The sequence below is a fragment of the Dasypus novemcinctus genome, chromosome 19, assembly GCF_030445035.2.
Source record: "Dasypus novemcinctus isolate mDasNov1 chromosome 19, mDasNov1.1.hap2, whole genome shotgun sequence".
Classification (NCBI taxonomy): Eukaryota; Metazoa; Chordata; class Mammalia; order Cingulata; family Dasypodidae; genus Dasypus; species Dasypus novemcinctus.
In genome coordinates, this window is record NC_080691.1 from 81463000 (window position 1) to 81594756 (window position 131757).

The 131757-nt window shown below is 59.1% G+C and overlaps 3 protein-coding genes and 2 non-coding genes across 14 annotated transcripts; 3 read left to right on the forward strand and 2 right to left on the reverse strand.

Annotated features, from left to right (window-relative positions):
* Positions 1-9802: 9802 nt before the first annotated feature.
* On the forward strand, positions 9803-9875 carry TRNAV-CAC (transfer RNA valine (anticodon CAC)). The gene has a single exon. It is a non-coding gene; the product is annotated as a tRNA-Val (tRNA).
* Positions 9876-10465: 590 nt separating this feature from the next.
* Positions 10466-10537, reverse strand: TRNAG-UCC (transfer RNA glycine (anticodon UCC)). The gene has a single exon. It is a non-coding gene; the product is annotated as a tRNA-Gly (tRNA).
* Positions 10538-10777: 240 nt separating this feature from the next.
* DPP9 (dipeptidyl peptidase 9) lies at positions 10778-57591 on the forward strand. 4 transcript variants are annotated; one of them, XR_011646568.1, is made up of 23 exons: positions 10778-10937; positions 11802-11854; positions 13599-13687; positions 18454-18707; positions 28555-28667; positions 30504-30677; positions 30933-31101; positions 31681-31794; positions 33534-33662; positions 34873-34934; positions 36252-36352; positions 38772-38949; positions 39104-39266; positions 42104-42183; positions 46646-46798; positions 47152-47287; positions 49456-49601; positions 50394-50540; positions 51877-52029; positions 52144-52278; positions 52551-52693; positions 53826-53937; positions 56438-57591. XR_011646568.1 is itself a non-coding variant. In XM_004464223.4 (22 exons), the coding sequence occupies exons 3-22, from the start codon at positions 13632-13634 to the stop codon at positions 56528-56530; spliced, it is 2676 nt and encodes an 891-aa protein (XP_004464280.2). In that variant the 5' UTR covers positions 10778-10937; positions 11802-11854; positions 13599-13631; the 3' UTR covers positions 56531-57591. The 4 variants fall into 4 exon arrangements, 3 of the variants coding, with proteins under 3 accessions (XP_004464280.2, XP_004464281.3, XP_023446206.2); XM_004464223.4 differs by lacking the exon at positions 52144-52278; XM_004464224.4 differs by lacking the exons at positions 10778-10937; positions 11802-11854; positions 13599-13687; positions 52144-52278 and adding an exon at positions 15186-15267.
* A 4223-nt stretch (positions 57592-61814) lies between these two features.
* MYDGF (myeloid derived growth factor) lies at positions 61815-85248 on the forward strand. 2 transcript variants are annotated; one of them, XM_058282049.2, is made up of 6 exons: positions 61815-62019; positions 63001-63051; positions 79228-79289; positions 81816-81897; positions 83920-83992; positions 84813-85248. In XM_058282049.2, exons 1-6 carry the CDS (start codon positions 61846-61848, stop codon positions 84890-84892), a joined length of 522 nt encoding a protein of 173 aa, XP_058138032.1. In that variant the 5' UTR covers positions 61815-61845; the 3' UTR covers positions 84893-85248. The 2 variants fall into 2 exon arrangements, with proteins under 2 accessions (XP_058138032.1, XP_058138033.1); XM_058282050.1 differs by lacking the exon at positions 84813-85248 and adding an exon at positions 84236-84397.
* On the reverse strand, positions 84208-99035 carry TNFAIP8L1 (TNF alpha induced protein 8 like 1). 6 transcript variants are annotated; one of them, XM_058282048.2, is made up of 4 exons: positions 98945-99035; positions 98521-98662; positions 97818-98069; positions 84208-87640 (listed from the first exon to the last, which is right to left on the reverse strand). In XM_058282048.2, exon 4 carries the CDS (start codon positions 87633-87635, stop codon positions 87075-87077), a length of 561 nt encoding a protein of 186 aa, XP_058138031.1. In that variant the 5' UTR covers positions 87636-87640; positions 97818-98069; positions 98521-98662; positions 98945-99035; the 3' UTR covers positions 84208-87074. The 6 variants fall into 6 exon arrangements, with proteins under 6 accessions (XP_058138031.1, XP_058138028.1, XP_023446207.2 ...); XM_058282045.2 differs by having other exon boundaries at positions 98521-98733; positions 98945-99011; XM_023590439.3 differs by having other exon boundaries at positions 98521-98736; positions 98945-99011.
* Positions 99036-131757: the final 32722 nt, after the last annotated feature.

Below are 131757 nucleotides of genomic sequence, written 5' to 3' on the forward strand. Positions count from 1 at the left end.
TACAATCCCTCCCTCCCCTTTTTAAAAATCGTCCCGGGAAGTGGATGTGGCTCAAGCGACTGAGCTTCCACCTACCGCATGGGAGGTCCCTGGTTCAGTTCCTGGTGCCTCCTAAGAAAGACAGCAAGCTGGAGTGATGGGCAGCATGGCAAGCTGACACAACAAGGTAACACAATAGAGACACAAGAAGAAAAAACATAATGAGAGACGCAACAAAGCAGAGAGTGGAGGTTCCCAGTGCCTCCTTTTTATTTCTTTCCCACAGAGGCGTTTTATCTGCATGTATGTTTTACATCCCTAGAAAAAGAATCCCAGGATTTGTCCCCCTGTGTGCTTTCGCCTTGCTTCCTCGTGGTCCATGATGCTAGCTGAGGTCATTGATACAATGAAACCAAACTGACAGGATGGGAGCAGATTATTCTGCCATTTTTCTAGATCTTAGAGTTGCACTTCGACTCTGGAAGTAATCACTCCACACTGGTTTAACCTCCCTGTGAGGTTCACAACAATTTTCCCAGCTCTGTGCTCATCAATGATTTCAAATTCGCCAGTGTAACCGTGCTTCATCACCACAGTTAGAAACCTGACGATGACTTTGGAGCACAGCCTGAGAAGAACCTGGCGTTTGCCTCTCTTCTCGGCGTGGTCGACGCCCTTGAGAGCGTCAGCCAGGACGTTCATGAGCACAATTATGGCGACACAGAGAGATGGCGGAAGACTCAGGTCCCCTTAAGGAAGACAGGCAAGACAGTGAGTTGACGCAACGGGCAGGCGCGGCAAGCTGACGCAACACGATGAGGCAACAAGAGGCACAAGAAGAAAAACATAATGAAAGACCCAACAGAACAGGGAATGGAGGTAACTCAAGTAGACTGGTGCCTCCCTCCCACATTAGAAGCCCTGGGTACAGTGCCCAGTGCCTCCTAAAAAAAAGAAACAATAATGAGGAGCTGGGGAGAAATACATATATACATCCTTTAAAAAAATGCATCCCAATACCCCCTGTGATATAGCACTATTATTATTCCTATAGTGCAGATGAGGAAGTTTAGGCTCAGAGAGGGACAGCCACCTGCTCAAGGTCACACAGCGAGGGTGTGTTACCATACCACCCAAGAAAGACTCAGAGAAAAAAACCCAGAGCTGGGGAAATTCCAGCAGGTTCTGTGTGTGGGGGGGGGGAAGTGTCGACATGGGGGTACAGGGTGAGTAGAGCATCCTCTCATTCTTCCTTCACTCCCCCTCGGAGACGGAGGCCCCAGGTCTCCCCACATGGAGCCTTCAGATGGGTGGCAGTTTGATGAAGCAGAGCTAAGAATAGCCTCAATAATAGGAAGTGGCCTTGAGGTGTGGGAGGTGTGAGCCACCGAGGGCGGGAGGGAGGAAAGTGTCAGCCCCCCTCCAGCAGCTTCTGCGCGGAGAACGCACAGCCTCGTGTATCTGCCACCCCTGCGTCCCCACAGGAGGAAGAGAGGAAAAGAAGCCATTCTGTCATCATCTTTTGGTGGAGAAGGCCATTTCTGCATTCACAGGCATCCGTGCAACGTGGAGAAGGGGGGAAGGTGCGCTTGGAGAAAGACTTCCAGGGTTAAAATCCCCACCATGGGACTTCACCTCTCTGGGCCTCAGTTTCCCCATCTGTAAAATGGACAGATGGGAGGAAGAGACGCGTTAGAGACTTGTCCGGCACTCAGGAGTTCTCCAGTCACTGTTACCTGGTGTTAGGATTGTGTGTGACAGAATTTAGAGACTCCCAAGTGGCAGTGTGTGTGTGTGTGTGTGTGTGTGTGTGTGTGTCAGTGCAGGCTGCAGACAAAAAGGACCACTCAATAAATCGATGAGAATTGCAAGGATGCAGTGGAGTGGGGGCCGCCGCAGCCTCCGAGAGCCTCCCAGGCCAACCAATCAAAGACTTGCCATGCTGGCCTGGAGGATAAATGTTTGCTGTGGTCACGACACTGAGGGAAGAAATCATTTTAAAAGTATTTGTCGGGGACAGCAGATGTGACTCAAGTAGTTGAGTGCCCCCCTCTCGCATGGGAGGTCCTGGGCTCAGTTCCCCGTGCCTCCTAAAGAAGACAAACGAAGAGCAAACAACAAGCAGAAAACGAGTGAGATAATGAGCAGACAATGAGCAAAAACAAACAAGCAGGGAGCGGATGTGGCTCAAGCAGTTGAGCACCCGCCTCCCACATGGGGGGTCCCAGGTTGGGTTCCTTGTGCCTCCTAAAGAAAGAACAAACAGACAGCAAGCAAAAAAAAAAAAAGTATTTGTGAAATAGCAAGAATTCTACTTAGTGGCAATAGCACTTCTGCAGGGGGGTTGGAAGATGGTTTAGGAAATTCCTCAGCCTCTCTCTCTCTGTCTCTCTCACTTTCTCTCTTTCTCATCCCTCCTCTTTCCCCCCAGCTTTCTCTCTCCCTCTCTCCCTCTTTCTCCCCAGTGCACACACAGCTCCTACAGTAAGTTGAGCTCGCTGAGTCTCAGTTTATCCATCTGTAAAATGGAGATAATGAGAGTCCAGCTTCCAGGGATTAGATGATAAGGTAGCGATGGCTAAACTGTATCAACACCTGGCATCTCTGTGCTAATTATCATGATTTTCTTAATTCATTCTGAAGTGTAAAAAGTGAGACCAGTTCAAGGAGGGCATCACTTGTTGAAGACATGGCTTGTTTATTGTTTTAAGATAATTATTGTTTTAAGAAAATAAAATAAGGAAATAGTATCTATTCTTTTCATTTTTAATGGGTTTTAATTACGAAACGAACGTCTGGCTCATCAAAATTCAATATGAAAGGGTGTAAAATATCAAACAAGGCTCTTTGCTTCCCTTGTGTTACTATCCAGAAGCTGCCTTCCTCCGCCTTTTGACACTAGCAGTTTCACAAGCACGTTATTTTTACGTTCTTGGTTCCACCATAAACAGGGGGCCATTCTTTATTCGAATCAGCGGGAGAAGAAAAGCGATTTTAGAATTAAAGCAACAAACCTATTGCCCCACCCGCTTTGCTGTACATTTGAAATAGTTGAAAAGTTCGACTTGTATAAAAGTGGGTGAGGGTATCCATGAGAGCCCAAAGATGGAAGCCACCCAAAGGTGGCTACCTGTGTCCATCGAAGGGTGAGTGGATTTTAAAAAAAAAAAGTGGTCCATCCATGTGATGGAATAGTATTCAGCTGTAAAAAGGAAGGAAGTCCTGATTCATGCTACAACATGGACAAACCTTGAGGACACAATGCTCAGAGAAAGAAGCCAGTCATAAAAAGGACAGCTAGTGCATGAATTCTCTTATGTAAAATATAAACAATGGGTAAATTTGAAGAGATTAAAAAGCAGGTTAGAGGTCTAGAGGTTACAAGGGACTGGGGAGGGAGGGGAATGGGGAATTATTGCTGAATGAGTATGGAGATTCTGTTTGGGGTGAATGAAAAAGTTTTGGAAACAGTGGTGATGGTGTCACAACATTGTGAATGAAATTACTACTACTACTGAATTGCACACTTAAAAACGAAAGAGCAACTAAAGAGACAATGACCCTAAATGCAATACACGATCCTGGCCTGGATGGAATAACAGAAAAGGCTCAAAAGGACATTACTGGGACACAGGAAAAAATCGGGATATAGACTATCAGCTTTATGTTAATGTTACATTTCTTTGAACTTGGATCACTGCACTTAAAGGGGTTACATAAGCAAAGGGCCTCCTTGTTAGGAAATGCACATGGAAGTATTGTGAGTTCAAAGAGGATGATGTATCCAACCTGCTCTCAAAGGTTTACAAAATAGATACACACGTGGATGGAGGGGTGGATGGATGACGGCTGGATAGATAGAGTTATACACAAACGTGGCAAAATGCTCGAATTTGGCGGCTCTGGGAATCTGGGCAGAAGGCTTGTTGGGGTTCTCGTACAGGTTTCCGATTGTTTAAGCAATTGTTCCGTAAGTCTGAAATGATTTCAAAACAAAAAGTTTAAGAAAAAGGCGGCTAAAATGACAGTTTATCACACACACGTGTATGAGTGCCACGTCCCTCCAATTCCCCGTGCCCCAGATCCCGGGTCCCCCGACCCCCTGCCTCCCTTTCCCTGGATCCCTTCCAGGGATAGCCTGTGCCTATGACAAATGCGCTCATATACAGCCACATCCTGTTAGGGCTGCGATTTCTATGAATGGTGGCATATCCCCACGCCCCCGGCGTTGCACCAGCTAAAAACACACAGGATCTTCCTTTTATGGCCACACCGAAACAGGTGGGTGGGCATTTGGGCTATTTCTGTTCTTTAGCCACTGCCCAGAAAGCTGTGGGGCTGTTAGCTCTCAAAATACCCATGACCCTATAAAGAGCCAGGCAGAATTGTCCAGTGGCCAAAGGACGCTCAATGAACTTCTATTATTTCATTTGTAATTATCATGAATTCCTGGAACGTCACCTTTTTGGATGGCAGTCTAGTTTCATGGTGAAGTGCACGCACTTTGGTGTCAGACCTCCTGGGTTCAAATCCCCATTCTGCTACTTAGAAACTGGGTGACCTCAGGTGAACTACTAAACTTCTCTGTGCCTGATCTACTGTACCATATGAGGGGGATAGCCTGGCAATGGGGCTTGGGGAGGATTCAATGAATTCAAAATATGACATTTTCTTAGATGTCTAGCATCTATTTCCATTATTCCACACGTTATTCTTGGACATAAAAAGGGATCTGGGGAGTGGATGTGGCACAAACAATTGGGCACCCGCCTCCCACATAGGAGGTCCTGGGTTTGGTTCCCAGGACCTCCTAAAGAAGAAGAACTGATGCAACAAGCTGATGCAATGAACAGAGAGCAGATGTGGCTCAAATGGTTGGGTACCCACCTCCCACATGGGAGGTCCCAGTTGGGTTCCCAGTGCCTCCTAAAGAAGACGAGCAGACACAACGAGCAGACACAGTGAGCAGACAATGACAGACAAGGAAGCCATACTGACGCAGCTAGCATTGGCCAGAAACATGTCCCAGATTGGGAATTCGAATCCCTAGGTGTTTCTAGGCATTTATTTTTGCCTTTTCCTCTTCCTCCCTGAAACCCTCGTTGGAGCTTCCTGGAATGGCTAAGCCCACCAACCCCGGCCTCCTCGGGGAGGGGGCGCCTCTGCAAATACGGGGAGGGGGGTGATCTAAGCTTAGGGCTGAGGCTCGAGCTCCTGGGAGGAGCGGGAGGGGAGGGAGGGAGGAGGCCGGGAGCAGATGATGCTCAGCTGTGCTCCTGCTGACACCTAGTGGTAAAATGGACTATGGTCCCTTAGGGCTGAGGAGGAAGCCCCCACCCCCCAACCTTTCTGCCAACCCCTTCTTGACCCCACCAAGGCAAATGACGCCCAGAGAGGGAGTGTGATTGCTGGGTGTCACACAGCACCCGTCACAGAGCCGAGTGGGTTTGAAGCGCCCAAAAAGCCATCTCAAAGGGGGATCTCTCCCCAGAAGTGAGCTCCAAAGGCTTTGACAGGGTTCACAGGGGAGATAGAAGGTCCTCCCAGATCTTCCTCCTCCACCAGGAAGCCCACCTGTATTACTCTCTCTCCCTCCCCAAGCATTTTTTCTCCTCTTTGTTCCTAATTTCAACCAATGTTTACTGAGCACCTAGGGATCCAGGGGTGAACAAAATAGAATAAACAAAACAAAAACAACAAGAAAATAACCTGCCCCTGTGTATCTCACAGCCCAGTGGGGGAGACAGAAGGGAACAAGTAAACAAATCTACAATAGGATGGTTTCTGAGATTAATAACCATTGAAAAAATTGGTAGGGACTGAGTTTATGGGTGCTGAGGTGGGGAGGATTGGGGAGGAGTGTCATCAGAGCACAGATGGGGTTTCCAGCCCAAGAGGGATGAAGTCTGAGGACTGAGATGTTGGGTGCAAAGGGGAGCAAAAGAGGGAGCAGACACTGGACTGTCTCAGCCAAACCTTGTGGCATGGTCACCCTAGCTTGAGAGAGAATGAGGGAAGTGGAATTAAGTGCCATGGGTGGAGACGCCTTGCTCAAGGAATTTTGATGCAAAGAGAAGCAGACAAATAGGGCAACATTGTGTTCAAAATGTAGCAACAAGGATGGTCCAGGCCAGCTCTGTTCACACATTGAAAAATTGGAAGTAACATAAATGTCCAACCATAGGGGATCAGTTAATTCATTGCAGTACATCACACAATGGCTGTGCCTCCCTCGCTCCAAGGCCAATCCGTCCCTTGTTTCAACTTCTCTGATGTCTTTTTCTGCTCTGGCCCTTCCTCCAAAACAACTCTCACTGAAGTTACCAACAGCCACGGTCTTACCAAACCCAACTGACAGGTTTTCAGTTGTCTTCTAACTTCTCAGCAGCCCTAGGCTGTGTTGACCCCTCCCTCCTTTCTTCCCTGAGCTTCTAGGACATTCTCCTGACCTTCCTCCTAGCTCCCTGTCCAGTTCCTTTTCTCCTTTGCAGACTCATCCTTCTAGACAGGGCTTTTCAAGGTTCAGTTTTTTTTAGAACTGCTTCTAGTCTCACCCATTGTCCCTCTCCTTGTACAATTTTGTCATCCTCCAGGCCTTCAAATATTGTCTCTGATGAGTTTTACATGCATAGTCAGTCCTCATTATTCATGGATTCCATTTTCATAGCACTTTCATGGTCATGTGTGGACATGTGCAGAGCGCAAAAAAATTTGAGTCACCCAACGCCCACATTCTTATCTGAGGTTAAACTGGGCAACTCTTTGCCTTCTTGTTTCAGCTCTCCTGCTGTCAGTGCGTATCCTCACAGTCTTTTTTTTAAAAGATTTATTTTTTTATTTATCTCTCTCCCCATCCCCCTGCTCCCTGCCCCAGTTGTCTGCTCTCTATGTCCATTTGCTGTGTGTTCTGCGTCTGCTTCTATTCTTGTCAGTGGCCTGGGAATCTGTGTCTCTCTTTTGTTGCATCATCTTGCTGCATCAGCTCTCTGTGTGTGTGGCACCACTCCTGGGCAGGCTGGACTTTCTTTCGCGCTGGGCAGCTCTCCTTAAGGGAAGCACTCCTTGTGTGTGGGGCTCCCCTACGTGGGGGACACCCCTGTGTGGCATGGCACTCCTTGCACGCAGCAGCACTGTGCATGGGCCAGCTCACCACACAAGTCAGGAGGTCCTGGGTTTGAACCCTGGACTTCCCATGTGGTAGGCGGACGCTCTCTCCATTGAGCCAAGTCTGCTTCCCCCTCCCAGTCCATTGAGTGCTACTCTTTTGCATTTCTGTACATCTTCTTGGGGGTTTTGGGGTTTAAAATGGTCTCCCAGAGTAGTGCCGAAGTGCTGTCCAGTGTTTCTAAATGTAAGAAGGTGCTGATGGCCCCTCCTGGAGGAAATACTTGTGTCAAAGTAGGTTCTTCAGGCGTGAGTTATAGCACTGCTGGCTGTGAGTTCAACGTTAATGAATCAACGCCTTATTTAATGAGCTCCAGTCACCTGTCTGCTTTGCGATTTATGATTAACCGTGCTTAAATGTTCAGAGACTTTGTTTAAAGGTTGCTCTAACATGTTCTGAAGGCAATGATACTGTTTCTAGACAGGGTTACATGGGGGCAGTCTGTGAAAGGCTGGTGAAACAAGGAACTGCCTGGGAAATCATTGAAAATTTAAGGAGGAAGCAAAGTTGAATTAAATAGTATGCCACGCAATACGGGGTTAGATATAAAGGCCCACAGGAGCGTAACCCTGTATTTTCCCAGGAGCAATGGTTCCGTCTTCACCAATTCAGAGTTTGCACAACTACCCCCAAATAATGAGAATTAACTGTTTAGCCTCAGCTCTGACCTCTCCTCTGAGATTTTGAGCCTTATGATCAAGACTTGACTCATTTGTTTTTATGGGGGATTGAACCCAGACCTCATACATGGGATGCAGGTGCACAATCACTTGAGCTACACCCGCTACCCTCTCTCTCTTTTTTTAAATTTCTTGAAGGCAGCTCAAACTCAGTAAGTAGCAAATTGCCCACTTCCCCATAAATTTCATCTTCTGGAAGGGTCATTGTTGGCAATATCGTTCTTATATTCCAGTCCCACTCTATCACCAAGTCCTGCGAACATTTTTTAACAGCTTTATGGAGATAGAATTCATATACTACACAATTCACCCACTTTAAAGTATACAATTTTTTTTTAGCATTTTCATGGGGTATGCAACTAGTACCACTAACTAATTCCAGAACATTTTCATCATCCCCAAAAGAAACCATACTCCCCTCCTGCCCCCAGTCTCCGGCATCCATTAATCTATTTCCTGACTCTATAGAGTTGTCCCTTCTGGACATTTTATATAAATGGGATCATACCCTTTGTGTCCTTTTGTGACTGGCTTCTTTCACTTCGCAAAATGCTTTCAAGGTTTGTCCATGTTGTCGCATGTATCAAGCCTTCACTCTTTTTTATGGCCAGATAATACTTCACTGAATGAAGGAACCCCATTTGTGGATCCATTCACCAGCTGATAGACATATGGAATATGTCCCCTTTTTGGCTATTGTGAATAATGCTGACATGAACATGCTTTCGCATGGATATTGTACTCATTTCTCCCGCGTTTATATCTGGGAGCGGGAGTTGCTGGGTCACACGGTATTTCCACACTGAACCTTCCGAGACCCTGCCAGACTGCTTTCCAAAGGGAATGCCCCATTTTACCTTCCCACCACGGTGGCTAATGGTTCCAGGTTCTCCCCAGCCTTGCCAACACTTGCGATTGTCTGTCTTTTATGCACCATATTATAGCCATCCCAGGGGGGTGAGAACCAAATATTCCTTCAACACGTCTACTCATCTCTGCCTCCCGCAGGGCTTGCACATTGTCTGTCCCATCTCCTCCCAGTCTTGTTCCACCCCTTTTCCACCCCCCCAACACACAGTCTCTCCCCACCCCTCCTCAGAGCCTGAGAAAGACTTGCAAAACACACATTGCATCAGGACCCCTCCCAGGTAGAAAGTTTCCACGTCTTCCCACTGCTCTTAGGGTAAAGACTAAAGTCCTTCCCTCAGCCTTACAGGATGCCAGCGTTTAAAAATGGCCACATGCCATTTAAAAAGACGGAAAAAAAAAAAAAGCTATATAGAGGGGGGCCTTAGAGTCCAAAACTTTAGATTAATCTTTACTTTTTTAGAATATTGCATAAAATAATTCATCTCAATTAATGAGTTTTTGAAGCCACCCTAACTTTTGCACTGGGAAGAGGCAGTGCTTCACTTGCCTCACCCTAATTCCAGCCCTAAACAATCAGACCTCACAGCCTTCTTTCTTTCTCCTCTCCTTCTCCTTTCTAGAAAGAAACGTTCACAAGTCATGAGATGAAAAGTCATTTGAATGATCTACTTTCCTGACTTTTTTCTTCCAAATTTCTTTTACCTAGTGTGCAGAAATACACACTTCATACAAATCTCTTTCTTAAAAAGTTCTCTTAGAAAGTGGTTTGGGCTGAAGCAAAATGGTAAATATATAGAAAGAGACACAAGGGACATTTGTAACGTAGATTCTATCTACGAACTGAACCCATGAAACACTGGCTTGATGCAGCGTTGGTTTCTGGGCAGTTTTTGTCTTGGATTGCTTTAATAGAGAGTTTATAGACGATAAAGTAATAAAGGTGGGTGTGTCAGAAGTAATCTTCATTTTCCTTCTGGGCATTCAAGAAGAGCTGAAATGAGTTCCACTGATGGCCACCAAATACCATTCATATCAGAAACGCCAATGGAACAAAGTACAATAAAATACATTTCTTCCTGTGAATGTGCAACGAGAAACACCCCCGAGGGTTTCCGTAGTGTAGCGGTTATCACGTTCGCCTCACACGCGAAAGGTCCCCGGTTCGATCCCGGGCGGGAACACGGTCTACATTTTCTTCCTTTCTCGTAACTATCAAAATTCACTGCGGAATTTTATTTTATTTCATTTTATTTTATTTTTTTTTTTATTTAAAGAGAAAGATTATGTTTATTTTATTTTTTATTTTTTAAAGATTTATTATTTTTGTTTATTTAATTCCCCCCCCCCTCCCCTGGTTGTCTGTTTTCTGTGTCTTTTTGCTGCATCTTGTTTCTCTGTCCGCTTCTGTTGTCGTCAGCGGCACGGGAAGTGTGGGCGGCGCCATTCCTCGGCAGGCTGCTCCCTCCTTCGCGGTGGGCGGCTCTCATGGGGGCACTCCTTGCACGTGGGGCTCCCCTACGCGGGGGACACCCCTGTGTGGCACGGCACTCCTTGCGCGCATCAGCACTGCGCATGGGCCAGCTCCACACGGGTCAAGGAGGCCCGGGGCTTGAACCGCGGGCCTCCCATGTGGTAGACGGACGACCTAACCACTGGGCCAAAGTCCGTTTCCCGACTGCGGAATTTTAGAAAACTACTCCCGCATACCTGCCACTTGCGGTGTAATGCTTTTAATTGAAATGCGTTGCAGTGAGTAGTAGCAAAATGCAACTGCGTTGGCCGGGAATCGAACCCGGGTCAACTGCTTGGAAGGCAGCTATGCTAACCACTATACCACCAACGCTGGGCGAAGAATGAGCTGGCTACGCTTCCTTTGTAGGTGGCTCATCGGCTGGACGGGGCGATACCAAGTCACGCGGGGGTGTCTCGCCTCCACGTTCCTCACGGCGCCGGAAGACGCTGCCCCATGGGATGTTCTACGCCGCCTCCGAGAGCCGGGTAGCGCGTGTCCCCCCCCAAGCGCCTCGGGCTCTTTGGTGCCGCCCGGGCGCTGGCCAATCCCAGGCCGCCGCCTAGGCTCCTCGACTTCCGGGTCAAAGGGGCCGGAGCCGCCGGGTCCCCCGTGTCCGCCGCCGCCGCCGTCCCCCGCGCCCGCCACTTCCGGGGCCGTAGTCCGGGCCATGGAGCCGCGAGCCTGAGGCGCCGCCGGCCCCGGGACGCCCTGCGCAGCCCTGCCCAGCCCGGTGAGCCGCGCCCGCCCGCCCCGGCCCGCCCCGGCCCCGCCACGGAGCGGCCCCCGGGCCTCGGGCTGCCCTGCGCCCCGGGCCCGGCCTCCGCTCTCCCCGGCGGGGCTTCGCACCCAGCCCGTTGCTCGCCAGCCAGCCAGGCGGCCCCCTACCTGGCGTCGGCCCTTCGGGGGATTGGCCGCGCCCAGGACCCTCTCGCAGCCACCGACCGTGGCCGCGTCGCCCTTCCCAGCCGCCTCTGGAGGGCCCGCGACCCGCTGCTGCCATCCCCACGCAGTCACAGACACGGCGGGTGAGGGCAGAGGCCATCTCCGTGCCTGGCGGCCCTTCCCCACCAGCTCCCGAAGCTTGGTCTTCTGCCACCCCCTCCTGATCTTCCGGCCCCGTCCCCACAAGGTCCAGCCCTTTCTCTCCAAGGGTGTCCGGACCCCCGTCTCTTTCCCCACCCAAACCTTGGGCCGGCCCTGTCGCCTCCTCCTCCTCTGTGTGGCAGCTGAACCTTTACCCGTGGCCCCTTCCCTTTGCTCACCCGCGACCCCACCCCTGGCTTCCGCCAGCTGTGAGGAAGTCACTTGCCTCGGCAGTAAGAACTGAACCTACTTTCCAGGAGCTGGGAGTAAAGTCCCTAGTAGTCCCTAGCTGGATCCTGGGGGTTTCGTTTGAGTCCTCTTGGCAAGGCTTTTCTCCCCTGAGCAGCCCAGGCTGTAAAATCAGTGCTGCAGGGCTGTGAGGCTGTACCTATAGCCTGTCCAGGAAGAGAGAATTAAGCCTGGCAGTCGGAGACTCCTGAGTGGTCGGGGAGCTTTTGGTTCGCCAGTTCCTCCAGCCCACCGTGTTGACGACACGTTTAATTCTGTCCAGGTCGGTGTTTCACGCCAGCAGCTGGAATGGGAGCCACCCCGACTCTGTAGAAGGTCAGTGTGCTGGGCGTTGGGCAGCCAGGAAAGATGGGCCGTGGGCTGGCAGGATTCATGTGCCTGCTCAGGGACCGAGAAACCAACAGGAAATCGTGTTGTCAGGCTCTGGAGGCACTGCCTGTGGCAGTGGCTGCCACTTTCTGTCACTTGCCGGAGACTTTTCTATCCACCCAATGCCCATTTTCCCCCTCTGGCCGCTGGTCAGAACCCTCTGAAGATCTGGGGGAGACAAAGGGGAGAGTGTGATCCCAGCTGGGGATTTGGAGAAGAGGGGCTTCCACTCTCCCACACCTAACAGCGCCTGGCCCTCAGGAGGCGAGTGATGGGGATTCTGGCTCCAAAAGGGACTTTGGTTCAAGTCTCTCCTTCGTGTGATTTTAAATACTTGTGTAGTGGAAAACATCAACTGTCACTCAGCTTAGGATACACCAGGCACTGTACTCTAATAAAAGTGTACCAACTTGGGAGTGGTACCCGGTGGTTGAGCGCCTGCTTCCCACTTACGAGGTCCTGGGCTCAATCCCCAGTACCTCCTAAAAAAAAAGTAAAAGTGTACCGTCTCGCTTTATCCTTACAGTTGCCCTAGGTGTAGGCACCATAGTCCCGTTTTGTAGCTGGGAACATTGGGGCACAGAGGTTTAAGTGGCTTTCCCAACGTCACATAGCTCAGACGTCAGGATTTGAACCCGTCTCTGACACCAGAGCCCACGTTTTCCAATGCTGACTTGAGAGCAAAACTGGTCCTTCTTCACAGTAACGTTTGCTTCCCGTCTTCCATCATGACTTTTGTCTCATGGTCAAAAGTTGCTGCATTGTCTTTGAACACCTAGACGGGTTCCCTTGGCAAGAGATTCTGTGTCCCATGAGCACCCGGCCTGCTGCCATCCCAGGAGGCTGCACACGTTTAAATACACAAACTGCGTCGGGAGTGGAGGGGAAACCCAGAAGCTGGGGCCACCCTGGTTTATACCGTCTCACCCACCGGGACCCCATTCTGGCGTCCAGTGTGACCTAGAGCTGGGACTCGGTTTTCGTCCCACTTAATAACTGCAGAGGCTCCCGCCCTGCTCCGGTTGGCTTTGGGGGCCGCCCTGGGCACTGGGGGGTCTTGAGCAGCATCTCTGGCTCCCCCCACTCGATCCCGGGAGCACCCATCAGTCGTGAGAACCACGATGGTCTCCAGACACTGCCCGGCATCCCCTGGAGCAGAGTTGCCCCCAGTGGAGAACGTCTGTCCTGGAGCGATTGGGCTCTGGGGATGGAGGTGACGGGGGAGGAGCTTGGGAGAGGTGTTCGGGGCCTGGAAGGATAAGAAGGAGCAGGCAGTGCCAAAGGCAGCGAAAGGGACCTGCGCTGGGATGCGTGTCAGGGAGAGGCCGGTCTGGCCGGAGCGCCGCAGTCAAGGGCAGGGTCAGCAGGGCTGAAGCGAGGAATTGGGAACGCTTCCGCTCCTGGCAGGTGCCCCGCGCTCGGCATCCCTGGAGTCATTCGAAACTCGCGTCGGCCAAGATCCCCCTTTCACCTTGGGAGAGCCGCCCGGAGAGGAAGCTGCCAGGGCCTGGCACACGCCCTCCCCCTCTCGCGTGTCAGGGCAGGGCCTGAACCGCCCGCGTCGTCGGAAGGTCCTCAGTATCCGGGAGTCCCCGGAGGCCTAGAGGGCTGCCCGGACGCGGGAAGGGACAAGAGGGTGCGCTCCTGGCTCCGGGCAGTCCCTGCCACCCGGCCTCTCGTCTCACCGCAGGCTCCCCCGGTCCCGAAGCCAGCTGAGCGGTTCATGCGGAAAGTTAAGAAGTTACGCCTGGACAACGAGCACACAGGCAGTTGGAGAAGGTAAGACGCACGCTGCGGTGTCCTCGCCCTGGGAGCTCCGATTCGGGGCCAGGCCGTGGCGCCCCAAGTCTCTGGATCGGAGGGAGCGTCTCCTCTCCCTTCCCCCGGGGCCCCCCTCGCTGAGCTCAGGTTATCTTGCGTGAGGATGCAGCACTGCCCTGTGCCGCATTTTCCACCCGTACTGGCCGGAGCTGGCTCATCCTCCAGCGCGGGCACTGGCCCAGGCGCCATCGGGTGCTGCGCACGTCCCCGGCCTCCGCCCTCCAGGTGCCAGGAGCAGCCCCTCCCCCCTGGTCTTGACCATTACGTCCACCCGTGACCGCCAAGGTGTCCCCAGACATGGCCCAGCATTCCCAGGGGTGGGGGCAGAGCCACGGCGGCTGGGAACCGCGGCCCGGCGGTCAGGTGGTCAGGACGCGGCTTTTGGATCCGGCAGGCCTCGCCGTGCGGTGTCGACCTCTCCTAGCCTGTTTTCCGTTCCCCCAAACGGGCCTGACCCCGGAAGCCCCTGCCCCAAGCTCACCACGAGGATCCGAGGCAGCGACGGGCGTGACGTGGGGCCTGGCGCGGGGCGGAAAGACCGTGGCAGTTCCTCAGCCGGGCAAACTCAGCCCGCTGTCGGGTCCCCAGTCCCCGGCGCTCGCAGGCTCGTTGGCTCTGCGAGGGGACGAGTGCTGGGGGAGGGGAGACGGGCGGAAGCGGAGCCCTGAGAAGACGGGGGTGGCGTGAAGGTCAGGGGCTCCCAGATGCCTGGCCCAAAAATAGGCGGCCATCCGGGCCCCGGTGCCCCAGGCGTACCCACGCCGCGAGGACAGCTGCCGACGCGGGCACAAGGTGCCGGTGGGCGAACAGACTCGACGTGAAGGCCGCTTGTCAGAGCAGACGCCGGGGTGGCGCCAGGCCTACCTGCCGTCCCCCCAGGCACCTCCACTCTCCGGGCCTGCCGCCTAAGGGGCCCTAAGAGGCGTTTCCTCGTTCCACACGGTGCCCTCCAGACGCCCCGCCCGTGGCCCGGTGCCCGCCGAGCGCCCGCTCACTGCGCGGTCGGCCTGAACCTCAGCGCCGCGGCCAAGACTGGGAATCCACAGCTCTTCCTTGCGTGCCCCCCCCACTGCCCTCCCTGCGCGCCGCACAGGGGCCCTTAGCAGATGCTCCGGGGGCGGCGAGCTGTCCCCACCCTCAGTCCCGAGGACCTGGCCTGTCCCTGAGGAGGGGCGTCGCGGGCTTCGAAGGCGTCCCCTGGCCGGTCAGAAGAGCGCAGGCGGGCTGGAGTCTGGAGTCGAGTGGCTTGGAATCTGCTCGCGCTTCCCCCGTTGGCGCCGGCTGGGGACATGGCCCCTCGTGACTCGCTCCTCGAGAACCACCCCCCTGCCTCCTGGTGGGAGGGCGGCAGGGAGAGGCTCGAGCCAGCCGGCTCGGAGATCCGGCCCCTTCCGGAAGGTTCTTGGAGGCACCTCCTGATGTCCCGCTTCGTGTCCCGTCTCCTGGACTGCGCTCTCGCTCCTTGGGCTCTCTGCGGCGATGGCAGGCGAGATAAGCTGATCGCCTTGCTGTTGATTGCTGTGGAGACGGGCTGCCTGGTTTGTCCGGGACGCTGCGCGGCCCTTCGCTGGTGGAGTCCTGCTGGGGAGTTGGGGACGCTGCGTTGTTGTTGTTTGTTTGTGTCCCTGCCGTGTTGTTGTTGTTTGTTTGTGTCCCTGCCCGGAGCAGGGCCCTTGGGGTGGCGGAGTTTGCAGGGTGGGGGGCGGCTCCGAGGAGCGAGTGCGGCCGGGTTTTGTGGGCTCACTGCCAGCTGCGCTTCGGCCCAAGCTGGTTCTCAACCTCTCAGCCGCTCCCTCCTCGGCCCTTGCTTGGCCCCCCGTCCTGGGGACAAAGCCCCGGCCCTGCCGCAGGCCAGGGGGCCCCACGTGGCCCCCGCCAGCCCCCGCCGCTCCCCGACCCGGTCTCTGACCAAAGGGGCCCCGGCAACTCTGGCATCCGCAACCCATCTCTTCTGAGCCTCCGTGGAGGAGCGGAGACCCCCGCACTGGCTGCCGTCCCCCTGGGCCCTGCCACAGGTCGAGGGGGGCTCAGCAGGGCTGCAGCGTCCCTGCCTCCCGTCCGCGCCGGGGTCGAGCCGGAAGGTGACAAGGGCCACCCCACCGGCAGTGACTCGCCCGTCACCTCCCCAAGGGGCCGCACGGGGCTCTTGCCAGTGTCGGCCCCCGGCCCCTGGGCCCAGCCGGCATCCCGGGAGCGCGAGGGCCCGAGGTCTCCCCCAGCCCGGCCCGGGGCGCCTCAGCGGGCGGCGCTGTCTGGGCACCGGCCCTCCCGCCCGCCGGTCTCGGTCCCCCCACCTGGCACGGAAGGGGCACACCTCAGGTGGCCGCCGCGAGACAGGCCTGGTTCTTCAAGGTCACGGTCTCGAGCGCCCTTTCCCCGCTGCTCCTCAAGGCAGGCCCCATGGGGCCTTTCCTTAGCAAGGGGTGGGGTCCTCCGGGAATGGGGCGCCCCACAGCCCAGGGGCAGCCCTGCTCCACCCGTGGTCCCCCTGGAACCCGGCCACCCCACGCCCCCGTTTCTCTCACGGGCGGCGGCGTAGCCAGGCCCCTCTTCCCACAGCGAGCCCGGGCCTCTGCGAGCAAAGCGTCTGCCCTGGGGCCGCGCCGTGGAAGCCCAGGGCTGGGGGCACCCAGGAAGGGCTCGGGCGTCCGGCGGCCGTGGAGGAATGAGGGGCAACCCTGGCTTGTCTCTGCCTCCCCCCTTCCTCCCCTCTCAGCCCCTTGGGCTGTCCCGGGCCTGGCCCGCCACGGCCATGTTTATATTTCCTTAGAACAAATATTTACCTGGCCAAGAAGTGTGTAGGTGACGGGGGCAGGCGGAAGGGGAGGGTCCGCGGCCGAGCACCTGCTCCTCCTCCTGTCCTGACTTGCCCCGTTCCTGGCGTGTGTCTTCCCAGGGCCCCGAGCACGGCCGGTGCGGCCCCGGGTGGGCTCCCTGCCGGACAGCACGCCGACAGCACATGGGCGCGAGGGCCAGGTGCTGAGCCTGGCCCAGCCCCCGTTCCGGGAGCCAGCGTGTCCGCCCGTGACTGGGGGGGGGAGAGGTGCACGCCACAGCCGTGGGTGGGCTGCCTGCCGTGGGTGTCGCCAGCCCTGGGAGATCCCAGGACGCAGCCGTGGGGCAGGCGGGTGTTAGGCGGGGAGATGGAGCGGAGCACCCGAGGGGGGCGGAGCCAGGTGGCACGTGGAGGGTGACCGAAGAGCCAGCTTCCGGATGGATGGTGGTGGAAGGTTCTGGAGGCCCCGCCCTTGCTCTGAGCTGAGCTCTGCTTAGCGACGAGTCAAGCAAAGAGAAGGAAGAGAGTGTGCCGGGCGGCAGGGACAGCAGGCACAGAGGCCCCGGGGCCGTCGGGAGGGGGACTGTGTGAGGGGCCGCGGGGCGGCGAGCACCAACAGGGCATGGCAAGCCTTGCAGGGGGCGACGAGACCTTGGGGTCCTGGCCGAGCCGCCGTGGGATACCGAGGCAGGGCTTTCAGCGACGGGATGTGATTTGCAGTGGATGTGGGGAGTCCAGGCAGCAGAAGGTGGCTTGTGTTCAGGGGAGCGGTGTCAGTGGCCTGGTCCCCCCGCCCCGAGATGGCTCCCTCATCTGTCTGCTCCTTGTTTCTCGTTCGTTTGTTTTTTGGTTGGTTGCTGGTGCTTCTTGTCTGCTCATTGTGTTTGTTTTTTTCTTGCCAAACTCGGGACTTCCCATGTGGGAGGGTGCTCAAGTGCTTGAGCCGCATCTGCTCCCTGCTCGTCTTGTTTTGTTTTTGCTTGTTCTCTGCTCGTCTTCTCTCATCTGCTCCTTGTTTTTGCTCAATGTCTGCTTGTTGCCTGCTCGTCTTCTCTTTAGGAGGCACCGGGAACCAAACCTGGAACCTCCCATGTGGGAGGCGGGCGCTTGATTGCTTGAGCAACACTCTTTCCCTTTTCCTTTAGTGTTTTGTTTTTGCTTGTTATCTGCCCTTTCTTTATCTGTTCTTTTTTTCTTTTAAGACTTATTTACTTACTTATCCTGACCCCTTCCTTCCATTGTCCACTCTCTGTGTCCATTCGCTGTGTGTTCTTCTGTGTCTGCTTATATTCTCATTAGGAAGCTCTGGGAACCGATCCTGGGACCTTCCGGAATGGGAGAGAGGCCATTACTCTCTTGTGCCACCTCAGCTCCCTGGTCTTCTATGTCTTCTTATTGTTTCTCCTCTGTGTCCCTTGTTGCCTCATCTTGCTGTGCCAGCTCTCTGCATCGGCCAACACTCTTACGTTGGGTGGCATTCTTGCACAGGGCAGCATTCCTGTGTGGGCTGGCCCTCTGTGTGGGCCAGCTTGCCGCGCAGGCCAGCTCGCCCTCACCAGGAGGCCCTGGGCATTGAACCCTGGACCTTCTATATGGTCGACGGGAGCCCAACTGCTTGAGCCACATCTGTTTTCCTGCTCATTGTTTGGCTCAATGTCTGCTCATTGTCTGCTTGTTTTCTTTAGGAGGCACCAGGAACTGAACCTGGAACCTCCCACGGGGAGGCAGGCGCTCAACTGCGTGAGCCACACCCGCTCCTGGCTTGGCTCTTTAGAGGGTCACCAGTGTTCAAGGGAGACTAGCTGTATTTAGGGGGCAGAGCCAGGGCGGTTGGCGGGTTGGGGCACGTCTGGATGATTCCCGAGTGCCTGCCGCGGGGGCGGCTGCTGGGTAGGACTCCGTACGGCCCGCCCGCTCACCGTCGTCCCGCTTGTCCCCCCCCCCGCAGCTTCCCGCTGAACTCTGAGGGGGCGGACAGGATGGCCAGCACGGGCCCGGCACCCGAGCGGGGCGATGCGGCCGCCGCGGAGGAGCCGGCGTCCCGCTTCGAGGTGCAGAAGCGCTCGTGGGACGGGCTGCGGAGCATCATCCACGGCAGCCGCAAGTACTCGGGGCTCATCGTCAACAAGGCGCCGCACGACTTCCAGTTCGTGCAGAAGACGGACGAGGCCGGGCCGCACTCGCACCGCCTCTACTACCTGGGTGAGCCAGGGGCCCCAGGCGCGCCCCTGCGCCCTGGCCTGCTCGGAGGCCCCTTCCCGTGGGCAGGGACGGCCTGGGGCCTGCTTGAAGGGGGGCGGCAGGGTCCCCCGCGAGGGTCGGGCGTGCGGCAGGCGGAGCAGAGCACAGCCCCACCCCGCCGCTCTCAGAGCCGGGGTTCGGGTCCCTGAGCTGGTTTCCAGGGCGACGGGCAGCCTGGCCCCGCCCCGAGGCACGTCTCCACTGCCGGGTCCCAGCCTGGTGGGGTTGGTGACAGGCCTGGGCTGGGGGTCTAGGGCCTGGGCGCAGGATGCCCCTGGGGGAGCTCATCCCCCAGCTACGTGTCCGGAAGCCCCCAGGGCCTGGAAAAAGGAGCCCGGAGCGCGCATGCCTCCGGGGCCTGGGTGGGGTCGCCGTCCCTTCAGTGGCCTCGGCAGTCAGCCCGGGGCCTCGCCCTCGGCCAGCGGGCAGTGAGTAGCTGGCACGGGGCTCCACGGAGGCCACCTTCGCCCGGCGGCCCTCCCGAGCAGGAAGGAGCCGCGGCCTGCTCGCTGGCGGGGCTGGCCCGTTCCTGGTGGCGGGGGCCGCCCTGGGTGCTGCAGGGAGTCGGGCGGCAGCCCAGGCCTGCACCCACTCGAGGCCAGAAGTGTCCTCTGTCGCCCCCGCTCAAAGCCGTGACCTTCAAAAGCGCCTCCAGACACCCACAGGCAGGCAAGGGCGGCGCTGGAGTCGCGCGCCAGGCCAGGCTCTCACGCAGACTCGCCGCCCCGGGAGCAGCGCCTGCCCACGGGGGCCCTCAGGAGCTCTTGGGGTGCGCGGACGAATGCCAGCCTCGGCCGTGGGCAGACCCAGTCCGTCCCTCGCGGCTGGCCCCGCGGTGAACGCTTCTGCGCGGCGACAGGCGCCCGACGCCGTGCCCATCCCCCGGCGGCGCCAGGCACGCTTCCGTGGTGAGGTCGGAGGAGGAGGCGGGGTCGCACCCGACGGCCACCTGGTTTTGGAAACAAAGTTTCGCCTGAGCCCTGCCACGTCCGTGCGTTCCCACGTTGCCCATTGCTGGTTGCAGGCCGTGGGCCGAAAACATTTCCTCCCCGGCCCTTGACGGAAAACGCCTGCTGGCTCTAGCCAAATAGGAGCGGGCACCGAATCGGCACCGGGGCTGCTGCCTGCGTCACGTCCCCAGGAACGCACGTGGCGGCGAGGACCGGAAGTGCCGCGTTTGGGGGCCCGATCACAACGGAGGGCAGCCTGCCCCCGTTCTCCTCTCCTGGGGTCCCCGGCCGCCCAGCCCCCCGACGCGTGCTTCCTCAAGCCACGCACTCAGTGCGAGTTCAGTTCCGGGCCCCGTGCTTCCATGGTCCCCTGCGGCTGCCGCTGCTGAGCGGCACAAACCGGGCGGCTTAACGCTACACCCGCGCCTCCGCTCACAGCCCTCCGGCCAGACGCCGCCTCCCGGGGCCGAAATCCAGGGGTTGGCAGGACCACGCGCCCCGCGGAGGCGCCGGGGCCGCCCCTGTGCACCGCCTCTTGCGGCGTCTCGTGGCTGCCGCTGCCTGCGTCCACGGCCACGTCTGTCTGTCAGAGCCTGTGCCTGCTCGCTGTGAGGCCCCTCGGGACCGCGTTCAGGGTCCACGCGGCTGAGCCAGGACCGCCCCTCCAGCTCGACCCCAACCGCGCAGTCCTGCTTGGCCTGGTCAGGTCACCGGTTCAAAGGTCGCAGGGTGAGGCGTGTGGTATTGGACTCCCAGCCTTCTGCAGGGCTCTGGAAAGAAACGTGGGCCCGCTGAGCCAGCGCGAGCCGTCGAGGGCGCCTCCCAGGCCCCAGCAGGAGGTTTCCCGGAAGCCAGGGATTGACCCCCGCATCCGGGAAGGCCCCACAGGCCCGGGCACCCACCTGTGTTTCCACCCCTCTCCGTCCCCACCGTCCTCTTCGCGCCTGCGCTCCCAGTCCCCCCCTTCTCTCCACCTCCCCCCCCCCAGCCACGACCTCCCCAGCCCCGGAGGGGTACGCCCGGGGTTCAGCCTCTGGCGACAACCAGTCGGCCTTCTCCAGACGCGCGCATCCACGGTGGGCTGCACGTAGGACAGATGTCTGCTCCGCGTCCGGGTAGCTGCGGCCCGCGAGTGTGGGGGTGGGGGACCCACCCCAGGGAGACGGGGGCAGCGAGGCGTGGGCAAGAGGAGACCCCAGCCCAGCAGCCATCCCGTCTCTTTCGGGGCGACGTGGTGCCATTGGATCGATCCAGCCCGCGCCATGTACCCCTGCCACCTCACACTCGAGGCCTGGGGTCCTCCCCACGGCCCCCACTTGGTTACAGGGCGGCTCGGTCCCCTTCGGAGCCCCCGGGTGTCGCTGGTGCCCAGCGGGTGGTGCGGGCCTGGGCTGCTCGCCTCTGTGCACCCGCCTCCCCACTGGGGACGGTGGTGGCCTTGGGCGTCACGCAGGGCTCGCCTCCGGGCCACCGGCCAAGGCTGTCGGGGGCTGGGTGATGGAACCCGACGCAGGCTGGGTCGGCAGAACGGGGCGTGTTGCTCCCATTGCTGGGGTGCAGGGGCTCCCACCATCTCCCCTCGGCTCCCCACACAGACCACGTCCTCCCCCCACCACCCACAGGCCCCTGCGGGGGCAGGAAGCCCACGTCCCGGGCGGGCTCCAGTGGTGCGCTGACCTGGCGCAGTGAGGGTCGACGGCGTTTGCGCAGGCCTGGGTCACCTGCTGCGTCTGTGGCCTCGTGGGCCGCCAGCAGATGTGTGTGCCGGGGAGTCGAGTCCACGCGGCCCCGTCAAGGCAGGGGCGGGACGGCGACGGCAGAAGTCGTCGCTGTCTTCGCCGGCCCAGCCCCTGGCTGTGCCCTGACCGTCGTCGCTGAGCCAGCAGCGGCTCACCCAGGAAGTGCGCCGGCCGGGCTGTTGGGCGCGATCACTTATTAACCAGCTCGCCAGGGAAGGTGGCTCCGGTGGCCTTGGCAAGGCTGCTCCTTGGACTTCCTGTTTGGAAACTTCTGGCTTTTCCAGAGAGTCCCTGTGGACAGAGGCAGGCCCAGAGCAGAAGCCACGTGCCTGAAACCACCGCCTGCTCCCTCCCAGCCTTCCGCGCTGCTGCCTGAGGCCTTTTTTCTAAAGTTATGATTCACATCCCAGGAAGCTCACTCCTCAACAGCATATGAATCGTTGGTCTTAGCATATCCAATTACGTGGCGTCACCACACTGATTCTTAGAACATTTCCTTCACCCAAAAAAACCCTGCGAGGGGGAAAGTGAGAAGACAGCGGGGTAGGCAGTTCCGGGGATCGAGCCCTCCACCAAAGCTGCTCCAGAACCGGCAGGCGCTGTCAGGATCCGCTGTTCCTGGAACTCTGATACTGCGCAGCTCCCAGGGAACAGCAGGAGGGAGAGGCTGGTAAATATCAGTGATGCACTCCCCATGGGTCGGCCACAACCCCCGTCCTCCAGCCACACGGCCGGCGTCAGCGGGGACGGCAGCCCAGGCCCCTGGTGCCGCCCGCTGGGCCAGGGCGGACTCTAAGCACCGAGGCCTCCAACCAGGCGTGTGGGTCTGATCGCCGGGCACTGCTTTCCTTTTCATTTCAGGAGGTGCCGGGGATTGAACCTGAGCCCTGTCCATGGGAAGAAGGCGCTCAGCCCCTGAGCAGTACCGGCTCCCCAAGGAGAGTTCGTCTTTTCGTTTGTTTTTAGGAGGCACTGGGGATTGAACCCAGGACCTTGTCCGTGGGAAGCAGGCGCTCACCCACTGAGCAGCACCCGCTCCCCTCCACTGCTCTTGATCAGCTCCCTTGGGTCACTGGGGGCCAGCTTGGTGGGCGGCCCTGGTTCCAAACCCCTCAGGCAGAAGCGGCAGAGGAGCCCGAAGAGGGAAGGCCTGTTTTACTCTTCTCTCTTCTCTTTACATTCCCTGTGCGGGTGCAAAAATGGTTTAGAAAAGTCAAGTTGGGGACGGCGGACTTGGCCCACTGGTTAGGGCGTCCGTCTACCACATGGGAGGTCCATGGTTCAAACCCCGGGCCTCCTTGACCCGTGTGGAGCTGACCCATGTGCAGTGCTGATGCGCGCAAGGAGTGCCGGGCCATGCAGGGGTGTCCCCCGCGTAGGGGAGCCCCACGCACAAGGAGTGCGCCCCGTAAGGAGAGCCGCCCAGCGCGAAAGAAAGTGCAGCCTGCCCAGGAATGGCGCCGCCCACACGGAGAGCTGACACAGCAAGATGACGCAACAAAAAGAGACACAGATTTCTGTGCCGCTGACAATAGAAGTGGACAAAGAAGACACAGCAAATAGACACAGAGAACAGACAAGGTGGGGGAGGGGGAAGAGGGGAGAGAAATAAATAAATAAATAAATCTTAAAAAGAAAATAGTCGGGTTGGCAGCTCCAGCCCTCACCACCACCAGCGCACACCCGGCAGCTGGGCGCCCGGAGGACTGGGGGAACCAGGTGTCTAGAGTTGAAACAGCATCATACGGTTTCCAGTTCTCAGCAACAAAAAAAATGACAAACAGGAACGTGGGGCCCATTCACAGGAAAAAATAAGGAATTTCCTAGACTCTGTCCCCAAGGAAGCTCATAGATTGGAACTGTTCATCAGACTTTAAACCAGCTGTCTTCAGTGTGTTCAGTGCGTCACAGGAATCCCTGCACAGGAACTAAAGGAAACCAGGAAAGCATCTGAACAAAAGAGAAGGAAGTGATAAAAGGGAAACAAGCAGAAATTTTTTGGAGCTACATAGCAGAGTTAATAGAAGTGCGAAACTCCGATTCAGCAGCCGATTTCAGTAGGCAGAAGAAAGGCTCAGTGAACCTGAAGACAAGACAATAGAGAACACCCAGTGTGAGGGGCAGGAAAGCAGAAATAGCGGAGGAGAGCGGACAGAGCCCGAGGGACCGTGGGACACCACCAAGCGTACACACGCACACCAGGGGAGTCCCAGGAGGACACGAGGGGGGAGAGGGGCCAAAAAAGCATTTGAAGAAACAAGGCCAGGACCGTCCCATGGCTGATGAAAGACATGAAGATATGAGGCAGCCCAGCTAACTCCACAGGGTGGACTCGAAGGTACATACACAAACGGGTGTTAGAGCGCAGTTGTCAAAATCCATGGACAGGATTCCGAGAGCAGCAGGAGAGAAGCGACTTGTTGGCGGATGAGGGGTTCCCCCGGTTAGACCGCATTTCCCATCCAAAACCAGAAGACCTGGGACGGCATATCTAAAAGTCACGCACGAAGAAAACCAGCAAGCAAGAATTCTCTACCCAGTTCCATGACCTTACAGAAGTGAAGGGGGAATCCAGGCACTTAGAGATAAACCAAAGCTGAGTGAGTTCGTTACCAGGAGACCTGCCCTGTAAGAAGTGCTGAAGGGAGCCCTTCAGGCTGAAACTTGAAGCATGAGAGAAATGAAGAACACTGGTAAAGGTGACCCCTGTGGAAATGGAAAATCCCGTATTACCGTTCTTTTGTTTGTAACTGCTTTCTCCCCCCGTGTGACTTACCCGACAAACATGTAAAATAACATTTTGTTTTATTTTATTTTCTCCCCCCCCCCCCCATTGTATGAGCTCGCTGCCTGCTCTCCGTGTCTGCTCATCTTCTTTTTTAGGAGGCATCAGGAACCAAACCTGGGACCTTCCGTGTGGAAGGAAGGCACTCAATTACTTGAGCCACATCTGCTCCCTGCTTGTTGTGTCTCTCACGTGTCTCCTTGTTGTATCTCGTCTTTGTGTCATCTTGTTGGATCAGCTTGCCTTGCCAGCCCCTCGCGTCAGCTCGCTGTCTTGCTTGTCGTCTTTAGGAGGGACCAGGAACTGAACCAGGGACTTCCCATGTGGTAGGCAGGCACCCAATGCTTGAGCCACATCTGTTTCCCTAAAATACTTAAATCTCTGTTAATGGGCAGACAACGAATGAAGATGTAATTTGAGCCAGTAACAATATAAAAGGGAGGCAAGGAGATATATAGAAATAGGGAGTCTGTGTACTACTGAAACTAGGTTGGTACTAGTTGAACTAGGTCGTTACTACAATAAGACCGTGTATCTGATAAAGGTTTAAAAATTCAGGTTATATAAAGAACTCCAGCATCAGTAAGACAACCCGATTAAAACCTGATTAAAAATCAAGCCCAGGATTTGTTTTTTCCAAAGAAGATACTCAGAAAGCTAAATACAGGAAGACATGTTGAACATTGTTCGCCATTAAAGAAATAGAAAATTAAAACCACAATGAAGTATCACTTCACACCCACCAGGATGGCTTTTTTAAAATTTGAAAAAACCAGGTGTTAGCAAAGGTGTGGAGAAATGGGACCCCTTGGACGCTGTTGGTGGAACTGGAAATGGTGCCGCCAGTGTGGAAAACAGCTTGGCGGCTCCTCAGGAAGTTACACGTGGAATCACCCGGTGACCCAGCAATGCCCCTCCTAGGTGTAGACCCAAAGGAATTGAAAGCAGGGAGCTTGGACAGGTGCTTGCACACTCGCTGGTCGCTGCGCAGGTCACGAGAGCCGCCAGGTGGAAGCCCACCACGGGTCCACTGACAGCGGAGCAGCACGCAGGCCACCCCGAGGTGGAATAGTGTTCACCAAGAGAGGAAGCGAGGGGCTGGTCCACACTGCAACGTGGGTGAATCTTGAAGACTTCACTTTGAATGAAATAAGCCAGACACAAAAGGACAGATAGAGTATGATTTCTTTTATGTGAAAAACTTAGAGCAAGCAAATTCGTTGAGGCCGAAAGCAGAACCGTGGTTACCAGAGATGGGGACGGAGGAGTGGGGAGTGATTGCTAAGTGCGTATGAGTTTTGGTTCGGGATGATAGAACGAGTCTGGAAATAGAGAGCAGTGAAAGTTCCACGGTGTTGAGAGTGTACTTCATGTCAAAAGAATGATCCACTTAAAATGGTTGAAATGACTGTCAAGGGAATGTGGCTCGAGCAGTTGAGCACCTGCCTCCCACATGGGAGGTCCCAGTTTCGGTTCCCGGTGCCTCCTAAAGAAAAAAATATATAGACAAGTGAAAAACAATGAGCAAGACAATGAGCAAACAACAAATGAGCAGGGAGCGGATGTGGCCCAAGCAGTTGAGCACCCCCCTCCCACATGGGAGGTGCCAGTTTCGGTTCCCGGTGCCTCCTAAAGAAAAAACAAGCAGACAACGAGCACAAACAGCGAGCAAAAGCAACAAGTAAGGGATGGACCCGTGGATGGATGGCATGGGAGGCAGAGGGAGAAAGAAAAACAACAAAAAGAGGGGGCTATCTTGGGGAGAAAATCAGTTTCACACTGTGTGTACTTTACAACAATTAATAATTGCTAAAAAGGAAAAAAAAAGAACCCCTGCCCACTAGCAGTCCCTCTCCACTCCCCCGTCTCCCCCAGCCTCCAGCAACCTAATTGTTAATCCACGTTCTGTCTATGGATCTGCTTGCTCTGAAGCTTTAGGTACGTAGAATCACACATCACGTGATTCTTGTTCCCACCTGTCAGGAGAACTTGAGAAGGAAGGAAGCCCCCGCTGCTGTGTGGGTGGCAGGGCCAGGCTTGCACCTCGAGCTGGGAATGAAAGACACCACACCATGGAGCTTGGGCCTCAGTCTCCCCCCATCGGCCCACTTTAAAAGGAAACTTTGGGAAGTAGAAGTGGCTCAACCGATTGGGCTCCCATCTGCCATATAGGAGGTCCAGGGTTTGATGCCAAGGGCCTCCTGATGAGGGCGAGCTGGCCCACGCTAGAATGTTCCCCTGTGCAAGAGTGCCAGCCGACATTGAGAGCTGGCACAGCAAGATGACGCAACGAGACACAGAGGAGAGAAAGTAAGAAGACATAGCAGAACGGGAGCTGAGGTGGCGCAAGAGAGTAATCGCCTCTCTCCCATTCCAGAAGGTCCCAGGATTGGTTCCTAGAGCCGCCTAATGAGAACACAACAGACAGAAGAACACACAGAGAATGGCACAGAGAGCAGACAACACAGTGGCCGGGGGGAGTAGATAAATCTCAAAAAATTAAAGGAAATCCATTAACTTAGTATTTTTTTGCAAATCTCTTTTGCTGAGCATACTTCACAACCAAGATGTTGTTATAAATGGAAAGATTCAGGTCCCTAAAAAGAAGCTACCCGTAAAGATAAAAGTAAATGGGCAGACACGTGCAGTGCTGCTGTGCGCAAGGAGTGCCGTGCCACGCAGGGGAGTCCCTGCGTCGGGGAGCCCCACGTGCAAGGAGTGTGCCCCGCAAGGAGAGCTGCCCAGCGCGAAAGAAAGTGCAGCCTGCCCAGGAATGGTGCCGCACACACAGAGAGCTGACACAGCAAGATGATGCAACAAAAAGAGATTCCCGTGCCGATGACAACAACAGAAGTGGACAAAGAAGACGCAGCAAATAGACACAGAGAACAGACAACCGGGGGGGAGGGGAGGAGAAGGGGAGAGAAATAAAATCTTTTAAAAATAAATAAATAAATGGGCAGGGAAGCAGATGTGGTACAAGTGATTGAGCTCCTGCCTAGCACACAGCAGGCCCTAGGTTCGGTTCCCGGTGCCTCCTGGAGGTGAGTGAGACAGCGAGCTGGTGTGACAGGCAGGCATGGCAAACTGATGTACCAAGATGACACAACAAGGAGACACAAAAGAGGAAAGACAATGAGAGACACAAAGCAGGGAGCCGAGGTGTCTCATAGAAGGTCCTGGGTTCAGTTTCTGTGTGGAAGAGCACACAGCAGATGGATATAGCAGACAGCAAGCACAACCAATGAGGGGGATAAGTAAATCTTTTGAAAAAAGAAATAAAATAAATGGACAGATACTGTTCATCCCTTTGTTCTGGAAGCACCGGGCACGGGGCCTGCCTGATCTGCTCTTGGAAAAGGGCAACAAGCAAGCGTGAGGCGGTCTTGGCAGTCTTGGTGACGTAAAAGCACCGCGCTGAGCTGGAGAAACCCAGGATCAAAAGAGCATCCAGGGGCTGGCGTGCTCCGTAACTCATCGGCAGCCCGTGTCATGGTCGGACCCCAGCCCGGCGTGCGCTGCAGTGCCGCTGCAGGCACGGGAGGCGCCTCCTCCATCCTTGGTCTCCCACCTCTGCGCAGAGAGGCTCACCCCGGGTCTGCCAAAAACGGTGTTAATAACCACGACACCGCCTTCCTGGAATCTGCCGCAGCCCATCGTAAGCTACGCCGTTGCTTCATCGGCCACCAGGAAATTAAAACCACCCCTTTGACGGTAAGATGCACCCCAAATGGAGGCACGTGAGAACGTGGAAACCCGGGCAACCTCCTGCCGCCACATGGTGATCATTTAACACGCAAAATCCTCGTCGTGCAGGTGCTCTCATCATGTTATACGTGGGTAAGGTTAGCTTCAATCCGTGCTCCTCGGCGGTGACACCGTGTGACATTCGTGGCTGCCCCGCCCGGGAGCGTGCTGCTGGCCTCGAGCGGGGGAGCCCAGGGCGGCTGCTGACGCCCCCGCCGGGGAGCAACCCCCGCTGAGGTTGAGAAGCCCCGCATCCGGTACACGCTCTGCAGTCCCTTCCAGCCGTGTCGCCCCTACCCTAGTCCCCGGTGATGCTGTCTTGCCCTCTGCATCCTTGTTGAACAGAGAAGGGGCTGCGGAGCCCCTCTCACCCTGCTCGTGGTGGCCGCCGCCCCCCGCGCCTTCCCGCCACCCTGCGCGCTTTCTTGGATGTTTCAGGGCAAGAGAGTGGTGCGGGGGAGAACCTGTCGCTGATGCCCTAAACCCGGGGTCCGAGGCTCGCCGGGGAGGGGCGTGCCCCCAGCAGCCCGGGCCGGTGCAGGAAACGGGCGCCCCCGAGGCCCCACTGAGCCGCCCCCTCTCCGCAGGGATGCCCTACGGCAGCCGGGAGAACTCCCTCCTCTACTCGGAGATCCCCAGGAAGGTGCGGAAAGAGGCGCTGCTGCTCCTGTCCTGGAAGCAGATGCTGGACCATTTCCAGGTGAGCCGCTGCCGCCCCGGGTGGGGCCCCGCGCCGGAGGCCGACCCCGATGGGCAGCCCCGGCCCAGGCACTTATGTGGGCCAGCCCGCCCCCGACCCCCGGCCCTGGAGGGGCCACTGCAGCGCAGAGAGAAGGGCCCGGGCACGGCGTCCCCGTGGCTGGCGGCCCCCGCCTCCCCGCTTGCGCTCAGACTGCAGAGCGGGGGATTCCGATCAGTGCTCTTAGGAGCACCTGGTCCTTTGAAACGCAGCACCACAGACCTGGAATCACCCGGGCCCAGGCCCTGTCACTGAGCCTGGCGGAGAAGGAGCGCCCCCCCAGAGCCCGCCCTCCTCTGGGCGGCGGGAGGCAAGCGCGTCTCCTAGGGGTCTACTGTTCGGCTTTTTGTGAACGTTTTTCCTGTGAAACCATTTCAAGCTCACCGGACAGTTGCAAAAATAATAGAAAACCCATTCCAAGGGGAGCGGACGCGGTGCGAGAGTCCCAGCGCCCCCCACCCCCCAGACACCCAGCCTGGCCAGCTTTTAACGTTCCGCCTCGTTCTCTGCGTCGTTCTGCCCATCGTTTCTCTCTCTCTTCGCCTCCGTTTTCGAAGCGTCGGAGCAGAGCTCGTACACCTGATGCTCCTCGAGCACCTCCCACTTCCAGGTGTGTTCCCCAAGAACGAGGACACTCCCAGACGTCACTGCACAGCCATCCAAGTGCGGGGACTCTGACCTTGTCAAAAAGCGCCTCGTCTCCGTGCTCGTATTTTTCATGTGTCTCCATAACATCCTTTGGGGCATATTTTGATTCCGTTTTGGTCGTAGCGCCATTCCAGGGTCCCGGGGCCTGCACAACGGCTCCTCTTTCTGCCAGGCCCTGGGGCCTGCAGGCCGGCGGGAGTGTTGCTTTCAGCACAGCATTGGCGTGTGTTTGGATCTGGAACCCTTTTTTTTTTTTCCCTTAAACTTTTTATTTGAAAAATAGCTTCAAACTCCCAGGACAGTTGCAAAAATACAGAGAACGCCAGCGTACCCCCCAAATCCCCAGATCCCCCGATTTTGAACGTTTTGCTCCACTTGCCCCATTGCTCTTTCTGTCAGTTTGTCCAGCCTTCCCGCCAGCCCGCCGGCTCCCTCTGTCTGGCCCTCTGTCTAGCCGCCCCACCTCCCCTCCACCTCGGTTGCCCTCGTCATCCTTTTTTCTGAGCACTCGGGGGTGGGCTGTAGGCGCCGCGCTCCTGAACTCGGGATGCTTCCAAGCATGTTTGCCGAGAACGAGGAGGTCGGCCTCTGGCCTGGTTCACCCTAGATTCTTTTCTCCAAGCGTCTTCTCCTTGTTGCTCCTCCCTGCCTCATCCAGTCTTCCGGCATCTCCTCTGACCAGGCACACGGCAAAACCTGTCGCTTACCTCCCTGGGTCCCCGCCCCAGGTTTGCACCGCCCCCTGCTGGTCCACCGCCCCGGGGCCGTAGAGCCAGTGCTCCTGGCAGGAGGGGGCCGTGCGTGGGGTGGGTGCTGGGCCATGGGGGTCTTGCTGGGCCGGGGGCAGAGGGCTCCAGTGGTGTTACCTGAGCCAGGGGGCCCTGCGATGGCCTTGGGGACAGGCGGGGGACGCTGCGGGCAGGCCCAGGGCTTCCAGAAGGGAGGCCGCCGTGCAGGGCGCCCCGGCTGCCTGCCCCCCGTGGGTGGGGGCTGAGCCGTTGTCACCACCCCGTGGCACTCCGGGCCCCGCCGGCCCTGGGTGGCTCTGGCCCTTGGCAGCCCCCTCTGCTGCCACCCGGCCGGAGGCCCCCAGCCCGGGGCTGGCTGTGCGGGAGGGGCGCCCCTTGACGGCTGCCGCCCCGTCCCCAGGCCACGCCGCACCACGGCGCCTACTCGCGGGAGGAGGAGCTGCTGCGCGAGCGCAAGCGCCTGGGCGTCTTCGGCATCACCTCCTACGACTTCCACGGCGACAGCGGCCTCTTCCTCTTCCAGGCCAACAACAGCCTCTTCCACTGCCGCGACGGCGGCAAGAACGGCTTCATGGTGCGCCGGGGGCTGGGCAGGGCGGGGACCCCCTGAGCCGGAGCCCCCCTGAGCCGGGAGCCCCCCTGGGCCGGGAGCCCCCTGAGCCGGGAGCCCCCCTGGGCCGGGAGCCCCCCTGGGCCGGGAGCCCCCCTGAGCCAGAGCCCCCTAAGCCAGAGCCCCCCTGAGCCGGGAGCCCCCCTGGGCCGGGAGCCCCCCTGAGCCGGAGCCCCCTGGGCCGGGAGCCCCCCTGAGCCGGGAGCCCTGTGTCCTCAGGTGTCCCCCTTGAAGCCGCTGGAGATCAAGACCCAGTGCTCGGGGCCCCGGATGGACCCCAAGATCTGCCCCGCCGACCCCTCCTTCTTCTCCTTCATCAACAACAACGACCTGTGGGTGGCCAGCCTGGAGACGGGCGAGGAGCGGCGGCTCACCTTCTGCCACAAAGGTGAGGCGGGGCGCCCCGCCCCCAGCGCCGTGTCCTCCAGTCCCTGTGCTCACTGCGCCGTGCCCTGTGCAGAGACCCCTGGCGCCTGTATGGCGCAGCAGCTCTCCCTGCCCGCCATGGGGTTTCCCCGCCGTGGACCAGCCCACCGCGGCGGCCGGCGCCCGCCCACCGGCCCCTCCGCCACCACCCCTGGCGCCCTCCCTGCTGCCTCTCTGCCTCCCCCGCCAGGCCCACGTCTCACCTGCTCCCTGGGCTCTCCCGCCTGCCCCGGCCTGCCCGGCGTGGCCGCGTCCCGCGCTCGGGTGTTGGCAGCCCTCCGCGCAGCCAGCGCGTCCTGGGCTCCCCATTCCCCTGTCAGCACCGGTGCTGCTCAGCCGGCTGTGGTCCAGGGGACGCTGTTGGTTGTCACAGCCGGGGGTGGGTGCTGCTGGCGCTGTGTGGAGGAGACGATGATGCCAGGATGGGCCTCTGGAAGGTTCCGGCCCCAGGTGCCAGGAGCCCTGCTCTAGAGGAGCCGCGGGGCTCCTTGAGCTCTTCCGTGCCTGCCCGCTAGACGATTGCCCGTCTCTCCCTCTCCAGGCTTGGCCAACGTCCTGGACGACCCCAAGTCTGCAGGTGTGGCCACCTTTGTCATCCAGGAAGAATTCGACCGGTTCACTGGTTACTGGTGGTGTCCCACAGCCTCCTGGGAAGGTAGGGCCTGCCTTGGTTTCCAGAAACGCTTCTACTCTTCCTACAACAGTCCTCTTCCCGGTGCTTCTCTGCTCGCTGCTTCTTCCTCTTAAAACAGGCCTCCGCGATCTTTCGCCGTCAGCACGTGGGGAGCTCTGACATCGTCACCGCCCCGTGCACGGGTGTACGGCCGGGTGTTGCCCTAGCTCCTCGTTGGCGGGCACTTTGGTGGTTTCCAGCGTTGGGGTCTGGGTTTGCTCAGGTGTCACAGATGCTGCTGCGACACGCATCTTGGCGCAGGTCTCTCGGTGACGTTCTGGGACCGTATCAGCGGTTTCCAGCTGGGGCCGATGGGACCTCCCCAGGGGACGTTTGTCAGTGCCTAGAGACTTTTGATCGTCACGACTGGGAGGGGGCAGCTCCCATCCACAGCGCACAGGCCGGGCTCCCCAGAGGATTCTCCAGCCCTGGCGCCCGCGGTGCTGCGGGAATTCCCAGCGTGAGGAGGGCGGGCCCAGGCCGCCCACGTCCCAAGCCTCGGCACCTGCCGCCAGCCCATTCTGGAAGAAGCGAAATCAGCAGGTCCCTTTTACCTGCGTTTCTGCCCGCCCTGGACAGGGGGTGGCCACTTACTCGGGCGGCCGGTCAGTCTCGGACGCCTGGGGACGTTGTCACCCGGGAGGCGGCGGTAGCCTCAGCGCCTCCGCTGGAGCTGGCGTGGTGTCGGGGCCGCCTCCTGCCCAGGCTCCCGGCCAGGGCTCCGTGGCTCTGGGGCCACCGGTTGGCGGCTCCGCGGCACAGCTGCGTTTTTGGGGGGTGGCCGTAGCCCCCCAAACCAGGCTTGCCCGAACCAGGCAGTCCTCTCTCTCAAGACGCACTCATCCCCTCACCTCTTCTCTGCTCTCTGCCTTCGAATCAACTTGCCTTTTACTGAAATAGGTTTAAAAAGGGAACTTTTTTTTACCACCACAAATGGAGAGGGGGGGCTTGCCACCCCTAGGAGCTAGGCAGGGCGCAGGGCGCAGCGCGCAGGAGGCGAGGAGGCCTGCCGCCTCAGAGGCGCCTCAGGCCTGTGACCCCCTGCCCCTGGAGAGGACAGCGGCCCTTTTCCCTCCACCGGGGGCCGTGGCGTCAAGCGGGGTGGCCTGGATGCCCTCGACTGGGGATCAGGGTCCCGGGGATTTGGCCTGCGGCTCTGCCTCCTTCCCTCAGTTTCCTGATCTGTAAGATGAGGCCGGGCTGGGGGCACCGGGACCCTCGGGGCCGGGCCGTTCTCTGTGGGGTGAGGCATGTGGCGCGGGCTCTCTAGAGGCCAGGAGCACCCACTCCCCCAAGGCGGGTTGACCACAGGCGTCTCCAGACGTCACCTGGGGCCCAGAACCAGGCCTGGGCTTGACCCTCGTGCCCTAACTGGCACTTGCTGCCTCGGTGGCCCCAGGACCTTTGCCCGAGTTGCCTGCACGCTGCGGCCAGTGGCTCGTCCTGGTGCTCATCCCTCCCTTTGGGCCTTAGGCCCCGTGGCTGCCCCCGTGCGAGCCCCTTCCTCAGGCCCCAGCCCCCCGCGCAGGCCTGTCCTGGTGGGCCGCAGAACCCCCGTGCCCGGCCCGAGCCCCGGCGCTGCCGTCCAGGGAGCCTTGCCTGGCTCGAGGCCTTGCAGCCGGCGGAGCCCAGCGGCCGCGCCGTGCCGCCCGCGCTGGCGCGAGAGCAGAGGTCCCCGCGGGCGGGGGTCCCGGAGCCCAGCACCTTTCCCTCCCCCCCAGGGCCCGAAGGCCTCAGGACGCTGCGGCTCCTGTACGAGGAGGTCGACGAGTCCGAGGTGGAGGTCGTCCACGTGCCCTCGCCCGCCCTGGAGGACAGGAAGACGGACTCGTACCGCTACCCCCGCACAGGTGGGTGCCGGCCGCACCCCGGAGCCCCCGCCTCAGCTCGCTCGAGTGTCCGGCCTCGCGCCCCACGGCTCAGGTCGCTGGGCCGCCTCCGTGCGGGCGGGGGCCGGCGCCTCGGCTTCACGGCTGGTCACTGCCTGGGCCCCGGGCAGCCACGGCGGGTGCCTAGACGCGTGGCCGCTGCTGCGTGCCGGGAAATCCTGAGCGGGGGCGCCAGGGTCTGACCACCATGTCCCCGCGCCGTAGCAACCTTTCTCTTAACCCGTTAAGGGAGGCGCCAAGTGCTCCGAGCGCGTGAACGGCACAGGCATGGGGGGCAAGTGGCCCCCCGCCCCGAAAAGGCAGCACAGGCCCGCGGGCGACACCTTTCCACAGTGCTGGCCCCCCAGGTTTATTTCCCTCTCACCCCACTTCCTCGGTCACCTCTTGGTCCCTCTTGCTGCGCTGCGCCTGTTCTCAGGGCGCCAACTCACCTCCCTTGTGGAACCGGGCGCGATGTGGCCAGGGCATCCGCTCAGGAGCAGGAGCGCGACCGAGAGAAGCAGAGGCTGTGGGGCCAGCCCCCCCTCGGTCCCATGCCCCGGGGCACTGGGGACAGGGCCGGGCCGGCAGGGGTGCGGGGGGCCACGTCCCGCTGGAGGGAGCCGTGGACAGTGGCAGCCTCCCTGGTGTGTGGCATTGGCCGGCATGCCTGGCGTTCTCACGACAAGCCAGAGATCCAGGCTGCGAGGCTAGCTCTCCCAGTCCTTACACGGCGCTGGAGTTATTTTAAAGTCTTTATGAGCAAGGGGAGTGAGTGTGGCCCAGTGGCTGAGCGCCTGCCTCCCACGCACAAGGTCCCGGGCTCGGTCCCCGGCACCTCCTAAAAACACAAAACAAAGTAAAGAAACACGTACGCAGGCCCGATGCCACCCTCAGGCCTCCTGTCCACGGCCCCTGCGACACGTAAAAGCACCATCCTTACCCGCCGCCTCCCCCCACACCTGTGCCCCGTCCTGCCTGTGGTACCCTCGGACAGCAAGTCCAAAATCGGAGGCTGCCTGAGGGACTCCCTGCCCGAGCCGGAGAGGGCGCTCTCCTGGGCACCGACCTTTCGGCCCCCGCCCCCCGGGCTGTCACTTTACGTGGGCGTCGCCGGCAGCCGTGGGTCTGCACCCCGTGCTCGGCAGGCGCACGCCGCCCCGAGGCCCTCACCGCGCTCTCCCTTTTGTAGGCAGCAAGAACCCCAAGATCGCCTTGAAGCTGGCTGAGTTCCAGGCGGACAGCCAGGGCAAGGTGAGGGCGCCCGGCGCGTCCCCGGAGGCCGCGGGGGCAGGGAGAGGCCCGGGGCACGCCCGGGAGACGGCGGGCGGGCGGGGGCAGCGGGCAGCCTCATCTCCCCAGGGCGGGGGTCCGCGTGGCCGGGGCCCAGCCGTCCCAGCCGCCAGGTGTACCTCCCCGGCCACCCGGCCTCGGGCAGCCCCTTCGTTGCTCTGAGCCCAGTCTTGTTGCCTTGGAAACAAGGAGAGGGGAGCCCCCAGCTCCCGGTGCCTGCCCCCAAGGTGGTCCTGAGGGCCGGGGAGGGTCGGCGTGCTCGGCGCCGTAGCCCCCGGGTACACACTGCGGGGCAGGGCGAGTTCCGGAATAGAGGGCTCCACGGAGGGGGCAGGCCTCAGTCAGCACCCCGCGCCTCCCGGCGACTTGGGCCGAGCCCACCCCACGCTTCGCCGGACCCTTCACCCATCGTGGGGTCCGCGGGGGCCGGGTCCTCCTCTGCCGCCGCCCGCCCCAGCAGCGTCCTGGGCAGGGGTCCCCGTCACCCCAGGACTCGCTGCGGGAGGCGTCGCGACACCCAAGCCCGGCCGCGTCTTCTAGCGCAGCGGGCCACGTGGGGCCGCTCAGGCCGCGCCCTGCCCAGGGCGCCCTTCACGGCGGCTCTGTGGGCCCGTTCTCTCCCCTCGTCCTGTCTCCCCCTTAGCCCGGTGCTGTCGGCTTCAGTGGGCGCCTTGCAGGCTCACAGCTCCGGAGGGTTCCGCCAGCTCCAGCCACGTCACAGTGGACCGCTGCTCAAATCCCACACGCAGGGCCTCGCAGGTGTCGGGATCGAGAGCCCAGAGCAAGCTGCCCGGTGGAGAGCTCGGAGCAGACCACCCGAGCCTGGGCTCATTTTTACGGAAACAGCTTCTCACGTGACGTTTCCAGGCAGAACGGAAGATAAAGCTAGTCTGTTTTTGTTTTTTAGAGGGTTCTTTTGTGGTTTTGTTTTTGTTTTTGGCAAACCCTTTGTCCACTCTTTCTGGAACATTCTGGCAGATTCAGGCAGGTCCACCCCGGGTGACCTTTTTCCCGTTCTGGCTTTGCCCAGCCCCACGCAGACGCACCCTTCGGGCTTTTCCAGGCGCTTCCTCCACCTCTCGCACTTGCAGGAGCCCGAACAAGGCAGCTAGGGGACGTGCGGGGTTGACACGAGTGAGCGTCAGGCTCGCTGACAGTTCCCTTCCTCGCGTCCTCCCGCGTGGACGTGGAGGCTCGAGGATGCCGCAGTCTGGGCCTTGCCTCGCGGGTGGCCGTCCCCGGCAGGCTGCAGCGTGACCGTGTCTGGTTTTGCTTTAGATCGTGTCGACGTTTGAGAAGGAGCTGGTGCAGCCCTTCAGCTCGCTGTTCCCCAAGGTGGAGTACATCGCCAGGGCCGGCTGGACCCGCGACGGCAAGTAGTAAGTGTCTCCGTTGGGCAGCACCCGCCAGCTCGCCCTGGGACCCTCGGACCCGGAGGCCCCGCCTCCCTGCCTTTCCTGCCATCTGTGCCTTCAGACGGTCTCCTTTCCAGAACCCGTGTAAGGCTGGGCTGGGCCCAGCTGGAAACGGCTCCCAACCCGGCCTCCCCTTGTTTCCCAAGACTGCTGCTAAGCCTCAGCCAGGCAGGGAGAGCAGACGGGGTTTTAAAAGTCTTGGTTTTGGTGTCACTGGACATTTTGACAATAAATCCCAACCTGGGCTGCAGACCTCAAGAGGGCGATTTCCAGGGTGCCCAGCCTCCCGTGGTGAGAAACACGGGCTCACAAAGTAAAGCTCTTCCCTCTTGCGTCCCTCTCCAGCTCTTGTCTTTTTCCCATCCGTCTAACCCAGAGCCCTAACTAAGGTCCACGAGCTGTAGCCTGCTGCCCGCTTGCTTTCTTTTTTCAATTAGTATTAGTAACATAAAACTTGCCGTTTGTCTGCTTCCGTGGGTTTGGGTCGGTGGTGTTAACTAAATCCCCAGTGTTGTGCTGCCCTCACCACCGTCCATCACCAAACCTGTGCCATCGTTCCCCACAGAAGCCCTGCACCCGTGAAGCAAGAACCCCTTCCCTGCCCCCACCTCAGCCCCCCGGAGCGTCTGCCTCACTCCCTACCTGTGGATTTGCCTGCCCTAGACAGTGTTATCTTCTCTCGTGTTTACCTAGAACATCTGTCCTTTCGTGTCTTCAATAGTTTCACTCAACGTGATGTCTCCAGGCTTCATAGCATGGGTCAGAACCCCACTCCTTTATTTTTTAAAATATTTACTTATTTATTTCTCTCCCCTTCCCCCCCCACCCCATTGTCTGTTCTCTGTGTCTATTTGCTGCGTCTTCTTTGTCCACTTCTGTTGTTGTCAGCGGCACGGGAATCTGTGTCTCTTTTTGTTGCGTCATCTTGCTGTGTCAGCTCTCCGTGTGGGCGGCGCCATTCCTGGGCAGGCTGCACTTTCTTTCTCACTGGGCGGCTCTCCTTACGGGGCGCACTCCTTGCACATGGGGCTCCCCTACGCGGGGGACACCCCTGCGTGGCAGGGCACTCCTTGCGCGCATCAGCACTGCGCATGGGCCAGCTCCACACGGGTCAAGTAGGCCCGGGGTTTGAACCGCGGACCTCCCATGTGGTAGACGGACGCCCTAACCACTGGGCCAAGTCCGCCGCCCCCGTTCCTTTATAAGGCTGAATACCGTTCCCCGTGTGGGCGGACCTCGCCTGTTCACCTCTTCATCTGCCGGCGGGCACGTGGGCCACTTCCACCCCGCGGCACGTGTGAATCAGGCTTTCCACTTGGCACGCAAGTGTCTGCCCAAGTCCCTGCTTCCCGTCCTTCTGGGGTCTGTGCTTCGGAGCGGAACTGCCGGGTCGTGTGGTAGCCCCGTGTCTCACTCTCCGTGGAACCGCCAGGCTTTCCCACGGCGGCAGCACTGTTTGACGTCCCCACCAACAAGGCACAGGCATGTCCCCTTGCCCTGTGTCCTCACGGACGCTCGCTTTCTGTGTTTGCCTTCATAGCCCTCCTGGCAGGTGTGCAGGGGTGTCCCGTGGTTTGGATTCGCATCTCCCCGGCCCACTGCCTGCTTTCGTGTGGCCCTCGAGCTCAGAACGGTTTTCACAGCTGTAAACGACTGGGGCAGGGGTGGTGGTGGAGGGGAATCAAGAGAAGGATAATAGCTCATCGCACATGAAAACCATACGAAGTCTACACTTCGGCGCCCGCAAGTAGAGTTTTATTGGCACACGGCCGCATTCGCTCATGCGCGATGTGTGGTGCCTTTCGCGCGACAAAGACGGAATCAAGTCATTGCAACAGAAACCCTCTGGCTTTGTGGCCCTCGAAAGTTTGACCCCCCACTGCTCCAGACCCTTCCTGGGCTCCTTTTTTAATAGAGAGCGAGCCCCAGAGTTCAGGCTCAAATGCCTTTTTGACTGCCAGCAGGTTCTCATTGGGATCTCAAGTCCCTACTTTATTTTGTTTTAGTTGTGTCCTCTGCGTCCAGATGCCAACTTCCTCTCTCTAGTAGTGATAGATCTCCTAAAATAGAGTAAAGCTGAAAAAAAATTGCCCGTTTAACGGAAAACTTGAAACAGTCACACCAGCGGGCCAAGGATTTGGCAGAAATTGGGGAAGTTTGCAAAATGCCACTCTAATAGCGTGTGACGTTGTCAGAACACTCAGATTGCAGAGTTAGGCAAACCGTCCTCCCCCTCATCCTTGGGGTGACTCAGTCATGCACAGGCACAGGGAAAAAAAGGGGACCAGTTCTGACCCCGCGCGGGTTTGAAACGGAAACCCCGGGCCCCGCCTGCGCGGCCTTGGCGCAGGAGCTCCAGCTTTCTCCCGGGGTTCCCTTGCAGCGCCTGGACCATGCTCCTCGACCGACCGCAGCAGCGGCTCCAGCTCGTCCTCCTGCCCCCGGCCCTGTTCATCCCAACGCCCGAGAGCGAGGAGCAGCGGCGCGCGTTCGCCCGGGCCGTCCCCAGGAACGTGCAGCCGCACGTGGTGTACGAGGAGGTCACCGATGTGTGGATCAACGTAAGGGCAGGGGGCTCCCCAGGCCGCACGCCCGCCCCCGTGTGGAGCGGTGCGCTCGGGGCTGAGACGGGGTTGTCCGTGGGGTCCGGGGCCCAGTCTCCCGTGCCTTTGCGCCCCGTTCCCTGACCTGCCTTCTCTCTTCTGCCTCGCCCAGGTCCATGACATCTTCTATCCCTTCCCCCAATCAGAGGGCGAAGAGGAGATCTGCTTCCTCCGCGCCAACGAGTGCAAGACGGGCTTCTGCCACCTGTACAAAGTCACGGCGGTTTTGCAGCAGACCGGCTACGACTGGGCGGAGCCCCTCAGCCCCGGGGAAGGTGAGCACGGTCCTTGGTCGCTCCGGGGACACAACCCGGCAGGGGTCCCACGTGGCCGGCGACGCACTTGTCCCAGCCACGAGATTTATCGAGCGCCTGCCACGTGCCGGGCCCTTTTGTAGGTCAGGGGTCAGTCAGTAAATGGCGGCCCCTGGGCCAAATCTGGCCCATTTCCCACTTTTGTAAATAAAGCTCTATTGGTACGTGGCCCTGCGCCTCTGTTCGCATATCGTCCGTGGTGGCTTTCGTGCGGCTGCGGTGGAGCTGAGTAGTAGCAACCAAGGCAGTCTGGCCCACGGAGCTGAAATGGCTTATTATATTCTAGAGTTCTTTACAGAATAAGCAACCAGCCCCTGTTCTGGGTGCTGGGGTTACAGATACAGAAAAAGAGACATTCCTATTCCTGTGGAATGTTCTAGCGACAGGCAGAAACTAAGCCAGAAACAACGAAGGCACATCTCAGGTGATGAGCAAGGTGCAGGAGGACACAGCCAGCGGGGGGTGAGCGCGAGGGGGGGCTCGGCGAGTGGGAGGTCCTCAGGATGCAGGTGCCACGGTGTGAGGGCAGAGGCCTGGGGCAGGCCCACCTGGCCGGCTGGAGCAGGCGGGTCGTGCAGGGCCCCGCGGGCTTTACCCAAGGGGGCGGGAAGTGCTCGACCGGCCTCAGCTCTAAAGGACTGTGGGGCGAGGAGAGCCACGGCGGCTGGGGGCGGGGGCAGGCTCCGGGTGCGCCGACAGCGGAGCCAGCACGGTTGGCCGCTGGCTTGGGGGGGCGGTCTGAGAAATTGGAGGTACGGATGCCGGGACGGCTGCTGGAGCCCCAACTGTGAGACGGGCGGCCTCAGGAGAGAAAAATCCAGACTGTGGTTTTGGGCACACTGAGGCTGAAGCACCTAATCCCGGCAACGTGGCCCGGGCAGGCTCGGGGGCCCAGAGTCCACCATACACGAGAGGCCTGTGAAGCGAACGCGGGCGTCCCTGCCGCTGAGGGGCGTCCCGGCCTCGGGACTGGGCAGGAGACGTGGTCGGAGCCAGGCGGGCACCGGCAGGGCTGGAGCCTCCTCCTGGGACCCGGATCATTCTGTGGTGGGGCTGTCCCGGGCGCTGTGGGGGGTCGAGCGGCCTCTCACGCCTGCACCCACCCTGCCAGCGGCGCCCCCCTCCCCAGTCCACAGACGTCTCCGGACTCTGCCCCTGGTTGGCAGCGAGCTCACCCGAGACTGAGGGGAGCCCCCAGTGTGGGGCGGGGGCCCTGGGCGCCAGGGCAACAGGCTCAGGAAGAAGTGGGGTCAGCAGCAGCTGAGGGGCAGGCAAGCAACTGCCGACAGGGGTGCTGTCCCGGCCACGACTCAGCCTCCCCGGGGGCCTGGGGCCCGTCTCGCAGGCGAGTTTTGTCTGGCTATTGGCATCGGGCATTTTCAGCTTGTCTATCTGCTGGAGTTCGCTGCCCCCACCCAACACAGGGAGATTCCACTTAAAGACCCCCGGTCCTGTGTCCGAGACAGCACCAGGCTCGCGCTTCACCCGGAGGCCGCCGCCTGGAGCCTCAGCAGCTGCCCCGTAGCCAGGGCATGGACGTCCCAGGGCTCCGCAGTGCCCGTCAGGCCAGCTCCTGCCCCCAGGGCCGCCTGCCTGGGCTGTGAGGTGGACACGCCTCGCCTAACCGTCCTCTGCCCCCACTCCTCGGCAGAGGCTCCTGTCATGCAGCACGTGCACTGGGCAGTGACTGGGCAGCAGAGAGGGCGAGGCCGCAGGGAGCTTTGGGCCAGGACATAATGAGTTCCTTAACGGCAAGGACAGGGAGTCCTGTGGAAGCAAGAGGCAGTTCTGGAAGCTTCTGGAAGAAGCTTCTCTGGGGAGAGCGATGGGCAGGGACACTTGCCCCAGCTGAGGGAAGTGTTGAGACAGGAAAATGTGGCTCGCACAGCGGCGAGGAGCCCCACGAGGAAGGGCTGGGGCGTGCCTAGCAGGACCCTCTGGGCCGTGGGTGTCCGTCCGCGAGGCTTGGGCTCGCCTCCGGGCAGCAGAGTGCGCCGCCAGAGGCCCCGGGAACGGGGAATGGGGAGGTGGGAGCCGAGATGGGGGCGGGCAGGGGCCTGAGGGCTGAGCTCTCACCCGGGGGAGGTCGGCGAGCCCGTGGGGCCAGCACACGAGGGGCACTGGGTCAGGGTCCGCTCCCCGTCCCACACACGCCTCCGGGGCCCGACGGGTTATCCACCCCGGCGGAGGCCTGAGCGAGCAGTCGGCCCCTTACCTGTGCATCGGCTCGGGCCCGCGGAGAGGTCTGCGCGTGGAGTTTCGTCCAGGAAATTCATCCCCTTCTGGGTAGACATTCCGGAAAGCTTACTTGAGACCTGGGAGGACACGAAAAAAGTAGCTGCCCCCACAAACCACCTTCTTAGTTCCCAGTATGCAGCAGCAGACGCCCCGTGATACTCCCCTGGCGCAATCTCCAAGCACGATCTACCCCCCAAAACACGTTATCGTGACAGCGCCACAGCCTTTACCCCCGACTGGTATTTTCCTCCAGGCCTGTTTCTCCCAAACCCCAGCACGTCCCGAGAGCCACAGGACAGGAGTCTGCCGCAGACATCCTTTGTTGGGCCTGTGCAGAATTCCAAAATGAGATAAAAAACGGCAGTGAAAATTCAGATGCCCTGGTTTTCCTTGGGAAACACTGGGCTTCTGCGGCCACCTGGAGCGGCCCTGACCTCCCGGGGTTCCCCTTACCAGCCCGGGCACGCTGGCATCCGCGCCCCCACCCCCGCGTCCTCCTGGCCAGATCTCGGCCGAGTCCAGGGTGTCCTCTTCACCTCTTTTCCTTTCCTTACTTCCAGATGAATTTAAGTGCCCCATTAAGGAGGAGATCGCGCTGACCAGCGGCGAATGGGAGGTTTTGGCAAGGCACGGCTCCAAGGTACCCGACCCCAGCCCCCCGCCGCCTGCACACGTGCACGCGCACGCCCACTCCCACACTCAGACGCGTCCCCACGCGCCCCCACACTGACCCACATGCCCACACAGATAGGTCCACACAGCATGACCTCACTCACTGACGATGCCACGCGCGCATGAACGGGTGCTCACACACACCTGCATTCATGTACACATGGGCAACCTCGGATGCCCTGACATGCTCATACGTGCCCACACTCACCGTCACGTGTGCTCACACGAGCGTGCACCCCCCGCCCCCCCGCAGACCCTGTGCCTGTGGCTTCTCCCCCCCCACCCGCTGCTCTTCCCCCACTGCCCTGCTCCCACCCCCGCTGCCCCCTCCCCAGCGCACTCCCGGGACACAGTGTTGGCGCAAGGGGCAGGGACTGGGGTGAGTCCCCGCAGGTTGGGCCCCGCTCGTACCCAAGGAAGTCCAGGACCCATTGGATGCCCCAGGTGGGCCAGGGCGCCTCCTGCCCCTCCCCGCAGAGCAGCGCTGGGTCAGTCACGCCGGCTCCCCCGGCAGGTGCTCAAACCAGAGCCAAGAGGGGAGGTGCGCCTCCACCCCCGCGCAGCACCCTAAAGCGGCCTCCCACTACGGCCCGCTTCTCTGAGATGCTGCACTTTGCAGAGGGGCCCTGCGCGCACCTCCCTGGCGCCCTGCCTCCCTCCTGGGTAGCTTTCTGCTGGGGCAAAGGCTCAGACACAGAGAACGAAACCCTACGCGCTGTTGGGGTGATCTTGGCTCAGGTTCTGACAGTCTTGCAGGGGGACAGCCAATGGATCCCCTTTCCAGGGCTGGCGCACGAAGGGGAGCCGGGCAGCCCCTCAGCTTGGTTGGGGCGCATGGCTCCACCTCTCCAAGGTCCGGGCGGCGTGCGTGCCCACGTCCGGCGGGTCTTGTCTGGCCCAGCCACTCCCACAGGGACACTTGCAAATAGGAAAAAGTGGCTCTTGGCGAACGTGTGAGCGTGTGAGCGATGGCCACCAGTCATGGGGTGGGAGAGCCAGGCCCGCTGGACAGCCCGCGGCTGTGGGGAGGCCCCTGCCTCACCCTCTGGGGCTGCTGCCCGGGGAGGCTGACACAGGGGAGGGGGGATGAAGCAGCTGAAAGCCTCGAGCGCAGGCCCCCTTCCGTAAAAGCCTATGTCTGCGTCCCGGTGCGCACAGCAAGGGACAGAAGGTTGTTCTGTTCGGGGGTGGCGGTGGCCGGGCCTCTCGCGCAGCCCCAGGCCCCCAGCCAGGCTCTGTCCCTCGCTCCCAGGGACTTTCCGGGACTCAGTTTCCCCCTCTGTGAAAGGGGCCATCGGTAGCTCCCACCTGTCCAGGTTGACATGGGGGCTTCTCGACCCCAGTGCTGTGGACGCTCCCACCCGGGGCAGTCTCTGGGGTGGGGTGTCCCGGGCGCAGCAGGGTACCGAGCAGCCCCCCCGGCTATCCCACCCAGTGCCGGCCACAAGCGTCCGCGTCCCGGTCGGGAACCAGGGCTTCGGCATAATCCGAGGCCCCGGGGCAGCCTTGTGTCGGCACACGCGCAGCTTTTCCCTGACGTTTGAATGTTTTACCGCTTGCACATCTTTGTATTTTGAAAGTACGAAAATAGGAAGGGTGGTCCTCTCACGTTCCCTCCAGGGCCGCATGCGCCCTCCCCCTGGGCCGGGCCTGGGAGGCGGGGAGTGGCCAGGAGGGCGCTGGCTCCCACAGCCCCCCACCCGCCCGGCCCGGGGCTTTGGAGGGTCCCAGCTCCAGGACGCCTCTGGCTCTTCCCAGGCCAGAGCCACAGATGACTCGCCTCACTCACTCCCTCGCCCGGCTCTGCAGCTGCCATGACGAGCCCTCCTAGAAAACCCTCGTTAATGACGTGCTGCCGCAACTAAAAATATGATGGAACACCCTTTATAAAAGAAGAGAAGAAGAAACCTCCAATAAATATCCTTTATAAAAAAGAGAAAAAAACACCAACAAATACCTTTTATTTAAAAAAAAAACAAGTAAATACCCTTCATAAGAAAAATAAAACGGGAAATGGACTTGGCCCAGTGGTTAGGGCGTCCGTCTACCACATGGGAGGTCCGCGGTTCAAACCCCGGGCCTCCTTGACCCGTGTGGAGCTGGCCCATGCGCACTGCTGATGTGCGCAAGGGGTGCCCTGCCATGCAGGGGTGTCCCCCGTGTAGGGGAGCCCCACGCGCAAGGAGTGCGCCCCGTAAGGAGAGCCGCCCAGCGCGAAAGAAAGTGCAGCCTGCCCAGGAATGGCGCCACACACACTTCCCGTGCCGCTGACGACAACAGAAGCGGACAAAGAAACAAGACACAGCAAATAGACACAGAGAGCAGACAATCGGGGGAGGGGGAGGTTAAATAAATAAATAAATCTTTAAAAAAATAATAAGAAAAAACAAAATAAAATATTCTTTATTAAAAAAAGAACCCCAAATAAATAATCTTTATTTTTAAAAAAGCCCTAATAAATATACTTTATTAAAAAATAAATAAAGAGGGAAGCGGACTTGGCCCAGTGGTGAGGGCGTCCGTCTACCACATGGGAGGTCCGCGGTTCAAACCCCGGGCCTCCTTGACCCGTGTGGAGCTGGCCCATGCGCAGTGCTGATGCGCGCAAGGAGTGCCGTGCCACGCAGGGGTGTCCCCCGCGTAGGGGAGCCCCACGTGCAAGGAGTGTGCCCCGTAAGGAGAGCCGCCCAGCGCAAAAGAAAGTGCAGCCTGCCCAGGAATGGTGCCGCACACACGGAGAGCTGACACAACAAGATGATGCAACAAAAAGAAACACAGATTCCCAGTGTCGCTGATGAGGATAGCCGCGGACACAGAAGAACACACAGCGAATGGACACAGAGAGCAGACAACTGGGGAAAGGGAAGAGAAATAAATAAAATAAATTAAACACACACACACACACACACACCAGTAAATACCCTTTATAAAAACCACACGGAGCAAGCCCAGTGGTTCCCGCTGGGGCTGAAGCGGATCCCGGCTCAGGACCCCTGCCCTCCCCAGGGGGAACCGTGTCGACTCCGCGTGTCCGTGGTTCTTAGGAGACAGACGGCATCTGTGTTTTAGGGGCTCAGTGGGTTGCTTTGACAACAGCCACAGGGACCTGTGCCCCCGTGAGGCGACCAGCGCCCTGCTCTGCCGTCGTCACCCTCCCTGCAGCCTCAGAAACGCGTTGGGAACCTTTGTCCACGCCGCTGGCCGCCTCCGGGATGAGTCCCCGGGAGGGAGGCCCAGGCGCTCAGCGGGTCAGAGGGCGTGCGCTTTAGGGAACGTCCTCGCCCGCGCAGTGCCAGGCGAAGTGGGTAGCTCTCTGCCGCTGCCACCGCCGCCGGGCTGGTCCCTGAGCCCCCTGCGAGGTGACCGCAGGGCAGGTGCCAGCCTGGTTCGTGTTGGCAGGCAGAGCTGCCCGCACCCCTCAGCCCCGTGTTCCTGACGCTGGGGCGCAGGGGCGGCGGGCTCTGCTGGGGGGAGATGCCGAGAGGGGTACCTGAGCGGCGGGCGCAGCGGGCAGTGCCTGGCCGAGGCCCTGCCACCCCCAAACAGCTGCCTGCGGGGACTCGAGTCGGGCAGGCCCTGCCCGCCGTGCAGAAGGGGCTCGCGTGCCTCCTGGGCACCCCCTGCCCTGCGGGGGCTCCGTGGCCCCCAGCCGACCATGGCCACCCCTGCGTCAGGGCCTGGGGGGCCTGATGGGCCCCTCAGCCGCTCCCCTCGGCCCGCCCGCCAGCCTGAGATCACTAGCAGGTTCTCTGGTGACCCAGCCCTGGTCGGGGGGTCCCGGTCGTGCTCCCGTGCCCGTCCGTCCTGCGCTGCCCCCTGCACCTGCCCCGCACGCAGCTGTGCGCCTCTCCCCAGGGGCAGCCTCGCCCCCAGGCCCCTGGCCCAGTGCAGGGCCTTCCCAGAGCCCCAGCCGCCCCCACGTCCTCGGCCCCACAGGCTCTGCCCCTCTTGGGTCCCGCCTGGGTGGGCCATCAGGCACGGGCACCCTCGGGGACAGCCGCCCCGGCTCGCGCTGGAGAGTCTGAGCCGCTGGCAGGCGCCCGGGCTCTGGCACCTCCTGGTGGCTGCCCCCAAGCCATGCCATCGCTTAAGGGGGTCCCCCAGGAAACTGACGAGGGCGCGGCCGTCACCCTTCAGCTCCTGAGTGCCAGGGACAGAGGATGCACCGATGCCCGGCGGGCAGTGGGCCCAGGGTGACCCCTCCTCAGCCCAGGGGTGGGCGGCCCGGGTGCACTTCGCTCCTGAGGCCCTGGGGTCAGTGCGGCCCGGTGGCCCGCGGAGGGATCCCTGGGCGCCGAGTGGCGCCCCTCACTCCGTCTCGGGAGGGCGGCCTCCTGCGCCCCAAGTGCCCCTGCTCCGTGAGCGGTGTGGGGGCGGCGGCCGGGACCAGCCTGGGAGCACGCGACGAAGGCGCCCGTTCTCCCCTGCAGATCTGGGTCAACGAGGACACGAAGCTCGTGTACTTCCAGGGCACGCGCGACACGCCCCTGGAGCACCACCTCTACGTGGTCAGCTACGCCGCCCCCGGCGAGATCGTGCGCCTCACCACGCCCGGCTTCTCCCACAGCTGCTCCATGAGCCAGGTGGGCCCCCCTCCAGCGCCCGGGGCAGGCGGGCCCGCTCTGGAGCTGCAGGCGGGGGGCAGAGCCCGCGCCGTGGCCGTGCCCGGTGGGTCCCCAGCTGGGAAGTGCGCAGCCTGCCCCCTGCCTCCGTTTCCTCAACCTGCAAAGTAGGGGGTGGCGACAACGGCGTCCCCTTGGCCGTGTGAGTTTTGTGATTTTGACACCCGAGCGAGTGCAGCAAACGGGGCCAGTGGTCCCCAAGGGTCAGCGGAGGCGGAGGAAGAGCCCGCGGGGGCGTGGGGGGGTCCTCCCAGGCGCGTCGGGGGTGGCAGCGCCCGGCCCCCCGCGGTGCTCAGCGCCCCCCGCCCCCGCAGAACTTCGACATGTTCATCAGCCACTACAGCAGCGTGAGCTCGCCCCCCTGCGTGCACGTCTACAAGCTGAGCGGCCCCGACGACGACCCCCTGCACAAGCAGCCGCGCTTCTGGGCCAGCATGATGGAGGCGGCCAGTGAGTGACCCCCGGCGCCATGGGGCCGGGGACAGGGCCGGGCACAGAGCCACGAGGCAGGCACAGCCCTAGCCTCGGTGGGCTCTCGGGCAGGGGGGAGAGCGGTTCCTAAACAGCCCCTGAGAACACAGGGCGATACCCACATGGGGGGCACCCGCTCCCAGCTGGCAGCGGGGGCCCCAGTTGAGGTGCCTTTGGGTCCAGAGGTGGCCACCCACAATGGCACCCAGCCCGTATCCCAAAGTCCCTGTGCAAAGAGCCTCAGGAGAGGGGCCTCGGGGCAGCAGGAGGCGGCGGCAGGTTCCAGCAGAGCCCCGAGGGCCCGGGTTCGAGTGCTGGCCCCGCAAGGGTCCAGGCGGTGGGAGCCTGGGCCGGCAGTCCACCGCCCTCGCGTGTTCATGTATCAGCGAGACGGTATGGCGAGAGCGTGAGGCACGCCAGCGAAACGCCCCATGGGCGCCTGGCACCCAGGAAGCGCTCCGCAGCTCCTCACCCTGCTCCAGCCCAGCTGGACTTCCAGACCGTCCCAGACCGTGAGCATGCCCGGCCTGCCTGGGTGTTTGACGGCTAGAGAGCACGTTACCGTCCCCTCCCTGTGGGAGCATAGAGATGGAAGGCGTCCCTGTCCGGTGGCTTAGTGCCTCCTGGCCTCGCCAGCGAGGCTGCTAGGACCTGGCGCCCTGGTCTTACAAAGGGGGACGCCGAGGGCAGGGCAGGGCTGCAGCCCAGCTGTGCTCTGGCGCCCTGGCCTGGTCTGCAGGAAGGGGGCCTCGGGCCCTTCAGACAGGACCTGGCCCCTCGCAGTGTTCCCGAAGCCCCGAGTCTCGCCCTAAAGTGGTAGCCGGCGAATCCTGGCCCACCGGCCACAGCCGATGATTGGCACGAACCAGGGCTGCTTGCGCAGAGTAGCGGCCGCCCAGACCGTCTGGGCAGCCAAGCCAGAAATGTTTGCCCTCCGGCCCTTTCCAGAGAAAGCCTGCCGACCCCTGGGCTGTTTCGCTGTCTGTCCGTTTGCATTTAAGTCGGCTCTGTTCACCTACGTGACCTTACCATAGAGAAACCGCTCTGCTGCCAGGACTGGAAAGCCAGGCTTACTCTACAAAAACCAGTGCCGGCAGCCAACACCATGCAAACAAGGTCCTGCGTGACCCAGCTCTTCTGGGCAGGCCACCAGGCATCGTCACCTCTGTAGAGCAGTTAGGGTGCGGTAGGGTGCTGTTCAGGCCAAACCCAAGCCCTTGTCAGGGCACCCAGAAAGGTTGGAGAGAAATCGAGAGGGGAGCTGCTTCCCCCTAGGAGAATCTGTGCTTGAAAAGCCAGCTGTGGGAACCACCCGCCTGCCCCCCACAGGACAGAGGCCTCTCTGGCCCCAGAAGGCTCTCTCTTTTTATTTATTTACTTGTTTATCCCCCTCCCTTTGTTTGCACTTCCTGTCTGCTCTCTGTGTCTGTTCGTTGTATGCTCAATTTCTTTTTGGGAGGCACCAGGAACCAAAACAGGGACCTCCCATGTGGGAGGAAGGGGCCCAGTTGCTTGAGGCCCTTGCTTCTTTGTGTCTCTCGTTGCATCTCCTCGTTGATTCAGCTCGACCTGCTAGCCCATCTCGTGAGCTGGGCACCCAACTGCTTGAGCCACACCTGCTCCAGGAGCCTCACTTAAACCGTCGGACAGTGCGGCAAAAGATGGGACGATTCCAGGCCGCCCCTGTCTTAGCTTACAGGGCTGCTGTGAGAAATCCCACACACCAGTTGGCTTAACAGGAAGTTCCTGCCTCACAGATTTGGAGGCCAGGAGTCCAAGGTCAGAGTGTCGCCAGGCCGTGCTCTCTCCCGGAGCCTGTCGTGCTCTGGTGCTGCCTTGCCGCCGCCGTGGGCTTCCTCGGCTCACAGCGCTGCCTCCATCACGTGGCTTGCTCTCGCCCGTGCTCACTCTCTGGCTTCTTCTGACTGTTTGTGTCGTGTTCTCAATTGAGCCTGCACCTTAGCATCATGGGTCCCGTTTGCAAACGGTTCATCCCATGGAAGCGGGGGGGACTAGGGCTTGAGTCCCTCTATTGTGGGGGGCAGGATTCAGTCCCTAGCACCACCCAAGGCCCGGGGTGAGGCGGTGGCGGGCAGGCGCCAGTCAGCCTGGCTGGCGGGTCCACGGCGCATGCTCTCCCCCCGCAGGCTGCCCCCCAGACTACGTGCCCCCGGAAATCTTCCACTTCCACACGCAGTCGGATGTGCAGCTCTACGGCATGATCTACAAGCCGCACGCCGTGCAGGCGGGCAAGAAGCACCCCACGGTCCTCTTCGTCTATGGAGGCCCCCAGGTGGGTGCCGGCCCTGCCCCTCGGCTCCCAGTGCTGGGGCGCGTGGCGGCCCTGGCAGGGGAAGGCCCTCCCGGGAGGCCCCGCCAGTCCCCCGGCAGCCTCCCGTCTCTGCACACACCCCACCCTCGCCCTCGCCCCCCCGAGAAGTCTCCCCGAGTCCCGTGATGTGACCCGCACTCACTCCCAGCCGAGGCCACAGCCCGTCCACTAGCTAAGGGGACGCCGAGCGGGCTGGCAGCTGGGCTCCTTCCATGCCAGCGGCTCGCCCCCACGGGCGATCCCGCCCCCTGGGAGGTTGTCACTACTGCTGGGGGGCAGTGGCACTAGTGCAGCCAGCATGGAGCAGCAGAGGCCTCCCCACGCTGCAGTGCGCGGGACGCCCCCACGCACGGGAAACAGTCTGGGCCAAGGGGAGCCCTGATAGGAGCCCGGCTGCTCAGAGCAGACAACTCCCAGCCCGCCCACCCCACCAGATCTTGCACTTGTTTTTTTGTTTTAAGAAAACTGAGCAGTACAAACCAGGGAGTACGGCTGAACCCATGAGGGAGCATTCTCGGGGAGGGGCTGAGCAGGGAGCCTGAGCTGGACCTTTCTCAGGAGCACAGGGCCCCAGAAGGGGTGCACTCCTCACCCCAGAACCCATCTGGGCCTCTGTCGCCCGTACGATGGAATTCAGACGCCTTGGTTCGGCTCCCTGCTGCCCCCCTGCCCACCCTGCCTGGCGTCTGCTGAAGAGGAGACGCCGGCCACGCTCAACGCCTGCCCTCCTCGTGCCGCCTTCCTCCCTCTCAGGTGCAGCTCGTGAATAACTCCTTCAAAGGCATCAAGTACCTGCGGCTCAACACGCTGGCGTCCCTGGGCTACGCCGTGGTGGTCATCGACGGCCGGGGCTCGTGTCAGCGGGGGCTCCGGTTCGAAGGGGCCCTGAAAAATCAAATGGTAACTCGGCTTCCTGGTTGCTTCTGGGCCCTTACTGGGCTGGGCGGGTGCAGGGTGCAGAGGCGGCTCTGGGCGCACCTCCCTGATATGGACAGGGCGGCCTCTTAGAAGCAAGAGGGACATCCCACTTTGCGGCTCAGCATGTCTACATCCCCTGGTTCCACAGCCACGGTCGGAAAAGAGCTCGGCTCATCCGGACTCTTTGGTACCAGCCAGGTTGACGGGATCCCAAGAAGGGGAGGTGCCTGAGGCCTGGGGGGAGCAAAGACAGGTGGCCGATAAGTGATGCTGACGGAAGTGCAGTGGCGGCCGTGACTGTGGTGGCGGTGATCATGGCGGTGGTGAGGTCGTGGTGGAGATGGTGGTGCTGGTGCTGGAGGTGGAGGTGGAGCTGGTGATGAAAGTGGTGGTGGTGGTGGTAGTGATGGAGCTGGTGATGATGGTAGTGATGGTGGCTGGTGGTGGAGCTGGTCATGGTGGTTGTGGTGATGGTAATGATGGTGGTTGTGGTAGTGATGGTGGTAGTGGTGGTTAAATAGTGATGGTAGAGGAGGTGGTGGTGGTGATGAAAGTGGTGATGGTGGTGATGGTAGTGGTGGTGGTTGATGGTGGAGCTGGTCATGGTGGTGACGGCAGTGATGGAGCTGGTGATGGTAGTGGTGGTGGTGGGGATGGTCACGATGGTGATGATGGTGGTGGTGGTGATGAAGGTGGTGGTGGTGGTGATAGCCGTGATGGCGGTGGTGGAGCAGGTGATGGTGGTGAAGCTGGTGATGGCAGTGATGGTGGTGGGTGGTGGAGCTGGTGATGGTGATGGCAGTGATGGAGCTGGTGGTGGTGATGGTGGTGGTGGAGGAGGAGGTGGTGGTGGAGGAGGAGGTGGTGGTGATGCGCTGGTGATGGTGGTGATGGTGGAAGAAGCGGTGGTGGTGACGGGGTGGTGACGATGGTGATGGTGGTGATGGAGCTGGTGATGATGATGGTGATGTCAATGGAGGTGGTGATGGAGGAGGTGGTGATGGAGGAGATGGTGGAGGTGCTGATGGCGGTGATGGAGGTGGCGAGGGTATGAGCTGTTTATTGAGCCTCAGCACCCAGGCCTCTGAGGACAGGACACCGTCCCGTTTCATCCTCACGCCCACCTACAGACAGGTCCTCTCAACGCTAACGTCCCCATTTGACAGCTGAGGAAACAGGCCCAGAGAGAGGGGGCAGAGCGGGCCTGGCTCCAGTTCCGTCCTCCCCGCGCCGCCCCTGGGGGCTGCTGGCTCCCGGGCGGGGCGGGCTGGCAGCCCAGGTGCGGGAGGAGGGCTGACGCGGGCGGCCTCGTCCCCAGGGCCAGGTGGAGATCGAGGACCAGGTGGAGGGCTTGCAGTTTGTGGCCGAGAAGTACGGCTTCATCGACCTGAGCCGCGTCGCCATCCACGGCTGGTCCTACGGGGGCTTCCTGTCGCTGATGGGGCTGATCCACAAGCCCCAGGTGTTCAAGGTGGGCCCCGCCCCGGCCCCCTCCCCGCCGGCCCCCACGCCCCCTGCCGCTCGGGCCCGTCCCCCCGGGGGAGGCACGGCAGGAGCCTTGCCACGTGGCTGTTTCTCCCCGCAGCCGCCCCATGGGGACCAGCCCCCCTCCTCCTTGCCCGCCACCACTGATCCCAGGAGCGCGTCCAGCTGCACAAAACCCCGCCAGCAGCTCTCGGTGGGAGGCTGAGCCCGGGACCCCCGCCTCGGAAGGGCAGAGGTGGGGCATGGTGTGAAGAGCGGCGGGGGAGGGCCCTGGCCGGCCGCCCCTGTCCACGGGCCCCGCGGGGCGGCGGCGGCGAGGCGGCGGCGCAGGCAGGAAGGAGGCAGGGGCTGCCGTCCTCGGGGAGACACGCTCCGAGGGCCCCCCAGCCACCCCCGTGTGCATGACAGCCCCCAGTCCTCGGGGGAGGCCCCGGGACGGCCGGCCGAGCGCCGGCTCCCGGGACCCAACACGCTTCTCTCTCTCCACCCCGTCCGCCACGTCCTCAGGTGGCCATCGCAGGTGCCCCGGTCACAGTGTGGATGGCCTACGACACAGGGTACACCGAGCGCTACATGGATGTCCCCGAGAACAACCAGCATGGCTACGAGGCTGGCTCGGTGGCCCTGCACGTGGAGAAGCTGCCCAACGAGTAAGGCCCCTGCGCCCCCGCCCACAGGAGCCCCCGTGACCCGGCAGGCCGGCCTCCTTGCCCCCTCCCTGCGGGCCTCACCGCCCCCCACCAGCCTGCGGGCCCCAGCCCCTGTCTTCCAGCCCCCGCTGGGGGCGCTTCAGGAGGCAGGGAAGGAAAGAGAGCGCCCCCCGTTCCCTGGCAGGCTCCCCAAAGCCCTTGCCCGCGGGTCAGCCCCCAGGAGCCCAGGGCAGCCTCAGCCCGGTCTCGACGCTGCACCTTCCGTGCTCCGACCCCACAAGGCTCAGAATGTAGGTGTTGACAGCAGCCGCCACGTCCGGGCTTCAGGGACCAGCGCACACGTCCCGTTCCCTGCTTTCGTGTTAGCTGTTTTCCCTGGTTGGAAGGAAATGGCACCGCTGGCCCTGGCAGCCTCCCCTGCCGCACCTTCTCCCCCCTCTACCCAAGCTGCCCGTCGGAACCACCGGAGATGCTTAAGAAACCATCTGATGGGACGCAGAGATAGCTCAGTTGTTGAGGTTCTGGGTTCGATTCCTGGTACCTCCTAAAACCAAACGAATGAAAAAACCCACTCTCATTGGGGAGCAGGTGTAGCTCAGTAGTTGAGCACCTGCTTCCCATGTACCAGATCCTGGGTTCATTCCTGGGTTCAGTCCCAGGGCCTCCTTTAAAAAGACAAGAAATGAAAATTAAAATCCTCCCCCGGTCCCCCTCCCAGGCGTGCTCTTTTTGGGGTGCAGCCTGGGCTCCCCAAGAGTTCTGCTGTGCAGCCAGGCTCGAAGCTCACTCAAGACCTGCGCTGTCTGATTCCAGAGCCACTGGCCACGTATGGCCGTTTAAGTTCAAGTTCATGTTAATTAAAATGAACCGAGATAGGAAATTCAGTTTCTCAGCCACACCAGCCACATTCCAAGTGCTCAAGAGCCCCGCATGGCAGGTGGCGGCTGTATCGGGCAGCGCAGCTCTAGAGCGTTCCCATCATCGTGGCACTGTTCCAGAAGGTTCCCCGTAGCTCAGGGCCCATTCCTCGCGTAGGTGCGCAACCCTGCCCCGGTGACATGGTGGGTGGGAGAAGGAGGGGGCAGCCCGTGCCCCAGCAGCCAGCCTCAGCCCCCGCCCACCTTTCCTCCAGGCCCAACCGCCTGCTCATCCTCCATGGCTTCCTGGACGAGAACGTGCACTTTTTCCACACCAACTTCCTCGTCTCCCAGCTGATCCGAGCAGGCAAGCCGTACCAGCTCCAGGTGGGTGGGCCGCGACACCCCCCGAGCCCAGGCTGGCCCGTGTCTCCTGCCTGGCCGCACCTCGCCCGGTCCTCGGCGCCGGGAGCCCTTGGGAAACAGCACAGGCCCAGCCCCGCTCACGTCCAGCGGGCAGCAGTCAACATCGCCAGAGTGCTCGCGCAGGCACAAGTTGCGTTTTAGACCCGGGCGTGCACTTGGGAGGAAGTGTACCCGGCACGGAAAGCCCCTGCCAGGGGTCAGAGATGGATTCCCAGGGGAGGTTATGTGAAGAGGGACCTAAGGATGGAGTTACACCTGGGAGCCAGTGTGGACAGCCCGGGCAGAGGGAGGGAGCAGCTCATGGGCCAGGTGGGGGTGGGCAGGGCCTTGTCAGTGAGGGGCGGGGCCTTGGCAATTAGGGGGGCCTTGTCAGTGAGGGGAGGGGTCTCAGCAGTAAGGGGCTGGGCCTTGGTGAGGGGCGAGGGTCTTGGCGGTAAGGGGTGGGGACTTAGCAAGAGGGGTGGAGCCTTGATGAGGGGCGGAGCCTTGAGCAGGATTTCAGCAGTAGGGGTGGGGCCTAAGCCATAAGGGGCCTTGATGAGGGATGGGGTCTTGGCAGTAAGGGGTGGGGCCTTGATGGGCAGGGTCTCGGCAGCAAGGGGTGGAGCATTGATGGGCGGGGACTCGGCAATACGGGGTGGAGCCTCGATGGGGCGGGGCTTCAGCAATAGGGGCGGGGCCTCTGCTGGCAGCTGGCTTTGCCCTAAGGGGAGAGGTGCCAGCCCGAGTCTTGGTGCCTGTCTTCCTCCATTCCAGCAGCGTCCCTCAGGCTGCCCTGTGGGGAGGGGCCCATGGGGGCGGGTGGGACCCAATAGGAGGTGGTGGCCCTGGCAGGAGAGGGAGGCCTGAGGGGCAGAGGGAGGTGCTTTGGAGGCTGAAGGGGTCCATCACCACGGGTCGCCTCCATGCGCTCTGGCCTGTCCTCGGGAGCTTCGGTTTGCACTTAGCAGAGGGGAAACCGAGGCTCACAGAACAGGAGGGACAGAGCTGGGCAGGGATTCAGCCCAGGGTCTCGGGGACCTTGGGGCCTGGGCAGTCCCAGCGGTGCACAGGGTGGGGCTGAGGGAGGGGGCTCCCCTGAGAGAGCGAACCCCCCCAACCCCCCTCCCCCACACACACACACAGCACCCACGCTGCCCCGCCTGTGAGGGTCTTGGACCTTGGTCCTGGAGCCAAGTGTGTCACTCCCGTGCACTCCTGGCACCTGTGGGTGGGCCTGGCTCCCTGCTGGAAGAGATTGGGCTGGAAGAGGTTTAGCTGGGAGGTGGGTGGGGGGTGTCTGCCGATTGCCGGCCCCCAGGCCCTTTTGATTTGCATGTCACATCCATCCACTGTCCTGTGCCAGCCTGGGGCTGCGGTTGGGAGCCTGCTGAGTTCCAGACAGACCCCCTCCTGCCCTCCCAGCCCCAGGGGCAGAGGAAGTGCCCAGGCTGCTAGGACGCCGCCCGGCATGGGGGCGGGGAGGAAGGCAGGCAGGCAGGGGGCCATCAGGGGCCTGGTGCCGTCAGGGTGTCCTGGCAGAGCTCCCCGCAGGTAGTGGGTGTGGCCGGAGGTGTGAGCATCCAGGGAGGGCTGAGGAAGGGAGGAGTGAGGAGGGGAGACCCTGGGCGGTTCAGCACGCTCCTTGGGCCATGGGTCATCTGGTCCTAGAGAGATGGCAGGTTTCAGGAACTCACTCCTGCCTTGTCGGTGGGAAGAGGCAAGGGAGGGACAGCCTGACTGGTCCCCCCACCCCAGCCCCAGTGCGAGCTGGGCCGGGTTCTTTGGGAGTTGGTGGAGCAGGTTACGCCTGTCCCCCGAGGCCCCAGGAGGCAGTGGGGAGCTGCTGAAGGCTGTGTCATGCCAGAGCAGAGGCCTGGGTCCCCGCCGCCGTCAGCCCGGGACAGCAGCCTGGTTGGGGCTCGGGGCTGGCTCTGTGCTTACGGCGCTTGACGCGTACTAGTCACTGTTCTTCTCTGGGGAAGGGTTTTCCTTTGGGTGATAAGAGGGCCCCAAGGCAAGCAGAGTGGCCCAGAAAACACTTCACAAAGTTGAGCGAGGCAGTCCTGGAGGCCAAGGGCGTGGTGTGCTGCAGTGAGGACTCAAACAGCCATGAGGCCGGACCCCCTGGTCCTCCCACCAAGAGCAGCTCCTCACACCCTGGGGGGACACACGGTAGTTTTTTTTCAGTGTTTTATCAATGTGAACGCTCAGCACGTTACAAATGTTACCTTAGTGAACCCCATTTTCAAGGGGGGAGCACAGTCAGGAGGTTGTCACTGGCCCCACGTCACACATGAACTTGGTGGCAAAAGTGGGATCTGCGCCCAGGACTGCCCACTCCGGAGCCGTGCTTCTCCCTCCTCGCCACCCCCTGCCCCAGGAGGAGGGTGCTGGGGCGGGAAGGAGGGGAGGAGCCGCGGGGTGTGGGCGGTGCAGGTGGCAGGGCATGGCCCTAGTGCTGCCTTCTCTCTCCACCCAGATCTACCCCAATGAGAGGCACAGCATCCGCTGCCCTGAGTCTGGCGAGCACTACGAGATCACCCTGCTGCACTTTCTCCAGGAGCACCTCTGAGCCCGGCCCCACGGGCCCCTGGCCCGCCCGCCCGCAGCCTTCACGTTCAGAGCACAAGTGGCGCCCCTGCCCCCGTGGGCCACTGGCAGGAGAGCCCAGGGGCCCCGGTGCGGCGCCGCCTCCTGCCGCCCCCACCGGCCAGCCACCCGCCTTTGCCGACCGAACGCCTTCAATTATTTTTCTACCGTTCCCGTTTCCTCGCCTGCTGCTGCTTCGTCACCAGGACAGAGAGAGGGAGGCCAGTTTCCAACGGCAGCTCCCCAGCCCGCCCCCCGCGGCCCCTGTCCTCTCGTGGCTTCCTGGGAGAAGGGGATCGGAGCTCCACTGGGCACCAGAGAATTCAGAGCTGGGGCCACCAGGGCCAGGAGGGCTTGGGAGCAGCTGGGCCAGGTCGCCCGGTGCTGTCCTGTCAGCACCCAGAGGCTGCAGCACCTGAGCACCCTCTGCCCCGGGCGCCCGGCGGCCTCTCCGTGCCCAGTGGGACGGCCGCCCTCCCCAGCAGACGCATGTGCTTGCCTTCTGCCTTCTCTTCCCCCACCCTGCTTTTCCTTCGTGTTTTTTTTTTTCCTGAGGGAGTGCGCAGTTTTCCTAATTATTTAAAAGACAAAAAGCGAAGTCGGGCCTGCTGCCGAGCAGGGGCTTCAGGCCACCCCTGTCCGAGCCCTGCTCCTCCCAAGCCCGCCGTGGAGGGCTGGCCGGGGAGCTGCGCGGGGCGCTGCCCCCGCCACCGCGCCCGCGCCCGCCGAGCTCCAGTTCCCTGCTGGTCAGTGGCCACCCGCCCCACGTTTCTGCCTGGCCCCTACGAAGTGGGGTTCTGGGGTCAAGGCTTGAACCCCACCCCCACCTCAGGTCCCCCCTGCCCCTTCCATCCCCCCTCCCCGCCAAGAGTTCTGCCAGGGGCGGGCCAATGGAAAAAAAAAACAAAAAAGGAAAAAAACACAGAAAAAAAACAGAAACAAGCCACCTCTACATATTATGGAAAGAAGATATTTTTGTCAATTCTTATTCTTTTATAATTATGTGTGTAAGAAGTAGACTCATTAAACAATTCCAGATGGAAACTCTCGCCCCACGCGAGGCCTCTTGAAGCCGGTCGCGGGTCCTCTGAGCAGGAGGGGGCCGGGGGTGCGGCCCTGCGGGAAGATGTCCCTCATCGGGCTGATGCACCGGGCGCCGTCCAGGCCAGCCTCCCAGGGCAGCCTCCTCAGCAGGGGGAGAGGTGGGTGGCCCGCGCATACCAGGGCTGCCCGCTCATGTCCCAGGGAGGGACTGGGCACCGGGCGATGCCCACGGCCCGGCCCTGCAGGCTCACCGGGCGCCTCCCCGACGCCAGCTGTCCTGGCACGTCTGCGACTCGCCCAACGCCTCGACTCTACTTAGGGGCGACGAGATGCCAACCAGGGAGGGCAGGGCAAGGCACACCCGGCCTCCGGTTGATCTGCCCCAGCAGCCAAGACTACGGGGCCAACCAGCCGCTGTGCAGACGACACACACCAGTGACGGCCTTGCGTCGCCAGCAGCGCGGGTGGGCGCCCCTCCACTCCATGTTCGCCCAATCCTTCAGAAAGCGCGACTCTCTTTGCTTTTTTAATTTTTTTACGTCGAATACAAAAGGATGTACAGTATACGGAAAAGATGCCCTCCCTCCCCAGAGCCAACTACCCCTCATCTTTATTTTTATTTTTTAAATGGAGGTTACAGGGAGTGAACCCAGGACCGCGTTGACAGGAAGCAGGCGCTCAACCAGTGAGCTACATCTGCTCCCCCCTCTTCGGCACCTCCTTTCAGGGACAGGCTACGCATAAATACACGTGCGCAGGTGGCCACCTATACGTGTTAATGGGTATTTTTCCCTTACTCTGCCTTGATGGTTGGAGCCCATTATTCCTCAGTGTTTTGTTAACACCTGCGTTCTATTCGCAGTGCAAACGTGCCTTAGTTGTAGTTCGCCGGGCCCCAGTCTGGATATGTAGGTTATTTTGGACTTTGTCCAAAATATCAGGGGCCAGCCAATTTTTTCTATAAAGAGTCAGATAATACATATTTTAGGTTTTGTGAGCTGGACAGTGATTAGAAAGAGCATCTTTTGAACAATGCTTTGTTTTGTTTTAATCCCTTCGGTGTGGTTATTTTTTGGGGAGGCAAAAAGGAAAAACAAAAAATTCAGGGTCTTTCTGAAAAAGAGCAGACAAAACAAAACAGCTTGCACTTGAAATACCTTGCAAAGTCACAGTAAAGGCCTCCCCAAGACCTGCCCACGGACAGGCTGAAGGTCAAGCACGGAAGAGGGAAGGGGAGGCGCAGCAGCATGGGGCCGTGTTGAGCAGCCCTGGCAAAAACAGCCCAGGGAGAGGAAGGCGGCCCTGGAACTTCTGGAGTCAGTTTCCTCCCGACGGGTCCAGAGCAGGTAGGCGTAAATGGGAAGACACTTCTCTTTGCTAGCAGGCATCTCAGCTCAGAGCAGGCTGCCGCAGGAGGGAGCAGTGCCCAAGCGGCAGCCTCCATCCAGGTGGAGCGGGCAGGGGCGGGGAACAGTGACTCGAGTGTCTCAAGGTGCCACAGAGCCTAGCTGCGGGGTCTTCTAAGATGTTCTCTTGTCGGATGTGTAGAAAAGCCACTTTACGCCTCGACACTCCAGACCAGCCTTTTGGTGCCTTCTTGAAACTTGAAGCAATTTGTGATCACAAATTACTTCCTTCTATAGGTGAAAACCTGAAATTTCTCTTTTTCAATTGTGGAAACACATATACAACATAAACTCATCCTATCTCCACCACTCCCAAACACCATTCAGTGGAACAAATTACAATCACTATGTTTTGTGTGTTTTTTTTTTTTTATTTTAAAGATTTATTTTTTTTTATTTTATTTTTAATTCCTCCCCCTCCCCCAGTTGTCTGTTCTCTGTGTCTATTTGCTGCGTCTTGTTTCTTTGTCCGCTTCTGTTGTCCAGCGGCATGGGAAGTGTGGGTGGCGCCATTCCTGGGCAGGCTACACTTTCTTTTGCGCTGGGCAGCTCTCCTTACGGGGCGCACTCCTTGCGCGTGGGGCTGCCCTATGTGGGGGACACCCCTGCGTGGCAGGGCACTCCTTGCGCGCATCAGCACTGCGCATGGGCCAGCTCCACACGGGTCAAGGAGGCCCGGGGCTTGAACCGCGGACCTCCCGTGTGGTAGATGGATGCCCTAACCACTGGGCCAAGTCCACTTCCCTACAATCACTATGTTGCAGTACCCTCACCACCTCCCATTACCAGAACTTTCCCACCTAACCCCACAGAAACCTTACACATTATGCTTAAACGCCCCGTTTCCCTCTTCCCCCGCCCCTGGTAACCTGCATTCTACTTTTCCTCTCGTTGTATTTGCATATCCTAGCTTTTTCAAAGAAGTGGCCTCAAACAGCATCTGTCCTTTTGTGTCTTCCTCATTTCACTCAACACGATGTCTTCAAGGTTCATGCATGTTGTAGCGCGTCTCAGAACTTCATTCCTGCTTAAGGCTGAAAAATACTCCAATGTATGGCTAGACCACATTCCATGTATCCATTCAGCACCTTCCGGCTATTGTGACTAAGGCTGCAATGACACCTGGGATTTCTTCACTGCGTTATCACCGTGTAATGTGGACTGAATGCTGCATCCTGATTTGGGCCCGTTCTTGGTCCTGGTCCACCAGTGTGGACTGATTGTGAGTAGGATCTCTTCAAGAGGTGACTTCAGTGAAGGAACTGCCCTACTGAACCAGGCTGGCATTTCATCGGGATTACTGGAGTCCTTTATAAATGGAGTGAAAATCAGACGGAGAGAGAAGTCAGTCGTGGAGAGCAGCCAAGAGCTGTAAGTCAGTGGAACCCGGAAGAGAAAGGTGAAGGTGTAGCCTTATGACGGAAAAGCCAAGAACCAAGGATCTCTGGCTGCCAGCCTTGGAGTGTCACTGTCCTTGGGGAGAAAGCATCACCTTGCTGACATCTTGATTTTGAACTTCTCCTAGCCTCAAAATCACAAGCCAATACATTCCTGTTGCTTTAGTCAACCCATTGCATGGTGTTTTAGCAATCAGGAAACAAAAACCACCAGTGACAGCTACTATTTAAAGTTCTTTTCTTGAGCCAAGATTGGTGCTAGGGACTTGACCAATTCTCCTGACATTGGAGGAGTGGAGGTAGCTCAGTAGTTGAGCGCCTGCTTCCTCTATGTGAGGTCCTGGTTTTAATTCCCAGTACCTCGTTTTAAAAAAAAAAAAAAATCTTCCTGACAACCCCTTAAGGTAGGAATTGCTTTCTTTGTACCTTTTTTCCTTTCAATAATTTTAGACTCAGAAAAATTGCAGAGTTCCCAAACCCCTTCCATCCAGCTTCCCCTAATACACCTTACATAACCAGGGTCCAAACCAGGCTATTTTGAGATGAGAAAATTAACATCAGCACAATCCTATTAACGAATCTACAGACTTCATTAGAGTTTTGCCAAATCTCCCACTGATGTTCTTTATCTGGCCCTGCACCCAGCCCAGGCTACCGAGGTCCGCTAGGTACCTCATCTCCTCAGTCAATGGTTTCCCAGACTCTGTCTCTATGACTTGAGCCCCGCGCCTTTATCTTGTGGAACGTCCTTGCATTTGGGTTTGTCTGATGGTTGCTCTCCACTAAAGTTTAACAGATTTTTGGCAAGAATCCCACAGAACCGAAGGCTCTTCTTCAGTGCCTCTCATCGGTGGGGCCATCATGTTACTGTCTCCTTACTAGCAGCGTTAACTTTCTTTCTTTTAGTCTTTTTGGGTTTTTTTTTTTTCATTTTTTTTTTAAGTGCCATTAACTTGGGTCGCTGGAATAAAGTGGTGTCTGCTGGGCTGCCCCGCTGTAAAATGACTCTTTTCCCCGTTTGTAATTGATAAGCGTCTTGGAGGGGAAGTGCTCTGGGACCACGCAAACATCCTGTTTCTCATCCTGATTGCCCCCCCCCCCAATTTTTCGCATCCATCCATGGTCACCCTGCAGCAATGAGGCGTTGTGCCCACTACTGATGTTTCCCTCATTCCTTCTGTATTCAGTAATCGACAGGGCCGTGGCAGTCACAAGGCTCCTAAGCGCGGACGACTGTACCCGGAGCCCACAGCCCTCCAGGGCCGCCCAAGAAAAGCCCCCAGGACTTCCCAGCCCGCCCTGGCTCCCGGGCCCAAGATGGCGGCCCGGAGGGGGGTGGGGCGCCGCCGGGTCACGTGGCCCCCGCCGCCGACGTGGCCGCCGGCGAACGCCCCACGTGTCCCTCGCCGGACCCCGTCGGCCGCCCCCGCCGCCGCGGCCCGGATCCCAAGATGGCGGCGCCCAGCAGGAAGCGGGACGGCGGCGGTGCGGGCTGGTGGGCCGCGCTGCTCCTGGCGGCCGCGACGCTGAGGCCGGCGGAGGCGGTGTCCGAGCCCACGACGGTGGCGTTTGACGTGAGGCCCGGGGGCGTCGTGCACTCGTTCTCCCACAGCGTGGGCCCGGGGGTATGTGCCGCCCATCTACCCCGGGGGGGTTGGGCGGTGGCGCCCGCGGGCGGCGGGCCGTGGGGAGGGGCGCGGGCCGTCTGGAGGGGGCCTGAGGCGCGGGGCGCAGGCTGTCAGGCTGCGACCTGAGGCGGAACTAGCTGCTCGGGGGTGGGTCTCCTGAGGTCTGGAGAGTTCTCACAGGCTGAGGCTACCCACATGGGCGTCTTCAAGTTAGGGGTCACCCTTCACCTGCCCAGAATGTCCCGCCGGCCCCATCCCCAAGACCCTTTGGGGTCGGGGGCAGGCTAATCCTTGTCCTCGGCGAGCAGGGCGGCCCAGGGGTAGGGAGAGGTGACGGAAGAAGGCAGGACTTTGTCCTTGCACCAGGTCCCCTCTTTTTCCGTGGAGCGGGTGGGGCCGTGCCTTCAGGGGAGGAGCTTGCCTGGAGGCAGCAGCTCTGGGTCTGGCCCAGCTGCGTCCCCAGCCTGGTGGAGCAAGTCCCTTCTTCGCTCACCTTGTTTCCCTGCCTGTAACAGTGGTATCAATAGTTGGATATTACCAAGTGCCCTATTTGTTAGATCCATTTTACAGATGAGGAAACAGAGGCCCGGAGCGGTTTTCACCTACCCAGAACCCACAGCAGAGCAGAGCTGAGACCCCGTGGGTCCCTGCTCCCAAAGCCTGTGCTCCTAGAGGGGTGGGTGCTAGGGGATGACCTCCCCTTCCTGTTCTCCATCCCCCAGGAGTCCCAGGGAGTGTTTCCCCTGACCCAGGGGCTCACAGGTAGGGAGGCAGGCAGGGATCTGCAGTCCCTAGAAGGCCGTGCAGGGCTGGCCTCCAGCAACAGCGGCTAGAAGGATCTTGCAATTCCCCCCCCCCATCACCCCCTCAGCGATGCTCAAAGGGGGAACATCTTGTCTTGCTTCTGGATCTCAGAAGAAAGTCCTGAAACATTATCCCTTGCCAAGCCCTTTTTCCCCTCTCTTTTCCATTCTCTAGGACAGATACTCCTGTGTGTTCACCTACGCCTCTCAAGGAGGGACCAATGAGGTGAGTTGTTCAAAGCTCCATGTTGTTTAGTTCAGACACATCCATTTTTATATGGTGATGCTCTCCAGGGGAGCATACGTGAGCTCACACTCACTGAACTAGTCTTGCGTCAGTAAGATAGAGGGGACTTAATTTCAATCATGGTGTAGCAGTTTGGTGTTATTTACGAATTCTAAAAATTGATATTGGATTATGTTTGTGAACTGGTCTGTTCATCTGGGCATATTTGATTGTATTAAATTCAGAGGTTTCACTTTTACTTGATTAAATAATGATTAAGGCTTTGATTGGGCCACATCAGTAGGACATTGGGTCCCTGCCGCCTTAGTGGGCAGGCACTTACAGAGAAAACTACATGGCAGAGGAGTTACCTGGAATTTGGATGCTGGAAGTAAACGCACAGAGAAGCAGATACAGGAGGAAAGACAGAAGGCTCCAATAGACACAGCAGAGGCCCCGGGAAGAGAGACAAGCCGTTCAGGCCTTGTGAGAGAGAGAGCAGAGCAGCTGAGCTCAGAGAGAAATGAGCCTTGGGAGAGAGACAGACTTATCCCAGCCGTGGGCTGACATTGGCAGAAGCTGGGACCACGGAGCCTTCAGAGGAAGAGGAAGGCTGAACCCGGGCAGACGTTGTGCCCCATCTTGCTCCAAAACGAAGCAGCAGCCTTTGGTGAGGGAAGTTACTTACGCTTTATGGCCTGGTGTCTGTAAGCTTCTATACTAAATAAATACCCTTTATAAAACCCAAGAGATTTCTGGTACTTTGCATCAGCACCCCTTTGGCTGGCTAATAGACATGGTGATAGGTTCCTCTCATTATTCCGCACAGCAAGCAAATGTCTGGACAGAAGAAGGGTGGTAAAATATGAATCTGCTGTTGCCACAAGCCTCTGCTAGAGGGTGTTGGATTCGTTTTCTATGCAGCATAGCAAATAACCACAAACATAGCGGCTTCAAACAACAACCGTTTATAATCTTACAGTTCTGTAGGTCAGAAGTTCTTCATAAAGCCAAAACCAAGGTGTCAGCCGAGCTGGGCTCTTCTCTAGAGGTTCTGCCACTCTCATTCAGGTGGTTGGCAGAATTCACTTCCTGGTGGTTGTAGGACTGGCTCTTTTCTCCAACTGGTAGCTGAGGAGGAAGTAAGAGAGGTTTGAAGTGCAGGAAGGAGGCAATGCGCTGCTGCTGGCTTGGAGGGGCCGCATGGCAAGGAGTGCAGTCAGCCTCTCTGAGCAGAGGGTGGCCCCTGGCTAACAACAAGGAAACAAGGACCTCAGTCCCACAACTGCAAGGAACCAGCTCCTGTCCCAGCCTTATACATAAGCTTGGAAGAGGACCCCAAGCTCCAGATGACAACCCAGCATAGCCAACCCCCTGAGTTTAGCCACGGGAGCGTCTGAGCAGAGAATGCAGTCTGGCCGTGCCCAGAGTTGTGACCCTCAGGAGAGTGAACAAATAAAGGCACCTCGTTCTGAGCCGCTGAATTTGTGGGAGCTTGTTACTCAGTGTAGTGGGTTGAATGGGTGGTTCCCCAAAAGACATGCTGGAACCTGCAAATGTGACTTGGACAAGAGGCCTTTGCACATACAATCAAAGTAAGGGTCTTGAGAGGAAGAGACTGCCCGGGATTATCCAGGCAGGCCCTAAATCCAATGACAAGCGTCCTTGTAAGAGACACAAGGGGGAGATTTGATAGACAAGGAAAAGGTGCCGAGAAGAGAAGGCCTTGTGACGATGGAGACACAGACTGCTGCAGGGCAGCCACCGGCCAGGGAATCCCCAGAACCTCCGGCAGTCGGAAGAGGCAAGGAAGGCTTCTCTAGAAGCTTCAGAGGGCGTGCTGCCCTGCTGACCGCCTTGACCTTGGACTTGTGACCTTCTGTGAGAGGATAACTTTTCTGTTGTAAGCCGCCGAGTGTGCAGTGATTTGTTAAGGAAACCACTACATGTAGCAACAGAAGACTAAAATCACCGTTACACGTAATTCTTCCGTGAGTGACCGCCATCATTAAAGTCTAGCAAGGTACAGCTCTCGGCTTTGTCTGAAGGGAGAGCGGCAGGCGGACGAGAGGAGGCCCAAAGCGGGGACTTTGTCCCTGAGGTCATTAGAAGGAATGAAAGGATAAGGCCGCAGAAACCGGCGTTACCGATAGCCCTTCTGAAAGCATCTTTTGCTTCCCGAATCCTGCTCTTCTCCCCCACTGTGAGAAACACTTCACTGTCATTCCAGAGCAGTCCGCGACACCGTGCCCCCTCACAGCCTCCATTAGGAGGCCGCCTGGGGGACCCCGACAACATAAGCCCCTCTCACGCCTGCCACTCCTTGTGGGCACACTCAGGATGGTGCCAGCTCCCAGCAGGTTGGTTGAGGGGCCACCTCCTTCCCTCCCGCTCAGGAAACGGGCAAGAATGGGGTCTCCTGACTGTAGCAGGAGGACCAGATAGTCCTCTCTGCTGGGGGCCACCCTGTGCATTGTGGGGTGTTGAGCAGCACCCCTGGCCTCCTTCCACTAGGTGCCGGTAGCACCCCACAAGTCATGGCAACCAAAAATATCATCAGGTGTCACCAAGTACCCCTGGGTGGGTGGGAGCAGAATTGTCCCCTGATGAGTGCCACAGGGCAAGAGTGACACGAGCCCGCCTTTATTATTTCAAATATACCCTATTTGTAAACATGAAGGATTCCCAGCTTTAGTATTTTAACAAAATGTAGCAAATACACCTTCCCAGCGGCTCGGGAGCCTCGCAGTGCAGGTCTCGTGATTCTCCGCCCTGCCCTTGGACACTTGCTGGCCACAGGGCTCGTCCCCACCGTTCCCCCTCATGGTTGGATGGTGTCAGTGGTAGAACGTTCCTCCTGATAATGAGTCCTAGCTCGCTGGCCCTGCCCTCGAGTGAGTCTGGTTGCTCCCTCCTCCCCGTGGCTGTGCCTCGGGCGCCCGTTTCGTTGTGGAGAGGATCGATTCATGGCACAGCACGATCACGCTCGCCCCGCTGAGCCACACACACGTCTCGTCTCATCCTCGCCGCACCTCCACGCCTCTACTGTTGCTATCCCCGCTTTAGACGCACGGACGCGGGGGTCAGGCCGTGCCCCAGCTCCCACTGCCCTGTAGCCCTGCTCTGGGCCCGGAAACGCCCGGCCTCTTGAGAGAAGCAAATGCGGCTCCCGGGTGAGACTCTTCAAGACAGACCGTCCCGCAGAGAGCCAAGGACACGCACGCTCAGCTGCAGCCACCGGGGCTGGTGCCTCCTCGTAGAGCGGCCGTTGGGTCACGAGCTGTAAAACCAGCCACACAGGCTTCCAGCCGCTTGTTTGTGATGCAGGGATTCACCCCAGAGGCAATCGTCCTAAAAGAAAAGCAAACCCATTCACCACAGACTTGTTCCAAAGCAGCTCTGATCGACGACTTTGACAGAGACGACACAAGTGACCAACTGCCAGTGACCAGCAGCGCCACACGAGGCACCCTCAGCCGCGCTTCAGCTTGGCTGGTGACTGGGATCCATGGGACTAAATCTGTGGCCATAGAAATAAAATACATTTTGCAGTAGTCTGCTTGCCTGTTGGCCACATCACATGGCTGGACAGATTCTCAGCAGATTTGGGGCTGGGGGGCACTGTCGGCAGTTTTCACCCGCAGGATTTGCTTCGTGTGTTAGATTTGAATCACATCCCCCCAACGGCACGTTCAGCTCCTAAGCCCCAGGCCTGCGTGTGAACCATTCCTAGGTACGGTCTTTGAAGATGTTATCAGCTACAGTGAGGCCCAACTGCAGCAGGGCGGGCCTTCCTCCTGCGGGACTGGAGGCCTTATCCGCAGAGGAAACTGGACACAGGTGGGGACGGGGTAGATGGCCACGTGACCAAGCCAGGGACTGCTTCCTGGCTTGCCGGCAGGCCACCACTAGAACGCCCCGGACTGGAGATGGCACGATCCCGCCAGCACCTTGCTTTTGGACTGCTGGGCCACCTTTGTGCCACCATCCTTAGCTCCGTCTGAGATAGGGGGCATCTCAGATACCCACAGCTGAGTGCCCTTTTCCACATGGGAAGTTCCAGGTTCAGTTGCTGGTGCCTCCTAAAGAAGAAAAAGCAGACAGACAACGAGCAGACAATGAGCAAAAGCAACGAGCAAACAGATGAGGGAGCCATCCAGGGATTTAGGGGTGGCACCCTAAAAATATTTGCAAATCATGTACTGATAAGGGACTACTCCAAAATTTGTAAGGAGAACTTAAACTCATTAACGAAAAAACAACCCAGTTAAAAAAACAGGCAAAGGATCTGAATATAGACATTTCTCCAAGTAAGATGTACAGATGGACAATAAGCATGTGAAAAGATGCTCACTATCATTAGCCATTAGGGGAATGCAAATCAAAACGCGAGATGTCACTTCACATCCACTAGGATGGCTAGAGTAAAAGTAACAGTAAGTACTGACAAGGATATAGAGAAATTAGAACTCTAATGTACTCTTTTTTTTTTTTTTAAATATTTATTTATTTCTCTCCCCTCCCTCTCCCCACCCTGGTTATCTGCTCTCTGTGTCTATTTGTTGCATCTTATTTCTTTGTCCACTTCTGTTGTTGTCAGCGGCACGGGAATCTGTGTCTCTTTTTGTTGCATCATCTTGCTGCGTCAGCTCTCCATGTGTGTGGCGCCCTTCTTAGGCAGGCTGCACTTTCTTTCGTGCTGGGTGGCTCTCCTTATGGTGCACACTCCTTACACGGGGGACACCCCTGCATGGCAGGGCACTCCTTGCGCGCATCAGCACTGTGCATGGGCCAGCTCCACACGGGTCAAGGAGGCCCGGGATTTGAACCACGGACCTCCTATGTGGTAGACGGACACTCTAACCACTGGGCCAAGTCCGTTTCCCTCTTGTGTACTCTTAATGGAAATATATAATTGGGAAGGAGATGTGACTCAAGTGATTGGGCTCCCACCTACCACATGGGAGGTCCTGCATTTGGTTCCCAGTGCCTCCTAAAGAGAAGATGAGAGTATGCAGCAAATGGACACAGCAACCTCAAACAGTGGGGGCTGGGAGGGTGGGGAGTTAAATAAAATAAATCTTTAAGAAAAAAATGGTGCAGCTGCTGTGGAAAATAGTTTGGCATGTCCTCAAAGGCTAAACATAGACTTACAATATGGCCCAGCCATCCCACCCTGGGTATCTACTCCAGAGAAGTGAAAACTCAAGTCCACACAAGAACTTGCACAGGAATGTTCATAGCGCCATTTCTCATAATAGCCAAAACTTGACAAAACTTGTCCATCAGCAGATGAATGCATAGACAAAATGTGGCCCAACCGTGGACTGGGATACTCCTCAGCAACAAAAAGGAGCGAAGCACTGGTCCATGCTGCTACATGGACAAACCATGAAGACGTCATGTTGAATAAAGCCAGAGTCAAAAGACCACCTCTTGTAATATTCCATTTATGTGAAATGTCCTGGCAAATCCGTAGAGACACAAAGGGGCTTAATGATTGCCAGGGACGGGGGAAGGAAACGAGTGAACTAGTGATTCATGCAGCAACACGGATGAATCTCAGACTCATCATGCCGAGTGAAAGCAGACTCAAAATACAACACGCTGTACGATTCCACCGGAACAGCGTTTTTGCAAAGACATCACTGCGGGCATTGACACTGTGTCACCAGGAGCTTGCAGGAAGTGGGTGGACTCCAGAGGGTCCTGGGACATATTTTTAACCAGTCATCCTCATTGTGATGGAAGATACACGGCTGAGCATTTGCAAACTCACCCATCTGCACACTGAAGTGGACACGTTTCACTGTGTGTTAATTATACCCCAGTAAAACAACAGTGGCTGCCACGTAAGTGTATGTGTCATCTACTCCAGCAGGCACTGCTAATCATCATGCCCGTAGGGCATTGTCAGTGCCCCTTGTTGTGTGATGTCAGGGAGGCTGCCCAAGGCAGGCTCGCAGAGCATCTGGTGCCAAGTCTCATGCCTTTGCCACGGCACCCCACTTCCCGCCCCGCCCTGCAGCAGACCGTGACCCTCAGCCACTGTGGAGAGGACGGTCACCATCCAACACGCAAAGACCCTCCCCCGGAGGCTAAGCCTCAGGCCAGTGACACCTGGGTTTAAATTCACTTGCATTCGTTATGTTTTATTTAAATACTGGTCTCATTCTCAGGAGCTTTTTAAGAACTGTGGAAAACTTTCCCAGATATATTTCACAGATTGAAACTCTTTCCAGGGGCTCAGCGGCCTCAGGTTTTAAATAGGAGGAAAAACAAGAAGAAAAGGCTGAGGCGGCGCCGGCAGCCGTCCATTGTCACGCACGTATAATTGGTTCCCAGCAAAGCCCATCCAAGTGGCCATTTGCTCCCATTACAATTAACTACAAATGGCCATGTTTTTCCGCTAAAGAAAAAGCTCCGGCATTAAACCAGGGAGACCGTAATCCAAGTCCATTGTTCCTCTGGGGAGATCACCACACCAATCATTTTACAAGCGGAACATAAAAATGCCCCAGGCAGCCAGGAACGCAGTGGTAGGTTTGCTAATACTATTTGGCCGGGTTTTCTGCAGCCAGAAAAATCAGAATAAACTGGTGGCAGTGTGTCTTGGGAACATTTTAGATATTTACGTTATTTCAAATTTAATTTAAAAAAAACAACAATCACACTGTTAAAAACAAAAAAACAAAAAATTATATAGAAAGCTTTCCGGTGCCTTCCCTTGGTCCACTTGCCACCCAGCTTCGAGGATTATTCATCTCTTGTGCCCCCAGGACTTCCATGTTTTATATATACAAGCAAGCATGAGGATATTGTTTTCCTTTTTTTTTTTTCCATTTAAGTGAGAGCTTAAAATTCTCACTGTTCTGCAACATACTTTTTTTTAAAAGTCAACATTTTATTTTTAAATACTTTCAAACTTCCAGGCTGCGTAAGCGAAGATCCTTGTTCTTAGGAAATGTACCTGGCAGTTTAATGCTCAAGGAGCATGATATACACAACTGACGCTCAAGTGATCAGAAAAGGGATTGATAGATGGATGGGTCGATGGATGGATGGATGGATGGATGGACGGACGGACGGACGGACGGACGGACGGACAGACGGACAGAAAGACGGAAAATGTGGCGAAATATTAATATTGGTGGATCGGGGTGTCTGGGGTTTGGGGTGACGCTGTAGTTCTCTGCATGGGGTTGATTTTTGTCAGTATCCTGGGAGATCCAGAAGATTCACGGCCTATCAGAAAACTGCAGCTGGTCACAATAGCATGACAATTATCCCCAACTAGATGGCAAAGAACATTGTTCCAAGAGCATGGTGGAAGTTTCAGATAGCGGAGAGGAAGTCTAGGGCGGAGCACACATCTGGAAAAATGGGAGCAGGGTGACCGTGGCTGGCTGTTCGTGAAGGACCGCGCTTCCTCCCTCTGGACCAGCACTCCCCACAAAATAAGCCACGCCTTCGTTATTGCTTACTCAAAATTACATTTTTACACAGCCGTTTAGTACCTGACACAAGAACAACCACGTACGGAAGCATTTGTATGAAGTCATACAAATAAAATTTGTATCCACACAAATCCACACCGAGGCATAACCCAGATAGCAAAGGACAAAGGAAAAACAAAGAAAACTAATGAGCAGCCATATACAGCTTGCACGGTTGCGTCTTGCGCACCAGAAAGTCTCTGACAAAATAATCAGACCGACAGAAGACCAGTCCTCAGTGTCGTCTTGCAAGATGGGTTGCTTTAGCGTTTCCTCCTCTTGTCTCCAGGGTCCTTTAGTGTGGGTGGTAACTGTTTGGGTGATTGCCACCCCTCGAGGCGCCTTGCCGTGTGTGCTTGCTGGCCAGTGGAGTCTGCATACCCTTGTCCGTGCCCATAGCTCCAGTTTCGGTCCTGATCGCGTGCGTGACCCCTAGTGCCGCCTCGTCCACCAGCCGCAGCCCCTCTCCCTCCTCTCTCTGGCTGCGCTTGCTCCCTGAATACCTCCTTGGGCTGTGAAACTCGGATTTCACGCTTCCCAGAGCCAATCTGGTGATATCTGCTCTCTTCGTAATTTCTTTACTGGTTCTTCATCTGTGTATGTGATAAAACAAAATCCTCTTCTTTCATTTGTTTTTGTATCCATAGGAAGTTCAACGTCTTCAGTCAAATGCTCTGAAATATTCTTTCGTTTGTTCTTCAGAAGTATCTGGGCTCAAACCACCCACAAAGGCTTTGGGGGGGGGGTTCTTTCCCTTTTAAAGCCTTCGCCCTCTGGGGGTCTATCAATCTGGCATCCAGTTTGTGTTCCTTCAGTTGCAAAACCTTATCAGCACAAGCAGCATCTTTGAAAAGCCGGAATCCCAATTCTCTTGACCTTCCAGTGACTGGAGCTGCTGTAACTGCGCAGTCTAAACCTCTCCAAACCCAGACAAGTGCCCCGTCAGATCTTTCTTGCCTGAATCCCAGCTCAAGCCTCCAGTGGACCTGTCACCGTCATCCTGCTCATTCTTGCTCGCATTCATCTTGGATCCCTCTGCAGGTTCCTCTCTGTCGCTGTGCTCGTTCGTGTCCTCTGTGCGGCTGAGTCGTCGGCAGGGGGGTGCTGGCGCGCAGACCAGGTTGAGGCAGCAGCGGCAGTGGAGCCCTGTATCCCCGATATTTTCCTTGCCGTTACAACAGGGCTTCAACACCCTGAATCTATACCAGCCTCGTTGCTTTGATGCCTGCTTACGTTCAGTTGTGTTTTCGTTTCCCTCTTCCAAAGCGAATACCATGCAGTGGGCTGGCCTCAGCAATGGGAGTTTATTGGCTCGCAGCTTTGAGGCTAGGAGAAGTCCCAAGTCAAGGCCTCCCCAGGCGACGCTTTCTCCCGGAAGATGGCGGCGTTCCGGGCTGGCTGCCGGCGCTCCGTGGCCGCGGGCCTTGCTGTCACACGGCAGCGCACGTGGCAGCCTCTCCTGGCTTCCCTCCTGGGTTCCGGGGGCTCCCTCCGCTTGCTCTCCGTGCGGCCTGCCCTGTAAGGCAGGGGCTCACCGGGGGTCCACCACCCCCACGTGGAAAGATCTCAGGAGGTCCGGGAGCTCGAATTGAAAATTCAGAAGAGCATTATTCTCGTGGGATGTTGGCGAATGATACATGTATTAAAGGATACACAGTACAGTGTGGACCTAGCATGATTTTTATTTTGATGCAGTTTGTATTAGTCAGCCAAAGGGGTACCGATGCAAAATACCAAAAGCCTGTTGGCTATTATAAAGGATATTTATTTGGGGTAGGAGCTTACTGATACCAGGCCATAAGCATAAGGTACTTCCTTCACCAAAGTCTATTTCCACGTGTTGGAGCAAGACGGCTGCCGACGGCTGCCAGGGCTCAGGCTTCCTGGGTTCCTCCTTTCCTGGGTCTTGCTTCTTCCTGGGCTCAGGGTTCCTCTCTTCCCAGGCTGGCTTCTCTTTCCTCTGCGAGCTTACTTCCTGGGGCTCCAGCTTAAGGCTCCAGCACCCAACTCCAACATCAAAACTCCAACATCAAAAACCCTCAGTTCCTGTGCCTTGCCTTGCCTTTCATCTGCAAGTCCCCACCCACCAAGGGGCGGGGACTCAGTGCCGAAATGACGTGGCCCAATCAAAGCCCCAATCATAACTTAAGCCCAGGTACAGACCAGATTACAAACATAATTCAGTATCTATTTTTGGAATTCGTAAGCATTTCAAAGTGCTGCAGTGGTTCTGAGTGCAGTGGATAACTGCCTGCACGAAGGTTGGTAAAGATGGTGGAGATGGTTTTATGATGCTGTGGGAAAACTCGAATTTCTAAATGTTTGCTTAAAATGACTGTTTGAACAGATGTCGAACCGTGTTAGGTTATCAGGTATTGTAATTATGGGAAAGTTGTAAAACGTAATTTTGAATAATCCTAAAATTGAATTTAAAGACAAGCCGATGTCGAGTGTGATAAAACTCTGTCCCGCTACATTCCGAGAAAGGTCCGTGGTTTTCACCTGACTGGCACAGGGGTCCACGGAACAATAAAGATGAAGAAAACCTGCTGTAAGCCTTCCAGTAATGGGATTAAGAGCCCTCCTGAACCAGCTGGGCCACCTCCTAGCTGAAGTTACCTCATTGAAAGGTCCTGTTTACCGTGGGTTCACGTGACCCCACAGGCGTGGATTATGTTGAGAGCATATTTTTCTAGGTGCACAGTCCCAGGCCATCCCAGGTGGTAGTCACAGCCCCCTCTGTCCCTGCACCTGTATGTAATTCTTACCACGAGTGACATGCTGATTTATCATCACATCTCATGCATTTGACTTTTAGTTCTGGTAGGAAGTAAAAGACGAAGTTACAAGCCAGAACTACATAGTGCTGGCGTTGGTATCCATCCCGTGGCATTACCCTCACCAAGGATCTGTACTTCTTCATGTGGCTTCGATCTGTTATGTTTGTCCTTCCCCTTCAGCCCACAGAACTCTCTTTCACATCTCTCATAGGGCTGGCCTGGTGGTGATGAACTCCCTCACCTTTTCTTTTAAAGATTTACTTTTATTTATTTATTCCTCCCCACCCCCTTGTTGTTTTGCACTTGCTGTGTCTGTCCGTCTTCCTTGTTTCTTTAGGAGGCACTGGGAACCGAACCTGGGACCCCCACCATGGGAAGGAGCACCTACTCACTCAAGCCACCTCCGTTCCCTGCTTTGTTGTCTCTCTCGTTATGTTTCTCTTCCTGTGTCTCCTTGTTGTGTCATCTTGCTGTGTCAGCTCGCCGTGCCTGCCCGTCACACCATCGTGCTGTCTTCTTTAGGAGGCACTGGGAACCGAACCACAGGCCTCCCCTGTGGTAGCTGGGAGCCCAGTCGCTTGAGCCACATCCGCTTCCTTCTCAGCTTTTGTTTATCTGGACATATCTTAATTGCTCTCTCATTTTTGAACAAGAGTTTTGCTGTATCTAGAATTCCTGGGTGGCAATTTTTTGCTTTAAGTTTTTTGTGTTTTGTTTGTTTGTTTTTGTTAGCAGGTACTGGGGATTGAACCCAGGACCTCGTACATGGGAAGCAGGTGCTCAGCCACTGAGCTACATCCACTCCCCTGCCTTAAGCTCTTTAAATGCATCCTCCCACTGTCATCTTGCCTGCAGTTTCCAGTGAAAAACACTTCATCTAAGTGAGGCTCCCATGTAGGTGACGCTTTGCTTCTCTCGTGTGGCTTTCAGAATTCTCTTTATCCATGGCATCTGACAGTTTGACTGTACTATGGATCTATTTGGGTTCATCCTGTTTGAAGTTGGTTGAGCTTCTCAGCAGTGTAGATTTATGTCTTTTGTTAAATCTGGGAAGTTTTCAGCCATCATGTCTCCGAATATTCCTCTGCCCCTTTCAATGCTCTTTCTCCTTCTGAGGCTCCCACGATGCATATATTGGTAAACTGGGTGGCGACTCTCAGGTCACTGAGGCTCTGCTCACTCTTCTTTCTGCAACTCACCTAATGACTTTTTTCCTCCCCTTTCCCCCCACCTGGCTGTTTTTGTTGTCTGTGTCTACTTGCTGTGTGATATTCTGTATCTATTTCTCTTTTGTCTTCTCATCTTTCTCTTCTAGGATTCAATCGGGATTCGATCCTGGGGACCTCTGATGTGGAGAGAGGTTCCCTGTCACTTGCCCTACCTCAGTTCCTGGTTTCAGTTATGTCTCGCCTTGACTCCCCTTCGTCTCTCTCTTGTTGTGTTGTCATCTTGCTGCGTGGCTTGTCACATGGGCACTGGCTCGCTGCACAGGCACTGGCTCTCCGCGTGGGCACTGGCTCTCCGCGTGGGCACTGGCTCTCCGCGTGGGCACGCTTTTCACCAGGAGGCCCCAGGAATTGAACCTGGGCCCTCCCATATTGTAGACGGAAGCCCAATCACTTGAGCCACATCCTCTTCCTCAGACTGATTTTAATTGTCTTTTCTTCAGATCCTCTTATTTTTTCTTCTACCAGCTCTAATCTGCTGTTGATCGCCTCTAGAGAATTTTTTTGTTTCTGTTACTGTGGTTGTCTACTCTGGTTCCTTTTCATAATTTCTCCCTCTCTGATTTATTCTGTTTTTGTGGCAGTTTATGAATCCCAGAAAGAGGGTGGTTTCTAATATTTTAATTGTTTTTGCCTGGAAGGTCGCTTCCTGTTTCTTTGTGTTGAAACCTGGACGTTTTGATAATTTAGTGTGTTATCCATGGAGTTTAGCCTCTGAGGTGTGTGTTCCTTAAGCTGGTTTCCAGCTAGTGTTATCACAGAGCATCCCTTGAATGCCGGGAGCTAACAGACAAAAATAGGACAAAAGAAAGCACCTTTCCCAGCCCTCCAGGTTGACCTGTGCGAGAGCTCTCCTTAGGGCTTCTCCATACCATGAGCTTAGAGGATAGCCCCAGGCCAAAGTGGAGGCCACCCTGGTCCCGTCTGCCCGCGCCCCTTGTCTTGGGTAGAGTGTTCCGAACGTCCCCCCTTCCCTAGAAAACTGTTTCCGTTTGGTCCAGGGCACCGCACTGCATGTCGTGCGGCCAGCCCCCACCGCCCCGGGCAGCACAGCCTGACTGCTTGCCCGTCCCGTAGGAGAGCTTGGTGAGCCGCCTTCTCGGCGCAGGGCAGGTTGTGGGACAGCGAGTCTTAGTGGGGCCAGACCCACAGGCTCCCATGATGTGCACGAGGGCTACTTTGCTCCCTCCAAACGGGACTGGGGATCCGCTCTGGGATCCGCCCCGGGATCTGCTCTGGGAGCGCAGTCGGGCTCCACACTGAGCCGGCGAGTGGAGGAGGGGCTGCCAGGGCGCCAGGAGATCGTGCTGCTTTCAGGAAAGCGGCCTTTTTCTCCGTTCAGCACACGCCCTGTTACTGCGGCGCCTGAGTGGTGTTCTGGAGCTTTGAGAAAGGTGTTTCTGCCAGCTCCTGTTGATCGTTGAAAGCTTCTCCGAGGGGTCGGAGCCCCGAAGTGGCCGCCTTGGCCTTCTCTGCCCCAGTTTATTTAACCTGCTCCCCACAAACGATGGGCTCCTTTCCAGCCTTTTGCAATCCTGACAAATGCTGCCGTGAATTAACCTCGTGCAAAGGAGCAGCTACCTCAGTGGGGTCTCCCCCCAGAGGTGTGATTGCTGGGCGCAGTTTTTTATTATTATTATTATTAAACTTCTCATTTCGAGATAATTATAGGGTCACGTGCAGTTGTAGGAAATCATTTGTCTTGACTGCTCTTTTTTTTTTTAACACACTTTATAAAGTTTTATTGAAATATATTCACCCACCATAAATCCATCCAGGGTGTACAGTCCGTGGCTTTTAGTATAATCACAAGGCTGTGCATTCATCACCACAAAAAATTTTGGCGTAATTTCATTACTCCAAAAAGAAAAACTCCAGACCCCTTAGCAGTCCTTCCCCAGCCCTCCATAACCACTAGTCTAACCTCATCTCTATAAATGGATTTATATTTACATTTCATGTAAATGAAGTCATACAATATATAGTATTTTCTGTCTGGTTTTTTTTTCTTAGCATAACACAGTTTGTGGGGTTTTTTTTTTTGGCTTGATAGTAATATCTTGTAATATTAACATACATGTATTCAGTTTCAAAGAAAGAGAGTTTTATATATGCAGTATTACTCATATTCTTATTTCACGTGAGGTTTTCCTAGGCTGTATACGCTAACGTTACATTGTTTAGCTTTCCTTCTAGTCGTGTACGTGACCTTGGACTTCCTTTCAACCACTGTCCTACCCATACAAAGCACTGCTAGTTACAGACGTTATGTTGTGTTTTCACCTTTTCTATTCATTTCCAAAATTTAACACATCCTTTTTTCCATTCTCTAACCTCGTTATATTCTCTGGTGACCCGTATTCTGGTTATTAACTTCACGAGGCCACACAACATGTTTATTTTTTATGTTTTTAGAAATTTTTTCACCCCCTCCTCCACCAGCCTCACTGTTTTGCTGTCTGTGTCCATTTGCTGTGAGAGCTTCTGTGTGTTTCTTTCTCACTTTTTTTTTTGGTCTTCTCTTCTCCTCTTCTCCTCTAGGCTTCACCAGGATTCGGTCCGGGGCCTCCTGTGTGGAGAGAGGGCCCCTGTCGCTTGTGCCTCCTTAGTTCCTGGTCTCCACTGTGTCACGCCTCGACTCTCCCCTTCGTCTCCTTTTTTCTGTTGTGTGGTCACCGTGCTGCGTCGCTTGCCGAGCCTCGCTGCGCAGGTCAGCGCGCCTTCACCAGGAGGCCCTGCGGTCACGGGTCCTCCCGTGCAGTCGGCGGAAGCCCAGTTGGTGGAGCCACATCCGCTTCCCACAGTGTATTTAGCTAACAGTGTCATCATACAGTAGTTGTCCTTTTGTGTCTGGTTTGCTTTGCTTAATTTAAGATAATGTCCTCCAGGGTCATCCGTGTCATCAGATGCTTCACGACTTCATGTCTTACAGCTGCATAATATCCCATTGTGTCAGCAGACCAGTTTATCTACTCATCGGCTGTGGACACCAGGCTATTTCCATCTTTTGGCAATCGAGAATAACGCCGCTGTGAACATGGGTGTGCAGAGGTCTGTCTGTGTCACTGCCCTCACTTTTTCTGGGCATGTACCCAGTAGTGGTGCTGCAGGGTCACGTGGCAAGTCTGTGTTCAACTTTAGGAACTGCCCAGCAGTCCTCCACGGTGGCTGTACCATTCTGCCTTCCACCAACAGAGAATAAGCATTCCCCTCTCTCCACATCCTCTCCAACACTTGTAGTTCTGTCTTTTTAATAGTGCCCATTCTGATGGGTGTGAAATGATACCTCATTGTAGCTTTGATTTGCATTTCCCTAATCGTTAGTCATATTCAGCATTTTTTCAGGTGTTTTTTTCGCCACTTGCATTTCTTTTTTTTTTGACAAATGTCTGTTGAAGTCTTTTGACCATTTTTTAATCGGGTCATTTGTCTTTTTATTGTTGAGTTGTAGCTTCTCTTTATATATCACGGAAACTAAACCCTTATCTGACACGTGATTTCCAATTCTTTTCTCCCATTGAGTCGGCTGCCTTCTCACTCTTTGGACAAAGTCCTGGGAGGCGCAGAAGTGTTTACAGTTTTGAGGAGGCCCCATTTCTCTGTTTCTCCCTTTGGTGCTCATGTTTTGGGCATAAGGTCCAAGAAACCACCACCTGCCACAAGGTCTTGAAGCTGTCCCCCTACGTTTTCTTCTAGAAGTTTTATGGTCCTGGCTCGCCTGCCCTTTATCCTGCTCCCCCAACACTAACGTCTTGCAAAACTGCAGTTGGCATCACAGCCCGGAGACCGACGGTGCCACGGTCGGGAGGCCTCCCAGGCCAGCCCACAGGTCCCTCGCGTGGCCCTCCAGCCTGTCCCCTGCCCCGGCCTCAGGCCAGGCTCTCTCACCCCCCAGCCCTGGGGAGGCCGCCCCTCCACCTGGCCCTGCGGGGCTGCCGGTCGTGACCCTCCTGCTGCAGCTCAGCCTGCAAAAGCTGCTTTTTTATGTAAGCGGAGCCGGGCATCTTCTCTGTTTGTTTGTTTGTTTACATTTCTCTCCCCTTCCCTGCCCACACCCCCCCAGTTGTCTGCTCTCTGTGTCCATTCGCTGTGTGTTCTTCTGTGTCTGCTTATATCCTTGTCAGCGGCACCGGGAATCCGTGTCTCTCTTTGTTGCGTCATCTTGCTGCGTCAGCTCTCCGTGTGTGCGGCGCCACTCCTGGGCAGGCTGTGCTTTTTTCACGCAGGGCGGCTCTCCTTGTGGGGCGCACTCGTTGCGCGTGGGGCTCCCCTACGCGGGGACACCCCTGCGTGGCAGGGCACTCCTTGCGGGCATCAGCACTGCGCGTGGGCCAGCTGCACACGGGCCAGGAGGCCTGGCTTGAACCCTGGACCTCCTGTGTGGTGGGCGGACGCCCTCTCCATTGAGCCACGTCCCTCTCCTCCTCTATTTAAGAGTCATCTGCACGTCCCCATTTGCGGGAGCCCATGGGGGCGACTTTTAGGGGTGACCTCCTGACACCAAACCGCAGGCCGCCACGAGGGGTGTGCCGGGCCTCCACGCGGGCAGCGGGGTGGGGGGCTCGGCTTGGCACACGGGGCCCCCCGAGCAGAGCGGGGCAGCCTGGAGGGGACAGGGCAGGCTTGCGGCTCCGGGGTCCCGGGCCTGAGCCCGTGCGTCTCCCCTCTCCCCAGAAGTGGCAGATGAGCCTGGGCACCAGCGAGGACCACCAGCACTTCACCTGCACCATCTGGCGGTAAGCGGGGGCCGCGGCGGGGGACAGCCGCCATCACCTTTGCCGGCCCTGGGGCGGGCATGGGGGGAGCGGGGCAGGGACTGGCAGGTCGGACCCCGGCCTGCCCCCCCCGGAGGGGCGCACGGGCAGCGGGGCGGCCCCGTCCTGTGCTGGGGCGACTGGGGAGGACTCCCCAAGGACGCTCGCTGACGCCGAGGCCAAAAGGAAGCCGGGAGGCCAGCTATAAGGAAGGAGACGCCAAGGCGGCCAGGCCACCCAGCGGGAGGGGGCGGCAGGCAGGCCGGAGGGGCTCGAAGTCCCCAGCCAGCTTGGGCCCCCCCAGGGGCAGCTCCGAGTTGGCAAAGGGCCTTTCCAGAGACTTTCTTTCCATTCAGATGAAATCCACATATCATAAAATTCACTCTTTGAACGTAAACAGTTTAGCATGTTCTAGTACATTCTAGCTGTACAGCCGTCACCACTCAATCGGGCACCTTCTCGTCACCCCTGAAGCCCCGTGCCCATCAGCAGCCCCCCGCTGTCCCCTGTCCACACAGCCCCCGGCACCCACGGATCCGCTCTCCACCTCTGTGGGCTGGCCTCTTCCGGGCGTTTCGTAGAAACTGGCCCGCACTGTGTCCGTCTCCTGGCGCCCGGCCGTCCCCCGTCAGCCTCCAGTCTTGAGGGCCCGTCCACGCGGCCGCGTGAGGAGAACCCAGGCCTCACAGTGCCGGTCCTCCAGGGGGCCGCGGGCCAGCGCGTGGGGGCGGGAGGGGGAGCAATGGGGAGGCGGCCGCGGGGCCCGGGTGCTCAGAAGCGAGGCCGCGGGCCCCGGTGGGCGATGGATGGCGGCCGGGGCAGGGCGGGGCCCGAGACGTGACCCCGATCGAGCCCAGCGCGGGCCCCTGGGCAGTGGCGGGCTGGGGACCCAGCTCGGAGCACCCGGAGGGGAGGGCCCCAGGGGCAGAGGACGGTCGTGAGCGGGAGAGGCCAGGGAGGTGGGGGCTGCTGGCCCAGGGGTGGGGGCCAGGGCCTCCGACAAGGCCGTGCCCGGGGAGAGCGGGTCTGGCGAGAACATGGCCTTGGAGGGGCCTGGCCGCACCCCAGCATTCCCACCGAGAGTCGCCTCCAAACCTGCTGTCCTTCAGGCAGTTCTCTCCAGAACGTTCTCTCCCCCCAGGACACCCCAACACCCCCCCACGGCGTCCACCCTGAGCCCAGAGGCCACGGCCCCTCTGAAGCCCACACGTGGCCTGGTGTGGACGGGCCCCCTCCAGGGCTCCCCAGCCGCCCCCTCTCCCTGCACGTTCCCCAGGCACGCCCCCCTGCCCCTTCGAGCTCAGCTCGACCCAAGTGGCCGGCCTCGGGGGGACCCACGCCCCCAGGACCTCGTGTTCCTGGCGCGGCCATTGTGCGGCCAGGGCTGTCCTAGGGGCCAGGGCCACCGCCAGGGACAGTGAGCAGCGAAGGCCCCAGGCCCTGGGCGCCCCAGGAGCCCTCGTGGGCGTGGCTCGCGGCTGAGCGCCTGCTCCCCTGCACGGGGTCCCGGTTCAAGGCCCAGTACCCCCTAAAAACAAAAGCAAAGTAAAACCCCGGGGGGCCGCCCGCAGCCTCCTGCTTGGCATGGCACAGTTATGGGTGCTCACCTGGGAGTTTCAGGGGAGCCCTCACCGCTCTGGGGGACGGACCCCCGTGAGGGCAGGCAGAGCCAGGGTAAAGAGCCCCCCCCCATTGCGAGAGGACCCCTGGAGCCGGCCTTCCTCGTCCTCAGAGCGCGACAGGCAGTGGCCAGAGCCAGGGAGGCTCCAGGTCGGGGCCGCCCATGTGTCCAGCTCAGGCTGATTTTGGGGGGCTTGGCGCAGCCCCTCCACCCCCCACAGGCCCGCCCACTGTGTCCTGCTCGGCTGCTCTCCGGGCGGCCGCCTCCTTCCACCCCCACGCGGGCCTCCCTGCCCCAGCCGCCTGCCTCACAGCCTGCTCACCCAGCGGCGGGGGCCTCTCCAGCCCCAGGCGTGATCGCCTTGCTGGCTCCTTCCGGCACCTTCCATCTGCCCACCTCCCTCCACCCCACTCCTAGCAGGTCCCGCCTGCCCCTCCTGGGGACCCCTGCAGGAGCTGGCCCGCTGCCCAGGGCCGCCGCCCCCTCCCCTTCTCCCCGGGCGGTCCCAGCCCCCACCGCAGCGCCCCCTCGTGGCGGGCCCCCAGTAGAAAGTGTCCGTGCGTGGACACGAGGGCCCCACCCGGAGCAGGGGGGGCGTGGGCAGCAGGGAGAGGGCCCCGAGGCGGGACCCCAGGAACGGTCTCCACCTCGAGCGGAGGGGCCTGGTCCTCGCCCGCCCCTCGCCCGCCGGGCCCCCTTGCTGAACCTCCGCCTGCCCCTCGCCCGCCCCTCGCCCGCCCCTCGCCCGCCCCTCGCCCGCCGGGCCCCGCGCTGACCCTCCGCCCGCCCCTCACCCGCCGGGCCCCCATGCTGACCCTTCGCCTGCCCCTCGCCCGCCCCTCGCCCGCCGGGCCCCGCGCTGACCTTCCGCCTGCCCCTTCCCGCAGACCTCAGGGCAAGTCGTACCTGTACTTCACCCAGTTCAAGGCGGAGGTGCGGGGCGCCGAGATCGAGTACGGCATGGCCTACGTGAGTACCGGCCGGGGCGGGGCCAGTGAGGGGGCTGCGGGGGCCAGACGCTGTCCCTCGCCCGCCGGGGAGGAGGGCGTGCCCTGACGTTCCGCCACCTGGGGAGATGCAGGACACCGTTCCCCAAACCCCCCGGGGTCCAGGGGCAGAGCCCAGAGCGACCCTCGTCCACTGGAAGTGTCCTGGAGTCCCCAGGCCTGTCCTGAGCCCGAAGGGGCCTTTACACCCAGCCCGTGCCTGCGTCTGTTCCGTTAGACCTCGTGACGTGGGCTCCCCGCCCGCTGGCACCCGGGACGCCGGTGCCGGGAGGGCAGGCTGGCGGCGTCTCGTGTCCCGGGGCTCGCCACCTTGGGGGGGGGCGGTGCAGGTTTCCAGCCTGGGACGCTCAGGCCGGGATTTCGGGCACAGAGCAGCGGAGAGCAGCAGGATGGGGGTGTGGGAGACGGAGGCATGGAGCAGTTCACGAGCTGCCGGCATCCGCAGCGCAGCCCCAGCCCGCCCCTCTGTGCCTCAGTTTCCTCATCCGGCCCACAGGACGAGGCCACACAGAGCGCGGGGGGTGGTGTCCGGCAGGGGCCGCGTGCTCAGCGGCTGATGGTGACGAGGGTGACGCGGAGCTGCTGGTTCAGGGCAGAGGGTTTCAACCTCGGCCTGGGTCTCCACGCAGGCGCCCTGGGGTCACTGTGCGGCAGCCCCCACCCCACCGGCGCCCGAGCAGCCCCGGATCCGAGAGCTCTCTAGGGCTGCGCCGTCTTGAACTTAACCAGACGGGGCGTGTCTGTTCCCGGCAGGAACAGATGGCACAGGCCAGCGGGGACTTGGAGGCCGGCTGAGTCAGGGTGGCCGACACTGGGGGGGCTGTGCAAACCCCACAGCCGCCGACAGGCTGTTAAGAGCCCACAGAGGGTCCTGGCCGACACCACGGCGACCCAGTGGGACAGGAGCCAGGAAACGCGCCCTGGGGCTCGAGCAGGGCGGGCGGGGGGGGGGAGCGGGCAGGCGGCTCCGGAGCCCCTCGGCCACGGGCGCCTCCGACCTGCAGCCTCGGAGCCCGCTGCTCTGCTGGGAAACCACGTGGCCCTGCCGGGACTCGACCAGAGAAGCCAGTTGGGCAGGACGGCAGGGGCCGGTGAGCCCAGGCCCCCGCAGGGCAGGTCGGGACGCTCGGGCGCAGGCCGAAGCTGCCGTCTTCCTCCAGGAGCCCTCAGCTCTGCCCGAAGGTCTTTCAGCCGATTAAATCAGGCCCACCTGGGTGACCAGACGGTAGCCTCCTGGTCCAGCAGACACATCACACTGACCATCGCCCCATTGTACAATTACTCTGGAGCCCCTTCTCTTTTTTTTTAAGATTTCTTTTTCTCTCCCCACCTCATTGTTTGCACTTGCCTTGTCTATTCGTCTTCCTCGTTTCTTTTGGAGGCACCAGGATCTCTAATGTGGGAGGGAGGCGCCTAATCGCTTGAGCCACCTCCGCTTCCCTGCTTTGTTGTGTCTCATTATGTTTTCCTTCTTTTGTCTCGTTGCACCACCTTGTTGCATCAGCTCGCCGCACTTGCCCATCATGTCAGCTCACTGTCTAAATCATCTTTAGGAGGCACCAGGAACTGAACCTGGGACCTCCTGTGTGGTAGGCAGGAGCTCAATGCTTAAGCCACATCCGCTTCCCCCTTCTTTATTTTAACAACCTTTTCTCCTGGCGGATGCGAAAGTGACATAATCCAGGTTTATAAAAAACGACATTTGGCGCTGGTAGCATCTTCATAGACTATTCACAGAAAGGGAAAAAAAGGTATTAAAACACCTTTCTCCCTTAGATTTGTCAGGTAGTCATGATGTTTTAAGCCAGCGACAACCTCTTAAGTAGGTTACGGGCCACTTCCGTCAGATTCTTCGTGCGCTTAGGAGAGCAGCCCTCGCCTCCCGAGCGAGGGGCACGGCCGTCACCTGCTTCACCCCCGGCGGCCTGCGCTCCACTTCCCGGCCAGAACGGCCGCGGTAAAGGTGCCGCCTGTTCCCTTCCAGTCAAAAGCCGCGTTCGAGAGAGAAAGCGACGTTCCCCTCAACAGCGAGGAGTTTGAAGTGACCAAAACCGCAGGTACGTAAAGGTGGGCCGAGGGGGCGGGGCCCGTCCACGAGCCCAGCAGTGACCGAGCGGGACGGGAGCGCGGCCCCTCGGGGGTTCGGGCCGGTGGGCAAGGGGCTGTCGGGGCCGCCCCAGGCTTCACACCAGGCCCGGCACACCGCCTCTAGAGGACCCGAGGGAAACCACGCGGTCTCCGTCACAGCCAGAGATCACCCGTGAGCGAGTGGCCGGGTGCCAATAAAACTTTATTTGCAGACACTGCAACGTGACGCTCCTACCGTTTTCATCTGTTGCAAAGTACTATTTTTGTTTCGATTTTTTCTTTTTTTTTAACCACACATGGAATCCATGCTCAGCTCCCCAACTGTACAAAAAACAGGCTGCGGGACACACTTTGCCCATCCTGGGGAGGGGGTGTGGCTCCATGGCTGAGTGCCTGCTTCCCACGTACGAGGTCCTGGGTTCGATCTCCGGTACCTCCTAAAAAAAGAAACCCCAAGAGCCCGTCCCGGCAGCCCGGCTTCTGTAGGGAGGCTCCACGGCCCTTTTCTCTGGGGCCGAGCTTTCCATGCTTGCAGCCAGAAGCTCCAGGCGGCGGGCGTGGAGGTCGGGGAAGGGGACGGAGCCGGCTGGGAGGGGCGCCCGCCGGGTCCCCCGAGCCACACGGGCAGGTGCTGGGAGGAGCCGGGGAGGGGTTCTGGGGAGAGGGCGGGGCCCGGGGGACCGCAGGGCGCAGCGGGAGGGCTGGGGCGGGGGCGTCCCTGACCCGCTGGAGCAGGGCCGGGGGTCCCCAGCCGGAGCCTGACGCCGCGCCGCGTGTCCTCTCTCGCAGTGGCCCACAGGCCCGGGAGCTTTAAGGCCGAGCTGTCCAAGGTGGTGATGGTGGCCGCGGCGGCGCACAGCGAGCTGTGAGCGGGAGCCGTCCGCGCAGCGTCTCATCGCCGCCACCGAAGGAGCCCGCGGTCCCGGCGGGCCCGTGGGGGTGGGGGGGGGGTCCCTGCTCACCCGTTCGGAGGGGCCAGGAGCCCGGGGGTCTGCCGGGCCCCCACCCTGGCCCTCCCCGGGGCGGGACCCCCCCGCTCGCCTCCTTCTGGAAAGGGCACCGCGACCCGAGCCCCTCCCCGCCCCCAGGTCCTGCTTCGCTGCGACCCCCAGGCCCCCCGCCCCCAGGACTGTTTTCTTACAACCAGCCTCGGGGTCGCCTTTTTGACTGGGAAGAAAACCAAATGTTCTTTTCTATTTAAATAAACGAGGCAGGATCAAAAGCCCGTCCAGGGACCAGCTCTCCGGCGTCCTCCCCCTGCCCTCCTGGGGGCCTCGGTCCCGGCGCTTCCCCTCCCGCAGGGTACGGTGGCCCCACGGGCCCCGGAGCCGTGGGTTCCAGGTGGGGTCTTGGACTTGCTCCTGCAAGCCTGACGGAGCAGGGGTGGTTCGGCGGTTGAGCACCGGCCTCACATGTCCAAGGCCCCAGGTTCAATCTCCAGTGCCTCCTAAAAATAATAAAATGAAGGCCCAGCAGGGAGACCACACGCGGGTCACCACGGGCGCCCCTGGCCACGCCCAGGGCAGAGGCAGCCACACGCCCCTTCCTGGGCATCTGTCCATGCGCTGAGGACTCCCTGACCTTGAACTCGCCCAACTGGGAAGTGCGACCCCGCTCCCAAAAAGGAGGAGCAGGCCCGGGGCTCCAGGGGTCCAGAGGGGCCATCTGCACCAAAGAAGCCGCTAGAACTCTGCCACGGAGACGAGAGTGCTAGGCGGTCAGCTCCGAATCCCAGCGGCCCCACTGCCGCCCGGGGGCAAGGCCGCCAGGCAGGTGGGCACAGGGCGCCGGGCCTCAGCCGCGTCGTCTTGTGGCCACCGAGAAGCCACCCCCTGCTTAAAAGAGGTCTATGGCTTTTTTTGTTTGTTTTTTTAATTCAATCTCAAAATTTATCCCAAGAGTCAAGATGGATCGAACAGCCCGGCAGGGGACAAGGACAAACAATTCCGCACACTGACATTTTCAGGCAGCGCAGCCCGGCACGCGGGATTTCATCTGGGGCCTCCTGGGGTAATCAGAGTGCACGTTCGTCGTTGAATTTGAACATCTGTCTCCCGACTGACGAGGATACGTGTGCCCTTGAAGGGTGGGGATGGAGGTAGGGACAGCCAGCTCTCAGGTTTCCTTTGACCTTTTCAGGGAAGCAGGAACCCGACCACAGAAAGGCTGCCTCGAAACAGGGGTTATATCCAGCCAGCAACAGACCAGGTAGAGGCAAGAGGGAGAGGTGGGGACTGTGGCAAAGCAGAGCAAGAGGCTGCCCCCACTCAGCTTCCCCTGGCTGTCGCCAGGGGCAGCACAGGCGCAGGTGGCCTGAGCCGGTGAGCTTTAAGCTCCGAACCTAGATGTGTAGGTGAAGTTTTCTCCTTTCAAAATGTCAGCCACAAATTTCAATGACCTCAAATGCCCTGTGGGGCCCTGCCAACCCACCTGCTCATCTGAGGGCCTCCCTGCCTCCCGCGTGCAGCCTTTGCCCCCGACAAACCCAATTCTGCAAAACGAACACCATTTTCCCTCCCTCCCTCCCCGCAGGTGCCCGGGAGCCCTCCCAACCCTGCCGGCGAGCAGTTTCGTAGCCACTGAAACCCCAAGCTCAGGAGGCAGGGGGAGCTCAGTGGCTGAGCACCCACTTCCCACTGCAGGGTCCCGGGTTCCATCCCCGGTGCCTCCTAAAAAAATGATGAAAAACCCCACACCGCTCGTGGCAAATCGTGAGGACCCACAGCCGGGTGCCCCCAAACACGAGCCAGCACCCTGACTCCCCAGAACCTGCCTTAAAGCAGCCCATGTCGCCTGTCTTCCAAACGCAGGATGGCAATTTTTACAACGCACCCCCGTTTCAGGCCCGTGAGTCAGGCCGTAAGTCTCTGGCCATTTCGGGGGGCCACACCAGCAGCCCCGCACCCTGGCGGCCACCCGCGCCGCGCCCTCTCGGGTCACGTGTCCTCGCTGGAGAGGGGAGAGGCGCTCCGGAGGCGGGGGCGCCGGCACCAGCTCTCGGACCGCATCCAGCGGGGTGCAGGGGCGAAAGGGGGGGCGCGGGGCGGAGGCTCAGAGGCGGCCCTCGTCCAGCAGGCGCCCGACGCCCTCGCAGATGGCGCGCAGGTGCGAGCGGTAGGGCTCGGCGGGGCCGTAGAGCGCGGCCAGGAAGTCGCCGTCGGCCCAGCGCTCGAAGACGTGGCGGATGCGGCCGTGCGACTTGGGCGTCAGGTGCGGCCCGGCCGCCTGCTGCAGCAGGTCGCGGCACTCGAGCAGCGCGCCGGCCAGCACGCGCCGGTCGAAGGTGAAGGCCACCTGCTGGAAGCTGACCACCGTCATGGCCAGGCCGCGCGCCCTGCGGCGCAGGCGCCGCAGCCCCGCCAGCTCGTCGGCGCCCAGCTGCCCGGCGCGCAGCAGGAGGCCCAGCTTGAGCAGCACCTTGACCAGGTCCTTGACCACCTGGCGCGCCTCGCGGCGGCTGCGCGTGAACTCCTTGGTGGCGCGGTAGAGCTCGTCCAGCACGGCGCTGCTCGCGTCGTCGATGAGGGCGCCGGCCAGCGCCTTGCACGCCACCTTGCTCAGCAGCTTCTTCTGGGCCTGCAGCACCAGCGCCTTGGCGCTGAACGCGTCCATCGCGCCTGCGGGCGGGAGGGGCCTCAGCACAGCGCCCCTGCGGGCCGCGCAGGGGGGGGAGCGCGGCAGGGGGCCGGGGGCCGGGAAGCGGGGGCCCCGGGGCGCCCAGGCTCGGGGGGCAGGCACCCAGGGCTCCCCGCAGAGGGAGCTGCGCCCCGTGTGGAGCGCGGCTGCGAAGCCCCGGAGGAGAGGACGGGGGCGCCCCGAGGCCGTTCCCCACCCCAAGCGGGTCCCAGGGAGGTGGCTGTCCCTTGCCTTGAGACAGCTGTGACGGCCTCCGCCCAGGGAAGGGCAGTGGGGCAGGGGCAGCTCTCCAGGGGAGCGGGGACCAAGCACCACCCGCTGAGACCTGTCCCTTCCCTCAGTCCTCGCACCTCTCTTCACCCAGCACTGCGCTCTCCCAGGTTTCCCCAGCTCTGGGGCCTCCCCCTCTTTTAAACGGCCAGGCCCCTGCCTCTTCTCTGGAGGCCTCCTATATATCCCCCAGTGCCCTGGCCTCTGAGCCCTGCCTCTTCCCTAGCAGACTCCTATACATCCCCCAGTGCCCTAGCCTCTGAGCCTCCTAGTGAACTCCTATACATCCCCCAGTGCCCTAGCCTCCAAATCCCTTCCCCACACAGATTCATCCCTCAGCCCAGCCTGCCAGCACCCTCTCCAGGAAGCCACTCCTGAACTCCTCAGGCTATCCCGTGAGGTCCCGCTCCCCCAGCACCCTGGGCATCCCCCATCCCTGCCCTGCACCCCCAGACCACGTCGGCCTCACCCCAGGCCGCAGGCAGTGCTGGGCCCTGATTCCTTGTCGGCTCCGTCCTCAGCGGCTCCAGCAGTGTCCGCCCGGCGAAGGCGGGGAGGTGGAGGGAACCCTGGGAAGGGGGTCCCGGGACCAGGCGCCAGCCCACACCCACGGCCTCGGTGCCCGGCCGAGTCCACGCCCACCCGGGCTGGGCAGGAATGCCGGTGGGCGCCCGGCTGCCCCCGTCCATCCCCACAAAGCCGGCTTTGTGCGAGCTCCCAGCCGAGCCCCAGGCCCTCAGCCGCCCTCTCGCCTGCCCTGGGAGGTCAGGGCAGGCCCAGGGGCCGCCGGCTCGGCCCTCCCCGTCCCCCGCCCTCTGCCCCGTTACCAGGCCTGGTTCCATGCAGCCAGGAAAGGGGGTGCAGCTGCCTGAGCGCGCCGTGGCCCAGAGAGCTCGGGCTCAGAGAGGCCAAGTCGCTTCCCCAAGGCCACACAGCAATACGGTGACCCCCAGGCCGCCCGTCCCCCATGCTTCTGTCCCCCAAACTTTCTACCCCTAGAAAGTACTGATTCCCTGCCTTCCCCACCTCACGCCTGTGAGTCCCCCCAAGTCTACCTCCGGCCCTGCCATGACCAAACCGGCCCTGATATTTAGGGCTCGCTCTGGGTGAGCTGCGTCACGGCCACGTGCCTCGATTTCCCCATCTGAAAAGCAAGGAAGCTCAGAACCCACTTGGTCCGGGGGCAGAAGCCTGTGGCTGCCCGCCAGCCCCCCACCCATGAGCCTTCCCCGGGCAACACGCGGGCAGCGGCCGGCTGGAATCTCCCACCTCGGCTGTCCCCGCACACGCCAACCTGAAGCGTTCGGAGGAGGAAAGAGAAGCTCGCCCCGCCCCAGGCTCCCTCCTGCCTCCTCTGCCCCACCCGCTTTTCCAGAACATTCCGTCTTTCTCCATTCCTCCACCTGGACCTCTGCTCCCTCCGTAACTCATCCAGCAAACTCCTTCCACTCGCAGCATCATCGCCACCTCCTCCAGGAAGCCCTCCTGGGTGCCCCCTCCACTCCCACCTTGCTTCCCTGCGCCATCTCTCCTCCTCCCGGGGCTGGGAGGGGGCTGCACCTGGCTTGTCCTGTGTGTTCCCAGTGCCTGGGGACACGCCTGAGGGAAAGGACATCAAGAGGCGCTCCTGAAGTACGAGGCAGGGGGGTACGGAAGCACAAACTGAAGCTCGGAGAGGAGGCGGCCTCTGCCTGCGCCCAGGGACAAGACCCAGGGCCCTGGACCCCCGAGGGCCGCCCAAGCCCAGACTCTCCACCCATCTCGGCTGCTGGGTGACCCCAGGCAGGGCTCCAGCCCTCTCTGGGCCTCTACCCTCCAGCACGAGGGGCCTCGTTTTCCAGCTTCAGGAAGGGCCTGGAAAATGGACGGGCCGGGCTGCAGCGGTGGCCCCCCCAGACCTGCCCACACCCGGGGCCGGCCCGCCCCGCTGACCCATTGTTCTGCCCGGAGCTGCCGCAGGGACCAAAACCAACGCCCGCTTCCTTCCTGCCTCCCGCTCTCCAGGGGCCTCGGGGCCTCGGCCAGGGCCCTGCCCCGGGGAATGCGGGGGGCCAGGGGCTCCGTGGGGCTGGCCCTCGGGGTCCCTGCCCCCACACCCCCCCAAAAGCCCCTAACGCCTTAGCGACTTGGCCTGAGCACCTATCCTATTGCATGATGAGCATTTATGGAGCGCCAACTGTATACCAGACACCAGGTACACAGCCGGGATCAAAAGGGGCCTCGACTCCCCCCTCCCAGGGCTCCCGGCCCCCTAGACCCCATGCCCCCTTATGACAAAATCTTTGGGGAGCCACCCCCTCCCCCAAAATGGAATTCACAGACAATATCACCTAACTCCGATTTAAAATCAAACCAACAGGTTTGGTGATAAATGTCAGAATCTGAGGAGAGTTGGGGAGGAAGGAGTAAAGCACAAAGCCTTCGGGTGTAGGTCTGGAATGTTCCGTGTTCTGTCTCTCGATGTGGGTCTATCCATATGGGAAAGGGCATCGAGAGGAACAGGCGTAGCTCAGGAGTTGAGCACCTGCTTCCCATGTAGGAGGTCCCGGGTTCAATCCCCAGTACCTCCTAAAAAATAAAAAAATGTCATCGAGCCAGATGGCCGCACAAGTCTGTGAATATCCTGAAAATGACTTGTGGGGGGGGGTTGGGTTTTTTCTGGAGGTACCAGAGTTTAAACCCGGGACCTTGCACATGGGAAGCAAGTGCTCAACCACTGAGCTACATCCACTCCCCGCAAGGGGGAATTTTGTGGTAGATGAAAGATATCGTCCTAAAAAATGTACAACAGTCCTCCAAGCAAGATCCACACGTGACAGATAAGCACAGGAGAGGAAACTCAACATCACCGGCCACCAGGGAAGCGCAAATCCAAACCACCCTGAAACCACGTCATCCCGACGGAGACGGCTCAGAGCAAACGGACAGACCCCCACAAAAGGGGCCGGCAGGGTCCCACCGGGCAGCCTCTTTGGAAAACAGTCTGGCAGCTCCTCAAAAGATAAGCCGGAGACTCAGGCCATGACCCAGCAATTCTGCTCCCGGGGGTCTACCCAGAAGAAAATGAAAACGCACGTCCACACAGAAACGTAGACACAGATAGCCGCAGCCACGTGATCCCCAACAGTCTGGATGTCGTGACTAGAAGAATGGAGAAGCAGGATGGGGTCCAGCCAGACAACGGCACGTCATCCAGCCACAGAAGGAGTGAAGCTGTGATCACGCTACCACGGGGATGAGCTGGAAAACACGAGTCAAAGCAGCCGGGCGCAAAAGGACAAATACCGTCTGATTCCAGGGACAGGAAATGTCCAGAATCGGCAGATGCACACAGACAGAAGTCACGGGGAATGGGGCGAGACCTCTAACGTGGGGCGATGAAAATGGTCTGGGCGGAGCGCATTTGGCTCAATGGATAGAACATGCGCCCACCACACGGGAGGTCCGCGGTTCAAACCCCGGGCCTTCTTGACCCGTGTGGAGCTGGCCCATGCGCAGTGCTGATGCGCACAAGGAGTGTCCTGCCATGCAGGGGTGTCCCCCGCGTAGGGGAGCCCCACGCGCAAGGAGTGCGCCCCGTAAGGAGAGCCGCCCAGCGCGAAGGAGGGAGCAGCCTGCCCAGGAATGGCGCCGCACACACGGAGAGCTGCCGCAGCAAGATGACGCAACAAAAAGAAACACAGATTCCCGTGCCGCTGACAAGAATCCAAGTGGACTCAGAAGAACACACAGTGGATGGACACAGAGCAGACAACTGGGAGGGGGGTCAGGGAAAGGGAGAGAAATAAGTTTAAAAAAATAAATCTTTAAAAAAAAAAAAGAAAATGGTCTGGAAGTAGGGAGCAGTGATGGCTGCACAACCTGTGACCACACTAAAAGCCACTGAATTGTACAACCGAAAAGGAAGAATTTTATGGAGCGGGAATCCTATCTCAAAATAACGTATATATATGTATATATACGTGTGTGTGTATAATCAAGTTACGTATATGTATTTGTGTGTGTATTTAATCAAGGTGAACCCTTAAGCTCTGTGACCCTTACTGTATCTATAAATATATCTATTTTAAGCACGTCAATTCTGTGGGTACATATTAACGAAGCACGCAATTCCTCCAAAGGGCACAGTCAGTGGTATCTGGTATAATCACACCGTTGTGCATGCATCACTTCTATATCATTAGAGCATTTTCATTATTTCAATAAGAATATAATAAACAAGAAACTCCCTCACTCTCAGGCCCCCTCCCTTCCCCTGCCGTACAGAGCTGCCACTTCTGGCGCTTCTTGCACAGTTATTTCTTCATTCAGCAGTTTTCTCAAGACGTATTCCTGTACCGTCCCCTCTCGCCCCTTACTCCGTATTTTTTAGACCTCATTTTTTAAAGGTTAACCTACATTTTTTACCAAACTGAAAATCAGGATCCGGCCGCGGCCGTAGCATAAACAGGAAATGGGAAGGACCCGCAGGCTGGGGCCTGCGAACCGCTCGCACGGGCTGGGCCCGAGGCCGGGGCTCGACCCCCGTTGATGAGACAGGACTTTCCTCCTCAGCGCTCAGGCCCGGCCCGGGCGAGGCCGCCCCGCGCTGCGCCCCTGGACGAGCACCCGTTCAGTTGCCCGCAGAGCGGGCCTCCGTCTCCCCTCGGATTACCCGCGTCGCCGCCGGGGACCTTCAGCAGACGTTAAAAGCGTGCGCAAGCCCCATCCCACAGGCTTTCCCTGGAGAACAGGACGCGTGGGTTTCCCCCCACAGGAGCGTCTGGACGGCGTGGGGGCTGGCGGGGCCCTAGGGCACGTGTCGTCTTCGCTGGAAGGAGGAGGTGCGAGAAACCAGGTGACATAGAAATACACAGGACAGTTTCAGGGGGAGAAAAGGGCCCTGGGGACAGGGGAACGTGGGAGCCAGACAAAGGCGGCCGAGGTCGTCACCCTGGAGCTGGGACTCGACTGGCAAGGCCCAACTCGAGGGGAGGAAGCAGCCGCGCAAAGGTCCTGGGGCAGGACGGGGCCCGCACGTTGGAGGAACAGAGGGGAGGAGAGGCGGGTGGGACGGGAACGAGGGGAGGGAGGGAGGCGGTGGGGGCAGGGGGCGACGGAGGAGGGCCGTGCAGGTCCTTGTGGGTGGTGGGGGGGACTGAGGACATAACCCCCACCGATGGGGTGGGCTTGGGGCGCCACGACCCTGTCCCAAAGACCGGGGGGCTGCTGGCATCCCGGCAGGGGGGAGGTGAAACCAAGGCAGGCCCCGGAGGACCCCCTCGCAGCTCCGTCGGTGGAGGCCCAGGGAGCCCCCTAAGTTCTCCCCACCGGAACCCGGAACCGCGGGCACGGCTTCCCCAGCAGTAAGAGGGCACCGGCTCCCTGGCTCCGGGCATGCCCGCCCCGCCACCCCCCTGCGTCGTTTCTGGGAACTCTTGGGCTCCCGTTCACCCCTCAAACCTTTGCCCCCTGCCAGCCCCGCTCCGGCTTCTGGACTCCAAACTCCGTCGTCCCCAGGCCCGGCGAAGGGCCACCAGCACTGGCCTCGACCTGCAGGGCTGCCGGCGACACGGGAGCGTGCAGAACCCGCGCCAGGCAGGGCAGGGCGCAAAGGCCCAGAGCTGGGCCGCCCGAGGAGTGGACGGCGCACGGCCGGCAGCGCCCTGGCCCCGGCAGACTGCGCCGCCTCCAGCCCCGCGGGGTCCACAGGCAGTCCAAGCCCAGGCACCCCTGGGCCGCGGCCCCGACGCCTCCCCCTCCAGCCGCCCGCACTTCCTCGCTGTCCCGCAAAGCCCGGCGTGCTGTCCACCTCCGGTTTCGTCCTTGCTGTGTCCCCGGCCCTGGGGACTGCCTTTGGCATAAAGATCCTGAGCTGGGAGAGGCTCTCCCTGGAGTCGGACATCAGTTACTCCCAGTTCCCTGCATCTCACTCCCGTTTGTCCTCTGGGATTGCTTTTATTGGCCTTTTGAGTTATGATGTGTTTCCCACACCAGACTTTCCCACATCACACGTGCTTCCCACATGTAGCAGTTGGATATTATTAATTCCAGAAAGAAATATTGGGTTATGTTTGTAAACTGCTCTTTTCCTCTGGGCGTATGAGATTATATTGGATTCAGAGGTTTATTTGATTAAGTAATTACGTAAACCTCCTGTGCCAGTAGGGCAACCTTGGTGGGTGGGGACTCACAGATGAAAGGCACGGCCAAGGACGGAGGGGAGGGTTTGGATGTTGGAGTTTTGACGTTGGAGTTTGATGCTGAAGCCTTAAGCTGGAGCCCCGGGAAGTCAGCTCACAGAGGAAAGAGAAGCCAGCCCCAGGAAGGGAGAGACCCTGAGCCCAGAGAGAAGCAAGCCCTGGGAAGAAAGGAACCTTGAACCCAGAGAGAAGCAAGACCCTGGAAGGGAGAAGCCCAGGAAGCCTGAGCCCTCACAGACGCCGGCAGCCATCTTGCTCCAACACGTGGAAATAGACTTTGGGGAGGGAAGTAACTATGCTTTATGGCCTGGTATCTGTGAGCTCCTACCCCAAATACCCTTTATAAAAACCAACCCATTTCTGGTATTTTGCATCAGCACCCCTTTGGCAGACTAATACACCACATCACACTTTCCCACATCAGACGTGCAGGGCCTTAAAGGCAGGAGCTGGCCTGCTGGGTCCCGGCAGGGTCTGCAGTGCACGTCCAGGCACCCGGGCAACGCCTGGAAAATGATGCCAAAGGACTCCTCGGCCACCGGCTGCAAAGCAAGGCACCGCGAACGCTCCTGCTGAGGATGCTGCAAAGCTGCCCAGGCCCCGTGGTCCCAGGTCACGGCGTGGGGGGATCGCTCCCACGGGCCCCCAACTCAGCCTGCGCAGATCACACAGCAACTTGTCCGCAGTCTTCCTGAATCAGAGCAGACCTGGGGTGGCCCTTGAACTCCAAAGTTCCTGGTTCCAGAGACCGGGATGGGGACTGTGGCGACCGTAGAGGGCAGAGAATCCCACGGCCCAGGGTCCCTGCTGTCCCTCTGCCAGCTTTCCGGATCAGCCGTAAGCGTATATGAATTTACATTAGTTGATCCCAGGTTTCACTGGCATGAAGAACGTGTACCACACAATTTACCAAAAACCCCTGTCCTTTATTATAAATCCCATATAGCTAACTGATCCTTCCAAAATGGTTCCAGCAATATTTGTCAAACTTGCACCTGAAGTGCCCTGTAACTGCAATCGACAAATGACCGCAGTTTCGATACGAACGTTCGTTGATGATTTCCTTGACGCTAACAAGACTGACGCGAACTTCACTCCTTCGTCAGTGGCGTGCGTCAACTCCCTCCAGTCTGCAGATACTGGAAAAGCATTTCCTCATTTTGTGGGTGCCGTTCACAATATAACGACTATGGAATGGCACCCCTTTAAGCCCAGTTTGCATGATTGACATTGTCGTCCTCACTCTCTCAAGTTATATCAGGCACTGGCAAACTCCGGCCCACGGCTTGTTTTTTGCAAATAAAGTTTTATCGGCACATAGCCAGGCCCGTTTGTTTACATACTGTCGGTGGCTGCCTTCAGCTGTAATGACGGAGTTGAGCAGCTACGACAGAGCATGCCTGGCTCTCAAAGTCCAAAATAGCATAGATAGTAGTAAAATGTAGTAAAATAATTAGAAAGTTAGGTGGGTTTTTTTTGGTATTTATCACCTTTGATATTTTTTTAATAATGCTTTCTTGACCTAGAATTGCTCAAATACCTTAAAAATCATCCTTTTAAAGTGTACAATTCGGTGGTTTGTTGTTTAGTCCCAGAACTGTGCCACCAACACCACAATTTTAGAATATTTTCATCATCCCAAAAAAGCAACATTAGCTGTCACTGTCCCCCCCAGCCCCTGTCCTCCCCCAGCCCCCAACAGCCAGCAGGCTACTTCCTGTCTTCACAGCTTTGCCGATTCCAGCCCTTTCGTATAAGTGGGACCTTGGAAGCGGTGCCTGGCAGCTGTCCCTGCGTTTTCAAGGTTCATCCGTGTCGCAGCAGGTACCCCTACCTTCTTCCTTTCTGGGGATCCCAGGCCTTTGTTTTAAATAGTAATGAATGTAACGGAACGGTGACCTCCTGTCATTTCTAATCACGGCCGCCTTTCGACAATCGCCTCGCAGAATTCCTGCCACGACAGCGACAGCGGGCGGCTCCCGGGTGAGCCAGGGGCGCCCCCGCCCCCGCCCCATGAATTCTTCATGCCCCACACAAAGGGCGTCAATAATTGATGGGCGTCACTCCAGCTCACGGTCCCCAGCCCCCGCTGCGGTGGCCCGAGGCAGGCTCCGGGAGCCAAAGATCTGTAACAGCAAACGAGGGTGGCGGGTCCCTGGGAGGACGGAGGACGGCAGCCCCTGAATGAACCCCCAACTTCACCCACCTGCCCCACTCCACGGACGGGCCCACCCCGGCGCGGCCCTGTCATCGCCCGCTGGACCGGCCGCCCCCACCCCCTGCTTCCTCAGTTCCCACCCTCATCCTCCCCACACTCTGTCCTCCCTGCAGCAGGCAGAGGGCGCCCGGGAGCACCCGAGGCAGGGCCCTGTCCCTCCTCTGCCCACAGCCTTCCATGGCTCCCACTTCCCCCGGGTGAAACTCCCGCATCCTACCCGCAGCCCACCAGACCCCGCTCGCCCTGCCCTGTCCCTGCCCTGCCCTCCCCTCGTGAGCCTCATGAGACCAGGCACTGGGTTAGACGTAGTCACCGCCAGGTCCAGGCTTGGTTCAAAGGAGTCCTCAGCTCCTGTTTGTTGAATGACTAAACGACCTCCCGGCACCCGAGGGGCACAGTCATGGGATCTTGTCCAAACACCTCTCTGTTCCATCGGGGAAACTGAGGCTCAGAGCGAGGCGGAGAGCACCAAGGTCAGCAGCAGGGCAAGGCATACTCTTCTGGACCTGCCCGTCTTGGCCAGGGGAGGGGAGGGAGATTAGATGGTCGCCACGCACCACCATCCTCCCCGAAATCCCAATACCATGTATTATGGTGACCTCTGCAGGGAGCGCTCACCACCTACCAGGCATTTTACCTCCAGGCCCTCATGGCCGAGTGCTCTTAATGGACCTGCTGGGCCGTGATTATGACAGAGGGGGAAACTGAGTCAGGAGGCAAACAACAATGACAAGGGATTGGAGCGTCATCCTTAACCCGGGGGAATTTCTCTTTCTTGCCCGTTGCTAATCTAGGGTTCGAGTCCCCCTCCCCCGGCCCAGAACCCCCCCAAAGGGGAGGGCCCAAGGCGGTCTTTTAAGAAGCTGCGAGAGCCCACATTTGCCGTAACCCCCTTCTTGGCTCCCTCCCGAGAACATAGAGACTAAAAATACCCCCCTCCCCCCAGTTATCGCAGCCCTCTTCCCAGGTCGGACAGATGGGGAAACTGAGGCTTGGAAGAGGCCAGGAGCCCTGCCCCAGTGGCCTCCACTAAAGCTCTGGCGGGCGGGATTCGCGATGGGGGGGCTCGTGGCGGGAGATGCTGTGTGACTGGACCAAGACGCACCCCTCTCTGTCCTGGACCTCCCCTCGGGGACACCTGAGGCTCCACCAGGTCAAGGGTGAGTCACTACTTAGCATCTGCCACTCTTTGGGGCTGTTCCCATGGCAACGGCTGGAGTTTGGGCCCCAAGGGGCCCTAAAGGACAGACAAGTCCCTGGAAACCCTCCCTTGGCCCCCCTCGAGTGGGACCACCCCCCGTCACCTGCCCCTGCCTCAGGGGAGGGGACCGAGCCTCTGGGGTCGCCTGACCCCCCCCCCAAGACTGCACAGTGGAAGGGTGAAGCAGAAACCTGCCCCCCCACTTGTGCTCTCGGGGACCGCCCCCCCAGTTCCCACATCTGAGCAGAGTTCAAGGCCCCCCCTCGACCTCCTCCAGGGACGCTCACCCACCGCCGACGTCCCGGGCCGCCCCAGCCTCTGGCAGGAGAAGCGCAGTCCAGGTGCCCGCCTGGCGGCCGCCCTTTGTTCCCCATTTCCATGGGGACGGCGGCCGCGGTCCCTCCTCCGCCCCGCCCAGCCGCCAGGTCCCGGCCGGCGACTGGGCAGCTCCGGGTGGCGCAGCTCCCCGGTGGCCCGGCCCACCAAAGCAGGTTGTCGTGTTTTAAAGTTGGTGCCCGCGGGCCGGTCCTGGGCAGGGACTGGGGAGTGACAGTGCGTGCAAAGGGCCTGAGGCAGTTTGGGAGCAGACAGGCCAGGCCCTTCCTTCTCGCCTCCCTCCCCCACCAGGGAGCTCCTCCATCCCCATTTTACAGACGAGGAAATGGAGGCTCCGGGGATTGAACCACTGAACCCGGCTGGGCCGCCCCAGGGCGTTTGCTCCCCCCCACAGCTGGGCTCGGCGTGCTCAGGAAGTGACCTCTGGGGAGGCTTGTTTCCAGCTGGGGCTGTCCCCTCTCCTGGCAGCCCCCCAACACTCCCAGGATGAGCGGATGGGGCAGGAGGAGGGGGAGCCGGCGGCAGCGCTGGGCCACTGTTCCCACTTCGCTGGCCAACTACCGGCCCCTTTCTGGGCCTCAGTTTCCCCTCCCGGGAAATGGCCCCGGTTAGACGCCACAGGAGAGGCCAGGAGGCAGGTCACCTGCCAATTACCTGGGCGTGGGTGGCCCCAGCTCACAGCTGGCAAAACTGAGGCGAGGCCTGGGGCCTGGGCGCTTGCAGCCCGCCAGCGGGGGTGCCCCGGCTCTCCCAGGTTCCTGGGGCAGCCAGAAGCCACCGTCAGAGCTTCCGCCACCTGGAAGGCCCCGAAATCTGGTGCTCGGTTAAAGGGCCAGAATCTTCCAGAATCCCCAAGCGGGCGGGCGACTGCTGGTTCCAAAACAGAGCGCCAGGCGGTGGGGGACGACTCAGGCCCAGTCTGGGTCCCCCAGCCCACGTAGCAAGAGAGGGACAGAGCGGAAATGGGAAACGGCGCGCGAGAGGGAAACTGAGGCAGGAGATAAGACCGAGGGGGGCGCGTGAGGGAGTAGCTGGGAGGCGCCGAGATGGGGGGCGCCCCGGAACCCGCCCCGCTTACCTGCCCTCCGGGACCCGTCCGTCGTTCCAGCCACGTCGGGGCGCTCGGTCCGGCCACCTCGCAGCGCTCACGGCCTTTGTGTGGCCGCGGGGGCCGGGGGCGGGGCGGGGCACCGGGCCCCGCCCCTCCCTTCGCCACGCCCCTCGGCTGGCCACGCCCCCACGGAGGGAGGGAAGAGGCGCCCAGCCTGGAGGCGGGCCGAGGGCGCAGGGCCAGCCAATGGCAGCGCGGGCGTCGTACGAAGGAGCCAATGGGACCGGGTCACCTCGCCGGGGGTGGGGGTGGGGGAGCAAGGCGCGGCCCGAGGGGGCGGGGCCAGGCTGGGGATTCCCCCGGAATCGCGGAGGGGGCCGGATGCGGGGCAGGGCGGGCCTGGGGGGCGCCGGTCTGGGAAGGGGGAGGAAGGAAGAGCCGTGGCGGAGGGAGGCCGGAGAAGGGGAGAGAAAGGAGCAGAAAGGGCAGCAAAAAAAGGCAAACCCGCCGCGAGACTCCCCCTGGGACTCAGTTTACCCACTCGAGGGGGTACATAGGAATCTGGGCAGAAACATGTTTCTCAGAGTGCGGCCCCGGGCAACTCTGCCGACTCCCCCGGGAGCCCCTTAAAAACGCACGTTCCTGCTGCCCCGAACGGGCTGAATCTTTCCCTGGGGCCCTTTGGGGTGTATGGAGATCGACCTTTGGGGTGCGGGAGACGGGTCCCGGAGACCACCATAGGACCCCCGGGTCCCGGAGACGGGTTCCGTGGGAACGAGCCAGCGGACAGGACACGCAGGAGCCTCCCGGCCGCTGGGGGAGGAATTGGGGGGTGCAGCCGGGGCCGCGGAGGATGCAGCTGCGAGTGCTGGGAACGGCCCGCGAGAGGCCCTGGCTTCCTCTGCTGCTCATTTCCTCCCCCGAGTCCCAGCCTTGGGTCCCAGTGGCAGCTGGGTCCTGGGGGAGGCCCGAGCCACGTGGCTGTCCAGGCCACGTCCTCCGGTTTGTCCTCAGGGCAAACCAGCTTGTGTCCAGCCTTCCAGTGGCAGTGGGGACCCAGGAGAGGCCAACATAAACGCAATGCCCCCTTATTACTGTATTGGATGAGGAAACCAAGACCCAGAGAAGGGATTAACTTGCCTGAGGTCACACAGGCTGAAGTGGCAATACCCCCACCGCCGCAGGGCACTCTCCTCTCCCACCACCTCAACGCATAACCGCCTCCCTTGCTCTCCCTTTCAGGGGGGCCTCCCACCTTCAGCACCTCAGCTTCCGGGGGCGGTAATTGTCTTCAGACTGCCACACTGCGGGGTGGTGAGCAGCATAGCACCCCCGGCCTCCACCCACTAGGTGCCAGTAGCACCCACCAGTTGTGACAACCAAAGATTTTTGCAGCTGCAGCCAGATGTCCCCAGTGGAGAACTATGAATGTATACCCCTGGGTCACCTTCCTTGGGATCAGTGCCGCTAGCGGGGGTCGCCGCGACAGAGCAGAATGTGCTTAGTGCGTCACACACCAGAGACACACACCCCATAAGGCTCCGCCTTTCCACGAGCAGATGGGAAAGCTGAGGCTGGGAGCTGTGGGGTCTCAGCTGCGGGCGGGGAGGGGAGAAGGGGGGAGACTAGGGCTTGGCCAGGGTCGCAGGCTCAGCCAAGATGGGGCTCAGCAGGGAGCTGGGGTTCAGCCCAGGGTTGAGATTCAGTTGGGGCTAGGACTCAGTCAGGGTGGGGACTTGACGGGCAATGAGGGCTCTTTTGAGCCAGGCTCAGCCAGGATCAAGTCTCGGCCTCAGGGTAAGGGGCTCCAACAGGATCAAGGCTCAGCCTCCGGTCTGGGTTTCAGCAGTGATAAAGGCTAAATCCCAGGGTAGAGGGCTCAGCCAGGATGAGGGCTCAGCCCAGGGTCAGAGCTCAGGGAAGATCAAGGCTCAGTCTCAGGGTAGGAGGCTCAGTCTCAGGGTAAGGGGCTCAGTCTCAGGGTAGGGGACTCAACCAGGATCAGGGCTCAGCCCAGGGTCAGGGGCTCAGGCAAGATCAGAGCTCAGTCTCCAGTCTGGGGTTCAACCAGGATAAATGCTAAGTCCCAGGATAGAGGGCTCAGCCAGGATGAGGGCTCAGCCTGGGGTCGGGGCTCAGCCAGGATCAAGGCTCAGTCTCAGGGTAGGAGGCTCAGCCAGGGTGAGGGCTCAGCCAGGATCAAGGCTCATCCCAGCGCCAGGGGCTCAGGCAGGATCAGGGCTCAGGCAGGATCAAGGCTCAGTCTCAGGGTTGGGGGCTCAGCCAGGATGAGAGCTCAGCCAGGATCTAGGCTCATCCCAGTGTGGGGGGCTCAGGCAGGATCAGGGCTCAGCCCAGGATCAGAGCTCAGGCAGGATCAAGGTACAGTATCACGGTGAGGGGTGAGGCGCTCAACCAGGATCGAGGCTCATCCCAGGGTCGGGGGCTCAGGCTGGATCCGGGCTCAAACCGGGGTTCAGCTCCCGGGCAGGGCTCGGGCTAGGGCTCGGGAGCGCGTCGCGGCGCCGGTGCCGGCCGTGCCCGGCAGGGGACGCGCTCCGCCCACAGCCCGGGCTGGCGGCGCCGGGGCTTCCCCGGGGCCAAGCGTTCCGGGCGCGCGGGGCCTGCGTGCGGGGCGGGGTCCCCGGGTCCCAGTCACCCCCGGACCCGAGCTGCAAGCGTCACTCGCACTCCGCGGTCGGGCCTCGCACCCCGCGGCGCTGTGCTTCCCGCGGCGCTGTGCTTCCCGCGGCGAGCGAACCCCTTCTCTGGGCCTCGCGCTTGCGCAATGAGACCACCTTGGGGAAGGGGGGGACAGCCCCTCCTCCGCGGCCCGGCCGCCCCCCCCCCGCCCCCCGCTGGGGGGAATCTGGGAGAACCGATCTGGGGGGCCAGACTCCACCCTCCCCCTGCCGAGCTGTGCCTCCCACGTGCCCGCGATGCGTCTGTCCCCGGCCCATCTGTCCCACAAGCCCCCTCCCCGGGCGCTGGAGAAGCGGAGGGGGTGGGCGGGCGCTGAAGCGGGGACCTTGCTCCAGCCCCCAGCGCCAGCCAGGCGGGGCGGGGGTCTCCAGGGCATCGGGGCGGAGAGGGCGCGTGGCCTGGCATCCACCCGGGGTCAAGGTCGCCGGGCACCTCCTCTCCCCCACTAACAGGGAGGGGCCGAGGGAGACCCTAAAAAGCCTCGGGGGTCGCCCCCCTGCCCCCCGTCTCCCTCCTTCCAGCCCGCCCCAGCGCGGGGCTGGGTTTCCCGGTGTCAGGTGCGCAGACGCCAGCCGGCCGCCTGCGTGTGGGAGGCGCGCGTCTGGGAAGATAAATGTCCCTGTGGGTGCCTGCGCGCGCGGGGGCGGCGGTGTTGGGGGGAGGGGGCTGATGTGCTGCCTCTGAGGACACTGCCCTCCCCCCTCCCCATCCAACCGAGATGCCTGCAGAAAGAAGCCTCTCTCCTCGGACCCTCGGTCTCTTCCTCTGGAAAACGAGTGCAGCAGACAGCATGCACTTCCGATATGCGTAAAATTTCCAGGACACGTGTCTGTGTCGGGTGTACTAAAGTGACCAGCTGTTCCTTTGAGCCATGGCAGCAGGACTAAGATGGGAACACGGGTCACGGTGGGACGTGACCCCACCTGGGGCCCAGGGAGGGGACAGCTGAATGGGGACCCCTACGAAAGGACGGGAGGGTTAAGGGGACAGCAAGGACAGTGGCTTGGAGACAGACACGCTTTGTGCATTTGGGAAACCGCCCTTGGCCTGGCTTGATGACTTTGGGCAAATCAGAGGTCCACTCTGAGCCTCTATAAATGAGATTTCTGACACCCACCTTGGAGGGCAGGTGCAAAGAGGGCTGAGAGGGTACATAAAACCCAGTGTGAGTGCCGGATGCTGGGACCCGTCATTGCTATTTGGGGGATTTCTGTCCCTTGCCCCCCAGTAGCACCCAGGCTGCAGGGAAGAGGCACAAAAACATGCTGGGCCAATGGCCATCGTGTGGCGGAAGGAAAGGCGGATGAGGCAGGGCGGACCTCATGAGCAAGGGCGCAGGGGCTGGGGAGTTCTGAGAGTGGACCAGGAACTGCTGCCCTGATCAGGGCGCAGACCCCACAGGGTGTCCCAAGCCGGGTATGAAAATCTAGACTTCACCCCGAAGGCGACGGGGAGCCATGGAGAGTGGTAGAGCAAGGAAGAGATACGGGCGCTGGCGGCTGAGAGACCAGAGAAGAGGCAGGGGTGAAGCTCCACCAGGCTCGGCCGCCGCCCTCTCACCGGGGTGCCTGCCCCGCGCATCCCCCAGCCCGCCCCGCCACCCTCGCAAAGTGTCCCTGTGGGGACGCCCGGCCACGCGGCGTGAAATTGTCCCCTCTGCTGCAAGCCCGTCATCCTCGTCCCTGCCGGGCTGGCGCGGGCGCTCCCTCAAGGAGCAAGTCCAGCTCCTGAGTCACACTGACCCGGGGCCAGTTTGGCTCAGCTCCGAGTCTGTCTCAGTGTCCTCTATCTGCCAGCTGAGGCTGGTCGTAGCGTCCCCACCACGCCGAGTTGACCCACTGGGTGCGCTCGACCCACGTGGACTGTTTCTGGGACTCGTCCAGGGGAGCCAGCGTGTCCGTGGGAAAATCAGGGCTCCAGCCACCCCCTGGGCACGTCCCCCTGCCTGCGTGCCTCCACTCATTCTGCACATAGTGACTGAGCACCTACTGTGTGCCAGACCCAGAGAAGCCTCATCCTCCACACCTGAGCCTCAAGAAGCTCCCAGAGGTTCAGGGCGCAGAGGGGAGTGAAGGTTTACCTGTGGGAATCCTGGATGGAGGTAGTCACATGGGGGCATCGGAGCCGGGATCTTGATGGCTGAATAGGAGTTTGCCAGGCGAAAATGAAATTTGGAAACGAAAAAGGCGACATTTCAGGAAGAGAGAAGAGCATAGGCAGAGGCCCAGAGGTGTGAAGACAGCAAGCAGCTCACAATGGCCGGGATGGCGGAATAGGGTGGCAGGGGAGGCGTGAAATGTCAGAGCCACAGCGGTGTGGAAATCAGCCTCTGAGACTTAATTCCCAAAGGAAAGGAAGCCACAAAAGAGTTCCTTTGGGGGAGACCCTCACCATGAACCGCCCATCATTTGTTCATTCAACAAACCTTCACCAGGGTCCTCACTTCCCAGCTCAGCCTGCTGTGTGACTCCAGAAAGGTCACTTGCCCTCTCTGAGTCTCAACACGCTCTGCTGTGAAATGGGCCCCTCCTGGCTGCGTGGCCCTGGACTGGCCGGGGGTGCAGCTGGGTCCCAGGAGAGATGCGCCCTCTGTCCTCAGGCGCTCTCAGACTCCGAATTATGGCGGCTACTGTGGGCTACGAACTTGTAGGAGCATTCGCTCGTTGTCTCCTCTGGGAGGGTCTTGTATTCAGACCCCAGGAGCTTCTCCCGTTTCCTCTCTCCCGACCTCTGTCCCTGCTGGGACTGCCGCCAGGATCCCCTGGCCAGCCGTCCCAGGGGTCAGCTTAGCTGGCTGATGCCACCTGCAGGTTAATCGGGGTCCCCAGCGCCCAAGGTGACCCCACCAAGGCGGCGGTCCCTGGTGGTTTTTTTTGTTTGTTTGTTTGTTTTAAAGGTTTATTTATTTATTTAATTCCCCCCCCTCCCCTGGTTGTCTGTTCTTGGTGTCTATTTGCTGCGTCTTGTTTCTTTGTCCGCTTCTGCTGTCGTCAGCGGCACGGGAAGTGTGGGCGGCGCCATTCCTGGGCAGGCTGCTCTTTCTTTTCACGCTGGGCGGCTCTCCTCACGGGCGCACTCCTTGCACATGGGGCTCCCCTACGCGGGGGACACCCCTGCGTGGCACGGCACTCCTTGCGCGCATCAGCACTGCGCATGGGCCAGCTCCACACGGGTCAAGGAGGCCCGGGGCTTGAACCGCGGACCTCCCATGTGGTAGACGGACGCCCTAACCGCTGGGCCAAAGTCCGTTTCCCGGTCCCTGGTGCTTTAACCTCAGTGGCGTGGCGTGCCCCAGCTGGACTGAGAGCTCCGGGAGGGGCGGAGCTGGGTCCTGGTGCTCGATGTTTGGGGCGCACCTGAGTGAGATTTTTTTGCCCCCCGATTGGTGGCTGAGAAAGCAAAACCCAGAGAGGACGATGGGCTTGTCTCCTTTTTTTTTTTTTAAGGCAGCACCAGGGTTTGAACCCAGGACCTAGTACGTGGGAAGCGGGCGCTCAACTCCCCTCTCCCTCCTCCTTGCAGCTCTTCTGCCCTCCCCTCTGTCCACATCTCCCTTCCAACGCCTGCCCGCGAGGACCTGCAGGGGGCCGAAGCAATCCTGGAGGGCTTCCTGCAGGAGGAGGCTGCGGGCAGAGCGTCGTGCTGAGGTCGGAGCCGGACTGCCCGGTCGCGCTGATTCTCTCTCGTCGTCCCCTCTCCGGGAGGCACGGGGCGCGGGCGGGAAATCTCTTTTCATCCCCCAGCCTGGCGCCCGGCTGTGACCCCACCGGCGCCTGGAGCGGGGGGGGGGGGGGTGGCAGGCGGGGGCTCACCCTGCCGCCGCGGGGAGCCGGGAGTGGAATCCCACCCGATCCAGGGGTCCCTCGGCAGCCCCGCGCCCGGCCCGAGCCTGGGGGCAGCAAGTCCCTCCCAAGCCTCATCTGTCCCAGAGGTGCTGCCCTGCGACCGTCCTCCTTTCACAGATGAGGAAACCGAGGCCAGAGAGGAAGTGGGCTGCGCCACGCAGGGCGCGAGGCAGAGCTGGGACTCGTCTCTGCCGCCGCGGGCCTCCCCACCCCATTTCCAACCCCTCTCCCTGCAGCAGCCAGAGGGCGCCCGGGAGCACCCGAGGCCGGGCCAGCCCTCCTCTGCCCGCAGCCCTCCGTGGCTCCCACCGCCTTCCTTCCGGGGAAAGCCCGCGTCCTCCCGGCAGCCCTGAATGACCGGCCCGGCCCTTCCCTGCCCTCCCCCCGCTCTCCGCCTCGCTCCCCCCACTGCCTGCTCGCTGGTCCTCCAGGCCTCCAGGCGGTGCAGCCTCAGGCCCTTTGCACAGGCTGTTTCCCCCCCTGAAAATCTTCACCAGGCATCTCCTCTCGCGCCGGAGGTGAGGGGAAGATTCTTGTGTACGGCCGGGTGGGAAAATGGAGGTGCTGGAATGCCTCCTCTCTCCCTTTCTCTGCCCCTCCTGGAGAAAGAACTTCAGCCTACCCAGTGGCCTGTGGTCAAGGCAAGTCCCCCTTTCCTGGACCTCAGTTTCTCCACCTTTTCAATGAACAGGTGGGAATGGACGTGACTCAAGCAGTTGGGTACCTGCCTCCCAAATGGGAGGTCCCAGTTTCCGTTCCCAGTGCCTCCTAAAGAAGATGAGCAAGACAGCAAGCTGACATGATGGGCTGGTGTGGCGAGTTGACACAACGAGATAACGCAACAAAACGATGCAATGAAATGATGTAACGAGGAGACAAACGAGGAAACACAATGAGAGACACAACAAACAGGGAGCGGAGTGGCTCCAGCAATTGGGCACCTCCCTCCCACATGGGTGTTCCTGGGTTCGGTTCCCTGTGCCTCCTAGAAAGAAGATGAACAGAGAGCAGACAGCAAGTGCGAAACAACGAGGGGGCGGGTAGGAAATAAATAAACCTTAAAAAAAAATGAACAGGTAACAGCTCCCAGTTCTCTACCATTGGTTTCTCACCTTTTCCACTCTCCCCATATTCACAAATGCTTTTTTAATGTTTTCCTTTAAACCCGCTCACATTTGGAACATAAATAAATGTGTGTGTTTGTCGTTTTAAGCATTTTTAAGTGTACTGTTCAGCGGCGTCAATTACATTTACACTGTGTTATCATCACCACCATCAATCACCCAAAACTTTTTCATCACCCCAAACAGGAACTCTGAACTGTTAACCCTCAACCACCAGTACCCCCGCCCCCGCCAATCCTTGGTAACCTGTAATCTACTTTCTGGCCCTAGGAATTTGTTTATTGATAGGACAGAAAGTAGATTCATAGAAATGGAAAAATACAATATTTGGGCTTTTGTGTCTGACTTATTCATCGAACAGAATGTGTTTAAATTTCATTCCTTTTATTTTTTTTAATCAATGATCATTTCTTCCCTCCCCCTACCCCAAGATGGTGCCCTTGTCTGTCTGCTCGTTTTCTGCTCACTGTGACTTATTGTGTCTGCTCATTGTCTCTGCTTGTTGTATCTGCTTGTCTTCTTTAGGAGGCACTGGAAACCAAACCCAGGACCTCCCATGTGAATGGTGGGTACCCAACTTCTTGGGCCACATCTGCTCCCTGCTCATTGTGTCTGATTGTTGCATCAGCTCATTGCATCTGCTCGTCTGCTTTAGGAAGCTCTGGGAACTGAACCCGGGACCTCCTGTGTGGGAGGCGGGTGCCCCACTGTTGAGTCACACCCACTCCCTTCAATCCTTTTTAAGGACAAACAATATTCCATTGTCTGGATGAAGCACATTTTGTTCCTCCATTCAGTTCTTGATGGACACTTGGGTGGCTTCCACCTTTTGTCTCTTGTGAATGATGCCATGATGAACACACATGCACAAGATTGAATCTGTTCTTTAAAAAAACACTTTTTTTTTTTCTTTTTAATCACAAAAGCAGAAAGGAAAACCAGCATCTCTTGCCAGAGACAGAAGGTAACTGAAGATGCGGTTTCGGCTGACTCTGGGAGGCGGGAGCCAGTGCTCCTGCACCGTGGGCCTGGGCACCCATGGAGATTGTCTCCCATAAAACGATAAAAGGAGAAAGAGGGAAAGGCCCAGTGCCCTCAGGCCACAGCTGCACGCTTCCCGGGGGCGCGTTACTTGTGACGTGGGGTGTGAGGTCCTCTGGGTGGCCCGGGGCCTCGGATTCTAAGGCAGCTGCTCCTCGGCGGCCACCCTCGCCAGGCGTCCTGTTTTCTGTTTATTTCACTCATCGATAAATAAACTGTCTCCCTCACTAGCATGCAGGCTCCACAGAGGCCAGGATTCCCGTGTCCTTTCCTGCTGTGTCTCCAGCATCTGGGAGTGTACAGTAGGCACTCGATAAATGTTTATGGAATGAATGAATGAGTGAATGAAGCCATGTCCACATGTACCAGCTGGTAGAAAAATGACTGAAGATGTCGACACCCTCACGTGGAACCTGTGAATTAAGTCCCTGATATGGCACAAGGAACTCCTGAGAAGGAGAAATCACCTGGCATCTGGGTCGGTCTGATGGCATCACAAGGGTCCTCCTGAGACAGAAGCAGGAAGGATAAGGAAGTGCAGAAGCCACCTACAGAAGGGGAGAGGATATTTGCAAACCCTAGACTGATAAGGGTTTTGGTATTTTTTAAAGATTTATTTTTTAAATTTATTTCTCCCCCACCCCCTGCATTGTTTGTGCTCACTGTATCTGATTGTTGTCTGCTTGTCTTCCTTTTAGGAGGCACCAGGAACTGAACCCAGGACCACCTCTGTGGGAGGGAGGCACCTAATCGCTTGAGCCACCTCTGCTATGTTTTGTCTCTCATTATGTTTTCCTCCTTGTGTCTCTTGCTGCATCATCTTGTTGCATCAACCCGTCGTGTCAGCTTGTTGTCCTGCTCATCTTCTTTAGGAGGCACCAAGAACCGAACCCAGGACCTCCCATGTAGTAGGTGAGAGCTCAATCTCTTGAGCCACATCTGCTTCCCTGATAAGGGTTTAACATCCAAACTGTATAAAGAACTCCTACAACTCAACAAGAAAACAACAAGCAACCCAATTTTTAAAAACGGGCCAGGGAATTGGATGTAGCTCAGTGGTTGAGCACCTGCTTCCCATATACAAGGTCCTGGGTTCAATCCCCGGTACCTCCTAAAACAAAACAAAACGAATAAAATAAATCCTTAAAAAAATAAAAAGTGGGCCAAGGATTTGAATAGCCATTTCTCCAAAGGAGAGATTCAAATGGCCAGGGAGTACATGAAAAGAGGCTCAACATCATTAGTCATTAAAGAAATGCAAATTAAAACTACATGGAGGGAAGCAGATGTGGCTCAACTGATAGAGCACCCATCTGCCATATGGAGGGTCCAGGGTTCGATCCCCAGGGCCTCCTGACCCGTGTGGTGAGCTGGCCCATGCACAGTGCCACCACACGCAAGGAGCGCCATGCCACACGGAGGTGTCCCTCATATAAGGGAGCCCCACGCGCAAGGAGTGCGCCCCGTAAGGAGAGCTGCCCAGCGCGGAAAAAGTGCAGCCTGCCCAGGAGTGGCGCCGCACACACAGAGAGCTGACGCAGCAAGATGACACAATGAAAAGACAGATTCCCGGTGCCGCCGATAAGAGTGCAAGTGGACACAGAAGAACACACAGCGAATGGACACAGAGAGCAGACAACTTGTGGGGGAGGGGAGGGGAGAGAAATACATAAACTTTAAAAAAACCTACCTGGAGAGGGAGTGGATGTGGCTCGAGCAGTTGAGTGCCTGCCTCCCGCATGGGAGTTGTTGGGTTCAGTTCCCAGTGCCTCCTAAAGAAGACAAACAGACATCAAGCAAAATAACAAGCAGACATCGAGCAAAACAACAGGAAGACAATGAGAAAGAAAAAACAACAGTGAGCAGACAGCGAGCAAAAACAAATGAGGAGGGAATAGATGTTGCTCAAGCAGTTGAGTGCCTGCTTCCCACTTGGGAGGTCCTGGGTTCGGTTCCTGGTGCCTCCTCAAGTGAAAACACAAGCAGACAAGGAGCGAAAGAACAACGAGCAGACACGGAGTGCAAACAGTGAACAAAAATAACGAGCAAAAAAACCCAATGAGCAAACAGATGAGGGAGCCATCTCAGGGTGGGGGAGCTGCATGGAGATACCACTTCACGCCCCTGAGGAGAGCTATTCTACAAAAAACTGAAAATGACAAGTGTTGGCGGGGATGTGGACATAGGAGCCCTTGCACATTGTGGGGGAAGGGAAAAATGGTGCAGCTGCTATGGAAAAAGTTAGCAGACTCTTCAGAAAGGTAAACGTGGAATCACCACATCATCTGGCAATTCCCCTCCTAGCGACAGACTCAGAAGAATTGAAAGCAGGGACTGGGGCAGACACTTGTACACTGTTGATCGTCGCAGCCAGATCCATGAGAGCCAAAAGGTGGAGCCATCCACATGTCCATCGACAGATAGAGGAGCAAACTATGGTCCATCTGCACAGTGGAATATTATCCAGCTGTAAAAAGAAGTGATGCACTGGTCCGTGCCCCAATGTGGATGCGCCTAGAAGCCATCGTGTTGAGTGAAATAAGCCAGACACAAAAGGACAGATATTCCATGATTTCTCTTTCACGAACTCCTTAGAACAAGCAAATTCGTAGAGAGAGAAAGTAAAATAGTGATTCCCAGGGGTGAGAGGAGGGGGAAATGGGGAATTATTACTAAACGAGTACGAGCCTTGGTTTGAGATGACGAAAGTTTCTGGAAACGGATAATGGTGCGAGTTTCTCAGTCTCGTCAATGTACATCATAGCAAAGAGCTGTCCCCTGGAAATGCTGGAAATGATTTTTATGTTTTGCATATTTGACCACAATTAAAAATAAATTAAAAGGTTTTTTTAAAATTTCTTTCTCTCCCCCTCCCCATTGTCTGCTCTGTGTCCATTTGCTGTGTATTCTTCTTTGTCCACTTGTATTCTTGTCAGCGGCACAGGAATCTGTGTTTCTCTTTGTTGCATCATCTTGCTGCGTCAGCTCTCTGTGTGTGTTGCCACTCCTGGGCAGGCTACACTTTCCCTCGTGCTGGGCGGCTCTCCTTACGGGGCGCACTCCTTGCGCATGGGGCTCCCCTACGCGGGGGACACCCCTGCGTGGCACAGCATTCCTTGCGCGCATCAGCACTGTGCATGGCCAGCTCCACACGGGTCAGGGAGGCCCGGGGTTTGAACCCTGGACCTCCCATGTGGTAGGTGGATGCCCTATCAGTCGAGCCACATCCGCTTCTCAAAAGTTGTGTTTTTTTTTAAAGGAGAGAGGTCCAGTGTCAAAGGAAGAACTGTCATGATGGGTGTTGTGGCATTCTGAGATCATTTATGAATTCCAAAAAGAGGGTTTATGCTTGTAAACGGGTCTCTTGCTCTGGGGTGGTGCCCTGTGATTGTCTTAGATTCAGCTGAGATGCCTTGGTTAAATTATGTTAAGATTAGGGCTCTGATTCGACCACTCCGGTAGAGTGTGACTCAGTTCGAGCCCCCGCCCTTTTGTGGGCTAGAGAAACAGACACTCAATCAAGGAGACACACAGAATAAAACTGACACATGAAGCCAGAGCTCTGCACACCCGGAAGAGGAGAGGACTTTGAGCCTGTGGCCCCGGGCGGAGAGATGAGCTATTCACCTGACAGCTCGCAGCTGGCCTCGTGACGAGAGCAGAGCAGCTGAGCCGGGAGAGAAACGAGCCCCGGGAGAGAGAGGAGCCCTGTCCCAGCCCACAGCTCAGCTGGGAAGGCGTTGGGCCCGCGGAGACTCAGGAGGAAGAGGAGGCTGAGCCCCGGCAGACGTCGGCAGCCGTCTTGCCCCAACACGGGGCAACAGACTTGGGTGAGGCAAGTAACTTATGCCTTATGGCCTGATGACTATAAGCTCCTACCCCAAATAAATACCCTTTATAAAAGCCAGCAGATTTCTCGTCCTTTGCATCAGCACCCCTTTGGCTGACTGATACAGAGGCAGAGACCCAGAGCGAGGCCGCTGGAGAAAGCCCCAGCTGGCCGTCACCGACTTTGAAAGTGGAGGCAGGGGCCGTGTGCCAGGGAATACTGGGGAGTGCCCTTACCACCAAGAAAGGGCAGCCCACCTGGGAGTGAAGCCAACTCCGAGGAAAGCAGAGCGGAGAGATGGCAAGAGAAAAACCCCTGACGACCACGTCTGAGCTCCTGGATCGAGCCAGACCTGAAGCCCACGCAGACGGCTCTTGTCACTCACTCTAGGCAGTAAATTCCTTCTTGCGGCGGAGGAGCTGGTGGCAGCAGTGGTTGTTTCAGCCACTTGCGAAAGAGTCTTGACTCTGACCTTTCCGCGGCAATGTGCGGGACTGGGGAATTCCTGGGATAGGTTTTGGGGGAAAGTACGAGGGTCCGAGTTGCCTGCGATTTCTAAATGGCCTGAAGCCAGAGGTGGCTGGTTCTTTCACGCCCTCGGTTGATCGTGATGGTGTGTGGGGTGTGTGTGGGGGTGCCTGGGGGTACTGGGGGGACGGCAGGACTCAGGATTCTGGAGGAGAAGAAAGCCGCAGCAGATCCTGTGGGCGCGGGTGGAGAGGAGACCTAAAAAAAGCAGAGAGTTCAGGTGTCCGTGAGAATGGCGTGTGAGGGGCGCCTCCACGTGCCGCGGGTGGACCCCCGTCCGTGGAAAGCCCGTGAGTGTTACTAGTCAGGTAGAGGGTGGTTTGGGGGTGCAGGCAGCTGGCCGGAAGGGCCAGGCACGTGGTTAGAGAGTTGTCAGCCTGAGTCCGGGACCGGGACGGGGCAGGGCAGGGCTGCAGGGTCACGCCTGTGATTCCATCCATGAATCCAATTCATTCCGTCAACGAAGCCCCAGTAAAAGTTCTGGCCGCCGCGGCTCGGGTGGCTTCCCTGCTTGGCAGGACCCCTTGGGTGTTGTCACCTCGGCTGCGAGGGTGACGCGTCCTGGCTCCACGGGGGAAGGACAGCAGGGGCTTTGCGCCCAAGACCCCCCCCGGGCTCCACCTGGCGAGTCTCCCTGCTGGCCTGGGCCTCCTCTGGAGCCCTGCTGCGATAATCAAGCCGTCATCGTAAGCAAGGCGCCCGGCCGAGTCCTGCAACGTATTCTAGAAGTTTCTAACTGGGGTGAGGCTGGTGCCGGGGCGAGGGCCGTCTGCCCTTGGCCTAACTCGGGGTGGTTAGGAGCAGAAGACCTGGTATTGCTCTAAAATGTACAGAGTGTTGGCATCTGGAGTCGTTTCGTTGTTTTGGTTTTTGTTTTAGGAGGTGCCGGGGATTGAACCAGAGACCTCGTACATGGGAAGAAGGCGCTCACCCCTTGAGCTGCATCCACTCCCCTGTATAGTTTCTATTTTTCTTTTTATCTCTCCCCCACCCCCTCATTGTTATTCACTTGCTGTGTCTGTTCATCTTCTTTGTTTCTTTAGGAGGCACCAGGAACAGAACCCGGGACCTCCAACGTGGGAGGGAGGCACCTAATTGCTTAAGCCGCCTCTGTTCCCTGCTTTGTTGTGTCTCTCGTTTTCTTTGTGTCTCCTATTGCATCATCTTGTTGCGTCTGCTCGCCATCCTGCTCATCCTCTTTAGAAGGCACCAGACACCTCTGCTCCCTGCTTTGTTGTGTCTCTCATTGTGTTTATTCTTCTTGTGTCTCTTGTTGTGTCAGCTTGCCGCACCTGCCCATCGCACCAGCTTGCTGTCTTCTTTAGGAGGCACGGGAAACAGAACCGCGGCCCTCCCATGTGGCAGGCGGGAGCCCAGTTGCTTGAGCCACATCTGCTTCCCTGTAGCGGTTTTAAAAGACTTCTGTGAATTCCTCATCAGCCGTTTCAAGAGGCCCAGTTCCCCTCCCCCTTGAGTCTGGGCTGGACTTAGTGACTTGTTTCTAATGAATAAAATAAGGCAGAAATGATGACACCTGACTTCTGGGATTAGTCCCAAGAGGAGCTTGAGCTTCCCCCGTGCTCTCTCTCTCCTGCTTGCTCGAGGCTGAGCGGCTGCCATGTTGTAAGGACACTCAAGCAGCGCCAGGGAGAGGCCGCGTGGCGGCGAGCTGGGAACCGCCTTGGCGGCAGCTCCCCCAGCCCCGGTCAAGCCTTCCAATGAGGGCGCCCTGGCTGACAGCTTGACTGTCACCGCTTGAGAGAGCCCAGCCCGGGACCACCCAGCTAAGCCATTTCTAGATCCCTGAACCTCTGTTTCCAAATCCCGTATACTGCTTATTCAGGGCTGGAGGACAAGGTGTCGTCAAACTTAGCAGCTGAGCTCAACCAATGACAATACCTTGTCATTCAAACTGGAATAAGCAATACACTAGATCTGGGAACAGGCACAGAGAGATCTAGGACCTTGCCCAGCGGCACAGAGCCTGTAAGTCCCAGAGCTTGGATTTGAACTTGGACAGTCAAACAGAAAATATGGAGTGGAAAAAAAAAAGTTGCTGAATGAGGGAGCGGAGGTGGCGCAAGTGATTGGGCGCCTGCCTCCCACATGAGAGGTCCTGGGTTTGGTTCCCGGTGCCTCCTAAAAAAAGAAGATGAGTACTCAATGAACAGACAGAGAGCAGACAGGGAGTGCAAACAACAAGGGGGAGGGGTAAAATAAATAAATAAGATAAAAAGTTGCTGAATAATATATATCCTATGAAAACATGAATTATATTCTTAATGCACAAACTAATATTATTTACTGTTTATGGCATATGTGTGAAGGCATGTCCGTACATAAAAGTCTAAAAATGTGTGAATCGAGGGCAAATGAGACTTTACCTTTAGTTTTAATATTTTATTTCTTTCTTAAAAGAAAAGAAGAGGAAAAGGAAGAGACCGGAAGGAAATACGGCAAGGGTTCCCCGTTGTGAATTCTGGGTGGAGGCTACATAGGTGTTTGCTGTGTTTTTCTTTGCGCTTTCTGTTCTTTTTCACTTTTCTCACAATTAAAAATAAATGATCACAACAAAGAGAGAACGTTTTGGAGGAGTTGAAGAGGAGGAGAGGAAGGGAGAGAGCACCCCCAGGCCTTTCTGGAGAATTAGGAGACCTTCAGCAGCTCTGCCACCTTAGAACGATGTACCCAGCCCCCAACTCCAGACCAATTAATTTGGAATCTCGGGGGGCATGGGGGGATGGTAGTAGGACTTAAAAGCTCCCCAGGCGATTCTAATATGCAACCAGGTTTGGGAACCCCTGAGTACACGGTCTAGTGCAGTAGCCACTTAAAAAAATGTTTACCAAATGGTGAATGAATTACGTGGGGAGAATAAAAGGGACGGTGAGGCCCCTACGATTTGACCTTCAGAGGAGGAAGGCACTAAGTTCCCGTGGTTGTATTTAATGAATTGCTATTGTTAGCCAGGCAGTGACAAATGCAGTAAAGAAAACACAAGATGATGGCACAGAAAGCAACTGGAAGTAGCTGTTTTTAGCAAAAGTAATCAGGGAGGGCCTCTCGGGGGAGGTGGCCAAGCCTGAGACAGGGGACACCTGGGACCCTGGGGGACCCCAGCGGAGGCCCCTGGCCTGGACTGGGGGGTCAGGGGAGGCTTCAGGGAGGAGGCAACTAGGACCCGGGCGGCCCCCGGCCCTGCCACTCATCAGCCAAGCCCCGCCCCACCCCCAGGCGCCCTGGGGGAAACAGCACCTGAGCCGAGGCAGGTTTCTTTTTTTTCCCAGAGGGAGAGAGAGTTAACGCGATCGCCCCACATCCATCCGCTTTTTTAAATTTAGACCAGCACACATGGAACTCGGTTCGGGGGAAAAACAAGAAGTTATAAAAATATAATTCCATTCTCTCCATCACGGGCAGCGGGGGGAGCGGGGCAGCGGGAAGATGGGGGGATGTAGCGGAGGGGGAAGATGCCACGCTCAGCGGGGCAGGGAGGGCATCAAAGAGAGGGCGCTGCCGGCAGGGGCTCTCCTGGCCCCCGCCGGGCCCTCCCACCCACGTGCAGCTTGCCCAGTTTTCCATCTCTCCCGTCTGCCCCGGGGCACGGCCCAGCCCCTCCCACCTGACCCCAGCCCCCCACCTCCTCCCCTTGCCCCCCGACAGCTGGATCTCCACGCAGTCAGTGTAGCCAACCAGATTCAGCCCCGTTCCACCCTGCCCCAATGTCCCAAGGCTTCCCGCTGCCCTGGGAACAAAGCCAAATGACTCTCTCCATCCCACTCTGTGCCCCAGCCAGAGAAAAACCACTTTTCAGCCTTGGCCTGGGTTGTCCCCAGGCGGTCTGTCCTCCAGCGCTCCTAGGAACAGAGTTGAAGGAAGAAGTTGTGGACGTTGCCTCAGTCAGCGAGTGCTGCGTAACAAATAAGCCCCTCTCAGAACTTAGAGGCTTCCAATAACTCACCTTTACTGTCCCAGTTTTGTGGGCCAGGCGTCCCGGCACGGCTGAGTGGGGCTCTTTGCTATAAGGTTTCTCGGGCTGCCATGGAAGTGTCAGCTGAGGTTGGGGTCTCACTTGAAGACTGGATCGGGGCCAGTTCCACTTCCAAGGTCATTTTATGTGGTCGGTGGCAGCATTGAGTTCCTCCTGGGCTGCTGGTTGGAAGCTGGCCTCGGTTTCCCCGCTAGGTGGCTTTCTCCACCAAGGAAAGTGCGTAAGATGAGTCAGAGAGAGAGGGGGAAACTGGAGAAACGAGCCAGCCAAATGTTAGGTCACAACCTTAACATCCACGTGCCACGCCATCCATTTTATTGTATAATATCGGTTATAAATCAACCATGGGTCTCTAACACACGCAAAGGGAGGGAATTACCACCCAGGGACATGAATACCAAAAGGCAGGGAGCCCTTGGGGACCACCCCGGAAGTCTACCTGCCTTGGGTATCCCCAAGTCTTGCCCTTCAAGAAAGCAGGCACTTGTGAGCCATCCAGTTTCCCAGGAGTTGGGACTTCACACAGGAAATCGCCTTAGGATCCCACACAGTGGAATACGATGTTTTTGGGTTATTTATTTTTTTTCGGGAGGCATCAGAAACCAAACCGGAGACCTCCCGTGTAGGAGGCGGGAGCTCAACCACTGGACCCATGGCCGCTCCCTGTGGAATACTAGAGCTGGTAATCCGATCCCATTGCTCACCTGCTCAAGAGCCTTCCGTGGTCCCCGTCGCCCTGAGCATAACTCCAGAGCCCTCCCTGCGGCCCGTGAGCCTTGCAGAGTCCCTGTGGGCCCCCTCCCTCCCCTCCCCCTCCTCCCGCTCTCCCCCTCGCTCCCTCTGCTCCAGCCACAAGCGCCTCCTGCTGTTCCTGCACCTGCCTCAGGGCCTTTGCACAGGCCATTCCCTCTACCTGGGATTCTTTTCCCTCCAAGTCTGCCCGGCTCCCCCCCCACCCCTTCAGGTCTCCATTCTGCAGATGCCCCCTCCTCAGAGAGGCCTCCCTGATGAGCCTCTGCCCCTCCCTGACCCCCGCCCTCCTCTACGGCAAGCCCCTCCCCCTGCACTTGACCTGGTGTATTTGTCTTTTTGCCGTCTGTCTCCCCCACTGGAAGGTCAACTCCACGAGGGCAGCGAGTCCTGCCCGTTTTGCTCCCTGCCGGGCTCCCCTGACACCCGGCACCCAGGAGGGGCTCGAAAACTCTCGGTGGGACACACGGACTTCCACGCGCTCACCCGCGTGGATCGCGGGATAGTCTAACGCCCATCGCCGGGCACGCAGAGCGCAGAGCGGCTCCGCCGACCGGCCTGTCCCTGCCGCGTCCCCAGCCCAGGGTCTGGCCCATAAACGAAACCTCGACCCCTGCGGAGTCTTGTCCTCAGCTCTGGGGGCCCCAGCCCCCCCAGATCGGGGGTAAGCGCCTTCCAGCGCAGGGACGCAAAATCCTGAAGGTCACGACCTCCCGACCTGGGGCTGTCCGGCGCCGTGACCCCGGCCCGTCGGCTGCACCCCCCTGGCCAGGCGATCCCGAGATGACCCCCGCAGCCCCCAGTTTCCACTCCCCCCTTGGGCCAAGCGGTTCCCACTGCCCCCATCCCGGGCCCACGCGACCCCGCCAGCCGCCCTTGCCGAGCGGGATGGGCGGCCCGAAACCAGCCGCGCCTGCCCACGTCCCCTGCGGATGTATGTCCACGGGGTCCCCGAGATTTGGCCTTGTCTGGGTTCTAAGCGTCTTGCCTACGTCAGGTCGACGAATCGCCGGCGCAGTGACGTGACGCTGTCGTAGCCTCTGTATGGAGGGAGAAACTGAGGCTCAGCGCCCCGAGCCACACCCCTCCCCGGGTCACACAGCCCCAGGCCTGGAAGGCAGAGCCTGCCCCACCTTGGGGGCCAGGCGCCGGGTGACCGAGAGGGAGCCCCTTCTCCTTAGGGCCCCCAGCACGTGGGGAGAAGGAGACGCAGGGGGAGCCTGCAAATCCCACCCCGTCTGCTTTTCTTCTGGGCGGGCGGGTTGGGGCAGATGCTGGGGCCCCCACCCTTTGTGATCAGGCTGGGACAGATGGAAGCTGGAGTTGGGGCGGGGCAGAGCGGCCTCTGGTTTGGGGGGAATGAGGCTGCCCTGCGTAGGGCTGGGGCGTTAAAGGGCGATCGATCGCTGGAAAGCAGCGTCTCGCGGGGAGCAGCATCCCCGGCAGAGGGAACAGAATGTGCAGAGGCTTGGAAGCGCAAGAAAGCGCGGGGCATTTCGAGAAGGCCAGGTCGTCCTTCTGGCTCAAACGGAGTGGGTGCTGAGGGCGTGGGGTGGGCGCAGATAGGCTGGAGATGAGGCAAGGAAAGCCTTCCCATGCCAGCGACCCCAAAATGCTTGGGGTGCAGAGAGGCCTCAGCCTGGGTTTGGCGATTGGGGGACCGCCAGGCTGTGATGAGATGGAACTGGACACAGCTGGACACTGACCGAAGGATCAGGATAAGGGGCTTTCTAAGGAGGTGACAGGGGAAAGAGCCAGGCAGGGGGATGTCTGGGGACAAAGCATTCAGAGAGAACAGTCTGTGCAAAGGCCCTGAGGCAGCTCCTGCAGGGCAGCGAGGAGGCTGTGCGGCTGGAGCCCAGGGCTCCAGGGGGTAAGGGGAGGGGCAGGAGGGGCGGGGCAGGCTGTGCACGGCCCTCGTGGGCCACTGGGAGGCCGTGGTGAGCCCCCAAGGGCCGTTAGCAGAGGAGGCAGGAGCCCCCTGCCTTGTATTTTCAATCGATCACCCCAAAGCTCTCAAGTAAGAAGAAAAACGAGCGCCTCGAGCAAAAGCGACAAAAGTTGAACCGCGTCCGTGGAGGGTGGCCTTTCCGTGACATTATTTTCCCGACTTTATGTTATTGAAGGAGAAAAAAAAACACAAAACACTTCTCCAAATATAAATCACCTCCTAAATGAATCTGACCCGGGGGTCTCCGGCCCAGGCAAGACCCGCTGGCTCTGGGAGACCCCCGCCTCCCTCGGACGCTCCCCTGGGACTGGCCCCCTCCCCTTGAGCTTCCATCCTGAGCCCCCCCCCCAAGGCTGTCTCCTCAGTTCCCCGTGCCTAATTGCGCATGAAATCCAATCGAATTATCAGGCCCTGATGAGCAATTGCCGAGATTATTTCGTTCAGTCAAGTAAATAATGACGTTCCGCATTGCGTCCTCCCGTGAGCTCGTTTTGTGGGCAGCCCGAGCGGTGGAGCTCCCCCTCCCCATTTCTGTCCCGCACAACCCATGGCCAGCAGGGTCTTCCGCCAGTGCCTCCTGAGCGGTGGGAAGAAGAGAGAGAGTGGGGGAAATTGAGGCCCCGAAGGACCAGCCTGAGGCCAGATAGAGGTGGAGGCCTCTGGAAGGCTTCGCGACCTGCGCGGCTTATCCCCTGTCCTCGTCGGCCTCCTTGGATGTGCAAAGTGGGACTCAAAACAGACACGTGTGACACGCAGGGTGGGAGCAGGGGGCGTCCAGCACGACCATTTCTTAAATCCTCATCTTGTTGCAAGGAGCCAAGAGATGTCCATTCACTTTCAACTATGATAAATTAAGTATGCACGCTAAGGATGTAAGGGTGACGACGTAAAGGACGGAAATAGATTGAGTATTTCCAAACCAGTAGAGGGAATAAAGAAAATCGGGCAAATTCAGCAGAAGGTAGGAGATGAGATTAAAAAAAAAAAAGGAGCAACAGAAAAACTGTGAGAAAACACAGTAAAAGGAGGTGGTAGAAAAATCTATATGTCAGTAAACACAATAAATATAAATGAATCAGACTCACCACTTAACAGACATAGACTCTCAGGTTCAATGTATAGAAACAACAAACAGACAAAAGCCATCTCTGTTCTCTTTTGAATACATATACCTAAAAGAAAGTGATACATCTTTAACAAATAAATTGCAAGAAAAGAAGAAAACAAATATAGAGAAATAAATGGGTGGGGAATCTGTAAAGAAGAAGTAAAGACATATCAACTAATCACAGATGTGGACTTTATTTGGATTCTGATTCAAACAGACTGTGAAACAAAGATGGCAAGTATGATGTAGTTGGAATTTTAAACACCAATGGGATATTTGATGGTAACAGGGAATTACTGCTAAAATTGTTAGCCTGAGTTCTTATCTTTCAGAGACACAACTGCAATATTTATGGGCAAATTATAGAGTTCTGAAATTTTCTTAAAAATAATATGGAGGGGGAAGCGGCTGTGGGTCAATCAGCTGGGCTCCGGTCTACCGTATGAGAGGCCCTGGGTTCACGTCCCGGGGCCTCCTTGTGAAGGCAGGCTCGCCCACACACTGCAGAGTGCCACCCAGCCTGCAAACGCCGCAGAGCACTGCCTGGGCCACAGATGCTGTAGTGCACTACCCGGCCCACAGATGCCGCAGAGAGCCGACTCAGCAAGGTGACGCAACAAAAAAAAGGAGACAAGTAAAAACACAGAAGAGCACACAGCGAACAGACACAGAGAGCAGGCAGCAAGCAAGCTGCAAGGTGGGGGGCAAATAAAAAAAATGATGTGGAGGGGAGCAGATGTGGCTCAAGCAGTTGAGCACCCGCCTCCCTCACAGGAGGTTCCACGTTCGGTTCCTGGTGCCTTCTAAAAACAGAAAACCAAACAATAAGCAAAACAAATGGAAAAAAAAAAACAACTTAGGGGAGCTGATGCAGCTCAGTGTTTGAGCGCCGGCTTCCCACATACGAGGTCCCGGGTTCAATCCTCAGCCCCTTACCTCAAAATAATAACAATAATAATAATACGGAGAAGAAAATTATGGGGTGGGGGGTGACTAGGAGCAAAACCCAGGCTAGTGCTGTCCAGGGGGCTCGAGCTGGGAGAGAGAAAAGAGAGGTGGGCTGCGTGTGAGGGGAGGGGGCGTATTTTATCTACATGTGTCCAGGATGCCTCTCTGGGGAGGTGACATTTGATCCAAGACCTGGGGGAGGTGAAAAAATGAGCCATCTGGGGGTAGAGAGCGCCAGGCAGGAGCACGGCCCGTGCAAAAGTCCCGAGGCAGGGTCTGGTGTGTTTGAGGAACAACGAGGAGGTCCCTTGTGGCACCTGCAGAAGCTGGTTCTTGTCCAGTACTGGAGAAATCTTCTCACCTGAAAACAACAGGAGTATCGCACGTTCGCTTCTCAGAAACTTCCTTGGGGCCAGGCAGAGAGCAAGTGTCACCGCATTTCATCGTCGCAGCAGCCGACGGGCTCCTAAATACCCATACTACGGATGAGGAAACTGAGGTCCAGGGGCAAAACAACCTGCCCAGAGTCACTGTGCCAGCAAAGACGCCCCTCCCTTGGACCCGGGGAAGACGTTGCCACTACCTCCAAGGAAAGAACGTGACCGAAACGATGCGGGCCACAAAAAGCGACACGCTGTCACCGCCCGGAGCTCTCTCGGAGCGCTCCCCCTTGAAATCCAGCCGCCACGCGGGACAGCGGGTCAGGCCACTGGTGGTTCCGCCCCAGCGCCGGCCGAGGTCCCAGCCAGGTTGACCCTGCTCCAGCCTGTCGCGCCTCCCAGCTGACACGCGTGGAGCAGAGGCCGCTGTCCTAGATCGCAGATGCGGGAGCGAAATCAACACGGGCGGGGGCTCTCTTGGGTGCGTGTTTTCCATTGCGGTAAAATGCGCGTAACATAAAAATCACTTCCACTGTTTCGAAGCAGACAATTCCGTGACGTCGAGTACGTCGACGATGTTGCGTTAACTTCCACGACAGTCGATTTCCAGAACATTCTCCTCCTCCCAAACAGAGACTCTGTGCCTAGTTTTTTAAAGCCAGGGCTCCCCCCTCTCGCCTTCTGCCGGCCCTTTTCTGCTTTCGGTCTCCGTGAATGTGCTTCTTCTGAGCGCTTCGTATGGTCCACCTTAAGCCACTACGTTTTGGGAGGTTTATGTATCCGTTTCCCAACTGCTGTCATCATCTTAGCGCCTTGAAACAACACAGACTGGCAGGGGCGGGAGAGGAGAGGCGGGGCGCGAGCGTCTCCTGGACTCAGAGTTTATATTCGGGACGATGGGACAGTTTTGGTAACGGAGTGCGGAGATGGGCGCGTGTCATCCCCAGCCCCGAATTGGATACTTGAAAGCGGTTGAAACGGGACATCGGAGGCTGTGTGCATGTTGCCACAATTTAAATTTTTTTTTAGAAAACCCTCCACATGTATTATCTCACATTCTGGAGGTCAGAAGTCTGACCTGGCTCCATTCCATGGGGCTAAGATCAAGGTGCCTTCAGAGCTGATTCCTTCTGGAGGGTCCCAGGAGGAAAAAAAACGTTTCCTGGCCTTTCCCGGCGTCTGGAGACGCCCACATTCCTGGGCTCGTGGCCCCCTCCTCCATCGTCAAAGCCAGCGGGAGCCTGTCGAGCTCACATCCCGCCACTCCAGCCTCCTCTTTGCGTCCTCCGTTCCCCCTCCAAGGACTTGCATGATTACACTGAGCCCTCCCAGATAATCCCCAAATAACCTCTTCTTAAGTTTTGTCAATTCTAGTGATCCTTTATTTATTTATTATCTTCACTTCTCCCCACCTCCTTGTTGTTTGGGAGGCACCGGGAACTGAACCTGGGACCTCCAATGTGGGAGGGAGGTGCCTAATCGCTTGAGCCATCCCTGCTCCCTGCTTTTGTTGCATCGTTCATTATAGTTTTCCTCCCCGTGTCTCTCGTTGTGTCGGCTCGCGGCACCGGCCCGTCACATCAGCTTGCTGTCTTCTTTAGGAGGCATCAGGGGACCTCTGTTCCCTGCTTTGTTGTATCTTTCATTACGCTTTTCCTTCTTGTGTCTCTTGTTGCAACCACTTGCTGCTCCTGCCTGTCGCGCCTGCTCGCTATCTTCTTTAGAGGCCCTGGGATCTGAACCAGTGACCTCCCATGTGGTAGGCGGGAGACCTGTCGCCTGGGCCACATCCACTTCCCCCAAATAACCTCTTTATCTTGACGCCAGCTGAACGGCAGCCTGCCTCTCCTCTGCCGCTTTCGTTCCCCTTGTCCGTGTAAAGTCATGTGAGGACGTGGCCATCTCTGATGGCCGTTATTCTGTCAAACCAAGCGGGAACTCATGGGATGACTCTTAACCCTTCCATGAGCGCCCCGCCCCCTCCCAGCCTTCATGAATCATTTCCATTCGTCCTCCAGAGAGCGTCTAATAGGTCACCTCCTCCAGAAAGCCCGCCGTGATGCCTCCTCCGGGTCCTCACGGCTGCCTGCGTGTCCTCCGTCAGGGGCCTGGCCACCCTGGTGACCTGGGCACAGGTCCGGCCGTCTCGTCCCCGCACCCAGCCCAGGGCCGGGCACACAGCAGGTGCTCAGTAAATATCTGTGGCCTGCATACGCCGAAGCCTGCGCTCCTGGGGTATGTAAACAGTTCTGGCCTCACTGTCATCAGCAGAATATCGGCGCATTCAGGGACTCGCCGGCTTTGCAGGGGGTGGGCAGGGGGGCCCCAGGGCTCCCCCCGCAGCCTCAGTCCCGGGCCCGCTCTCCCCAGTGCCCACCCGGCCGCCCACGGCCGCTCTCACAGCCTTTTCATTAGGGCTTTTACTTAGGCGGCGCTGCCAGCGCTAATCGATGGCCGTCCCCGGGGGGACTCAGGTTCCCGAGGCCGGCGGCTGGGCGGGGTCCAGGCCGCGGCAGGGGGAGGGCAGCCCGCCCCGGGGCTGAGAGCAAGGCCCGGAGCCTGGAGCACCTGCCTCCGCCAGGGGAGCGTCCGCCGTCCACCCGCCCGCCCCCCTCCGGCTGTCAGAGCTGGCCACCCGCTGACCTGCAGGCTTGGGGGCCCTGGACCAACGCGGCACCCATACCTGACACTGGAGAACCGAGACACGGACACGGGGACACGCGCCGACAAACCCACACCCCACCGACCAAGGGGCGGCGAGGCCCGGTGGGTGGATGCCCCCTGCCGCCACCCTGCCCGTGGAGGGCAGCGCCGTTGTGCCTCCCTCTCGGGCTTCCACAAGAGCTGAGCACGTTCACATTTACAGAACGCTCAGCGCAGGGCCTGGCCCATCTTCAGTGTCACTTCAGGCTTATTAGTTATTCATTCCATAGGTATCAATTGAGCGCCCGCTGTGTGCCAGGCCTGGCTGAGGAAGCAGCGAACGAGACCGGTGAAAATTCCTGCCCTTGTCAGGCTGCTCTTCAACTGGGAACAGAGAAGGTGAGCGTAAAAAGTAAGTAGGTGGGGAAGCGGCTGTGGCTCGAGCAGTTGGCTTCCCACATGGGAGGTCCCCGGTTCAGTTCCTGGTGCCTCCTAAAGAAGAAGAGCAAGACAGCGAGCTGATGTGATGGGCTGGCTCAGCAAGCTGATGCAACGAGATGACACAACAGGATGATGCCACGAGATTATGCAATGAGGAGACACAACGAGGAAACACAATGAGAGACACAACAGGCAGGGAGGGGAGGTGGCTCAAGTGATTGGGCACCTCCCTCCTACCTGGAAGATCCCAGGTTTGGTTCCCAGCGCCTCCTAAAAAGAAGACGAGCAGACACGGAGAGCAGACAGCGAGCACAAACAACGAGGGGAGAGAAATAAAAAAACAAATCTTAAAAAAAAAAGTAAGTGTTGGAGAGTGGTGGAGGATGTGGACAAACACATACACACACAGAATCCACACACACACACAGCCTTCAGTGGTAGGATCTGGAATTATTCCCATTTCACAGATGAGGTAAAACAAAAAAAAAGACTGAAACAGGAAGAAAAGGGGCTTGATTAGGGCCATATGGTTCCGGGAATGTTCCCTGCTCCACTGGCCCCAGGGCCTTTGCTCCTGCTGTGTCTTCCCCAACATCACTTCCTTAGGGTGGTTTTTCTGCTCCCAGATTCCCCCCAACACGTCCCTAGAACCCCCTTGGCCATAGCCACATGTATCTCTGGAAGCTTCTGGCCCTAACGTCCTTCACAGTCACCCCTGAACACCCAGAGCCCTGAACAGGCTTGGCACACAATAGGTGCTCAATAAATGCACGTTGGCTCACGCAGGCCCTCCCAGACATCACTGTAACCTGCAAACTGGCAGCCTTTATCTGGGCTGTCGTCCTCTTCCCATCTTCCCATCGTCCCCGGAGAAGCCTCAGCAGGAAACAAGTCCACTGCACCCTCCCGGGCTTCAGCTCAAACCCACAGCCTCCCCGCGGAGAGGCCGAGGCTAGACCCCAGGGGGCGAGCACCCTGGCCCTGGCACGCTTTGCGCCCTCCCTCCCTGCTACCACTTCTGGCAAAACTCTGAGGCTCATCTCCACTCGCGTCTTCACTCCCCCTGCTCCGTTCCCTCTTGAGCCTGCTGGGGCTCTCAGGCCCCCGCACCAGGGAAATTCCCCTTGTCAAGGTTACAGCAGGTGCTCAATGTGTGCGCTGAACCAGCCAGCGAGTGACCGGGTGCTCTTTTGGACCCTGCCCTGGAGGAGACTCCAGAAGCCTTCTCAATCTCACTGCAGGTGGCCTAGCGCTCGCTGTCATTCCCCGTGCCGCCGCACCTGCCGTTGTGAGCTCACAGCTTCCTGCAGGGACTGGAAAGGAAACCCTCCCTCCACCCAGCTGCCCTCCCTCCTCCCTCCCTCCCTTCTTTCCTTCTTTCCACCCATCTCTCCTCCCACACATCCGTCTTTCCATCCATCCATCCACCTATCCATCCTCCCATTCACTCATTCATACATTCAAAGACCCATCCGTCCATCCATCCACCCATCCACCCAGGCTTCCATTCCCCCACTCCCCATCCATCCATCCACCCATCCATCATCCATCCACCCATCCACCTATCCTTCCATTCCCCCACTCCCCCATCCACCCACCCACCCACCCATCCACCCATACACACATCCACCCTCACTCTGTCCCTTCCTCACACATTCACTCACCCAGAGGCAGGCTGACCCCTGCACCAATCCTCAGTCCTCCTCCCACCTGCTGTGTGACCTGGAGCCAGGCCCTCCTCATCTCTGTGCCTCCCCTCCTCCTGGGCACGCTGGGGACAACTGCAGGACAGACGTCCCAACTCGCACAGCCCTCGGCCATGCTTAGCTGTTCATCTGTTGTGACTGGCCAGGTCGAGGCAGCACACACAGCCTGTCACTCACATCCCGGCTCTGACACTCTTCTGCGGTGTGAACTTGGGCAAGTCGCTGGACCTCTCTGAGCCTCAGTTTCCCCATCTGCAAAACGGAGATCATGATAACTCCCGCCTCCTTGGGGAGCTGCTGGGGGGCGGAAACGCAACCGTACCGTCAGGTGCTCAGCACAGGGCCTCGTACGCAGGGCTTGCCCGTGAGCGCCCAGTGGGGCTCTTACTCCTGTGTGGTAGCCCCAGGGCCGCGAGGCGGGGGTGGCTGTGGGGCGCCTGGCAGGCTGACGCCCCTCGGTCCCCTCCCGCCCGGCTCACCGGGCTCAGAGAACCCTGGCGAGGAGGCAGCTGGTGGCGGCATCCACCTTGGTGAGTGACGGGGCAGGTGGAGGGGCAGCTGAGCCCCCCGTCCTTGGGAGAGGGTGGGGGTCGCTGGGCTGGCCGCCCCGGCTGGGGCACCCGCCTGGCGCACACGTGGGGTGCAGAGCAGATTGTCTGCGCCCTTGGCCTGGGGGAGTCGTGGGCGGGACTTTTGCTGAAGGGGACAGAATTGGGGGGTGGTCTCCCACCACCAGAGGCCTCTGGGTGGGCCACGCAGACCTGGCAGAGGAGGGCGGAGCAGGGGTCCGCTTTCCAGGCGACTTCCTCCGGAAACCGTCTCACACCTTCCCTGCCTGACTCCCAGGCGGAGGGCCCGGGGACCCCCACCCCCAGACACCCGCAGGCTCCCTGAGCCTCGTAAAGAGCACGAACTCACAAGGAAAAAAAAAGTCAGAGCTCACGTTGCTGGGCCACCAAGTGTGTTAACCCCTGCCTGCTCACGGCAATCGGCACGAGGAAGTAGATGCTGCCCCAGGCCCCGTTTTATGGATGGGGAAACTGAGGCATGGGGCAGGGCTGTGCCTGGCCAACGTCACACCGGCTGGTAAGTGGCAGAGACCAATTTGAACCCTCGACTCTCAAGGTCTAGAGCGCCATCCCCGGCCGAGCGCAGCCCCCCCCCCAGGGGCCCGTGGGAGCCACAGATAATCCCAGAGGCAACTACCGCCGTTCACCCATTGCACAGAGGGAGGAAACTGAGGCTCGGAGAAGCTCAGACACTTCCCAGGGGTCTTGCAGGGAGGACACGGCAGAGCTGAGCGCCGCACCCCAGAGCCGGGTCTCTTGAGCTGCCGTCACCGGATGCTGCCTGGGCCTCAGTTTCCCCATCTGTGTGGTGGTTTGGGAGGAAGACATCGGGCTCGGCGTGTGGGGCCTGGCCGAGCTGTGGGGTTGGAAGAGGAAGGGAGGGGGCCGGGGTTTGGGCCATTATTGGGGTTCGGCAGGCGAAGGGCTGCCGGCGGCTGCTGTCCACTGATCACCCGCGCGTGGGGAGGGAGATGCGCCCGGGCACCCCCTGCCCGGGGTCCCCTCCCCCAGCGGCCACCCCCAGCCTCTCCCGTCACCTGGTGCCCTCTGCCCCCGCCCAGGGAACAGCTCTGCGGCCCCTCTGTCCAGGCTCGCGGGTGGGCTGGGCATCATTCGGCGTTTGCCAGCGTTGCCCAGAGACCGGTGGGCAGCAGGCGGCCCCCCCGCGCTGCGCGCAGACCCCCGCCCGCCCAGGCCCCGGGACCCCGGATCCAGGACAATGGACAGGCCGGGAGAAGAGGGGGGCGCGGCGGGCTCGGGGTCTTGGGGGGCCTGGGAAAGAGGCGGCAGGCAGGGAGAGGGGCCTGGGCTCACAGGGGGGCTCGGAAGGGGTTCAAAGAGGGGGGCGAGCGCTCAGAGAGGGGCAGGGGCTCGGAGAGGGGAGGGGAGGCTCGACAGGGGGGAGAAATTCAGAGACGAGGAGGGGGCGGGGGTGTCTCAGACAGGGAGGAGGGAACGCAGGGAGGGGACGGGGCCTGGGAGGGGACTAGAGAGGGAGGCGGGGACTCAGATGGGAGGGGGGACTCAGATAGGAGGGGCCGGGGGCGGGGCTAGAGAGGGAGGAGGGGTGGAAGATGAGGACTGGGGAGGGGGCGGGACTAGAAAGGGAGGAGGAAATCCGAGGGGCGGAGCTAGAGAGGGAGGAGGAGCCCAGGGGGCGGGGCGGGCCAGAGAGGGGCGGGGCCAGAGAGGGAAGACGGCTCGGGGATGGGGGCGTGGCTAGGGTGGGCGGGGCTAGGGGCGGGCTAGAGAGGGGCGGGGCTAGAGAGGGAAGAGGGATGGGGGTGGGAGGGCGTGGCTAGGGTGGGCGGGGCTAGGGGCGGGGCTAGAGAGGGAAGAGGGATCGGGGATGGGAGGGGCGTGGCTAGGGTGGGCGGGGCTGGGGCGGGAGGCGGGAGCTCGGGGCGGGAGGGGAGGGGGCCCGGCCTCTCCCCCCCCTGCCCCGCAGCGGCCCCGAGGCGGCGGGCTCGTGCCGGAACAGGTGCTGGGGTTTCTGAAGACAGAAGCCAAGGCCGCGATCCCTTTCGGAAGTGAAGTGACAACGGCGGGCACGCGCTCTAAATATGGACACAGCTGACGGGGGGGGGGCCGGGATGAGGGGCCCGGTGACCCCGAGACCGGGGGACGCCATGGTCAGGTCTCTGGAGGGACACGAAGCCCCGGTGACACGAGCCACCTCCTGACCCTGGCGTCCTGGGGCCAATAGAGCGGCCTGCGAACCCCCCCGCCCCCGACGTCCCCCTCCCAGCACCCCCCTCCCGCGGCCCCCCCCCGCCCCGCCAACTCCCCCCAGAGCCCCTCTTTCTCGGAGCGCCCTCTTCCGCTCAGCCCCCTCCTCTCTCAGCAGGCTCTGCCTCCCTCCCCAGGACAGCCGGAATGGAAGCGTGACTCAGTGGCTCTTCCTGTCACAGCAGCCTCTCATTTTATGACAGGCTCAGCGGAACTTTCCAGGTCCCTCCTGCCAGGGTCTGCGGACAGCTGAGAGGGGAAGTCCTGCCAGAGACCCTCTCCCCAGTCCACCCACCCCTTCAAACCCCGGCGTCGACTGGGAGACCCGCGCCTCCCAGCCGCCAGCCTCAGTTTCCCAACTTGGAAGTGGGGCAGGGGCAGAGATTCTGACCACGGCCATCCATGGAGTGCTCATTTTTATTCAACAATCATTGAATGTCCCCCAAATCCGGGCAGGACCCCACCCTGCTGCCCTCCTGGGCTCACAAATCCAGTGGAGAAGACAGACAGGGGGGCGACGCGGGCATCCGGGTTGCTGTGGGAGTCGGGGCAGGCTTCCCGGAGGAGGTGTCCTCTAAGCTGAGGGCTAAGGCCGGAGTAGGAATTAGTCAGGGGTGAGAAGGGGCGTTCTGGGCAGAGAAAGCACCCCCGGCTGGCAGTCCCGGCTTTGTCCCCTAATCTATAGTCACCGCGTGACCGGAACAGGCGAATTTCCCGTGCTGAGCCTCAGTTTCCACATCTGGCGCCTGGCTCGCAGCAGGTGCTCAGTAAACGCTGGCCGAGCACCGAATGGGGAACTCGAGGTCCCGGAGGAGGGACTTGAAAGACAAGGGTCGCTGGCCCTGTCTGGAGGTGGCCAAGGTCCCCTCTTGCCCTGGGCTCCCCCCCAGCCCTCCGGCCCACCTGTCCCCTGCCAGCTGTCCCCTCCGCGCGTGTGCAGCCGCTCAGAAGCAGGCGCCTGTTCCGGAACACCTGGTGCCTTGCTTCCCAGGGATTTCGGAGGGCCAGGTCTTCGGAAGTTCAGCTGCCACCGGTGGCTTAACCCTGGAGCCGGGGCGCCGGGTCCTTAGAGGCCCGACGCCGCGCCTCTCGACCCCACCGAGGGCCCTGGCGCTGCCCCCAGCCCTCGCTGGAAAGACCCTGCCAGCGACTCCTCGCTCTGGCCTGGCTGTGTGGCCTCGGGAAAGTCAGCCAACCTCTCTGGTCAACTTCCAGCCTAGAAGAAGAAGGACGGCTGGCCCAGCCTCGGTGAACGCGGGAGCTCGATTTAGTTCCTGATGGTCAGGGACCTTGGGGTAGCAGAGGTGGAAACTGAGGCACGGAGTGCAGGGACCATAACCCGGTGGCATATATTGAGGGCTTCCCGAGGGCCTGGGGCTAAATGGTTTCTCCCCAAAACCAAATGGGGTTAGGGAAAGAGCTAAGATAGGTTTGGGCTTTTTTGACAGACTTAGGAACTGAGGCCCCATTTGCCCAAAGTTACAAAAGCCATTTAGCGGGACAGCCACGGGGTTAAAAACGCACTTTCTCGTGCGCCCCGTCCCATCGCCACCAGCCCCCACACCCCACTATGGAAATGCCAATCGGCTGTCCTGAGGGGAAAGTGGAAAGCTGCCTTCGTCTGTGGCTCTAGCCACCGTGTAGGGGCCCCATAGCCCCTGGGCCAGGGAGTCCCCCATCAGCACAGATTTCCATCATTCTAGAAACTTCCAGAGGGCAGCGCGGCTCTAGGAGAAAAGCCCTGTATCTGCCTTTGCCACTCCCTCCGCGACGGGGGCCCAGACCCTCCCCAATCAACGTGGAGATTTTCCGGGCTCGCTCACCCCGCGCTGGTTTTGCAGCCATGTAGGTCATACACTAGTTTCTCGCTAACCTAATCTTATTCCACCATCCTTAAAAAAAAAGAAAGAAACTCCCCCAAAATACCAGTCTTGGGACCGGCTTGGCCATTTTACCTGTTCCCTGAGAAATGAGCTAATAAGTCCCGGGGACTCTCTGTTTGGGGGAGAATCAAGGGTTGTCAGCTTTCCCAGAGAACCGACATCCCCTTTCGGCCCCGGGGGACACTGAGGCCGGCCCCCCCCCCCGCGCCGCCCCCGGGCACCTGCACCCCTGGCTCCGGCCCCAGCCCCCAGCCCGGCTCAGAGAGGCGCCCCGAGAAGCGCCTTCCTCCAGGCAGGGAGAATCAGGTCAGCGGCGCCGGGACTTCAAAGCGAGGCTATAAATACAGCCGCGGGGGGAGCGGGAGACGCGCCCCAACCTGCCGCCTCCCCCCCCAGCTCCTTCCGGGAGGGACTCCCACCTCAGAGCCCGGGCCGGAGCCCCCCAACCCTGGGAGCCCCTCCTGGAGGGCAGCGGAGGGGGGCAGCCCCCAGCAGCCCAGTTCCCCGCCCCCCCCCATGAGTCACCTCTTCTGCCACCACCCGCCTCCCTCTGTCCCCTTGCAGAGGGGAACGCCGGCCTGTCCCTGGGTTTAGGGTCCATCGAGACCTTCGGGCCTCAAAGCAGCTGGCTTCCTTAGAGAACACACGGCCCTTCCGCCCTGTGCCCGACCTGGGAAGCAGGCAGGGCCAGGGCAGTACAGAAGGGCTTCCTGGAGGAGGCGGTACGAGCTGCTTCCAGAAGGGACGGGGGAAGGTGGGGGAAGGATGCTTCCTTCTCGCTCATCCCCCCCAGTCCTGCCATCTTTGCCTCTGACACCCACCTACTTCTCTACCTCTAGCCCTGGGGGCGTTATTGCCCTAAGGCGGCCAGAGGGACCCATTGCGGTCAATCAGATCAGGTCCCTGGCCCGCTCTACAACCTCCCATGGCTCCCCAGGGCCCTGGGAATGAAAGCCAAGCTCTGCCCCGAGCCCGGACGCCCCCAGGCTCTCACCTCCTCCCACCTTCTCCCTCCTTTTGTTTTGTCCCTCCGTTCCTCCTCCTCGGGGCTCCTCCAGCCTGGCCAGGGCCTGCCTCAGGGCCTTTGCACTGGCCATTCCTCCCCTGCGTTCCCACCTGTAAAATGGGGCGGGGTTTGTGCTCCCGTGGGAAGGCGGCTGCTCTCAAGGGT

Excerpts from the sequence above, each read along its gene's own strand:
- DPP9 (XM_004464223.4), top strand. The coding sequence starts at position 13,632 with ATGCGGAAAGTTAAGAAGTTACGCCTGGACAACGAGCACACAGGCAGT. Across the intron at positions 39,267-42,103 it reads GCCCCTCAGCCCCGGGGAAG|ATGAATTTAAGTGCCCCATT; the intron begins GTGAGCACGGTC and ends CCTTACTTCCAG. Across the intron at positions 49,602-50,393 it reads TCGTCTATGGAGGCCCCCAG|GTGCAGCTCGTGAATAACTC; the intron begins GTGGGTGCCGGC and ends CCTCCCTCTCAG.
- MYDGF (XM_058282049.2), top strand. The coding sequence starts at position 61,846 with ATGGCGGCGCCCAGCAGGAAGCGGGACGGCGGCGGTGCGGGCTGGTGG. Across the intron at positions 63,052-79,227 it reads CTCAAGGAGGGACCAATGAG|AAGTGGCAGATGAGCCTGGG; the intron begins GTGAGTTGTTCA and ends CCCTCTCCCCAG. Across the intron at positions 83,993-84,812 it reads TGAAGTGACCAAAACCGCAG|TGGCCCACAGGCCCGGGAGC; the intron begins GTACGTAAAGGT and ends CCTCTCTCGCAG.
- TNFAIP8L1 (XM_071210003.1), bottom strand. The coding sequence starts at position 88,771 with ATGGAACCAGGCCTGGTAACGGGGCAGAGGGCGGGGGACGGGGAGGGC. Across the intron at positions 87,641-88,398 it reads AGCACTGCCTGCGGCCTGGG|GCGCGATGGACGCGTTCAGC; the intron begins GTGAGGCCGACG and ends TCCCGCCCGCAG.